This window comes from Cryptomeria japonica, chromosome 1 (genome assembly GCF_030272615.1).
Source record: "Cryptomeria japonica chromosome 1, Sugi_1.0, whole genome shotgun sequence".
Lineage (NCBI taxonomy): Eukaryota > Viridiplantae > Streptophyta > Pinopsida > Cupressales > Cupressaceae > Cryptomeria > Cryptomeria japonica.
Window position 1 is genome coordinate 207,395,656 of NC_081405.1, and position 144,179 is coordinate 207,539,834.

The window sequence follows — 144,179 nt, forward strand, 5'->3', positions numbered from 1 at the left end:
AGAGTTATAGGCATCCCACCAACCAAGAATAGCTATAATGTTAACTATTACAACTATGACAATAGCAATAATTACACAAATTTGGGAAACCAATATCTCATTGCTATTCATTATCCTCCACAAAATAATTATGAACAAAGATGAAACTAAATAATAGACCACATACACCAAAAATTTATATGACCCTTATTAAAAAACTTAGGAGTATATACACTAATAAATATTGTATATTCCATAAAATAAGAAGGCATGACACCAAGTTATTTTGGGAGTACTAATGCTTCATTACAAATCTCCTAGAATGTGAAAGATGTTTATTCATGGACATGTTACTTCTCCCATTAGAAAACCCAAACCGAAATTGTCAAGGACCTATAAACCCTCAAAACTTAATTCTAAACATCGATCGAGATTCTCTCCAATAAACTAACACAAGAATGGTTCTAAACAATCAAAGACAAATGATAGAAGTCCTTCCCAAGAACCAAATGGACCCAGGTGATTTGGCATTAAGGGTGAAATAAAATGCATACCCTAATTGAATTGGTCCAAAACGAAAACTTTCGAGAAGAGCTTATAGTCTCATAAAAATATACAAGACACATAATATTAGCAATCTAGCCTACACTAGTCTCAATTTGGTTTATATGAAGTATTCGATGAACTTAAGAATAAAATCACATATATATTTCCTTGACCTTTTGAGGACCTCTCCCTCCCATCACACAACTCTCGTATAGGCAATAAGCCTCAAGTACTCATACCACATAACCCCACCTACGAAAGATAAAATCAATTAGGCGGATCTTGGCACAAGTCTACCCAACATAGAATTATTTAATCCAAAGTTTTTCTTTAATTTAAAATAGATGCTCATGAATGTTGAATTATCAAGACAAGTTGATTATGATTTATACCTACTTGAGCATATCTATATATATATATATATATATATATATAATACATGTATAAAATAAATGATTATTAATGAAGGGGTCATAATGCACATGGTTCCATTGTCTCTCTTGAAAAGAATATGGGCACACCAAAATTGTAACATGTTTGGATACTTTGTAGGGTTATAATAACCTTAAAGTAGTTTCCCAATTTCTTTGGGGACCTTAGATCCACAAGATGAAAGTGGTTCCTTCCATATAGTTGCAATAATTTTTTTTCCTATATTTACAAAAGCAAATACCAACGGAGATCAAAAACCTTTCAACATGGTGATAGGTGGTACAACAAAGAATAAAACTAGAAAATAGATCATAAAATGGGCTCTGACAAGGTCACTATAATTGAATTAACCATTTATAGTATTCAAATATAAAAAATTAATCAAATTCTAAATCAAGTATTTGTGCTTCTGAAAAAAGCTAGAGATTATAACCAATTAAAAAGGACAAACCTCCAAGCTAGTTTTGATCATCTCAACTCAAATTCCTATCAATATAATAGAGCTTTTAGAAAATAATCAACCCTTTTAAAAAGTGATAAGCTCTTTTAGCCCATTTTCAAAGAAATCTACATGATTAACATAATTTGAGAAATTGACATCTTTAGAGGTTTCTTCAATGCTAGGAACATTAAGAAACCCCAATGGTTCTTGTTCCTACTTCAAATCCTGACAAAAAAGGAAAAGTGTTTGGGTTTCCATTGAAGCTTGAACCCCAACAAGAAGATAAATGTTTGATTCTTGATAGAAGGGTTGGTTTTGAGTTCTTGGTGGAAAGGAAACTCCCGACAAATGAGGACAAGGTAGGTGAAGTAAAGCACACAAATGTGTTGGGAAAACTAATATATGTAGAAATGTGGCAAATTACGATTGAACCAATTTGAAAGTGTTGAACTTCTCTTCAAGCAGTTGAATTTTCACATACCAAAGTATAAAAAGAGAAGAAAAGTGACAACTTGGGAGGCTAGCGAATTGGAGAGAGAAACTTAAAATTAAAAGAAAGCCAAAGTCCATATGCAAACAAATATTGTAATAAAGAATTTGATTTGTTCAAACTATGAAAAAAAACTATTGTTTCTAGAGTTTTGTGACTAGGCTAATTGGCCCCGATTACACCAAGTGTGTTAGAGCAAGGTTTCCCATTGTAGACTATGGATGTTTCAAGAGAGGGATTTTAAAGATTTTATTATGGATATAGAAGAGTGAGTGCAAACCTACAACTACAAAGATTTCAAAGAATACATGGTACAGAGAGGAAGTGTTCATATAGGAGGAGCACCACAAGGTCATGTAGCCACTGTGGAGATGTTGAGAGGGATAATAAGAAGGTTATATGCAATAAAAGTAACACAAAGAAGACACATTAAGGATATCAATGAGGATGAAGGCGTCGTAGGGGAAGTCATTGGGGCCAATGAGAATGAAGTAGACCAAGCCAAAGAAAGATTCTTGAAGGAAATAAACTAAAATCAATATTAAATCAAATATTAATCCTCCAAGTTATAACAAAAGTCTAAATCTTGAAGAAATAGTAGATTGGATACACGAATGGAGAAGTATTTTGATTTCAAAGGAATTAAAGATGATAGAAAGGTGAGGTATGCTTGTACTAAATTCAAAGGACATGCATTCCTTGTCGAACACACTACAGTACTGAGAGGGGAAGCAGGGGGAGGGGAGGGGACAAGGGGTGGTGAATCAATTTGGACCTTAAAACGACTTATTTATAATCCTTTAAACTTCAAATCACAATCAACTTACTTCTGCAATTATGAAACCTGAAACCATAAAGCGCAATACACACACAAGTACACTAGATTTACATGGAAAACCCAAGAAGGGAAAAACCATGATGAGAATCACACACACAATATGAATAACCAATTACAATGTTTTAGGCTCAAGGCCAAGGACATTGTAGTCTCATCCTTATTCTTTATCAAATAATTATATACACATTTGAAATGACCGTATATCTAACTAGGACAAAAAAAAGAGTGAGTTAATAATGTCTAACCTTGGACAATGACAACCCTAAAGTCCTTAACAACAATCCTAACCACTTAACGATCACAAAATCGAAATTGTTATACTTAGTGTTTATTTTCGCCATATCATCCTTGCTTGTAAAGCTTTATTATTGTTGCTTATTCTAAGAGGCTTTCATCCCATGATTACTACTAAAATATCTTATTTCTTTCTTATAGACACACATCTACAAACTACCAAAAGTACATTGTAATCACTAAATTAATGTCAACCAACCAAGGATCAAGTTAGTAGAACCTATTGGCAAACATATTGTCTAAACCTCACCCACATGGGCATTTCCTTCAAGTTACGTTGGCTACTATAATCCATGAGAGCTAACAACATAATCTTCAAAGCCTATTGTTTAAAGCTAAATGGTAGACCATATTTTTATTGAATCATACTTTGCCTCGTATCCAAAAGAGTTAATGAACATCTTATGACATTTTATTTTAACACTCTATTTGGGTAAATAGGACAAATGTAACCATAAAATATTTCATTCATCTTTTCCCTTACAACAAGGCACTATGGTCCAATTTTAGCATTTACGACCTCATTTCTAGGTAGGAATATGATAAAGATTCATGATCGATTTCCTCTATTATCCCACTTTTCAATTTGTTAAAGCAATCTTGTCTCTTTGGAAGGTATGTGGATAAAGAAATAATGTTCACTATTGGCTCCTTCAGTTTAATGTTTTTCTTTTACAAACCAATGATGTTAATAGTACTATCTTCTTAACCTTATATCACAATGACAATAAATGAAGTTGGATGATACGATTGCAACTATTGTGTGGGTGAATTACACAATACCATTCTTAATTATTTTGACTATCATTAATTGTTTTAGTTGTTAGAGATAAGAGTTCACGTAACATTTTCTCTTTCCTTTTTCTAAGCTCTAACATGGGTTACAAACTTCTTTTGTCATCATTTACTCAAACTTAATAAAAACTCTAGATGACTAATGTTGTGTAGGTACAAGTTAATCTAGGAGAGATTACTTTAGCAAACTTTCCAGGCAAGTAAGCAAGGAATATATAGCTAGTTTAACCAGTATCTTTTTATTTTTCTTATTTATGCACATCAACAAACATAAAAAGGCAAACATAGGAAAGAAACATTTGTAGTACCAATTTAAGGGCGAAACAAATTTGCAAATTTCTTGCACAATTGCACCCAACCTCCAAACACCCGACTTGACTAAGCAAATTCCATCTCTCACATTTTTGCTACATTCTTCTACCCAAATATCTAATAAACACCTTTTGATGGGGTCACGGATCTTCTTTCTATCCTACATGCCAAAATGGACCTCTAAATTGCAAAAAACAAATTCCAACAAAAGGGTCGCCATGCCCTCTTAATGGCACGAGCACCCTTCCCTTCGCTAGTATTATTCCTATTGATGTTGGGTTGTCTCCCTTGTTGTAAAAGAGAGGGATAGCTCCATGAATGTATTCCTTCTTCCTTACTAGGTCTTTGACAAAGTGCTATGATCTTAACTACATTTTTTTTGGTCTACTTTCATTTCTATTGGTTTTCATTTTCATTTATCAACATACATCGAAATAGTCAAATATGTTTATATTACTTCCATATTCCACTAATAAGTCAAGACAAGGTGTAAATATTTGAAACAAGGTTGCCAGTGCTCAATTAACGAGACTAGGGAAACCATAAAGTGTGACTCGATCTTATGGTTACAAAAGTAGGGCTAAATGGTTTGAGACAATTCTCAAGACAATTTACTAGGTCCATTTTATTGAACCCCTCGCACCTACAAAACCATTCCAAATCTCACATACACATCACCATGAAGTGTTAGTACTAGTCCATCCAAAATGCAACTTACATGTATGTTACAACCATGTTGTAATTAATTGAAATCCAATTGCTCACTATTTGTAACAATTAACAATTAGAATATTATATATATGGCATAGTTCATTAAATCCTTAAAATCATTAAAAAATGTCAAATATAATTCTAATTTCTACATTAAATTTCCTTCAGTAGTCCAAAATACATCAAGATATTAAATATTTATAACACACAAAAAAAGATTGTTTAGGATGTGATAGCATTATTCAATAAACCATGGTTATAATACATTTGCAAAGCAAGTCTTCACAAGAGTATCACCAACTAGGGAATTCTTATAGCTTAACAGTATCTATAAAACATCTCACGTACCTAATACATAGGAGATATAGGACCTATAATCATCAAATGGTAATTAAAACCCCATGAGCTAAAACCATCCAATAAGTTGCACCCAAATTATCCCCATTTAAAGATGCCTTATGATGTATCATAAGACACATCATAAGTTGGTCAACATGTGTAACTCCCCTTAACAACTCTTTTATTCGTCCAAATTTTTTTTTGTGTCAATTAGACCATTTTAAAAAATTGAAGTACTCAAAGAGATCTACGCAACAACAATACTGAACAATCAAGAATATTTATTTTGCCCAACAATCAACTCTATAGCCCTAAAATTGAGTTTTTATATTTCACATCCGAAAATTGCACTTTTTGTAATGTTACCATTAGAAGCAAGGTCAAGACACCTTTTCCAACAAAGATAATTATGATAATATCATTTAAATGAAACATAAATAAAATCGATGTTTGTGGATGTTACAAAATCTTTTATCACATGAATGCTTCTTGACAAAACAAAACAATAAGTTAATCACACATTAAAAGCAAGACACAAACATTTTATATAGCTTTGCTTTCACATCCCACATCTGTTTAAAACATCGGGAGATTGCTTGAGAATCAACCCAATGCATATGTAATTAGTTGAAACAATTGCAAAACAAGAGATATGGTGATTAACATTCCTAATGAATTCCATGCAATTTTATTGAAATCTATAAACAAAGAAATTTGAATAATATGAAAATCGTATTATAAGAAACACAAAATTTGTCATCTTAAGCTTGGACAGATCCACTTTATTTTTTATGTATTATCCACTATTAATATTTATCATTTATCATCATTTATTCATTATTAATATTATTATTATTATTTTCATTTATCCATCATTAATTCATTAATATTATATATATCATCAATATCTATATTATCATTTATCCATTTAATAATGTTAATAATATTCTATCATTCTTTAATATTATTATCATTTATCATCTATTATTTATATATTTAATTTATTCATCTTCATAAACATATGCATAAGCATGTACATGACTCATTTATTCTTTCTTCTCTACATATTTTCATTCACCACACCCATGCGGGATAATCACTTACAAATTTCAAAATCATCTTTTGTCCCACATTCATCCCATAATCTAGATTCACCTGAGGATGCCTATTTAAGCAGAGCCCCTCTCCCATTTTGGGATCCACGATTTTTGCATTCAAGCTCTTGCATTTTTTTAGTTTGATCTTGCTTTCTTACATATGCTCACTTTCACATTTCTTTGCAATCATCTTTAATCTTCATTTTCTCGTAGCTTTCATAGAAGTGCATCTAAGAGCAATAATTTTTTAACACAAAATCTTGAGAAATAGGAGGGCAATGGAGTAGGATTTCGTAGCATGCAAGTTTGTTTCAGTTTTGATTTTTGATTTGCATGCGTGTTCTTTGCAGGCACTTCATTGGTATCAGATCTCAGACAGATTTTCTCACCTACAACTATAAATAAAATTATTGAATTAATTTGCAGCAAAAAACATAATACTCAAACTTCAAGAGCAAATTTGATGGAAAGAAAAATAGGATGTCTAAAAATCTTAATAAACTAAAAATGAGAAGGAAATGTGTTCTCCATCTAAACATTTTCTAAAATTGAATTTTGATGGTGTCCCTAACAGAACCAAAAAACTTTTGACGTAGATTTGTTCTCAAAGATTCAAAACGAATCTTTCTAGTTTGAGGTTTCTTATTTTTAAGAATCAAAATGATTAACAAATCTGAGTTGGAAACATTAGTTGCAAGATTGGTGGCTGCAGCTTGTCATACTATGCCAAACCTGATTATGGAAGGAGACTCCTTACTAGTGATCAATGCCATTCTAAAGGTAATGAATCAAAATTGGAGGCTAAAACATTGTGTGTACGAGGCATTGAGGAAAGAGAAAAATATGAGAAGGCATGAGATATGCCATTGTGGGGGAACTTTGAACCCTGCTACTGATTTTTTTGCAAATTATGGAGTGGATCAAACTCATATAACGACTATTTCCAACCATCTCCCAATATCCTATATTGTGATATATGTTTTGCTGGCTCTTTCGATGGTGGAATGGTGTTGATGGCAGAGTATATTGGCATTTAGAATGAATGTGGGCAATTGGGTTGTTGGTCCTCTTATTTCTCCTTGGGATGGCACGACATGCTTCTGAGGGATACTAAAAGAAATGTTTGGTGTTTGATAAAAAAATGGAGGACATTTTCCTCTACTCTAAGCCTTAGGTTTTGTTAAATTAGTGTTGGGAACAGGTGGTGGTGCAGGAGCACCTGAGCACCTGAATGCTCAAATCCTAGCAGGTATAGCATTTTGTTGCAAATTAAGCATGTGTGTTTATTTTATGCTTCTAATAGGTTTAATAGGTTTGTTTTGTGGTGTAATAAGGTTTGGAACTCATTTTGTTTAAGAGTTTCCAAGATTTTTGGTTTTTGCTCAGTAGGCCAAAAATTGTCAATTTTAGGTCCAAATGAGCATTTTTGAATTTTTGATGTTGTAAAGCCTTGAAACGCATTGGAACATATTTATTTAGTGTTTCTAAATGATGTTGAGTCATTGGTTTGAGTGCCAAGTCACCGGAAGTCAAAATGCAATTTTTGAGCAACAAAAAGTTGTCAAAAGTTGTCAAAAAGCTGTCAAAAAGTGCAAAAAAATGACTTTTGGTGGTTTTGGTTAGTTCCAGCCTGTACCTGTCCGTACAAGGGCTTCAACAAGTTGGCACATGTATAAAAACCATGTTCCAATGATTGTATATATAGTTCATTTTGGAAAATCAAGAAAAATACTTGTTTTGCTCTTGTTTTCTGTGAGTTTTTAACTAGTTTTCTGCACTTTTTAGAGTACAGTCCGTACCATGGCTCCATGAGTCCGTACTGAACCTGTTTTTGATTGATGTGATCTCCTTTGATGTTTTAGTAGTGATCTCTGATCTTTTCTTGGGGTTTGGAACAAGTTTTGTTTGAAGAGTTCTTAAGAGAAGCATTGTTTTGTGGTTCCAATGGAAGATCATTCATGGTCCAATTGATTTCTTCAAAGTCTCTTCATCCATGGCTTTGAGGAAGTTTGTTGGACCCTCTGTACATACTGTACCATACATCTATTTTCCTTTTCTAGCAATACACAAGTGTTTGTAAGCCCATGGCAAGTGTGTGAAGTGAGCAACTTGGCTTGGGTATTCTCAAATTTGTTTGAATGGTACTTTGCTGTTCATAGCACTGTACCTTGAAATGTTGAAGAAGAATCAAGTTGGCAAGAGTCAACATTGTACTTTACCATCCTTGTCTCCCTCATGACTTGGTTGGTTGTAAGAGGCAAAGGTGTAAAACGGACTGCAAAACAGTGAGTCACTGTTTCATTGTTAGATCCTCATTGCCAACCTCTCTAAATGGATAGTATGGAATGATGTATTCCTCTTTCATGTATCATGAAAATGTATTTGCAAATGTTTTTCAATGTTGAGTTGACAAGTTACACAAATTGATTGTAAAGGACCTAAATAAGGATCCTAAAACAATGTACTCTTTGTCACAGTCATATAATGTTGTCATACTTTGTGGCATCCTTTTGAATGTTCAAACTTACAAGCCCTTTGGAGAAGTTATGTGCATTATTATATCATGCCATTAACACCTGTTTGCAGGCCAAAGACAGAGTGAAGGAGTAATAAAAACCAAGAAAGACAGTTGTATTAGATTAATGCAGTCAAAGTGCAGTGTAGGCGGGTTGAAGGAGTAACAGTCATAAGGAACTCTTTTCCTATTTGTTTTGCAGGGTATTAAAACACCTCTCAAGTCGTTGTTGCATCTGCATTTGATAAACTTTCATTGTATATGGTTCACCAATGTTCAAAATGCATGCAAATCTTAAAAACAGTGCTGTCCCAGTCATCTAGACTGATTTTTTTGTGTAAATGCAGCAGTATGGTACTTGTTTGACAAAATAACAGTGTGCTCAGATAAGTTGTGAATCTTTGGAGGTGTTTGGCATATGTTAAAGCAAGGATTGAAGCATTTAAGTTGGCCTAGTATCATGAAGAAAACTTGTAAATTGCAAACCCTCACTAAAACTTTCAAAAACCCTTGAAAAATGCATATTTTGTGGGACAGTCCTCAAACAGTCCGTACAGTACTTGCCATAGCAAAAATCCTTGAGGTTTCATCATCACATGACCACATCTCCGAGGGTTTGTCATGAAGTTTGGCAGGTTGAGCAGGGTGAACAAATTCCATTAAAAACTAGGGCTAATTCTAGTAGCCTTTTTGGAGCAAATTTGACCATTTCATGAAATCGGTAAGGAAGGAAAAGCAATTGATTGTTTCAAATCATCAAAATTGATGAGTAAAGGCCTGAGACACCCTACTACAATATCCACAACCTTGCTTTAAGTCATTTGATCAAAATGACCATTTGGACCTAGAAAGTTGCCTTGAGTAAACCAACGCCCTTGCATCCAAATTGGATATTTTTCACTCTTGAGAGGTGAAGGACAATCATTAGACTTTGCAGACCTGTCCTGATGCTCAACCAACAGATTAATATGATTGAATACCTTAAAGGTGCAATTAAGGTTAGGTAAACCATGGTTCTCCAACAGTTGCCCATTCCGGGAAGAGAGGAGATTCAGCCAGTTGGACAACCAAACTTGTTCATTTTTGGTGACACTCAAGAGGACCTCATTTCAGACTTGAATGCCTTAGCATGGAAGGTAAGGAGGAGTGATGTTCAATACAATTGGGTGCAAGTAGTGTTGAGTAGAGAGGAGGAGATAGGAGAAAGGTTTAGAAGAATCCCATTTGTGCCTAGGGATTGATTTGGGAAACACATTGAGAACAAAAGCCCACCAACCTCAAAGAAGACCATCTTCTATCATCCCTCCTCATCAAGTGGCCTGCGTATGGGAGGAACGCCTAGGTCGCGTGCAATGATCTACATGGATTTTATATCCAAATTGGCAAAGGCATTGCTGAATACAGAGCTACAACTATGGCTTTTGTACATGTTTCTTCCAAAGGACTTTACGCTAATGGTGTTGCTTACAATGGACGAGTTAGGAGGTAAGTTACCTGTTTGGGTTTTATGGCCAAAATATTTTTGGATGGTTCTTTGATACAAAAACATATAAAAATCAGAAATAAGTTCAAAATATACCACTATACTTATAGTCAAATAACATAGTAGAACACACCACCATATTATTAGTCAAATATTGTGATATTGCTATTAGGATTCAGCTGTGTAGTTTTCAAGTCAAACTCATTGACCCATGTTTCATTAGTAGTGATTCATAAAAATCCTCATGATAATGAAAGGAACACTTAGCACTCATTGCATCTAGGTGATGCTCATAGAGGTGAAGCATTTGGCTTTCTGGGGAGGTCACCCATTCCAACACTACTCCAACTCAAGCGTGCTTAACCATGGAGTTTCCCCCAAGGTTAAGTCCACACTTCATGGTTAATTACACTTGAGTTGCAGTAGTACTAGGATAGGTGACCTGGGAAGCCCAATGCTTAACCTCTATGAGCATCACCTAGATGCAATGAGTGCTAAGGGCTCCATTTATTATCATGAGAGATGGGTTCTTGTGAACCACTACTCATAAAACATGGGTCAATGAGTTTGATTTGAAAACTACGTTGTTGAATCCTAATAGTAATATCACAATTTGATTTGTTGTGAAAAACATCTCCTACTTATCACTCAAATATTAGTCAAACTCAAATGTCATGATATATGTTAAACTTTGAAGTTAAAAAATAATGTCAAGTGTCAACAATCAATGAGCATTGATCAAATTTCACATGGATCATCAACAATATCACCATCATCATTCATATTAGATGATCTATGTTGTGGTAAATTAGAAGAACCACAAATAGTGCTACTAACATTGGCGCTAGCATTCTCATGCTCACTACGTGGCTTGTAACCATCATCAACATCAAGTGCAACAAAGTGGGATGTGGAAGCGTCGTCAATACCCTTTGGCTCAAATCCCACTTCCTTGTCTCCCCTTCTTTGTAGCCACTTTTTTTTGTGAAAGTACCGACAAGTTTGAACGCACATGCACCAAGTCCTCTACCTTTTTTAAGTGTAGTTTATTGTGTTTTATTGAGTGGATGGAGTATGCGCTCCAATTCCTCTTAGATACAAATGAACTAGTAACCTATTAAGACAAAATTAAACAGTTTAGAGTTACACAAAATTAAAAATTATCAATTATAAAGTTAATATATAACTAAAACTTAAAAGATAAAAAGTGCTTTTTTACAAACTTACTTGTGATAAAATTTTGATTGCAAGAGATTGTAGGTGTGTATATGTTTCACCATGGAAATGCCACCAACTATGAGCATCAACCATATACTTGTCCCAATGAGCATCAAGGCCACAATCATTGGAGCATGTGAAACCCATGAACTCAACCCTTACTCATCTTGCATGTCAGGATCAACAATTTTTTTACTAAATGTTGCCTTGTGCCCTTCAACAACTTCAGGATCTATATATGGGGCAATTCTTGTTGGTACATAAAGGAGCTAAATACTATAATATTTGTTGGCTCAATGCAAAGGCAAGAAGATGCAATAGAGTAAATAATGCTCCTCAACCAATAACACAACACCCCTACAATTTTTGGAATTATCTATTATAACTTGCACAACATTTTGAGGGCCCACTTCCTCAATGGCTTGACAAAGAATGTTGGCAATAAATGCATCATCTTTCACCTCTTTGTCACAATCCATTGCTCTCAAAAACATTGCCTCTTTAAGGGACACTACCATAAAATTGATCACTAGGCAAATTTTTGCATCTTTCCATCCTTCAGAAATGATGGACACCCATGTTTTGATCCATGAATTCCTTATGGGCCCTTCAAGGAGTCCTCTACAAATTTCACCTCTTCATACAATAAGCTGCTACGTATCCTTCCAAAACCTTGGCCCTTGTACCCTTTTGGAGCCTCATTAATTGATTTCACCTTTTTTTTTTGCCATATGAGGAGTAGAAGACATTGAATGCTATCCATTCACATAGACATATCTTGCTATGTCTTGTTTGGAAATCTCTCTAAACCCGTTTTGAAATGCCATTTCCAACAATCCCTATTATATCTGTTAAAGTTTAGATCAGATTTAGAGGTTATAGTATTTTTAAATTTATAATCACTGCTCTCAGATTTATATACTGATTCTATATGATATGTTAGATCACAATATCTCAATAATTTCACTTGTATATATATTAATATAAATGCAGCATGAATATATATCGATCTTCTAAGGTCTTAATATCAATATCAATGAGATGATGCTTAGATGTAATGAGAATGCAATACCGATCTGAACTATATATATAATGCAACCGATATACTTGATGATATGATTACAAACTATGTATATATTGCTGTGTCTTTCTTAGCACTTATTGATTTTTGTACCTCACAAGATACTTGGATCGATCATTATATATATAATAGCGTGGAGACATGTCTCCCGTAGGGACATGTCTCTAAGCGAACATAGTTCAACATGTCTCATGACCGATCATTAACTAATCAATATACTAAATGTATGCTGTTTAATCGATACTCATTATCAATTCAGGTTACAATTAAAACCAAAGTTGATACACTCTATCGATTCATATAATAGTCAATGCAAAATCGATACCATATTATGCTCGATACTTATTATCGAAGCATAGTATGATATCGATATTTATTATCGATGCTCACCAATGTGAATGTCGATATCCAATATCGATGCATGGTATAATTAGTATCAACATTAAGATTAATGTTAACAGCATTATTAATATCAACAGTATGAACAGCATGATTAATATCAACAACATGATAAATAATTGTTATATCAAACTCAATCATGTATATATGTATATTTAATAATATACATATACAATATTATATATATATATGATTGTTAATTTACTAATTATTAATCATATATTGTGATAACCATGATCGTTAGCAGTATACAGAAGAAGGATAGTAATCAAATGCTCAAGGCCGATAGGCCACTTATGCATTTGATTTCATCGATAGGAATAATCCGACTGAAGCTACAATTCATTAACAATATCTTATGTGTAGATGTCACAAGTTATTCTTCGGATATGGACAAAAATGGATGGCTCTCTATATGTTCAAAATAAGGTGCTGGAGTAGGGAGCTTCATCCCTCTGGATTCTATCTTTACCAAAGGATAATTTGATTTACTGCTTGATGCTTGGTTTACTTTTTCTTGCTCTTCAATATATGCCAGGACTCGTGCATCTAAAAGGCCTTTATCATCTTCACCTAGACAAAATCTGATGCCTAGTCCATGGATATCGCACAAATGGCCTTTCACTCAACTGTATGAGCTCAAATATTTAACTTAACAATGACTATATATTTAAACATAACCTCCACCACTTGGAAGTTGTACCATATCAACATATTTCGAAAGGAGATAATTTGCTTCTATTTTGGGGTGAGGTTGGTTCATAGAGCTAGAAATGATTCCATTGTAATACCCAAGACAACAAGTTCAATAAACAACACAATTAAAAAATTGAAACAAATGTAATTTGAAAACAAAAATATATAAAAATAACTTAACACCTAATTCATTTTTTTTAAAGCATATTTATAGATACCTAAAAGAATGAAAACAAACTAAAAAAGTTCATAACCAAACAAGAGAGTTCATTTGTGAAAATAAAAATGTAGGAGAAAAAAAATACAAAAACATCAAAAAAACAAACTTACCTCTTTTTAATAAAACTTTCTCTATGATCTTGACGACAAATGAATACTTACAAATGTGTAAGAATAACACAACAAAGCGTTCAACAATCAATCGTCAACTCTATTTGTGCAAAGGTGAGCAAGAAAATAAGTTTAGCAATGAAGGAAAATATTTTTGTTTTTCATTCACAATGTGAAAAATGAGTTTGTTTTTTGCATTTTGGATGTTTTGTATGTCACATTTTAGGGATGGTGGTGGGGGGGGCTGGAAGGGGGGCAAATGGAGCTTTTCAGATGTAAAAGAAAGAAGTAAAAAAAATAAAAAAATTAAATGGGCAAATTTGCTAGTTGGGCACATCAAGGGGCGAAATACTCCACAGGTCTAGGCCAGACCCACAGTCTGTAGGTGGAACTTGTCTGAACACACAAGGGATGGACTCGGACCTCGAACTAGATTCAAATCGAACCGGGACTTGGGGCTTTCCCTGTGCAAACCGATAACTTAGGTGAGGAGTCAAAAAGAGAAAAGGAAGTTGAAAGAGGAAGAGCATTCAACGAATGTCGGGTTAGCAAAGAAAGGAAAGTAGTTATTGTAGGTGGACGATTGTGTACGCTAAGAGTTGTCTTCTTCAAGCATGTTGTATTGATACAAGCAAAATGCTAGAAGGGCTAATGTTAACTCACGAGGTTGATTAGAGGTTTCAAGTGAGAATATCATTACCCATTTTTTGTAAAAATTCCATTCATAGATTGCAAAGGTAAAAGAAAGTACTTCACATGGTTCATTTCGCAACACTAGATGTGTTCGCATCTAAACCACAAGAGCGTGGTAGTGAACATGGTAGTTGGATGTAGGTTGAAGAGGTTGTGAAGGTGGAAGAGATTGGCTCTTTTAGTATCTGCAAGTGGGGAGTTCGTTAAATCTGCTACAAGATGTACATTGCGGGTTTTTTGACATTGGAGTTATATGTGGTAAGAGGTTGCAGCTTGATGCAATATGCTTGGTGGCCTCCAATTTTTACAGTTTGTTTTTGCTACTCCCCTACTATACTATATAGGTGGCTCGTGGTGTGTAGCTAGTGTATGGTGGTAGTGTGAGTTGGTGTAAGCTCTACCTCTAGGGTGATGGGGCATTTTGTACTATGGATGACAATAGTTCTTCATATTTATGTTTCTATGTTTCGGCTTCTAAGTCATATGTTTATGTACTTGTGTTCCATTTCCTCGGTGAGCCCACATATAGATACACCCAACAAAACTATCTAAAAATAAAATAAAAAATAAGTATGATATATCAATGAAATATAATTTGAGAAAACCTCAATGGCATTGTTTTTCCAAATGTGTTAAGCTTTTATTTTTATGCTTTTGTCTAACCGATCTATTTCTTGGCTAACTTCAACTAATATGAGAATGAACTACAACAATCTATAAAACAACTACTTTGAAATTTTAGTTGGATATAGTAATAATTACATCTAACAACTCACCAACCATATCATCAATGTCATGCAATCAAATTTTAGTATGTTTTACAACTAAATGAACCAGAAGGATGGCAAGAATTTTTCTGCACATATCTGAACAGAAAAACCAGGTTAAAATGCTACAGAAAAGGAGGATACTGTTGGTCTTAAAAAATTAATAGTTTTATCATCAACAGTAGCTAATGATTTTTTTTCATTTTTTGGGGTTTTATTCTCCCATAATTGTGACACAGAGCCTGTACTCTCTCTACAACCAACAAAATTTATAATTCCACAACATTTGAAGCTGTTATTTTTTTATAAAGTATATGTGCTCCCGAGTTCAGCACCACATTTCTTGACTACCCGTGCAGATTCTAATAGAATATCTTGTTCAGCTGCAAAGAATTCACCTTTACTCTGCACTCATCAAACATGATCTAACTGTAAGAAACATGGTACAATAGAACTGATTTTATCATTCATTAAATAAAATTTACAATGTTATGCTTGATGGTTAATTTTGTACATAGATTACTTCAAAACCCATCATTAGTTAATTACGAACTGTCGTGCTAAGGAAATGACCATAAATTGGCATTCTCTAGATAAAACCTAGCTGACATTCAATCAACTGATTATTTCTAGGGAGTTCCACACATGTAAATAGAAACAAAATTGTGAATACTTATCACTGGAAGACCTCCTAACATGTTCAAAGAGGAACTTGCGAATCAACAGTATAATTTAGAAATCTTAGCACTGTTTACTAACCAACTCAATCTTCCTCTTCTGCTCTAATGCACAGCAGTTATTGCAAAGTTCATTTTGAGAAATTATACATCAAGCAGAAACGTTGCAAAAGTTTGTTTAATATAGCTTGATTTTGAACCAAGAGTAGAAAATGAGAAAATGGAAATCATACAAAAGACATCCAAAACATAGATATCCGGGACTTAGTTATGGGCAGATGCTTGGGGTTGAGATCTATGGTAAACTATAGAAAACAAGGGATGAACAAATAGGAAACTACACCAAACAAAAAGCAAGGAAAATATCCACTCCCAAAATTTAGGATGTTTTTGTTTTCTTGCTTGCTCCATTTCCCCGAGTTTGATCTGGGATCCAGTTTTTAACATTTTAGTAGGTTTATTTAGTTAAATTAGTTTTTAATATATCTTTATTAGATTACTTTGCAAAATACCATATTTTGTAATGATTGGAATTTCCAAGCAATATGAAGGAGGTTTCCCTTGGAGTTCCTAAAGTTCCTAGGTATTCTGAGACTGGAAACTTGTATTTTGGGGAAAGCAGAACATGGAAAATTTGACGTTAATATGAAGTTGACTTACATCTAATATCTTCAACTGTGAAGACAGAATTGGTAGTGGGGAGATTGGAGATCTATGGATTTGGATTACGAATAAATCTTTAATAGAGTAGCTTATGAATAGTAATTATGTCAAGCTATACAGTAGGCACACCTGTACTTGTTTTACTAGAATATAGATGAAAAGTTACTTTATAAACAAGACTAATTGACAAGGGGATAGACATATCATAAGCACTCGCATATATGATGTGCATTCTAAAAATCGCTTACAATAGGTAATAGTGAAATCTCAAACTACTCTTGACAAAGGGAATCGAAATATCAAAGTACTCGCAATTATATAGAACATTCTATTAGTTATTTAAAATAGGTAAAATGGTAATATCACAACAATTTCCTCTAAATATCTTGTAGGGAAGTACATCTGTGAATTTTATAATAAAGATGATATTATTTTCCTATAAACTATTAAACATCCTCTACCACATTTTTGGCGAATTCACAGTAGCAGGTTATGGACATGATAGAGTTTCTTGCCCCTACGAATGGACTTGTATTTATTCTCATGTGGAACCTACTTCCAACAAGAAAAAAATCCTGAAATCTAATCAGGATATAATTGGCTCTACGGAAGGACACTTGATGAGCATGAAGTCATTTTTCCAATGATATACTTAGTTTATTATTATTTTTATAACTTGTTTGATGAAGTTTCTACTACTTCAGGGAGAAATTTAGGCACTTCCTTGCCAGTTGCACCATATATTTTTGTTATTTAATTTTGATGACTGCCTCTGGTCATTTTGGTTATATTAAAAGTTGATTTTCAATTTGCAAGAATTTTGCATGGAGAAGTTATCTCAATTGTCTGTATATTGAAAATTCAAAATAAATTGGTATATTTCAAATTTCAAATTTCTAAGAGTAATTCTAGTTTCTTAATGTTTGCAGATCTGAATTGTTCTTCCTAAAAGCTTTATGTAGAGCTGCAATTGGTATAAGAGCTAGGGTTCAGACTTCTTATGATGAAAAATCCACTTCAGCAGGAATGTGTGGGATAGAATCTATTAAGGAGACCCAATAGCTCTACATCTTGTATTGGTATTCCATTAATCAAGCCTGATCTGTATAAGGAAAAAATGCGCCCTGATAAGAACCAGTGCCAATAAATGGAGCAGTTGATGACTTATGGGAAATAAGAAAGGTCGTGACCACAGTCTATTCACACTTCAACCATGTTACATGATTGAATTCTTTAAACAGGTTAGGGATAATACCAACAATAGATGTAGAGATAGGTTTACTCCAGCACCTGCACAGTTGGAAAATAAGCATCCCCAGTTACATCACAGCAATGCGATATAAAGAGTTCTAGAAATGCTTTCATATGTATATGAAAGAAAAGGAGAACAAGGAGGTTGCTAAAAATAAATCATTACTTTTCCACTCCACCAAGTTTTGAGCTTAAATGTTTTCGTATATTTTTTCATACGGACTTCCCATATGTGGTCCATCAAAGTTCATAAACATGTCAATCTTTTTTTGTATTATCCAGCATCTAGTGGACATGTATATCATAGGTAGCTTTCACATAGTTGCAAACAGGAATCATGAGGAAATTATTTATGCTGATGATATTTATGTATTAATGTATCAGGAGATTCCCCTGGATATCTATATCAGATCAGTACAGGCAAGCTTTCTAATGTTATGTATTATAGTAGAATTTTCCTCTTTTATAAGCGATAGATTAAAGCTTCGTGAGGAGCAGAGAAATATAAGTAAAATATTCAATCAACAAAGTACTAATAACATAAGTATAGAATTGAATAGCTGAGTGGGAGAAAATGAAAAGTACCATAGGTTTGATGTTGCAGCTTATAGTTATCTCCCAAAATGACGGTCCAAGTTGTGAAACAAAACAATAAGGAGTATCCCTTTCCAAGAAAATATTTGGGTTATTTTTTAGCATGACTTTGATATCTTCTGTAATCTGAGGTATCTTCTCAAAATCTCCTAGTTTAACTGGGACTTTAACAAGTAAACCACGCCAAGTAGCACGTGACTTGTTGATTATTACCTGCATATAAAAATATCTATTAGAAATCCCATTGAAAATGGGATTTTCTACTAAGTTATAAACAGCACGTACAGAGTACAAGCATTCACAAACGTAGATTTTTAATTATTGAAATACAAAAGTGGGTTCAATTCAAATTCCAGAGTAAGTTCAGCAAAATGTACATTAAGTGGAAGAATTCTGAAATCTAAACAAAAAAGCATGAGATAGCTGAAAGCAAAGAAAGCTTTAAATGCTACTTGTACTCTCCAGAATTCAGATTATGTTGAGCTTGGAAAAGTGATTGTTAAAGAACGGATATAATTATGTATGTAGCTTTCAAAAGAAGCATTATTTATAAGGAATTAAAAAAATAAAGGTCAAAACAGTGTTAATTTTGCACAACAAACTACATTATATAATGTTTCAATAATAGTAGTCTAAAGATTTGTGGCTGCGATCATTGTTTAGCAAAATTAAAAGAAATGAATTTGTCTTGCAGATCCTTATAATATCATAATATCGAATAGAAGAAATCATTAATGCTTGTACAGAAAAAACCTAGGTATGACAAGAACTTGTCTCATATCAGGAAAAGACTAATCACCACAATGTAATTTTTATTTTTAAATCTCTTAGATGTTTGATGATTTCAAGCTAAGTCACAAGGTTTACATTCATGGTAAACTTTGGCAAGGATTGCAACTAGGATCATGCTTGACATGATCCCACCAAATGTCATCTGGATTCTAGTTGTGATCCTCACAATGATTTCAAGTTTGGTGACACAACAACTAGAAGGTATCTGACATGATCCCAACAAATATTTGAAATTGTATCAGATGGTATGGGACATCAAAACATAGATTTTGACAGGAAAAACATTGGAAATCGAGTACTTGCTGATTGCGGTGAAATTGCTAATTGCAAAAGGGGGTAAAAATGCAAAAATGGTAGTGAATTCCTGTTGTGACCATTTCACACATCGCCCCATTAAATTGGGGACCCCCTCTTTTTGCTTTTGTTTTGCCTGTTCTTCTCTCTGCTTTTAGGGTTTTGTGTGAGTGAGTGAGTTGTCTGGGCTAGGGCTAAGCCTTAGGGGTTTCTTTTGGATATTTTCAAGCCGAGTCCAGTCAAATTTTGAAGGTTATTAAGCATCCTCCCGAAGATTGCGATTTTTTGAAATAAGATGAGCCTGTCAGGAAGGTCAGGTATGTCTCAGGTTAGGTCTAGTCAGGGTTCTTTTGGGGAAATTCAAATTTTGTCTAAGTGTTAGCATTTTGAGGATAAAATTGTACATTTTTGCCTAGGTAAATTTTGATCAAATTTTGGAGGCGAGATGATGCCTGAAACAGAGAAAGTGCTCCTATCCCTCCCTGAAGCACCATGCCACTTTTCAAGATAACTAGTTCCCGGCCTTAAAGATGACCTAATTATGCCTTGTGAAATGATTGAAGATCTAAATTGTGGATATTTTAGCTTAGAAAGGTGAAATCGCTCCTGTCCCTCTCCCAGGGACCAAGGCGAAAATGTTTTTTAGTGCATTTTGGTCTCTGATTTTTTAATTTGTTTTGTGCAGGGTCTCCAGGGGAGCTAATTGGACGTGACTTGACGATTTTAAGGATTTTGAAGGTTTAAAAATGATGAAATTTGAAGGTTTAGGAAGAATTCGCCCCTGTCCTTCCCTGAAGGACCAGAGCGATTTTCTTTATACATCCCTTTTTGGACCTTTTTCGGACTTGAACTCTTGTTCATAGCTTGTAACAGGATGATATCTTCCCTAGCAAAGAGATTTCGAGATGAAAAGCGAACAGATTTGGCCTAGAGGGCAAAATTCGCCCCTGTCCCTCACTGAAGGACCGGAGCTTGAATTTCAAAATTGCATTATCCTTGCAAGATTAAAGTGATTTTACGATTTGAGGAGGCCAAGGGAAGTGTGTTCTATCCGTTGAATATAACTTGAGTGGGCCACAAAGGAGGGAATCAACCCAAAAGACAACAATCGCTCCTGTACCTCACCAAAGAACCAGAGCGATTTTCTAACAAGCCAAATCTCTTGAAAAGGTAAGGCAAGTTTCGTATTTGAAATAAATGAAAGAGGGCGTAATTGGTCCATTGAAGATAATTTCGAAGGATAGCAAAGCACAGATAAGTTCATAATTGCAAAATCGCTCCTGTCCCTCTCCAGGGGACCAGGGCGAAAGATCTAAAGGACTACCTCTTCTCTCCAAATTGGGACGAACCTAGGCCAAGGCACAAGTTTGGAATGATACTTAAAATGTTTTAGGGTGGAATGGACTTGCAAGGACCACAAGCTTCGATGACAGTTGGCTAAAACGCTCTTGTCCCTCACTAAGGGACCAGGGCGAAATCCCCACATATGCCTATTTGCCTAACATTTTGAAATGCTATCTCTTGTTTTCAAGACTCAAGAGCGAGTGGGGAATGATGTTTTATGCTTTGAAGGCAATTGGAGGTTGATGTGATCGAGAGTTTGTACAATGAACTAAAAGGCGCTCCTGTCCCTCTCCAAAGAACCAGGGCGATTCTTATAAAATCAACAAATTTTCCTCCAGAATCACGCCAAGACAAGGTGGTGCAAGATGAGATATACCTTTTTAAAAATGGTGAACAAGGAGTTGCTTCCAAAAATTGACAATCCTAGGCTCAAATGCAAAAATCGCTCCTGTCCTTCACTGGAGGACCAGGGCGAAAATCTTGGGAGAGCCTATTTTGCCTTGAGGAAACGAGTTAAGCATGCATAGAATGAACAATGGAGATCATTGCTTACCCCCCAACTTGAATTGGCAATTTAAAAGATAAAGATCAAGGACAAAAGTGAAAAATCGCTCCTATCCTTCACCAAGGGACCAGGGCGAAACTATCCTAAGGCATGTTCCTTCTAAAAGCCAAGTGAATTAAACTCGAGACTCCTATAAAAAAATGCCATTTTGGACACCTAGGATGAAGTTTTGAACGTGGAAACAAAAGATGCAAGGCTTAAAATACAAGAGCGCTCCTGTCCCTCTCCAAGGGACCAGAGCGAAGTTATCAACATTCATTATTTTTTGCCTTATTTTAGCAAATCGCACTAGATGCCAAGTTCGCTAAAAACTTCAAAATATTTTAAAAAATTTCAATTAAATTGGCATTTAATAAAAGCACATAGCATTTAATAATTAATTTTAAGCCTTGGAAAATCATTTTTTTTATTAATTGAGGCATCCGAAATTAATTATTATTAAATTAAAATTTAAAGAAGAGTGCTTGAGGTATCATTTTCATTACTTAATTAAGTCGGCCTTCTTCTTTATTAATTTTTTTGTTTATTTTGGCCTATTTTCACCAAGTCGGCCTATGGGAAAATGAAGTGGTGAGCGCCTATATAATAGGGGTGTGTTGAGCGATTTTAATCAATCATTCATTCATTGTATCAAGTGCGATTTGGAGAAGCTAGGAAGAAGTGCGAAATCTGGTCTAGCTGGAGCGAACTTTGTTGGAGGCTAGAAGTGGTGGAATTGATGCTCGTGAGGACTAGAAGAAGGCGCATTTTGCTAAAGGAAGGACTTCAATCTACATTTTGCCTAGCGAATTCTCCTTATTTTTGCATCGTTTTTTTTAGAATTAATTCAAAGCGGAGGTATGGCGTGATCATCTTTGTCCCAATGTTGAAATTTTGAATTTTGAACTTCAAGTTTTTTTTTGAAATTGCATAGTTAATTAGGAAATGATAACTCAAAGATTTATCATGAAGTTTCCTAATTAAAAGCTTAAATCTTCCTTTCCAATCTATATTCCTACGTTGCAAAATATATTGCTCATTATGAAATGTTGTGTAGGTGTCAGGATGGCGACCCCAAAGGCAGGAGCATCCACTAGTCGTCCAGCTCTCATGAAGGAAGATCAGAGGAATGAAGAATTGGAGACCAAGATCGTGTCAAAGTGGAGCAACATTGGAGATACCAACTTGGAAAATTCAGTGTGAAGAAGTTTCGAGAGGTCCCTTATATTGGAAAACCATCACCTGTCGCAAAGAGAATAATTGAAAGTGGCATCATCAAGGCGGCCGGTTTCCCTCCAGCAGTCCAGTGCCATGAGCTGATGATCGAGTGTGCCCGCCATTATGACCCACAATCAAGATCAATCGTGTCCAAAGAAGGGAACACTTTGGCTTACCTTTCAGAAGAGGCTATAAGTGAGGCTCTCCATCTTCCAGAACATAAAGATATGATTTACAAAAGCTTAGAAGGAGCCAAGTCCATGTATGAAGATGATCCAGACACTTGCTTGAGCATCATCAATAAGAATTGGTTACTCAAAAGTCGTCCTCGCCTGAGCAAGATTCCCAACACACCACATAGGATCGACTTCCAGGAGGAGTACAGAGATTTGATAACTTTGCTCAATCGAGTTACAGGGGCTCCTCAGGCCTTCTATTTTGAGAAGTGGATGTTCTACTTCATCCAAGTGATAGTTCAAGGAAAAGGAACAGTTCATTGGGCTAGAATTATTAGCCATTGCTTGGACGTGCAGTTAAGGAGACTGAAGGCTACCAAGTCCTTCCACATGAGTTCATACATCATATATACCTTGATCAGGAGTTTCGAATATGCAGGACTACCTCACAGAGGAGTGATCGGAAGAGGACCCGGAGAAGTCAGAGTTTGTGAATCTTATGTTCATTTGCATCACCCACCAGGAAGTGACTACAAGTTAGTCAATGATACCTTTATGATGAATATCACCATGATATTGCAAGGCGGGATTCACAATCGGTTATCTCAAGATGCACAAGAGCTTGTAAAGAGGTATGGTGTTTGGTTCATCCAATTTCAAAAGTTTACATATATTAGAGTTCATGGGTGTCCTTCACCTCCCTATATGTTGCCAAGATATCCGACAGACAGGATAGTGCTACTTGAGGTGACTAGGCAGTTGGCGGCTTATGCGAAGGCATTCAGACACAGGCATGGAAATGGAATTCCTGTGCCTATCATACTAGGGAATTCAATTGAGGTATGTCCTAATGCTCTAGCTTTGGATGACGCAGAAAAGGAGTTAGCCTTGTATTCATTTTCATTCTTTGCTTTGAGGGAGAATTTTGATCCTTATGGGTATATAGAAGAAACAGTTGGTAGAAAGTACAAGCACGAATTTCAGGTAGAGGACTTTTGGATGAATCTCTCAAGTGATTTAGAAGTGAAAAGAAAAATGCATTCCAGATTGCCTTTAGATCTCATCAGGAAATGCAAAGTTTACAGAGTGGCTGATCAAGCTCAGGACAGTGGCAGACATCTCCAATCATCTTATGACCGAGAAGACAAAGCAGTGAAGATAGATTGGAACGAGCCTGAGGTTTTGGACTTAAAAGCTTTGATGGCTCCAGTTTTGTCATATACTCGCAAATGGGTAGATATACAACATCAAAAGTTGAGAGATCAGAACGTACCAATAACTTTTACTTTGGAGGAAAAGCCAGGAGAAGGAGGAGCAAGTGTAAGTGAAGGCAATCCTCATCCTAGAAGTGCAAGTGAAGGCAATCCTCATCCTAGAAGTGCAAGTGAAGGCAATCCTCATCCCAGAAGCGCAAGTGAAGGCAATCCTCATCCTAGAGGCGCGAAGAGGAAAGAAAGACCAGAGAAAAGGGAACCCTCCAAGAAGAAGCAAGAGGCTAATTGAGATCGCTCATTTGGTACATCTTCTCGACATGAAAAAAGGACGAGTCAGGATGTAGGACAAGAGAACAGGGTACCTGAAGTCGAGGAATCTATGGAATCAATGGTACAAAATGATAAACACGAAGAAGGACAGGCATCTCAACGTTCATCAAGTCAATCTCCTCAAATTAATGAGCTACATGAAGACAAGAATGATGATGAAGTGACATCTCCTCTCCGAGAAGAAGAACCATTGCCTAAAGAGATACAAGTTAGAGAGACAAGATCCGCCATTCCAGATTGGTTGAAGGAGAGGCTAACAAGGGTGATTGTGATCGAAGATGAAGATAATGTGATTGACTTAGAGAGCCTTGTAGGAAATTCTCAGGGAGTGACAGAGAAGAGGAAGGCCACCAAGATGTCCAAGATGATCAGAGATGAGGCAGGGTCCAGGAAGTTGCAGATAGCTACACCAGCAGTGGACAAATATGAAGGCGAAATCCTTGCAGAGGAGTATGATGTAGAAACATTTGAACTTGGTCCACTCACCGCTGAGCAGACACTGGATGAGGCAACCGATTCATTTGAGGCACTTAAAGACAAGCTTAAATAAGAAATGGAAAAGAATAGAAAGCTTGAGCGAGAGGTCGGTGCTTGGAGAGGCTACTTTAGCCATCTCAATCAGCCTTTGGGACGTCAGGATCCAGCAGTGTCTCTCGTGCAAGCACTTCCCCTTGAATCAGTTGGCGAGGTAGAAAGAGTTAAGAGCTTGGTTCAGCTTATGAGCTCTTGGATTGACAAGTCCCATACCGTAGCCATTGAATTCGCAACAAGAATGATGCAGACCACCCATCGAGCTATCCAGGTCCTTGAGATCATTCACAACCTAATGAAAACAGTGGCCGCCTTTGCCCACACTAGAGATGTTATCATTCCTGTTCTACAAGTAATCAGGCAAACACCAAGGAAGATCCTAGCACAAGAAAAGATAATGGATGGAGGAGCTCATAATTTACTCCAGTGGTCAACTCTACTCTAGATGAAGGAAGTTCTTTTCGAAGACATCAGCACCAAATGCAATCAAGTTGAAGAGGTCATCCATCCAATTCAAGACAAGGTGTTTGGGGTGTTATGTTCTATTCTTGGCAGGAGGATTGAAGATGAGACAGATGTGAATCTTCAAGAGTTGGAAGAAAAGGTCAAGGTCATCTTTTGCAAAGATGAGAATGTTATCACAGATGAGCAAAGGGATCAAATGTTCGCTACTATGCTCCTGATTGAGAAAATCAAGGAACTCAAACCTGGATGGGATGCAGCTCTTCTCAAGGCCTTCGATCAAGTTATCCACTTGGAGGAACAAATGAGGAATCTTCCCGAGATTCCTATTGCTGAGATTGAAGGAATTGTGTCCAGATTCATTGCATATGCTAAGAAAGAGCATTGGAAAGGGAACAAGGTTCTAGAAGAGAGGTTGTTGTAGATGATGTGGCACTTTAATTATCATTGGTCTATGTTTCCTAGATTTTTGTGCCAATTAAATATTTGGCTATGCATTTAATATTGTTCAATAAAAGGGGAACTTTTTGTAATAAACCCTAATTAGGGTTTAGGAGTCAGAATCTCAGCCGTTGATCTTCTTTTGATCTGGGCCGTTCATTGTAATTGAGGATGCTATATATACCCTCACTCATTTTTATTTTGTCATTAGAATTAGAGATTAAGAGGAGAAATAGATATTAGAGTCAGATAGTTAGAAGTCATTTTGTAGCAAGATTGAGTATTGAAGAGAGAATTTCAAGCAATTGTTGTCTATTTTGGCTTTGAGATCAATAAAATATTGAAGTTATGGTGTTTTATTGCATTTCTTGTGGCTACTTTCATGGTTGCTTACTTTCTTGAATCATTCTTGGTTGAAGTAGTATTTAAATTTGAAGGACTAAGTGTTGAGCTTGATCTTTGGTGAGATTCACGTTCCAAACCACTAGCTTCTTGCTGATTGTAAGGACGCCTTGTGTGGTGAACTGGAGATATTTGGATTGCTTAAACCTTCAATCATTATTGAACCATTGATATGTACCTTCATGGTAGTGTCTATGATTCTTGATGAATTGAAAAATCATTAGTCACCTTAGAAGATCGCATCAATTTCAGTAAAGTTGTTATTCCTTGGCAATACTGAAATTGGTAGAATCTTACCAAGTCTAGCTTACATTGAATCATTCCTAGGATTAGATTAGAATTCATCTCTTGCAAACCCTACCTTTCGATCTTTTGAGAACTTGTTAGTTTTAGGAAATTTTGTTCCTACAATTCGGAAACGTAAGGCCCCTTGATGAAACAGCATTCACAACGACCACTGGTGCTTATCCACACGTAGAGACCCTACATCAAAGAACCTTGGAGTCATCCTGATTGATCCTTTTTGCAACATCTTCAGCAATCAGAGGCTTTATTCAAGAGAGGATAAGGTACCCTTGGGTATTTTATTCTGTGTTTGATTGTGTACAAATACACGTCAACAATACCTCATCTACCATGGCAAATTCACAAAGACCACAGCAAATCCACAAACGCTCCATGGCAAAAGTCACAAAAACATCATGATTGTCCATGCACATTGAATGAAATTTCAGATCCCAAGTTTTTCCACTTCCTCTTCTTCTTGCATGGTCGTTTCAGCTCCCAGATGGTATGAGAATCTATATATACTGTGTTTGTGGTCAAGTTTTGAATGCTTCAGTCTTGAATCTCTTATTGGGAGCTGTTTGGTGAAATTGTTCTACTTGCAATTGTATATGTTCATTACTGCTGTGAAGCAAAGAAGAGCTCATTTGGGAGAGTCTTGATTGGTTCATAAGGAGTTATACAAATTGTTCTAGCTTGTAGAAGGCCCAGGGGGTTGGGAATCAGTCTTGTAGCCATGTTTTAGCACTGAGTAAGTATATATTCACATTTTGTTGGAGATTTTTCCCACTCCAAGGTATCTTATTAGTTTTTTCATGGCATTTTGAGTCTCTCATAGTACCCTTATCTATTTAATTTTCTTAAGTTTTCAGTTAATCTGCTCTCAATTTTGAAGACTAATAAATATGTTGTTACTAAGCTTATTGAGGAATACCCATGCCAGGATGAAGAAATTACCAGAATCTGTGTATTCGCATATTCTTCTAAACACTACCAAAATAAGAATATCACTGACATGTGTATTCTTGTAAATTCACGTTTAGCTCATCTAATATCTGGTATGATTTATGATTTTAATTAGTACACCATGGAGCTTATTACATCAACAAATATCTTGCAACTATGAATGTATTCCACTGTCCGATAGACCAAGGCTTTTAATGTACTTTCCTAAAAAAAGAGGCTAAAAACAGGCACTAAAGAAGTCCACAAGGCCTAGTCGCCTTTTAAAATCTTTAGGATTCCTCCAATGTTAACCAAATGTCCAATTTTCCTTCAAAAAAATGTGGAAGAAGATTTTGACTGGATAAATTACTCTAATGCTGAAGCCATTCCTAACCCTATGAAAGAAAGGATTCACACATGATACTGTTTGGGGTGCCTTCAACACTCTTAAGTGGACCATAATACTCTCCTAGGTGAATCTCTATGGGTTATTGATTAGAATTGACTTTTTATGGCTTTGCATACATACGCCCTTGAAAATATCAGACAAGTAGGATCAGATTGACATTACCCTTCTAGATGTTTTATGAAACAAAGATAAAATAGAAATAGTACTTGACTGCAATAGGTTTCGGCAAGCAGTTTTTTCTCTCAAATCCCTACATTCCATCAAGTGGTTAACAATCTTTGCTATTTAGTCATTCTCTCTATTTGGTATTCCTCTTCCAGCAAAAACATTTATTCGTAACTGGATGGAATGTAATTTTTATTCCTTTCTACATTTCAGTAATGTTAAATGTTTATTTATAACTCTATGGAAAAAAATATAGCAAAAAGGCAAATCATGAAAGAATGAATTAAACCCAGAAATTTAAGAAGAATTTAGAAATACCTGGCTAGAAAAGAATGAATTTGGCACAGTCACTGGAAATTTATCTGGGCTCAGCATTATTGTAGAAGTCAGCCCCATTTCAATCACTTGTCCTTCTATTGAGCCAGCCTTTCAAATAATTAACAGATAATTTCCAGTTATAGCTTGTCCAATCTCTTTGGACGCATTTAACTTACTAATATCCTCAAGATGTTTAAGAAATTAACCATGAGCTACCATACAAAAACCAATGACTACAAGACCAGACCAGACTTGTATTTTTTCGGCAGTCTTTTTCAACCAAGCTAAAACAATCATGTTAAATTTTTCTTTAAGCACATTGTCTGTATTATTGTAAATGTCAAAACACGAACAAATGATATACACCTTGATTGAGTCTCCAATTGAAAAGGGCTTAGAAAATTGCATGGCCAACCCAGTTAGCATATTTCCAAGGATATCCCTTGCTGCAAATGCAGTTGCAACACCTGCAAGGAAAATAACAGAACAATTACGTCACATAATCTTAACAGACTTGCATGGTAATAACATGAAGCTAATTCTTCCAATTGACAAGAAGCCTATTTCCTAGTATGTTACTTGCAAGGATTGCAATTAAGATATCTGCAACAAAAATAATTTAAATAAACAAATACGTCAGCAACATACCAAGAAAAAACCCATTTGGTGGTAACATCACCACCATAAAAATGTTTTCTATCTGTAGAAAGGGCAAAGTTTCTTTATAATCAGAAATGAATTCAAGGCACAACACTCTAGTCTGTGCTTTGTTTGCAAATCAGTCACAAGACTCTGACTGCTTGGACACAGGAATTATTCAGTAAAATTTGAAGAACAAGTTGACCCACCATTTGGCAAGAAGTCAGAATATTGAAAAAGACAATGTACATAAAATTCTGAATATGTTAACTGATTCTTTCTGATTTTTTGTGCAGCTTCCCCTAGTCTTGGCAACATTTTCTGCACACGAAGTTTTAAAAAGTATGGTTTTTTGCCAGTCAAGGCAATTATTGATTACTATAACTATAAACTACCCGCAGCAACGGCAAGAAAAACTACACCAATATAGATAAGGCAGCACCCACCCACCCAGCAGATGGATTTCACCTGCAAATCCAAAATATGGATGGAGATAAATTCTAAAAAAAACTCCAAAAGGAGTTTGTATTGATATTAAAGAATAGATTGAATACATAAGATGGGGGATACCCCTTATTTATAGCAATGGGTGTGGCTTTTCACAGAAACCACCTACATAACCACCTTGTGAGTAGTAGTCATCTATTCCTATTAATTATATACCTGCTACCACTTACATAAATATTTAGCATTGTGACAAAATACAAGCTTCAATCACATCACAAAATTGGTGTTAAAGCACACAACGTGCCTTTCCCCACAAGCCACATACTCAAACACCTTGTGAGTAGTAGTCACTTATTCTTATTAATTGTATACCTACTTCCACTTGCATAAATATTGAGCATTGTGACAAAATATAAGCTTCATTCACATAACAAATTGTTGTGTTAATGCACACAACATGTCTTTCTCAAGAAGATCTGTCCCAAAATCTTGAGGACCAAATGGGAGCTCTAGCATGCATCCTTTTCTTCTTCTTGGTGCGTTTCTTGAATATGATTAAATACCTCCCCATAAATACAAAGGTTTTAAGAGCAATGCTCTTTGATGAAAAGGATAACTCATGGGTTGTACTTTGCTAAAGACTATCCATGGTGTCATGTGGGTCCAAGTAGAGCTTCACAAACACACTACTAAGGTTCTCATCAAATGTCTGAATTGCCATCTATATACATATGTACATCTAGTTGTGATATTAGAGATGTATTGCATACAAATGATGCTGAAAAGTCTCATCCATAGAAGCAAATATCTTTTGGGCAAAAACTCGGCAAACAAAAACTATATGTTTTTTTTTTTAAATTGGGATTCAAACAGAAATAAAACCGAACTAAAAAATACATTAAAGGGACAAAAACTTCTCATTGTGAAATTTAAAACCATTTCAATAGCATAGAGACATACAGAGCAAATAAAATTGTGACCTTAGCCCATCATCTTATGTCGTATTCCTTTCGAACCAGGATTTCTGGTTGGCCAAACAGTTATACTGAAAAAACACTGGATTTCTAGACATATGATCCACTGTTAATGTTAGGTATGTTGATTACTCAAATAGCTCTAGGGTTTATGAATTGACCAAACTAGATTTAGATCAATATTCCAAAATAATCATCAGATCTCAGACAATGAACTCAACAACAGGTTGCATAGAGGTTGTATAAATATTATCCACAGAGAAGTTTTATTCACAAAAAATGAAATAACAGAGATTAAACCCAGTGTACTGCTTATTCAATTCATTGAAACAACCATGAGATATAGAACAAATATGAGGCTTACAACAACTACAAATGTAAGAGATTTATATGACTATGTATGAGGGCGATCAGCTTGGATGTGTTGAGGGCATTTTGTAAATTGATGAGTAGTCCTGAGGCGTGAAACCCTCAAGTGTTAGCACTCTATTCATCCACCTCTATGACTCCTCTATGCAGCAAGTCTCAAAAACAGTCACACCCATGAATGTTTCCAGATAACTAGCTCCTAGAGTTGGTTATAGTTTTGATGTTCTCTAAATAACCTGTCAAAGTCTTGTTGACGTGTCTAGAATCGCATTGCTGCAAACTCCATACGGCCAACGCAGAATAGAATAAACTCGCTGAGCATCCTATCCTCTCTTGAGATAAGGAAATCCCTAATGCTATTTTCTACGTTTGATCAAAGGGGACAACCTCAAGGTTTCGTTTGTCAGGTCTTGATTGCGGGATTGCTCAGTGGTTTGATGTGTTTATGCTGGAAACACAAGGGGGACTTACGGTGAGATAGGCGATTGATAGATGAGTTCCCTGGAATCTTTATGATCTTTCTTATCAAATGATTTCAGTTGAGTTGAAACTGTTTTCAATGGGACTGCAGATTCTCTTGATAAAAAAAGGGGAAAAGGAGGGAAGGATAGGGAGAGAGGGATACATGAAATATAAATTTTAACTAAGATAGCAGATTCAGTAAACAAACCGACACCTCCAAATAACTAGACTAAGCATCACCAGCTATTTAAGCACAATACTTGCATAAATCTAGTGCAATTTTCAAAGGAAAATAGGATTTTCATGTTATCAACTACAACATTAGAACTTTTACATTCATAGTGAGCATTCAATAACCGAACTAAGCATATGAAAGGTTCAGACTAACCATGCAGAGAGAAAGGCGATCAGCCATTCCCTAATGGTGTGAACTGCGAGGATTCTGTCGGATGTTTGTTTGAAAATGCTATATAAAGGAAATAAACATAACTGAAAAATTTCTAAATTAATGAAGAAGGAGACCATGCACTCACAAAGAAATTTGGAAACAGTCTTTACTTTGCATTAAATCCTGTAAATTTCGCCAGAGCTTTTGCAACAATTCAAGAACTTCTTACAAAATGAGGGAAAACCAGTCCCTTAAATAGGCTTCAAAAATGGATGAATGGCCCAGATCTAATCTAAACAAATGGCCCAGATTCATCCATAAAACATGGCTGCCCATACCCATAAATGGGAGGCAAATATCAACCACCACCCCAAAATGATCCAAAAAGGTGCATTCATAAAGTTTTACATTTTAGTTGACTTGAAAGTCAAATATGACCCTTTTGGCCAAAAGTGCACTTCTCAAAATTTAAAAAGGAAAAAAGTGCATTTTTAGGAAAGCACTTTTTCTTTTCCAGTTTCAAATCCTTTTATCAAAAATTGACTTTCTCTTCTTGGGGTTTTCAATTTCTTCCCTGGGTGCACTGGACGTTCCCTCATCTTCGGAGGACTGAGAATTGAGGCTACCCATTAGGTGGTAGGTGAACTGGACTCCTTCGTGAATTAGTCTCTCAATCTGCTGATGCAACCATTGGTCGGTATATCTTGCTGGGGCTGCCATGACTGCCTCAAAATTAGTGATAGGGTCTTGTGACCAATCAACGCCTGGCAAAAGATGCCTTACTGCCTCAAATTCTCGGACCTGGAGGCAATTTCCTAAATCTGTGAGTTGATCTAGGACTCGGCGATATTCATAGAGTAGCATCTACTGCACACTCAGCCTGGAATATTCACGCCTTCGGACTTCATAGTCATTAGAGCAATTCTTCCAATAGTCTTCAACCGATTCCTTTGCTCTGTACCACCGGCCATAGGCTCTCTCTGCCAGATTATCGTGATCAAAATATTTCCTCGGAAAATGCTCTCGTAGGCCATAAGAGGCCAGCTCTGCGAGGGATTCCTCTCCTAGGGTGGGGGTCTTCAGATGGACACCCTGGTTGCCTATAATCATGGGGAATGCGAATCCAGCCTGCTTGCTCTCTTTGAGTAAGATGCCGGCCGGACGTGACTGCCTTGCGACCTCCATAAGAACTATTTTGTCGGTTGGGTACCGTGGAAGTCGGAGAGGGGCACCATCAAAGCCCGCTATTCGGATATAGGAGAACCTTGGGAACTGGATGAACCAGGCTCCGTATCTTTGTATTAGAATAGTAGCTTGCTCTGAGAGCCTTATGTGTAATCCTCCCTGCATTAGTCTGGCAAGGCGCATTGTGAAGGCATCATTGACGCGCTCATATTGGCCAATTGCATAAGTTGGGCTACTCTTTTCTCTTCGAGCTATATCTTGGTAGTGCAGTTGCGGGTAACAATCATAGACCTTTACCTGGCCAGGCCCATTCCCGATTTCACCTTTTATTATCAAACCTGGTAGCGGCTGGTTCTTGGCGAACATGTAGACCAAGTAAGAGGTCATAGTGAAGTACTTTTTGCTCTCGAGTTCAATTAGCTGAGCGTGGATGTTGTCGCTTATAATTTGGGCCCAGTCAAACTTAGACTTCCCAGCGAAGACTTGCTCTGTGAAATAAAACATCCACTCTTCAAAGTAGTTGGATTTAGGAAGTCCCATAACCCGACTGAGTAATGTGACCATATCCCCATGCTCATTATGAAAGTCACTTCTTGGGGTCTTTTTCCCAATTCTAGCGCTTGGAAGCCTTCTCTCCTTGTACCACTCTTCGTTGATCAGAGTTCTGCATCTGGCCGGATTCATATCATATGCCCCCTGTGCTTCATCTATAGTCGTGGCCGTGGGATTGTTTGGGAAGGGAATGTTGAATGCGTCGCCAATGGCCTCAAGAGTGAAGTTGGCGAGAATCATATTCTCGAGGAGCACCAATCTGGAACCTGGCTGATAATGTCGAGCAACCTCTACCACTAACTCATAGTTTTGTACTGCTGGAGGAAATCCCGCCGCTTGGGCGATGCCACTTTCTACCATTTGTCTAGGCTTGCCATATGCGTTAGGGGAGAAGACCCGATTCTTGAAGTCCTGGATGTTAATATGGCCTAGGTTGGTATCATCAACATTGTCCTAGATGCTTTGAACTTTTGACTCCCTCAATCCCCCTCTTTGATACTGGTACTTCATCCTTTCAAATTTGCGTGGGATATCTGATTTGGATGCTCGCGATGTCTCGGCTGTAGCGGGCGTCTTTGATGATTCTACCGCCGATTTACGCATTTATCCTGCACAGTTGGCTGCGGATTACGAGGCGATACAAAAGAAGTAAGGCGGGTTAGATAGAGGATACCCTAGCATTCAAGAATTAATTCAAAATTTAGATTGGAAACAGAGTGATATTGCTAGCTGAGAGCTTGATTGAGCAAAACATTTATTAATGAAGCTTTCGATCGCGAAGTTATATTTAAGCACTTTCTGGATTAATTTTCAGAAGGGACAAAGCTCGAAAAATTCTCCTAAGTTTAAAAAAATGCAATTTCTGGTCAAATCTTAGGAGCAGATTCTAATTTTCGACTGCTTTGAATGACGCTTTAATAGTCGGAAAAAGATGCGAAGTTTGTAGACTTAAGCACTCTAATCACTTTTGCACAGGCATGCATCCAATTTTAAAAAAAAAACATTTCAGATGATCAAGAGAGACAAAGTGTACTTACCTGATGAAAATGGATGGCGAGAAATTGCCCGACTTGCTGCGCAAAGACGAATGGATAGTTCTGCAAATTTTGAATTCCAATGGCTATCTCTCTAATTCAAATTTTCGCGGTTTGGATTGGAAAAGAATTTGCAATGTCGAGTTTTAGACTAAGCGATTTCCACTTTAGGCGAAATGGCAATTTGAACTTGAATGTTTGGAATGGTTTATGTCAGCATTTTACTTTGGATGCCAATTATGCTAAATTGGCTCCGTATTTCTCTTTAACCCTCACGCGATCCCTTCTCACGCGATTTACCCTAATTTTGGCGGAACGAGGGAGCTTTTAAAAAAACTTCAACTTTTGCGCAGCCTCATCCTCCGGATCGCGAACTTCGAAGCTATGGCACTGTGATCTTCAGAGGAATGGAGGGGTTTTACCAATTTCGAATTCCTTCATTTGCCCTACGCGTTCGGACTTTGAGGATTTATGGCGAATTTCGGACCTTGGAGAGGTTTGAAAAGTTATGAACTCTTTGCACCATTTGGCTTGTCGCCTAAGTTCGGCATTTTTTGACGACTTTGCAGACTTTAAAACCCTCTAACTCTACTCTCCCACAATACTCCCTTCCTTCGTGATTTTCGGCACTCATGCGGCTTCTGCAAACTTCGGACCCTTTGGCGTTTTCGCGAACTTATCAAAATTTTTCCATTCTGCCCTGTCCGAAATTCGGCATTTATAGGAGTTTTCGCCAACCTTTTACTTTTCGGATCTTAAGGCACTTTTGCGAATTTTCGGAGCTTTTCAGACCTTAGGGAGTTTTTTTGCAATTTTCGGAGCTTTCAACGCCTTTGCGAACTTAACAAATTTCGGACCCTAAGACACCTTTTGCGATTTAACAAATTTTGAAATTTCGGCCCCAAGGTCCGAAATTTGACAACTTAAGTGAAATTCGGACCTTGGGGGGTTTTTGCAAATTTTAAGGCATTTTCAGACCTTTTGCCCATTTTTTCAACTTTTGAATTTTTAAAATTTTGGCCCCTGGGTCTGAAATTCGGCCCATTGGGCAATTTTGGCAATTTTTTAGCTTTTCTAAAATTTCAACCCCAGGGTCCAAAATTCAGCCCCCTGGGCGATTTTGCCAAGTTTTTAACTTTTCTAAAATTTCAACCCCAGGGTCCAAAATTCGACCCCTTGGGCGATTTTGCAAACCTTGTGGATTTACTCCCATTTTGTGCGAGCTTGGGCACTTGGGCGAGTTTGGAGATCTCTGGTATTTTGCAACGAAATTCGCTCCTCCTTCTCTGGCTGTCGAAAATCGTCATTCGTTCAAATCTTGTAAACTCCGCAAAGACAAAACCTTATGCAATCTATCTCATCACTCTTACATGGAAATGACAATTTTGGGTCGTCATGCAACCTTCAGACGCGCTGCTCTTTGCTTGGCGGGGTTCACCAACTTCTATCACCTTACGCCTATCCAAGGCGATTTCACAATTTTGAACAATCTCTTGGTATTTGTGCCCGAGGGCTAGACTAGCCTAATGGAATCATCGGCTTTTTTCTTTCAACATCATCACTTCAAGGACCGGTCGCGGACTCGCTCGAAAGGACGCGAGATGCTCTGCGTGAAACTCAATAGGGCGAAGACAAAAGGCTCAAAAAGGGAAGGGGGACCCTATCGGCGACAGGGAGCATGTGCAACGCACAACAAGTCTATTGTCCAAGATTGATTCAGGTCAAAGGGTGTGCGATGCAGAGTCCTTGAATAGTTGTATTTGCCCAAATCCAATAGGATATCTCCACACTCTTGACAACTAGCTGTAGATTCTTGCCTAGGAATCACCCCTATTGATGAGACCTGCGATTTACGGTATGTTTGTTGCTCTCAATATATTGGTGCTAACTTGACCTACATATTGATGCCTAAAGGCTATTAGGAGCACCCAACAGATGCCCTAAGGCTTTCAACTAGATTGCCTTGCAAAAAACCCTTCAACTCTGCAATGGTGCCCAACTTGGCAATAAATCTTTGGAGTAAATTGCAACTTTTAATCGAATAAAAAGAGAGGAAACTTGGTAAAGTTTAGATTAGGGTTTGTGTCTTGACCTAGGTGGGCAGCTAGGCTTTGCGTCCCAACCTCCATGATTTTGAAAATTCTCAAAAGCATACCAGATCTCCAAATAATTGAGCCCAACATTAGCAAGCAAGATAAACACTTGCTTGGACCAGAGTTACAAGACTCGCCTAGACTTGATGAGTCTTGAGGTAAGCCACCCTCGACGAGTTTGGAAGACTCTACAACTAAGTACTCACCAGACTCGCTAAGTCTAGACAATGTTGAGACATGGACCAGCTAGGACTCGAACCTAGGACATTCCATATGCTGCTGGAGTGCTCTACCACTGAGCTACTGGCCCCTCTTGGACTAGTCCATCGTCGGTCCAGGTGTGGCTTAAATCCAACACCAACACCCCCCTTAAGCCACACCTCTCGTGTGCTTGGGGCTCCTAGCTTGGACCTGGCTCTGATACCATGTTGAGACATGGACCAGCTAAGACTCGAACCTAGGACCTTCCATATGCTACTGGAGTGCTCTACCACTGAGCTACTGGCCCCTCTTGGACCAGTCCATCGTCGGTTCGGGTGTGGCTTATTTCCAACACCAACAGACAAGTCCCAACTAGAAGACTCGACTGTGGCAATGTCATTGAAAATGCCAAACAAAAAACATACATAAAGCAATTCACTTAAACTTTTTTGTTTTATATTCTCTCCTACACCCTAAAAGTAACTTAATTTCATTTTCAAACCAAAGGAGAGGGTTAAAACAAAGTTTTGGGCCAAAATTGGATTGCATTTAAGGGAGACCAGCAAGGAGATTGAGCAAAGAACAATAGTTGACTCACATTTGGGCAGGATTTTAGCTACTTAAAGTACATCTAGAGGAGTCTACAAAGGATTGGGAAGAGCTCACCATTGATTTCAAACAAGGTTTAGGAGGTAAATTTGTATTTTGAAAGTTTTTTTTAAACAAAAATTCCATTTTTCTTTTACATTTCTTTTTTCTCTTTTCTATTTTGTTTTAGTGCACCAAAAAACAAACCCTAGGTGCGTTTAATATTTTTTATTTAACAAACCTTGGGTGTTTTTGTAAAAAAAATCTAGTTTTATAGTTGCAAACTCTGGATTTTTTTATATTAGTTTAATTATAAGCTATAAATGTTATTTTTTTTCTATTTATATGTTATTGCAGCATTATTGAGATTTATAAATTGAAAACAAAAGCAATTCACTTGAAAAAACTTGTTTTATATTTGTCTCCTATACCTGTTGATGGTGTTTTAACACACTGAAACAAAAAATAAAATACTAAGTATTCTATCCTCTCCTGAACAAAGACTCCCCAAATGCTAAGCTGTGTGATCAAATGGGACGACTCCAAGGTTCTCGAATGTTAGGTCTTGACGTGCTCTTGGATAGACTCAGTTATTTGATGTGACATTGCTGGAATCACAAGGGGGACTTACGTTGAATGCTTGAATGCTTTGAATGTCACTGGAACATGAAAATTTCACTTGATTGAAAAAAGGGAAAAGAGGATGAGGGTTGAAAAAGCTAATCTAATCCTAGGAATGTAAGAGCAATGGGCAATCTTTGGTGAAATCCAACTAAGATTTGTTTTGACATGCAGCGAACATCTCTACAAGGCTAGTGCGATCTTCTAGGGATAGCTTGATGATTTTCAAATCACCACTACAAGCATAAACACCATCAAAGCAATGCATATCAATGAAGGAGTGATAATTGAAGTTAATCTTGGCTAAGATAGATCTAGTTGACTATGCAAGACACTTTACAATCAGCAAAATGCTAGTAGTATGGATGCACAAATTACACCATTGATACACAAAGTTCTTTCATTCATCTAAACAACATGAAAATTAAACGGGAAGTAGAGACCATGCAAATTGTTGAATCAACATATGAATTTCACCGTATCTTCAATGACGTTTACATGCTTCTTACAACAATGTCTTGGCAACAATCTTTGCCTTCTCTTTCTACTCTACTCTAACTATTAACTGTGAACTACTGACTACTCACTATTAACCTTTTACAAATGAAAGAGTGGAGTCTTATATAGTGCTCTCATTACAATTGAGTGGCTCAGATTGATTCATAATCAATGGCCAAGATTGAAAGATAGAAACCCTAATTAGGGTTTGTTGCACCCATTACAAAGCATTTAATGCTTGACCAATGACAAAATTACATTTGATGGGACACGTGTCCTTCCTTGAATAATTGACCAATAGATGATGATGGTAGGTGCATCGGACTTTGTGCCCTTTGTGGTAGTTATCTTCTTTGTAGATGAGTTAGGTACATTGAATCTGGACGCTATTGTGACATTTTCACACATCGCCCCATTGCAAATGGGGATCCCTACTTTTTTGCTTTTTGGAGTAGTTTAGTTGCCTAGCTTAGTAGTAGTTTTAGAGCTTTTAGCCTCTTACTTGAGAGAGGATGCAATGCAATTTCCAGGTCATGTCCAAGCATGAATTCCATGATGACAGTTCGGGGTAATTGATAATCCTCAAGCATATTTGTATCTCAATGAAAAATGATAACTGATAGGTAAGGGATGCACAAATGAGTGAAACTTGGAATATCAATGGCTTTCCTTGGATTTCCGAAAGGAAATTAAAGGATAAAATCTTCATGCAAGGGAGTCCGCCTCTCCATCCTTTCGTCCATCCATTTTCATCCTTCCTTCCATCCCATATCCTTTACACCTTCTCTAGTTGTGGCATCCTTCATGCCTCTCTTTCCTTCCTTCTTCCCTTCCTTGCACCTTCCATCCTTCCTTTCTATCATCTACCTTCCACTTCCATCTCCTACTATTTCCTTACATCCTTTCTACCCTTCCTTCCCCCTTCACCCTTCCTCCCATCTCACCCTACGTCCTACCTTTCTTCCATTCCTTATACCTCCCAACATCCTTCTTTACCTTCCTTTCATCTTCACCTCCCAACTTCCCTTCCACTTCATCATCATCCATCCCTTTACCACCCTACCTCCTGTCTTTCCCTATCCTATCCTAACCCTTCATCTTCCACTACCCCTTATATCTCTTGCTCCACTTCACTCCCCAACATATCCTAAACTTCCTTCACTATCCCCTTATACCCCCATAACATCCTTCACTACCTTTTACCTCCCACACCTTCCATTCCTTATACCTCCCAACTTCCATTTTCTACCCACTGCCAACTCCTTATTCCCTTCCCTGCATCCCCCAGCATCCTCTACTTCACATCCTTCACACCTGTCTCCACGCGGCATATCCCTCATATCTCCATGCCTTACCACCCCCTTTGCTGCCCTTTGCTGTGACATATCCTTACCTCACCTCCCACAACCCCTTGGCACCTCGGCACGTTTCCTCACCCCACATCCTTCTCTCCCTTCCCACTGCAGCACATCCTACTTTCATATCCCTTGCCTCTCTCCCATCGTGGAACATGCTAGCCTAATATCCCGCACACCCCTTCTCACAGCAGCATATTTCCTCCAACATCCCTCACACTCCCTTTTACCTCGGCATGTGTTCTCCCCTTTCAAGCACCCAATAAGTATGGAAAATGAAGTGGGGTGCCCGCAAGGATAAAGAGGGCCCACTCATAAGACAAAGTATTTCATTTAGAGAATAGACCGTCAACACTTTGACCCCTTAAAATCCACGATAAAGGTGAAAAAGGCATAATGTAATGCAAGGATGAAAATATCGCCTAAAAATCGCACAGATCGCGATTTATCGGGAGGCAAATGGTCAGCTGATTTAATCGGCGTTAAAATCGCCCCCGATTTTACCCTAAATATCGCAGATTTTTTTCCAAAAAAATCGGGATTTTTCTGTTTAAATCAGGAGTTAAAAATTAAAAACCGTAACTTCCAAAATCGACGGTAACCCTAGAAGTAAAAACTAAAATGCAATAAACTTTAACGCAGAAAAAAATAAAGCGATTTCACTCCATTTCCCGATGCCCTATGCCCGATGCTACATCTTTGGCGACCTACAACTGTGCTCCCTCACCCGACGCCTGACGCTATTTTTAACAGTTAAGAATAATGCGATATATAATTTTTTTGCTTTTTTTTTACAGTAATGTATGAAACCACACATTTAAGTTTTAACAGTTATAAATTTAAAACTCTTATATATCTTACAACTTACAGTTTTAAGTATTCAGTTTTCACAGTATTTACTATTTTTAACAGTTATATATTGAATCTTGATTACTAATTACTGTTATAAATTTCATAGATTACTGTTATTTAAAATTTCTTAAACAGTAATTTCTTCTAATAAATTTAATAACAGTTTTTAATTTAAGAAATTACTACTATACATTACTGTTATATATTCATATTGATTACTAATTACTGTTATAAATTTAATAACAGTAAGATATATAACAGTTTTTACTATGTATTAATTTAATACACAGTAAAAACTGTTTTATATCTATTAAATTTATTGATTATAATGTATATGGTATGTATTTGACTCAAACTATTGAATCAATTTATATATGATGGAAACCAGTAATATGTTATTATTGTGCTCTATAAATTTAGTGTATATGTTTGTTTTTTTAGAATATTTTAAGAAATTATATATTTTCAAATGTTCGATAATTTGGTCGATTTATTGCCGATTTTTTCCCGATTTTTTCCCGATTTTTTACCGATTCCCTATTTTATTAAAAATTTCAGCCAAAAGATTTATTGCCGATTAAGATTTTTACATCTTTGATGTAATGTAACAAAGGAATGTCGACTTCTTAAAGGAGGCATTTCATTCAAAACATAATTGGTGGAAATAAAAAAATAAAATAAAAACCACCAAGTGTGCAAGTCGGCTATCATCTTGAAGTATGTAAAGTGCCCGGCAAGGAGAAGAAAATTAAAACATTTTATATGTTAAAAGGCAAGTTGGCCTATAATGCAAAGTGATACATCCCTTATCATCTACGCTTATATAAAGGAGATACTTTATCACATCATGAACATCATTCAATTGATTAAAATTCTGATCAAGGGCAGAGCGAAATCCCTTCAAGGCAGCGAATTTTATCAAGGACTGCGATTTTTAATAACAGAGACCAGCGAATCTCTTGATCATTTCATTGATCAAGGAAGGCAATTTTGACTAAGGTGGCTTGAGATCAAATTGGAGACATTTTAATCTACTTTGAAGGCAGCCTGGGCAGAGCTAAGTGAATTTTCCATACATTATCAGACCTGTAGGAAACATAAAACCAGACCTAAAATATAGCTTAATCAAACAAATCAGAGCACATAGAGATGGAAGGTAGGTAAAATTAGTATGAGTTATATGTGTTTGATGTCTTCTTGTTTGTTTTGTAGGTGACAAAGGAGGAAATCAAAAGGGCAGGCCAGATTGTAGGAAGATCAGAACAGCACTCCAGGGAGGGTATTTCAACATCAAGGCCAAGTTCGAGTCATGCAAAGCAGAGATCAAAGTCAACATCCAAGATCCAAGGAAGATTAGAATTCTACCACATGAAGGTCTATACTCTAAAGTGTATCAACAATCCTCACAACTTCAAAGTGAAACATGGGAATGGATATCTTCAAGAGGAAGGATTTCATCAGCAAGCACAAGGATACCATGGAAGGTGACTACACATTGCATCATTATGACATGAAGAAGTCAATACCCCAAAGTGTAAAGGAGAGATCACACAATCACATCAAGGAAAGACACTATAAAGCAAGTGTAAAAAATCAATACAAAGTATGACAAGTTCAAGGTGTAACAGTGAGATAAGGATTCACTAAGGAGGATATGTGTCAAACATAAGGTTTGATGTGAAGAGGATCAACATTAAGATGTTCAAGAAATCAATATTGTAAAAGGATCAAAGAGGCTTCAAGCAATGCAAAGTGGAAAGAAATGAAGTTAGAGCCCAAGGTCAAGTATGTCATGAACAAGGGAAGATCAACCAAGGGCATCACATAGTCTACATCCAATGTGATCAAGCAAGCACAGATAGAGGATTGGCTTGACCATAACGATGCTTCCCATCACCACATTGAGCAAACTTAAGATGTTGAGTATCGAGAGATATTGCTCGAGGCATCAACACTTGCTTGTGATGTTGAGTATCAAGTCTACCAAGCAAATCGAGGTGTCATCCTTGTCACCACTCAACCAATCAAAGGATTCCATGTCAGCATGTCCAAATGCAATGTACCCGATTCACCTATGGAGACACAAAATTCAAGATACCTACCCTCAATTCTCATTGATTAGAAATCAAGATGGACATGTGTTCAAATCAAATTTAATTTTCTCATTGGCCAAAAGGAGTTTGTTGTAACAAACCCTAATTAGGGTTTTCATCTTGTAATCTTGGCCATTGATGTGGATTTGATCCTGGCCCTTCATTGTAACAGAGTGCATTATATAAGACTCACTCTTCTCATTTGTAAGGTTAATAGTTAGTAGTTCAAGAATAGTTCAATAGCAAATAGTAGCTAGAGTACAGTAGAGTAGGAGAAGGCAGAAATTGTTGCCAAGCTTGTAGAATAACATCCTTTTCATTGAAGATTTGGTGGAATGTGTTGTTTCTTCTACATAATTGCACGGTTTCTTGTTGGATCCTCATGTTAAATAGTGATAATAAGATGAATGGAAGAACTTTGTGCATGATCAATGGTGAAATTCATATATCCATACCACTAGCAATTTGTTGATTGTAATTTTGCCTGGTGTGGTCAACTGGAATCCTTAAATGAGCTTAACTTTAATCGCTATTCACATTTTGATATGCATTGCCTTGATGGTATCCTTGTTGTTAATAGTGATTTGAACACCATATGCTTACCTTAGGAGATCACACTAAACTTTGTGGAGTTGTTACTTTGTATGGCAAAGCAAAGTCTAGTAGAGTTTCACCAAAGATTGTCCATTGCTCTTGCATTCATTGGATTAGATTAGCTTTCTCAACTCTTTATCCTTTTGTTCTTTTTTTCAATCAAGGTCGGTCCTATATTACAGCAGCATTCCAACCAAGTTCATGCATCAACATAAGCCCCCTTATGATTCCAGCAAAATCACATCACAACCATTGAGCTATATACATGTCAAGACCTAACTAAAGAAACCTTAGAGTCATCTTGGTTGATCATATAACTTGGCATCCAAGAAGATTTTGATCAAGAGAGGATAGAGTGCCTTTGGTATTTTATTTTGTGTTGCATTGCGCATAAAAACACATCAACAAATGCCTTATATTAGAATGATGTAATCAGATAAGTGATGATTGGGCGCCACCTTAGCTTGCTTGATCTTTGTAACTCATCACAAGTTGTAAATGAATGAGGCATATCTCTTGATACTGAACATTATCAAGCTCAATCAATGAATGAGCTGAAGGTAGGAGATATTCCCAAATTGCATCATCTTCTAACTTTGATTAACTCTTCTAAAACTCTTCTGTCTTGATCATCTCCTTAGATCTTCATGTTGAGGTCTCTAGTACTTTGAAGTGTGAATGCTGTCCATCTTCGCATCATTGTTCTCTTGTATCCACTTCCTTGAATCACCCCAAGCTGATCCCTTGTATGTCTTAAATCACTTTCAAGTGGTGAAGCTCCCCCTTTATGTCTTATGATTGCTTGCATCAAACCTGGAAAAGATAAAGAAACACTTTAAACCTTGGAAGAAAGATTAAATCTGAAGCTAGTTATGATAGAAATTGAATATTGAAAATCCTTGCATTCAAATTCTCTTGATATCATTAACAATTGCTCCATAAAAGTCTCTCTATTAGTATTCACTTCATCTTTGCTTCCACTATTACTGTTGTTTGTATTACAAAACATGTTTTCTTTCACGACTTACTTCCTCCTTTGGTGTGGAATTCACACCTTTGCTTCCATCCACTATAAGCTGTTATATTCTTCTGGAATTCGCTGATCTTCTACTCTTTTGAATTTGATCTGAATTGTTTTGAACTGATATTGAAATGATTTTATTTGTCTCCCTTCTATAAGCACTTAAAGGTAATTATCTCTTCTTTGACAAAGGTCGGCTCAACTTTTAGATATTTTAATTCTTCTTTTCTAATGTGAAGGGCCGACTAGTATTATTTCTTTAAATCTAACATGTAGCATGTCTTCTTTCTACGTGGGCCCCCCTCTTACAAGTTGGCGTTGATGTTAATTGTCCTTCCCTTGCCTTAGATGAGATCGCACTTCCTTCTTAAGTCACTCCTTTGGGGTGGCAATGGAAGTCACCTATTCTTCCTATGCGTAAGTCGCACATTTGGGGGATCAAAGGAAGTCCTCCAAAGTGGCAATTTTCATTGTCTAAATCGATTCTCTTCCAACTTCAGCTCCTTTTCCTAAGAGTATTGACCTCTAAAACCAACTTGCCTTAACCAAATTTGCACTTCAACTCCAATTTTGCAAGCAAAAGATGTAAATCATTCATTTCATAAGATTTGAAAAACTGACTGACATCACCTCATCCAAAAGAGAGAAACATGACTTGATTACTTCTTGGCCACCTAGATAGTACACCTCTTCCAACTTAAAGGCTAATAGCAAAAGACCCTACAATTAACCTAGAAAGCAGAAAAAAGTGGGGGTCCCCATTTGTAATGGGGCGATGTGTGAAAACGTCACAACATCTAGCACCACCTCAAATAAATGTTCCTAAATATTTCAAAGAAAAAGACCCAATCCACAATTACAACCTTCGGAAAATTCAACCCAACCTATCAAAAGACTAGAAAACATACTCAAGGTGGAAGATGAATCCCAAACCGGATCAAGGCACTTAGTCTTTGATTACCCATGTGTGTGCAAATGTATTCATTTTGGCTCACAAGAACAATGTGATTGCAAGGATCCGCCATGAATAGCTACGTAGTTATCCATGCTTCATAAGCATCCTAGATAGAGCCTCGTTGCCAACGAACGTCTATAGCCCTGACGAGGTTATCGCCGTAATCTCACGAATATTGCTCCATTGTCAGCCAGGCATCCATAGCCTCGATGGAGTTACTTGCATATTCCCAAAGCCAAATACTTTGATATTTCATTTTGTTCATTTTTTCTTTTCCCTTGATTTTTCTTTTCTTTGCTTATTTTCTCTTTTCTCATATTTTCCACACTTTGCAATTTGTCTTGTAAGCAATGAAGCTCACTTGGGTTTGAGAATTACAGTGGCGTTGAAGCTGGATTTTTTATTTTTCACTAGCCACGACTTCACCTAAGAAACCACAACAACTTAGAGCAATTTAATTAAGCATGTAAAATATAGTAATCGAAAGATGTCGGTATCAAGACACAATAAGAGATTCTCTTCCAGGTCAAGTACAAGGAGTAAAAATTGAAATTAAGCTCGGCTAAGATGGATCCAGTTGACTACGCAAGGCACTTTACCATCAGCAAGGTGTTAGTAGTATGGATGTACGAATTTCCATTGATCATTCACAAAATTCTTCCATTCGATTAATCAACATTAAAACAAATGAGAAGTAGAGACCATGCAAATTGTTGAATCAACATATGAAGTTCACCATGTCTTCAATGAAGTTTACATGCTTCTTGCAACAATGTCTTGGCAACAATCTTTGCCTTCTCTTCTTACTCTACTTTAACTGCTATCGAACTCTTAACTATCTGCTTGCTACTTTCTACCACTATTAACCTTTACAAATGAAACAAGGGAGCCTTTGAGTGGCTCAAATTGATTTACAATCAATGGCCAAGATCAAAAGATAGAAACCCTAATTAGGGTTTGTTATATCCATTACAAAACATTTATTGCTTGACCAATGATAAAATTACATCTGATGGGACACATGTCCTTCGAAAATTCGACCAATAGATGACGACGGTAGGTGCATCGAACTTTGTACCCACATGTGGTAATTATCTTCTTTGTAGATGAGTTAGGTACATTGAATTTGGATGCCTTATCTTAAAATAATATGATTGGATAAATGATGATTGGGCGCCACCTCAGCTTGATAAATTTTGTAACTCATCACAAATGTGTGGATGAATGAGGCATATCTCTTGATACTCAACATTTCCAAACTCGATCAATGAATGAGATGATAGTAGGAGATATTCCCAAATGCATCATCTTCTAACTTTGATTAACTCTTTTGAAACTATCTCCTGTCTTGATCATTTTTGCCCTAGAGCTTCCGTCTAGTTATACTGACAATGATTCTTGGATTTCCAAAAGAAATTCAAGATTGTGAAAATTCCTTCCTTGAGTGCTTGATGTTGATCACCACTCTTTGCTTTATAGTGTTTTTATTTTGATGCCTCCATAGTGTGACATCCTTCTCTCACATTCATCAATGTGGATACCTTGATGTGCTTGAATGATGAATATACAACTTGAACCTTGATTTGTCTCCTTGGACCTGACTTGAAGCCTTCACCTTGATAAGGTTGGTGTGATAGAAGCATTCTTTATTCAAAACCTTGAGCCTTTCATCCTAGATGTTGTCGAGCTCCTTTTGATATCTCCTTCAAATGTAGATCTTCATGTTGAGATGTTTAGTACGTTGAAGTGTGAATGCTATCCATCTTCACATCGTTGTTCTCTTGTATCCACTTCCTTGAATCACCTTGAGCAGATCCCTTGTATGTCTTAAATCACTTTCAAGTGGTGAAGCTCCTCCTTTATGTCTTATGATTGCTTGTATCAAACCTGGAAAAGATTAAAAAACACTTTAAACCTTGGAAGAAAGATAAAACCTGAAGTTAGTTATGATAGAAATTGAAAATTTAATATCCTTGCCTTCAAATCCACTTGATATCATTGACAATTGCTCCATAAAAACTCTTTCTACAACCTGGAAATGAATTTTCTGATCATGAAAACATCTGTTTTTGAGTCTGATTTTGTGTGTCAGGCCTGATTTATGTTCGATTTCTCACTTAATGTCTTATTTTCCATTGCTTAAGACCCGATGAATTCTCTTTGTGCCTGAATAAGATCGCTGCCCTTAGAAGAAAAATTTACTGATAATTACTGTTGATCAAATGAAATGATCAACCTATCTCTTATAGGCATCAAAAGGATACATCGTTTTATCCCATTAGGCCGACTTGAATCATAAGTTCTAATTCAAATAAAATGTTTCTCCTTAAATCGTGGTGGGGCCTTTGCAAATCGTATTAATTCAAATCACATGTCAAAGCCATGTCTTGTCTTTGCTAAGGGAGGTCTCAAATTTCTATGTTGCACTCAGTGTTCCACGGAAACGCGTTTCCCCCTCCCCAGGCCCAAGTCCCCCCATCTCCGAAACCCGTCCCCGCAACTTTTTCCCTTTGTCCCCTCGTCCCCGAAGCCCATCGCAGCGTCCCCTCGTCTCCCCGTCCCCAACGGCCGTGGAACACTGGTTGCACTTTGTCATTGCCCGAGGAGGATGCAAAACCTTATGTCACTAATATCCTTAGCCCAAGGATGTCTTGAAAATCCTTAAGTCGCTAATATCCTTAGCCTAAAAATATAATATCCTTAGCTCAAGGATGCTTTGTCAAGGAAGGTCAGCCAAGGCTAGGTTATCGATATCCTTAGTCAAGGGATGTAATATCCTTAGACAAGGAAGGCATGGAATTGCGTAAGTTGCAGATGTCCTTAGCCTAAGGATATAATATCCTTAGCTCAAGGATGCTTTGTCAAAAATCGGTCATTGTCAAGTAAGGTCAGCCAAGGCTAGGTTACCGATATCCTTAGTTAAGGGATGTAATATCCTTAGACAAGGAAGGCATGGAATTGCTTAAGTCACGGATGTCCTTAGCCTAAGGATATAATATCCTTAGACAAGGAAGGCATGGGGGGGTGGAAGGAAGGGGAAGGTGGCGAAGGGAAGGTGAATGGAATGGTTAAGAGGGTGATGGCAATGGGAGTGATAGGGCTTGAGCACCCACTGGCAGTGATGGGAGAGGCAGGTCAGAGGCTTAGGAGGGCAAAGGAAGTGTTGTGAATGCCTTAAGTCGCTGATTTGGGGAGGCAAAGGAAGTGATTTCAAAATGTGAACTTTGATAACTTAATCATTTCCTTGAGCCCTCTCATGATAATTTGAACTCTAGCCCCATTTCCTTAGAATTTTGACTCTCAAAAACAAATCTGCCTTGATCAAATTTCAGCATTTCATTTCCATCCAAGCAAGCAAAAGATGTAAATCATTCATTTCTAAGCCTTGACAACAAACAGGCCTTGCCTCACCCTAATGAGAGAGACTTGACTTGATCGCCTCCTAGCCACCTAAGATACTACACCTCTTCCAAGTGAAAGGTTAATAGCTAAAAGACTCCACAACTAACCTAGAAAGCAGAAAAAAGTGGGGGTCCCCATTTGCAATGGGGCGATGTGTGAAAACGTCACAACAAGGTTCATTAGAATTTAGACCATCGTTTATTGGAGAATACAAAGCCCCACAATCTACACCTAAGGCCTTGAACAAGTCTTGCTTCATTTGTGCAAGCTACTTCTAAATCTATTTCAACTTCTTCTAATGGCTTGATTATGATTGGGGCTCTTTAGATTTCACCTTGCATGGACCACTTGACTCAAAGATTGAACCTTCTCATCCTAACATCTCAACACCCAATAAAGATCCACATTCTTGCAAAAGCATCAATTCTTCTTCTACTATTGATTCTACATTCGATTTGGAGACATTATGGGGTTGGTTTTAGATTTCTTTCCAAACTTGGATACAATGGAAATGGTTTAGGCTGCATGAAACAAGGTGTTAAGGCTCCTCTAGAACCTACACTGCACTTTTCTAAAGAGGGTTTAAGGTTCAAACCTCCTCCTTTATCCCCTCCTCCATTGTCTAAAATCTCTACGTCTTCTTATGAGCAGTCAAACATTTCTCCACAAGAGAAAGGATTACTTCTTGCTACTCACCTTCTGTCTAACAAGAGTATACTTTGTTATGGCTTCTCAAAACTTGCTTATTCTTCCTCCTTCGAAATGTAAGAAATTTCATAAACACAATCAACCAAATCTTTCCTTTTGTGTGTATCATCAAGTGCTTGGCCATTCCACCAATGAATGGCAGGCCTTGAAAGGTAAAATACAACAACTTATTAAATCTAGCATCATTCATATGACAAGTGAAATTGAGTTTCACCCTTGTCCTCTCACTTCTAAATAACACTTCTTTCTATTATGTTGCTCCTCACTATGTGGCATTTGTATCCATATATGGAGGGTCACCGTCATTCACGATGTTACAATCTAATGTGCAACCATTACTTTTCTATGGTAGCAACACAATAGTCTCTAGTGGTTGTTCTCACCTACACACTAGGGGGCATGGACAACTTGTTTCCAAGCATGCATCCTTGCTTGAGGATCCCCTCTCTCTCTCTTCTTTTCCTTAAATCATTAGCATAGAATATATATACTAATATCTTAAGGGGGGCCATATGGCCTCCCAAGCTTTGATATCACTAAGGTACCCCCTTTGTGGTGATGTTTTTTTTATAACGCCCCATGAGGCGTGGTTATCTATTTTTGCATAGGTTATTTGCTTTGCCTTTGTTCTTGTGAGAACATTCACTCTCTCCTGCCTTTGTTCCTATGGGAACCCATACTCTCTTGATCTATGAATCACCTAGTATAGTGTGGCTTGCTAGTTGTGATCATTCTTGTTTACGCTCCCTAAGCCATTGATCTCCAAGTATAGCATGGCTTGCTAGTTGTGATCGTTGTTGTTTGTGCTCCTTGAGCCATTGATCTTCTAGTATAGTGTGGCTTGCTAGTTGTGATCATTGTTGTTTATGCTTCCCGAGTCGTTGATCTCTAGTATATCGCAGTTTGCTAGTGTGACCGTTTTGTCGTAATACATGGATCACCTAGCATAACATAAGACAACTTGTTGGCCAATGGAATTTGTGTCGTATACATGAACCACCCAACATAACACACCTTGTTGGCCAGTTGAAATCATGGAATCTTTGTGGATCCTTAGCATAACACAACTTGCTAGTTGTTGGACCATAAAGTCCTCTTCTTAATGTTGTACGCTCTTGTCTCTTTCTAGAAGTTTGTTTGTGATTTTGTAAGAGCATTTTATGAATGATACTTAGTGGCTAAGACAACGTTTACATTGAGGTCACTTCGCCTAGTTGACTTGGAACCTATTGTTTTCTTTAGTACTAACATTATATACTTTGTATGTTTTATACTTTGTTTTTGTGTGGATTAATAGGATCCTAAGCTTGGGGGCCCGCGCATCCCTCAGCTTAGTGTCCTTGTCAACTAGGCCACGTTCTGACCATGGAGTTAAGGAGTTGCTACTTTTGACTTTCTTTTATTTCCTGCTATTTCTGTTTTGTAACAACAATTTCAGCTCGTCCTTTTTTGTCTTCATGGGTAGGTGCCAACGTTGGTTGGCTAACTATTTTGAGGGAAAAATTTCTTTTGTTTTAAAAGAGGGTATTGAATTGCAAACAAAAAACAATGGCTGATGCTGGAGATGTTTTGAACTCTTTTTTGTGTTGTAATTTTTGTCTGTGGTCAAGGAAATATCAATAATATATCTATTTTGTTTGGAGATTCCAATTTCTGAGTTTGTTCTAGTCTATTTTGTTCCTAGTTAATTGTTATGTTTGTTGCAGTTTAACCTATCTCAACTTGATTTGAGCTGGATCATTTTGGGTATCAAAGCACCTTCCATGGCCCAGAAGGGAGCTCATACGATTTGGGGTAGAAGAGGTTGGAGAAATGACAAAGGATGAGAAAATGCAGTGGATGAATTGCTCAGGAGGTTGCAAGCCCTTGATGCCAAATTATTACGTGCAGATTCTGAGGAAGAACTAGAAGACTTGTTGAGGTCTTTACCAAACAAGGAACTAAAGTTTAGGTTGAAGTTCTTGGTGTTAAAGGTGAGTTAAATTGAGAAGTGTTCTTAGATTGGATCCAAGAATTAGAAAAAAAATTGACATGGAAGGGATTGAAGAAACTGATCCAGACAGGGTCAAAGTTGTAGCATCCAAACTAAAGTCTCATGCCGCTATATTGTGGCAAAATCTCCAGAATACTAAGAAAAGGCAGGGAAAAGAGAAAATCAGACTAGGGTCAATGATGTTGAAGCATTTGAGAACTAAGTTCATGCCCTAGGATTATCAGCAAAAAGTCCTTTAAGGAGTTTCAAAATTTGAAGCAAAGAGAGCTGACCATATCAGTTTATACTGAAGAATTCTTGAGGTTACAAATCAATACTAAATTTGGAGAAGATGATGAGCATGCGGCAACTGGAAACATTAATGGTCTTCGATTCCAACTCCAAAATGAATTAGCCTTACTCAATGAATGTTGTGGATGAGGCATATCAATTAGCCTTGAAAGCAGAAGAAAAATTGAATAGGATGAGCAAAGTGGTCAACAAAAGAGGTGGCAGTAGTTCCAGTAGAGGTAGAGGAAGTTCCTTCAAAACAGCTAATGGAGAAAAGCCAGAAGATGATGTGAAGCCAAACTTCCAAGCAAGGGGTGCTCTTAGAGGTAGAGGATGAGAACAGCGATTACCTTAAGGATGGAAACCTTTGAAATGCTTCACTTGTAGTGAGGCTCATAAAGTTGTAGACTGCTCTCAAAACCCCAAGATAGCAATGGTGATCCAAGAAGAAGGAGAAGAGCTCTTAAGAGAAGAAGTTGAAGCAGAAATAGGTGAGAACCTGATGTTGAACAAAACTTTGATTGTTGGTCACAAAGAAACCCCCACAGCTGAATGGAATACGAATAGTGTGTTTTGGATGCAATGCAAGTGTAAATATAAGGTATGCAAGTGTAATTGTGGGTGGAGGATCCACTGATAGCCTGGTAAGTAAAGAAATGGTGCAAAAGTTACAGTTGGTATGTATTCTGAAACTGTTACAAAATTTCATCCACTGATAGCCTGGTAGGTAAAGAAATGGTGCAAAAGTTACAGTTGGTATGTATTCTGAAACTGTTACAAAATTTCTTGGTTAAAAGAGGATCATACTGTGCTTGTGAAACAATCTTGCCTAATCGACTTCAAAATTGGTCCTTATGAAGATATAGTATTGTGTGATGTAGTATTGATGGATGCTTGTCACCTATTATTGGGTAGGCCTTGCTTATATGAAAGAAATGTAACTCACCATGGCAGAGAAAACACCTATGAGATTCAGCAAGAGAGTAAACTCCATGTATTGAAACCATTTAAAGGAGAGAAAACTGAAATAAAAAATTGTCTTTGACCACAGTGTGGTGTAAAGAGTTCTTCAGAGAATCTAAGGGAGGGACTTGATCCATCGTACACCCTAGAAAGTAAGAAATCATGTCAACAAACCATCCCATTGAACGTGGAAGAGTTACTACAACAATATTCTGATTTGACCCTGTCTAACCCACTTGCTGGTTTGCCTCTGTCCAGAGGCATTACCAATCAAATTTATCTTATTCCAGGTGTCAATTCCACACCAGGCTGCTTCTAGGTTGCCTCCTCTAGAAAATAAGGAAATGAGGTGACAAATCACTGAATTATTGAAAAAAATATTTGTAAGAGAAAACACAAGACGGTGTGCCCCACTTGCTCTACTCTTTCCTAAGAAGGGGGGTAAATGGGGGTTATGTGTTGGTTCTAGCGCTATTAACAAAATCACTATGAAGTACCGATATCCTATACCCAGGATGCATGACTTACTAGATTGTTTGTCAGGTGCTAAATTCTTCTCCAAAATAAACCTCGAAAGTGGTTACCATCAAATTCGGATCCATGAAGATGATGAGTGGAAGACTGCCTTCAAAATGCAAGATGGTTTTTATGAGTGAGTGGTGATGCCATTTGGATCAAAGCTCCCTGACTCGGACTCGGCAAGGCCAACTCAACTCATGACTCGACTATGACTTAGCAATGACTCAGCAATGACTCGGCAAAATAAAAAAAACCCTTGAAATTTAGAGATTTTTAACGATTTAAAACTTGTTTCATGCACCCATTATTGAATAAAGCTTAAAGACACTATAACATCATCAAATAGAAGCTCTAGCTCATCCTCAGCCTCAACCTCAAAGTAGTTTGTCTGCCTCCTACAAAGGCGTCTAAGGTAGGTCCTCGATGACTGAGTAGCCATAGTCTCCGCCTGTGAGGTGCCACAATGATCAACATCAGTTGTGCTTGTGCCGGATCGTGCTCTATCCTCCTCCTTTGCCATAGCCACAGCCTCAGCCTCTCTGTCTGCCATGTTTGACATGCCACGGCGCGAGTCCTGGAGCTCAGACTCGGAGAGTTTTACCATAACTCGCCTGAGTCAAGCGAGTTATGAGCAAGACTCATTGAGTCTAAGTCACGAGTTGTCAAAACTCGCCGAGCTTGGCTTGACTCGCCAACTCGGCAAACTCGCCTAACTCGCGACGAGTTTGGGAACTTTGATTTGGATTATCCAATGCTCCAACTACCTTCATGCAAACAATGAACTAGGAATTCAGATTGCATATTGGGAAATTTATCATAATTTATTTTGATGATATCTTGATTTTTAATAAAATTATGAAGGAGCATTTAGAACATTTGAAAACAGTGCTTGACATACTTAGAGCAGAAGGGTTGTTTATCAACCTTGAAAAAAGTGAATTTTGCAAGGATAAGTTAGTATTTTTTGGAATTGTTATTTCAGCAAATGATTATGAGCATGGGCCCAAAAAAATCAAGGCTATTCTTAAGTGGCATGCTCCTAAAAGTAACACTGAGGTTAAGAGCTTCCATGGATTGGTGAATTTCCACAAGAGATTCATTAAGAATTTTAGTGACATTAGTGCACCAATAACTAACTGCACTAAAGGAAAGGATTCACTTGGGCAAGAGGAACTGATGTGAGCTTCAGACGACTCAAAAACAAGGTTACAAAAGCGCCAATTCTTGCTTCACCGGATTTTGAGAAACTCTTTAGTGGAGTGTGATATTTCAGGAGTAGCTATTGGGGGAGTGCTAAGCCAAGATGGAAAGCATGTGGCCTTTTTTAGTGAGAAGTTGAATGGAGCTAAAAGGAGTACTCTACTGATGACAAATAATTCTATGATGTGGGCATTAAAATATTGGAGACGTTACCTTCTACATAAAGAGTTCATTTTAATGACTAACAACCAAGCCTTGAAGTATATAAATTTATAGGGTAAGTTGTTCCACAAACACGCAAATGGACTTCATTCTTGCAAGATAATACTTTTGTTGTGCATCACAAGAGTGGTAAAACTAATGTAGTGGTTGATGCCTCGGCAAAAGACGTCATTTATTGGTTTTAATGAGTCATGGGTTGGTTGGCTTTGAAGAAATGAAGAGTTAATATACAATTGATCCAAATTTTGGTCATATCTATGCAATTCTCAGTAGTCAAACCCATCCATTTGAAGACTACTTATTGCTTGATGGATTTTTGTTTAAAGAGAATCAACTTTGCATTTCCTTTGGATCTAGGAGGGAACAACTCATGAGAAAGATGCACTCAAAAGGGTTTGGAGGTCACTTTGGAAGAGATAAGACTCTTGGAATAGTAAGTGAGAAATTCTTTTGGCCTAATATGAACAGAGATGTGGACAGATTTGTTGCTGCTTGTAAAGTGTGTCAAATAGCAAAAGGAGGACATCAAAATACCTGTCTATACATACCTTTACCAGTGCCAAGGGAACCATGGACTGTTATTTCTATGGATTTTGTCTTGGGTCTTCCACAAACCCAAAGAGGTAATGATTCAGCGTTTGTAGCAGTGGACCTTTTTTAAAATGACCCATTGCATTCCTTACATAAATTGTGCAAGACTAATGATGCAAATCAGGTGGCCCATTTGTTCTTTACATAAATTGTGTAGTTGCATCGTGTTCCAAAAACCATAACTAGTGATAGGGACACCAAATTCTTAAGCCACTTTTGGAGAGATTTGTGGAAAAGGTTAAATAGCAGATTGCAATTCAATTCAGCATATCATCCTGTTGTGACGTATTCACACATTGCCCCATTGCAAATGGGGACCCCTACTTTTTGCTTTCTAGGGTTTGTTTTCTAGGTCTTTTAGGGTTTTCTCTGTTAGCCTTTACAGGATGAGTGCTGTCGAGGGGATTGTTGGATTACAGGTTTTGCTTGAGCCAGGGTGAGTCCACAGGGCCCCAGAATTAGGGTTGCTTTGAGAGTCTTCCTTAGGGCCTGGTTTTGCTCTCGTTGCTAATTGTGTCTTGCTTTGTGAGTGGGTATCATTCTTGAAGGTCCGAGTTAGGTCGAGTTGGTGAGTGATGAAGTCTGGAATGTCATCCTGATCTTCAAATGCCCTGAAATTTGGCTAAGTCTGGGATGTCCTGATCCTGAAATTTGACTAAGTCTGGAAAACTGAAGAATCCTCCAAAAACTAGATTTTGCAATATAACTCCGAGAGGTCCGAAACCACTCTCAAACATCCTGAAAGTATATATGGAATATACCTTAAAGTATACTTATACTTAAATGTTATATTCCATAAAATGATCCTGACGGAGAGTCCAAAATGTCAAATTTCGCTCCTTACCCTTCCAAAGGGTCCAAAGTGAATTTCGCTCCTGACCCTTCCAAAGGGTCCAGAGCAAAATTCTCCATAAGACATTCTAATTTGACCAAAACCTAGAACTAATGCATTCCTAGGCTTGAATGAAGGCAAAAGCACTTGTTTGAATGAGGAAATGCGAAAAAATGAAGTCAGGATCATGGCCTAAGGTGAATTTCGCTCCTGACCCTTCCAAAGGGTCCAGAGCAAAATTCTTATTTCCTCTATTTTTCTCCTTAGCTTGACCAAGTTTGTAGACTTTTGAGGCATAATTGAGAAGGTTTGATGCAACTTTGCCTTGGAGAGGAGATTTTAGACCTTGGGATGATGGGTTCTAGCCTGGGAGAGGAATTTCGCTCCTGACCCTTCCAAAGGGTCCAGAGCGAAAATCCTTATAACTCTTATTTTCTTCTTTATTTTGGCTAGGCGTTGGCTTGAGAGGGAGTTTGATTGATTTTGAAGAACAAAATTTTGGCCTAAATGAAGAATTTCGCTCCTGACCCTTCCAAAGGGTCCAGAGCGAAATTCATCATAAACTTCATTTGCTACCTTGTTTGACCTTGAAACCTTCTTCCTCAGGTGGAAAATGATCTAAGTTTGCTTCTTGAAGTGGTTTGAAGTTTGAAAAGTGAGTAATCTAGCCTAGAATGAGATTTTCGCTCCTGACCCTTCCAAAGGGTCCAGAGCGAAAATCCTCCTAAGGCTCATTTCCTCCCTAGTTTGACCAAATTTTGAGTTGCAAGGCATCTTGAAGGGAAGTGTGGACATGTTTGGACTTTGGAAATGTTTGAAAGCCTTGAAAAAATGAAGGATTCTAGTCAAGAAGGTGAATTTCGCTCCTGACCCTTCCAAAGGGTCCAGAGCGAAATTCCTTGCAAGCCTATTCTTTTGACCTTGTTTTGGCTTAAGACCTTATCACTTGGGTGAAGGATGATGTTTGGTTACCTCTTGAGGTGATTTTGAGTTGGAAAAAAGAAGAATCAAGCCCAAATCATGATTTTCACTCCTGACCCTTCCAAAGGGTCCAGAGCGAAAATCCTCCTAGACCTCATTTCCTTCCCTATTTGACCAAATTATGATGTCCAAAGCATGTTGAAAGGGGAAATGGACATGATCTTGCCATTGAGAGTGTTTGATAGCATTGAGGAATGAAGATTTTAGCCAGGAAAGGAAATTTCGCTCCTGACCCTTCCAAAGGGTCTAGGGCGAAATTCCTTACAAGCCTACTTTTTGACCTTTCTTAGGCTCAAAACCTTATTCCTAGGGTAATGAAGGACGAAATCCTACCTTGCAAAGAAGTTTCAAGTTTAGAAAATGATGATTTTGGGTCAAAAATGAAAATTTCGCTCCTGGCCCTTCCAAAGGGTCCAGAGCGAATTTTCTCAAAACCTCTCTTTGCTATTAACTTTGTGCTAGATCAAGTGTGGGCTAAGGTAAAATCAAGAAGGAGATGTCCTTAGGAATGACTCTAAATTGCCAATGATTATCAAGATTGAAGGAATTGAGCCAAATGAAGAAATTCGCTCCTGACCCTTCCAAAGGGTCCAGGGCGAAAATTCTTCAATCACCTATTTTCCCTTGCAAATTCAAGTCAAACTTGGGTTGGTTGAGAGGAGAGAAGTGTTTTCTTGCCTTGTGAGGTGGATTCAAGTTGAAATAACGGAGGAATAAGCTCAAAACAAGATTTTCGCTCCTGACCCTTCCAAAGGGTCCAGAGCGAAATTCTTGGAAACTCATTTTTTCTTCTTGGAGATGGTCAAATTCTTGAGTTTTATGGCATGGTTAGATGGACTTTGATGTGTTTTTGCCTTTGAATATTGGATTGAGGTAATGGAGTAGCCAAAACAAGCTCAAAATAGGAAATTCGCTCCTGACCCTTCCAAAGGTCCAGAGCGAAATTCCTAAGATCCCTTATTTTCCTAGCAAAATCAAAGTCAAACTTGGGTTTTTACAGCTTGCATGAGTGTGAGAATTGATGTTCTTGCCCTTTTGAAGTTGGTTGAGGTTGAAAGATGGAAGAATAAGCCTAAAACAAGAATTTCGCTCCTGACCCTTCCAAAGGGTCCAGAGCGAAATTCTAAAATCCATCTATTCCTCTCATATTTATGCCAAGCCAGGCCTAGACAAAGAAGGTAGAGGTCCTTGAGATTGCCCTTGAATGGATTTTTGTCTCCAAAAATGATGATTTTAGGCTAGGGGAAGAAATTCGCTCCTGACCCTTCCAAAGGGTCCAGAGCGAAAATCTTAAAATCACCTTTTTTCCTTGCAAGTCTAGTCAAACGTTAGGTTTTCAAGGCTTGGATGGGTGCGAGGAGACATGTTAATTGGTGTTGGAAAATGATGGAAATTAGCCCAAACCAAGGATTTCGCTCCTAACCCTTCCAAAGGGTCCAGAGCGAAAATCCTAAGATCACCTACTTTCTTTGCAAGACAAGTTAAAATTTTGATTTCTATAGCCTAGACAGGAGTGAGGCAATGTGTCCTTAGTCTTGGAGGTGAATTGAAGTTGAAAGGATGGAGGAACATGCTCAAAACTTGAAAATCACTCCTAACCCTTCCAAAGGGTCTAGAGCAAAAAACACTAAAACCATCCTTTTCTCCAAATTTTTTGCTAAGTCAGGCCTGGACTAGGGTGAGAAAAGCTATTTGGATTGCCTTGGAAAGATGTTTGACCTTCAAAAATGTGAATTTTGAGCTAAAGTTGGAATTTCGCTCCTGACCCTTCCAAAGGGTCCAGGGCGAAATTCTTATAGGGTCTGTTCCTAGAGAAAATCTTGGGCAAGTTTCATGTTAATATCTTTTTGTTGATGATTTAAGTTGAAAATGCTATGTTGAAATGAATTTATCATGTGTCCTTAATCATCTTTTGGTTTGTTTTGGCAGATGAAAGAAGACCAGGCCAGGACAAGGACGACCTTCTCCAACCCAGCCTCATCAAGGACGACCTCTTCCAGTCCAACATTTGAAGGAAAGACAAGGTGGCATCCCAGTCATCACTCCTCCAGTCGGGTTGGTCCACTTCAGCATGTCCACATTCAATGTACCTGACTCATCAAAGATGGCACTAACTTCGATGTACCTACCCCAGCTATCCATTGGTCGAATATTCTAGAGAAGACATGTGTCCAAATAATGCAATTATTTCATTGGTCAGAATTAAGTTTGTTGTAACAAACCCTAATTAGGGTTTCATTGTAAAATCTCAGCCATTGATCTCAAAGTGATATGAGCCATTGAATTGTATTGTGGGCGCTATATAAGCCCTGGCTCCTCATTTGTAAAGGCTAATAGTTAGTCAATAATAGCTAATAGTTAATAGTTAGTAATAGAGGCCAGAATAGTAGAATAGCAATTAGAGTAGATTAAGAAGAGAAGGCAAGACATTGTTGCCTTAATTGTAAAGACTTCTTTTCATTGAAGATATGGTGGAATATGTTGTTTCTTTGCAATGTGCATGGTCTCTTGTTGAATCTTCATTTTTGATGATAGATGATTAGATTGAGTGAAGAAAATTGTTGAATGCACCTGTGTGGAATCTTTCTAGTCCATATCACTAGCCTCTTACTGATGGTAAGTGCGCCCTGCGTGGTCAACTGGCATAAAATGAGCTTAATCTTAAGTCGTTACACGTCTATTGTTCATACATTATCTTGAATGGTGATCATTGTCAGATGGTGTACGATTTGAACATATTGGAAGCATCCCTTAGAAGATCGCACTGAGTTGGTGTTGAATTGTTCAACCTGATGGTGAGACCCAACCCAGTAGGACTCCACCTAGTCATTCATCCATTTTCTCGCATTCTAGGTAGTGGAGTAGACGTCCTAAACCCTGCATCTTTTGTCATTTGTTTGTCTTCCAGTTAGTTAATAGGACTTGTGATTCCAGCAAATCAGACGTTTAGGTCATTGAGTGTAAGTCCCCTTGTGATTCCAGCAAAATCACATCATACCGCGAAGAGCTTATCCACGAGTAGAGATCCTACAAAGCAGAACCTTGGAGTTGCCTCGACTGATCCTTCAGCGAGATCTTCAGCAATCGGGAACTTTGTTCAAGAGAGGATAAGGTACCTTTTAGGTATTTTATTCTATGTTTGGTCGTGTACAAAATACACATCAACACATCCCCAAACCAATGGCCAAACGGAGGTGGTAAATGGAAGCTTGGCAACCTATTAAGGTGTTTAGTTGGGAACAATCCTCAACAATGAGATTTGGTGATTCCTCAAGCTGAATTTGCCTATAATTCCAACACTAATAGATTTGCAGGTAAGCCTGCATTTCGAGTTGTATATGGAGCAAATCCTAAGGGAGTTATGGACTTGGTTGATTTGCAAATGAGCCCACATAACAATCAAGTAGCTACAAATTTTTAGAGCATATCCAAGATTTACATCAACAAGTTAGGCTCAGATGGACGTCCATGAATGAACAATGTAAGAAGAGAGCTGATTTGCATTGGAGAGAAAAGGTCTTTCAAGAGGGAGAAATGGTCATGGTTCATCTCTACAAGGAAAAGTTTCCCCAAGGTACCTACAACAAATTGAAGCCCAAAGATTAGACCTTGCAAAATTACAAAGAGGATGAATGACAATGCCTACCAAATTGAGTTGCCTGACATCAGTCCCATTGTTAAGATTAGATGGAAGATGAGCACAATGAGAAGGATGACAACCATTGGATTAAGTAGATGCCAAAGAAGAAAATGGAGCAGGTTGAACGAGTACTAGATACCAAATTGGTGGTAGCATGATCCACGTCATATAAGCTCTATTTCGTTGGGTGAGAAATTTGCCTGATTCTTACAATTTGTGAATCACTGAAGCAAATTCGATGAAGCACACTCGACTAGAACAAGGAGGTTCATATTTTCTCAGAGGAGGGGACGATTGTGCAGAGCATCTACCTTAAGTTCCCTTGCCCGCATTCTAACATGGAGTTAAGGAGTTGTTGTTTTTGACTTTCTTTCATTTTCTATTGTTTCCGTTTTGTAACGGTAGTTTTGGCTTTGTCCTTTTTTTGGCTTGGTGTAGTGGCTTGGCGGGTAGGTGTTGGTGCTAGTTGGCTAACTATTTTTAGGGGAAGATATTTTTGTTTTAAAAGAGGGGATAGAATTCCAAACAAAAAATAGAGGCAGGCTCTGATGCTGGAGATGTTTTGAACTCTTTTCTACATTATAATTTTTGTCCATGGATTAAGGAAATATTAATAATATATCCATTTTGTTTGGGCATTCCAATTTTTGAGTTTATTCTAGTCTTTTTGTTCCTGGTCAATTGTTATGTTTGCCACAATTTAATCTATCTCATCTTGATTTGAGTTGCATCAAGCGTCTAGCACCCGTGTCCAACACGGTCTGCTCTAGATTTCAGAGCCAAGTTCCTCTTTGTATCTCTCTTCCAGACATAGCTTACTGTGTCAATCCTTCTTTTTGTAATTTAATGTTATTGCTAAAATCTATCATTTTGCAATCATTAAACCTGGATCTGAAACACACACTTCACAATCTCAATTCCATTGCAACAAAGGAAAAAAATCCAAATGTTCAACTCTCCTATCAGGATTGTAGTTCAGCCTATTTCTACTCCAATGCTATGTTATGGAGATTTAAGATCTTAGTTTGCATCCATAGATGTGGGATCTCATTTCCATACATTTCACATACCAAACCATTAACTGTCTTTCCTATAAACCTCTGCAATGCTCTAACAATTTGTCTTCTTTCAAGACTTCAAAAAATGTTCAAATGTGCAATCCCAGTGTGAAATCTAAATGATTCCACCTACAACCAACTAGGGAGGATATCTCACTATTAAAATTGATTTACCTTAGGGTTTTTGTCCTAGGATTTTGCTCCAACAAGAAACTCAAAATCCACAAGAGAAATATAATCATGCATGCCAAATCAGCTCCTAATTCACCTTTTTATATTTTCTTTAGAACATTCTTGAAGGGCTTTTCAACTTCCTGCTTTAAATAATTCATTAACGCACATTAATAAATAGACTTTTCATATTTCCTTTTATTTTCACTTAAGTCACTCTATGAAATTAAATTACAATCCTCCTCAGTATTGCTTGTCCTCAAGCAAATGAAGATTTGGATGCAGAAAAATCTACTCACCTTCCCATGTAGCATCTTCCAAAGGCAAATCCTCCATCTAATGAGATACTCAAGCACCCTACTCTTCAGCCTCCTCTCTTTGACACCCAAAATAACTTTAGGAACCAAAATCGATCTACCCTCCTCATTCAATGGTGGAAGCTCTGATGATGAAGTGAAATGCTGCCCAAGTGCCTTTTTGAGGCAGGAAATGTGGAACACATCACGAATTTTGCTATTTTCAGACAACTCCAACTCATAAGCTACTTCACCAACCCTCCATGCAATCCTAAAGGGCCATAGAAGCGAGGCTACAACTTCTCAACACCACTCTTGTTCAAGGAAGATTGTCTGCACGGTTGTAGGTACAAAAGACTAAATCTCCCACCTCAAAACTTCTCTCAATCTTGTGCCTACCTACATAAATCTTTTGCTGATACTATGCACTATGAAAGATTATCCTTAAGTGACTTAAAGATGTCCTGACTCTCCTAAATTCAATCATTTTCCTTAAGAGCTTTGCTATCCCCAAATGCCACATCTATAAAAGACAACATCATATCTAGCACTCGAAAAGGAGTCTTCTCAATCAGCATATGGTAGGTAGTATTCTAACAATGCTCACCACCCAAATGTAACCACCTTAACCAATCCTTTTGCTGCCCCGCTACATAATATTGATCCAGTGCCTACTATATTAATTCAGTATAATCACCAATCTAAAGCACCTAATGAGAATGGTCAAACATTCAGAGCAGAAATATAATTTCACAAATCCTTTGTTCCCAACAAAGAAAACCGAAGCTAATACAACCAATTATTGCACCCCCGACTCCAGGCTGTAGATGGCTCATATCAAACAAACTTCAAAGCATGCAGCTCACAAATTCTATATTTCCTTTGCCACATGAGCAGGTAGAGGTACAAAACGCCAAGATTCAAGTCAACTCTTTCAACAAACCTCCCACATTCTCCTTGCACCAAAATGTGCTTTCAGAACAAAGACGAAATGACACAAAAATGAACCACGACTTAGCCGAGAATCCAAACAAGAACTACGCAAGCCAAGCAAGCTCATGCGAAAGTAGAAAATATGAAAGTTGTGCTTGCACGGGAAGGAGACATAAATATGCAGTTTGCAAACTTAGTATTTCCCTTTAATGAATCAAATCCTTAATAAGAACAATTTTCTTTATTGCTCACGCTTGGGCAACATAAGTGCAGCTCAATACTTTTATCATTCACGGCAAGTAAAAATAATTTTGTCAACAAATTTAGTGTTTCTTCTCCCGCCATAGATATATAGAGGCTCTAGCGCAAATGCGATAATCAATTTCCTTCCTTAAGCTGACACCAAGAATATAATATTTTGTTTTCCAATTTCCATATCTTGAGAATATCAATTGCAAATTTACTCAATTAAATGGCTCATCCTTCCCTTTTCATAGCCACACTCATCTCACAGATTTTTGTCACAAATTCCATTTAATTTGATTTCTTTTTAAAAACCTCAGAAATATTCAACGGGCGGTATATCTTTATCAATCACTCGTATCAATATCAAAATCAACTTGCTGGTTATAAACAAATATTCTCCAGAAATGATTTAACTTCAACATATTCAAATTATACCTCAGATGTCCCAAATAATATTCGTCACAAAACACCATGAAATCAATAATTTTCAAACTTGTCTTAGGATGAGACTTTACAAATTTAAAAGAATTTCTTGCAGGCACAATGTGAAATATCAGAAATGATATCTCCAAAACAGCTAGCTTCAAAAAGCACTGTAAAACTAGAAATGAGAAATCAACCAAGCATATCTGGAATGAAGCCCAAACTACTCTTTTATAACGATTGGCGATGACTCTTGGCTTTCCTCCTTATTTTTAACTTCCCTCTCTTTTACTTTAATTTGAACTTAAGGAAATAATAATAAAATGACTATTAAATTTTCACTGAACTCACCATTAAAGTCATTTTAATACTTTATTAAATTAATTAAATGACATTATTAAATACTTATATTCCAAGGTCACATTTAAAAGGGGACATTACATTGCCCCTGAATTTTTGGGCCCATACCCTATAGGGGTCATTTTGAGGATGTAAGGATGGGTCAGACATGTCCCCACACCATATACCCAATTTCCAGAAAATTTAGGAAACAGCACCAAGACACCAATTTCTCTCGAGAAATGGCAGGGGACCCCTACAGCCTATTTTTTTTTTTTTTATAACACACATGTTTTTTTATTAAAAAGGAAGGGGAACACAAGGATTATCATGCCCCTATACACCAACCCTAAACCTAAAACAGTGACACTAACAACAACAAAAAAATCATTTTGACATTTTCAATATGCGAAGAAGAAAAAAACAAGAGAATAGCTGTGAGAAGAACGCAAAAGAATATCTAAACTACATTATTTTAGGTAAGTTTACTATCCATTGTTCATTTATATGAATTCTTCTACATTTTTTTTATTTTTATTTTTTCAAAGTTTCCAATGCTTAGGAAGGACTTTTTGTTTGTTTTTTATTTTATGTTTGCACTTGCAGCAGTATTTTTATTTTTTAATAAAAAAGCCAATGAGGAGCAGTGAAGGCAGTGAGGGTGTAAAGGTACTATAGGGGTTCTTTTTGGAGTAAAAGTGTGTTGCCCCTATTTTCAACAACCCAAAATTTGAACTTTTATATCAAACCCATTATATGGCTAGTCAAGTAAATGTGCAATTCTCAAGACCTTTTAGGATTGGCAACTATGTGTTTTCAGTCAGTTCATGTCACCCTTTGTACTCCTCCGACTTTACTCCAAATTGACCATATGTGTTGACGCAAAATGCAGAAACAATCTGACATGCATTATTAGTCATTTTAGAAAGGTTTTCTTGGAAATAGATACCAAATGGTTTGGAGTTAGTTAATCTACGAGTCTGAATGGGTTGGTAGGAATTGTTGCACAATGACGGACATCACATACCAGAAACCTGGGCCTCTTCAAACAATTTTTGATTTACCACCAGTTGAGGTTGCTGAAAACAGTTACTTGTGCATTTGAAAGGTCTTCTTATATCATGGATATTTCCATATTGCTGCAAGACAGATTTTCTTTAATGCAAGACACTTTTCAAAGCGTAATGGATTGGGATTTTTGTTAGAAATTACAATTGCAAATGTGCTACTAGACACACATGTAAGATCTGGAATCATAGACAAAGAGCCAGAATTATTTGACAACACGCCTTTATGAGGTATCATTTCATGCAAAGCATTGATAATGGGAAATTCACAAAATAAATTTGTTGAGAAGACTTTAGAGACTTTTAAGTAAATGCATCTAGTTGGTGCAAAGCCAAATTGTATTATTTTTCTCTCTGCGTACCAGAATAAAGAAGCAAGGACAAGACATGTGAGCTGTTTTATAGAATGCCTTAAAGAGATACCAACTCATGGAATGGAAATTGTGGGTCGCACTCAAAATAGATTTGGTCAAAAGGCTTTATAAATTTTCAAGCAAATGAAATTACTTAATAGCAGTGAAGTTGTCAACCTATTAGGTCTATCGCTACGTTGGATGGGGCAACAAAAAGGACAAAATAATCTAAGAGGAAACAAAGCACCAACGGGGAAGTTTATTAAAGCCTTCAGTGATAAGAGACATTATCGGTAAGTTGGTGTATTTTGCCAAAGCACCAAAATCGAGGCAAATGGAATGCACATCAGTCTTTTATGTAACTTAACAAAGTTACCGAATTACGTTGTGAATTACCTCCAAAGAGCCGATAAGAAACAAGGCTCGATGTATTCAAGTTTTATTGGAGTTAATCGGCAACTTTGGATAATTTAGTACACAGTGCAAAAGGTCAATGGGTAGTTATTATAACTACCCAAGAAATCAAGATAATATATCCTCTTTACTCACACAAAGTGCATGCATGGACATGTCATGTGACATATTCGAAAGAAATGGGGTTGTATGGAATGCCATGATAACAAAATACATACAAAACACACCTATTGAAAAGGCAATAGAAGCTTTCAAGCATCTGCTGAAAAGAAACTTTCAAGCAAATGCAATTGGTTGTTTCATAGACAAATGTTTAAACGGGATTTTCTAGTTGCATTGTGAATTTGCAGAAAGGCGTAATGAAAGGAAGTTTTTCTTCGAGGGGACGTTCCGATACATGATTGGTGAAGCATTGAATTACAGACATGATACCCAAACTATTTAAGATAATACCTCAAAAAGCTGCATCTCATATTTGTCATCATCGAACGTTTTGCACAAAATGGACATGTTGAAATGGTTTTAGAAACTTCCAAACAAATGTGATTAGCAATACAAAGCAAACTCGACAGTTCGTATTTTGTTGGATATGTATGGGAAATGTGGAAGCACGGGCAAAGACAATGCACATGAACGATTTGATCAAATGCTTCACAGAAACATAGTTTCATGGAATGTTATGAATGCAGAATGTGTACAAAATGTATTTCTCAGAAGCCTTTAGAAACTATCAAGCTAATGCAATTAGCAGACATAAAGTCAACTTGTGTTTCTCTTCCCCTGTTGCGCAGCCAATGAGGTAGACCAATTTTATCAAATGTTGCTGTTACAATCACCTTGCTGGACATGCATGTAAAATGCAAAATCATAAACAGCGCACCTAACTTGTTTGGCATATGCCTCAAAGAGTCAAATGGTTGTGTGGATATGCACAAAATAGACTTGTTGAAACGGCCGTGGAGATATTCAAGAAAATGCAAGTGTGCAGGTTGACATGCGAGTATGCAAATATGGAAGCTTTAGACAAGGCGTGGACTGTTTGACAAATTGCCTTGATGAGATATTGTCTCATGGAATGCAAATATCACAGGTTTATTAAAAAGATCTTGGAACTTTCACTCAAATGCAATTGGCAGGTGTAAAGCTGATGTACACAACCGTGCCCCAACATTCTCCTTGGCAGCGCCGAGATGGGAGCTTTGACAACTCTACGTGGGATTTGGTAGACACGCACACAAAATGTGAAAGAACAAACAAAGTATGTAAACCGCCTGGCAAAATGCTGCAGAGAAATGAGATCTCAAGGAATGCTATGATCACAGGAAAAGTACAAATTGGATTTGTTGAATTGGTTTTAGAGATTTTCAAGCAATTGCGATGGGTTGGCAGAAAGCCGAATCCGTGCTGCTTCCCCCCTCTCGTACATGGACATGCATGCAACATACGAAAGCATAGACAAGACATAGGACTATTTGACAAAATGCAACAGGGAGGTGTCATCATATGGAATGCAATAAGTGCAAAGTAAATGCTAAATAGATTTGTTAAAAGGGCTTTAGAAACTTTGTAACCAGTGACTATGCATGCAAAATATGAAAGCATATGCAAGACCTGTGAACTGTTTTGCAGAAAGCCTCAAAAAGGCGTCATCTCAAGGAATGAAATGAAAATATTGTAGAATGTGCACAAAATGGATTTCGCAAGGAAGCTCTCGAAGTTTTTGAATTAATGAAGCACAAGAACTATGCAATGATTGCAAGAAATGCATAAAATGGGTTTGTTGAAGAGTTTTTAGAAACTTTCAAGAAAATGCAATTGGCAGGCATAGATCTAAGTTCCTCAATCCCCTTTTCAAGCATTCTCCCTTCTATGCCAAAATGTGATTAAAAGAATAATCACTATGGACATCGGTAGTTACACATGAGTTAACTACTCTCAAAATGTCGATAAAACCTATGATTTTATTTTGTGATGGCATCACATTTACCTTCAAATTTGTAAGTTATGGCTTGGACCTAAAACACCGATGAAGAATGAAGTTAAATGTAAACAACACTTAACTACGGGTTCACAAGTTTAATTGACGTCCAATTTACAAGCTGCCAAATATACATAGAGAAAGAAGATGTGAAATGGTTGACTGTTTATGAAATAACGAAGAAATAAAGAAACATCACATGCATATTCAGAAGTTACAAGCGGCACATGTGAGAAGCATAAGAGTTGTTACAATCATTGATCATCACTGGAATAATATTTAGTCTTTTATTGGGATTTTTAGTAGCACAATATCATGATCCTTCTTTCAATCATTTTTCAGAGATGTAACCATCATCAAAGAAATACAAATGAAATTTGTCTTCCATTGGAACTTGGAATACTATTCGAACTCAAGATTATGTTCAAGCATTTTATGGATTACTTCCTTATCTATATCTATCCAATGCAAATGCATCTAGTGGGAGTGAAATTTAAAGTTACTGAGATTTTCATCTTCTAGGATGTCAAATGGCCAAGGCTCTTCAAGATGGTTGACCTTAGACTTGCATCTTTCAATGAGTTTTTCTAAAGTTATCCTTAGAAAAGAGCTTGATTCATATGATATTAAATGCTTCGATGTTAAACTTGAAACGACATTACTATAAATGCAAACACTTGCTCATCAAAAAGAATTCTTGAAGTTCATTTCAGAAGATAAGAATAAGGAAATATCTTTTCATTACCATGGTATCGAGGGAGAGTTCTTTAGATGACAACAATAGGGTTCTTGCCATTCTATTTCTATACACGGGTCTCTACTACATTTCAAAATCTTATGGGGTCACAAGATTCACACAATTTATAACATCTTCCTCATTGTTTCCATTATTCTTATCATTGTAATGGCATTTATCACAATTGTCCTTGCATACTTGCGGCTTACTGTTTGAAGACTATTAATAGTGGTGGATATTTGTCTTATATCAAGGATCAACTTGTGTATACATTTTTTAGAGGAATGTGCAATGGTTAAAGCAAGTTTGAGATAGATTTCACACATTCAAGCAGATTCATAGAAGGATTCATTTAATTCAAGTGATAACAACAACGATGATGGAACTATAGGCAAGCTGATCAATCATCCTAAGGCTACATTGCTCATGAAGGCTAGTAGTTCATAGGTGGAAATGGTGACTAGTAGATGCAATCAAACCACTTGTGTTTGAAGACCAAATTGTTGATGAGCAAGTTGCTCGCAGATTAGAAGAAGACATGGAGGCTACCTTGACAAACTGACATTGAGTTCTTTCTTCAATGGAATGGGTTTGAAATTCCCTTTTGAAAAAGTGACTTATGTCATTTATTGTAATTAAAGGTAGCTTTTTGGCTTTAACTTTGTAAAAGTAAGGTAGATCCTAACTTATTTTCAAAAAGGTAGTTAACCTAAGTAGTTAGGCTAAGTAGTTACAAGGTAGTTATTCTCTCAAGCCTATAAATTGAAGACTTTCACATTGTACAAGGGGGACTCTTACAGAGGGGAAATTCAGAACTTTTGGTTTTCACATTTTGTACTCAAAGCTTTTGGACTTGTATATTTTCAAAAGAATAACAAAAAACACAATTGATCTGTACGTCATGAATGTGTTTATGAGTTATTATTATTGATTTCTCATATGTCAATTTGATAATCCTTTTGTGTATTGGTGGAATCCATTGGTTTTTAATTCCAAAGATATCTGTAATTGATGAAACAAAATATACCCTGGTATCTTGGTTTGAATGTGCTTAGGTAACTTGTTCCTTCATATGTCGAAATATGTTTTCCTTCTTTCATTAGCATTGCATATCAAATATTATCTTGTGCTTAAACCCCCTGTAGTATGATATCAGTTGTGAAATCCTATTTGGTGTTCGTATGTCTATCATTAGGGTTTTTGTTATTCATCTTCTTTTGGTTTTATATTTTCTCCTGTATGTACTTTCAAGTTAAAAGTACACAGAAATCACAAATACCCCCATCATACAAGGGAGCTGCCCCTCTCAAATGTAGAGGAAGATTGTGGTTTTGCTGCAATCTCTCCAATTGTTGGCGCAGTTGTCACTGCTCTTCGGGCAAACAGGGTTAGTTTCAAAGAAACAATTGTAGTGACAAATCTGTTCACCAACAAAGTGCTACAGCCACAGACAAAGACAAGAACAAAATTAGAAGGGAGTAGAGTATGGCTAAGTCATTTTTGCAAAAAGAGTTTACTCTCATCTTTTATGCATAAGTGGATAGAGATAAAAGGTTATGAAAATATAATCTTATTTGAGAAGGCCAAGGTGACTTGATTGTGCAATGAGGGTGAAGCAAGAAATAAAGGAAGCAAATAAAGACTATGCAACATAGTATGTCATTGCCTACCCAAACTATGGATGTTGAGAGTTTAAAGGGTGAGAGTTATACAAAGGGAAAGAGAATGGCTACTAGTGTTGCAGAGATGTTCAATATGCAATCACGAAAAGTGTTTGAGTCTTCTATTGCCAAATTTTCTTTACCCATACCATTCATTTCATTTGTCATGTTCTCCCTATTTAAACAAAATGTTCAAAGATACAATTGTTGTCGGTCCTTCATTTGGCCACCTTGAGAACATAAACAAAGCTAAGTGTGGTGACGAAAGAAATCCTGCAAAATTGGAAAAGGGAAGGCTGCTCTATCATCATGGATGGGTGACTCAATATTAGACATCGGCCACTCATAGATATTACTGTCGCATGTTCAGTGAGCTCTTATTTTCTTAGAGCTACTGATTTTTAAGACAATTTTAATTTAATTTTATATTATTTTCTCTATTTGGATTGGACTCAACTAGACTCTGCAAGTGCTTGCCAAGAATGACTCGAATCAACTGGGTGAGTGCTCGACAATTTGCATAACCATGATTAGCACACATCAATAAAATGGACAATATTTGTATGCATGAGACATGTAAGAGATGAATCCACAAACATGTCTTCTGAAAATGCCTAGCTGCTAAGACCTTTTGGACCTGGCTGCAAGGAGAATTTGCATCTCATTTCTCCTAGTGGAATGCCCTTTTAATGGGCACCTGAAAGATCAGACATACATACAAAAGAGGTATGGCATGCAATAATTTTACCTTCCATCACTTTTCCTATGGAAAAAAAGATGTAAGGCAAGTCATCAGGATCTTACTTATCCAGTCTGCTTAGGTGAGTTTAATGATACTTATAAGATGCTATCGATATATTATAACTAGAACAATTATTTCCAAAAGGCTGTTGACTCTCCGCCTTTGACAAAAAGCTTCAAATATTAGATTTTCCAGTTTCCTTACCAAAAGATTCTGACACTCATGATGTCATGCTTATGCTCTTTTCTGCAATATAAGATGGCATTATTTTCACAAAAAAGGAAGAAAAATATACCAATAGATGTGTATACATAAACTTCACTTACCTCCTATTCCCCCAACAGTTATGATAGACTGAACAGCTACACCACAAGCCTCAGCCAATGCCATTCCTCCCAGAACAAACAAGCCCACAGAGGAGAGTTTGTCCAAAGCCGAGAATTTTTCTTTATCAAGGCCAGCAATCTGCTCAGCAGCAGAAAAACGAGAAAACACATTGCTTTTCCACCTCTGAAGAAACCAAACCAATGAAAGAACAGCAGCTCCTCTCCATATTTGAGGCATGTATTGTGCTGCAACTGTGCTTGGTGCAATAATTAAGCCCCTGTATCAGTCTGTATGGAATTAGATTTTTTAACTCTGATAAGTTAAATCACAAAAAATAATTTTAGAAAACATTTCAACGTCAAAATTGCTGATCTGCTAACAAATCTCTAAGACCTTCAATCCACCTACTCACAACCACCTAAGCAACAATTTAAAAACTCTCAGTTCTGTAAATTAACTACCAATTGAAACCTATTTCTAAATCTTCAACTTCAAGCATAAGAATAATCTACAGTTTTTCATATTCTGAAAATTAAAAAAATTGAGGTAGAAAAGCAAATCTATGTATCTTCTACATTTTTGGGCAGTTCCTTGGTACTTTCCCATCTTCATGAATTAATTTCCTTTACTGAAAAATTAATACTAAACAGGCCTAAAAAGAGAATAACATCAAAGTTCTATGCATTATAGATTGCAACGAAACAGAGAAAAATACTTACAACTGTGAAAATGCCATAAAGGTGATGAGATACCGCACAGGATCCTCCAAAGCACCCCAGATACTTTTCTCATAAGTCACCCGTTCCTGAGATGGGCGCCCCATAGATAATATAATGGAACTTTGTTCAGTATACCGATGCATCCTACGGAGCACTCTTGGCATTACCAGCCAAGCTAATATTGATGCCAACATCGTCCAGCTGACTGGAATAAGTGTCTCTTTTAAATATGGTGAAGAGTCCATCCATTGCTGCAAAACAGGCATGTGTTCATCCAATGTTTCCTTGGCCTTTGTTCCTGTGTACATAACTGCATCCTTAACAGATTTTGAAGCACTTTTTGCAACATCCATCCAGTCATCCCCAACCACATCACCAGTAGTTGATCCATTGGCATTGGAAGCAGTTGAAACTTCTGCTGAAAGCCCATCTAATTTGTCTGTAGCCCGGGAAGAGAATGTTCGACAAACATGGATAGTTTTATTTGACCCAAATGATGATAAGCATATAGATTTGTAATATGGAATTGTTCCTTTGACCTGATAATGCTGCACACCAGTCCTAATAGTGGCCCAGGCAGGGGAAGATTGAAAAAACTGTTTTGAACAGGAAAATGGAACATTGCATAAGACATTATTCTTTTCCTCTGGTTCTGACCCAGTACTATAGCGAATGTTAGAAAATAAATCATTGCAACTGTAAAAACTTGGTGGTAAATCAGTACAAGAATGGCTGCTTCGGAAGACAGAAATTCCATTGGAACGTAACAAATTAGACACACGATTAGCTTTAGGAAATATGGAGTGATATAAGGACATGCAGACTCGAGCCATCATTCATGAGAACTCTCTTCTATGCTGATAACTGCTAAACAATGGTGATCCCCACCATGGTACAAAGCATTGGATACTATCACTTTGTCAGGCTAAAAAATACAGCAGCCAAATCTACTTGCAAATCACCTGCAAGTAAACCATGAGGCAGTAAAAAAATAATTATTCCAAAAAAAAAATTGTTAAAAGAAAAAGAATAAAACAGTACCCATTTTGAATAACTTCTCTAATAAATAAAATTCTAACATATAAAGGTATTGCCCTGTTATCCTAATATAAAGGATTGAAGCAAAAAGAAAATAATCAGTCAAATCAGATCACTCAGGTTTAGAAGAAATGTGGGTCCACAGGAGAAATGTGATTAAGTGTTGAACTTAATTGATCTATTGCATCCAACTCACTGGATGTGGCATACCCCAATAGAAAATTCAGGTGTAAGCCCTTGGTGAATTTGACGAAATAGATATCCTTAATTCATGGCATCTAATGATCTATAAACTGATGAGGATAGTCATCTAACAGATCTTCACCTACAAACTTCACAAACTAGCACACCAAAATTCTCCAAAACAAGATGTAATCTCTATGTTAGATCATCAAACACCCCCTTATTTCATTGGGTCATCCATAGCAATATACAAATTGCTGGAAATGACTAAAAACAGTATGTAAACAAGCAAGAGAAGACCGAGAACACAAAATTACCCTGGAGAAACCCTAAATGGGTGAAAACTCCAGCAAGAGTGAACTGCACCAGCTCCTCAATCACTATATTTCAGTTAATTACACATGAAAAAAATGTCTCTACGACAAGAAGTGAGCTCATGGCACTATAGAACCAAGTTCTACATAGTTATCCTGCCCACAACTCCATGAAAAACGTACTCTTCAGCCTACTATTCCAAAAAAATATAAACACAACATGAAGAATCACACAAGTGCCAGCCCTTGCACAATGGTTTGAACCTGTTTTTGTAATCAACATGCTTCAAAATGAGCAATTTCCATAGACCAATTGCAGATGATTGTAAGATGTCTCCAGCTATTACTCTGGCCCCACAAAACAAATGACAAAACTGTTGGTTACCACAAACCAGCAATTACGTAACCAAAGGTAAAATCAAAACTGAAGGGTGGTCATGCAATCATCAAAGCAATTGTGTAATTACCTCTTGCATGGCAATTAAGAAACTGCCCCTTGCCACAATTAGCAGTTTTGTTGCCAAAAAACAAAGCCAAAAGACTGAAGGGGCCTAAAAAGAAGGGGGTCCCCATTTGCAATGGGGCGATGTGTGAAAAGGTCACAACATCTAGCCCCCACCCAAATAAATGTTCCTGAACATTTCGAGTTTTCAAAGATAAAATCCAATCCACGGGGAAAGTGTTGAAAAACACTTTAGGGCGAGAACCCAAATTAAAGCACATTCATCTTGGGATTGAATAAGTGTTTGCATATGCATTAATTCCATCTCACAAGACCATCCAGACTCCTAGAATTAGTCATGGCAAGCTAAAGGTATCTATACTTCAAAAGCACCCGGGACATTGCCTTGCTGCCAATCAAGCATCCATAGCTCCAACGAGGTTGTGTCTGAAATTCCCGCGAATATTGCTCCACTGCCAGCCAGGCGTCCATAGCCCCGGTGGAGTTATCTGCATGCTCCCAAAGCCAATAATTTGATAATTCTTTTCATTTTTCATCTTTCTTTTCTTTTTTTCTTTTGATGTTTCATTTCATTTCCGTCAATTCCTTTGGCTCGTAAGCAATGAAGCCTGCTATGGGTTTGGAGATTCCAGTGGCGCTGAAGCAAGATGTAAAGTTTTCACCAACCATAACCTCTTCTAAGAGATCTAAATGACTTAGAGCAATTGATAACATAAGTGGAATACAACATCATCACCCCACCCACAAACGGGAACTCCAAACAATTTAGGCCACTCCAAAACCCCTAAACCTAAGCAAAACCACTTGAGCGGACAAGCTCAAGGGAAACCAGCACCAAAGGCTGAAAACCAAAACCAAAACCAAAAAGGAAAGCAAACAAAAGGAAAACAAACCAAAGGAAAGCCAAAACCCACAAGGGGAACGAACAAACAAACAAACAAAAAGGAAACCTAATCTAATAAAAACAAAAAAATTCGAACGGACAATACTCACAAGACCTAAATATATACAACTCCTAACATGATTTCTCAGGATGCGCAGGAGCAACATGGCATTAGTCATGGTTCGAAGCCTTGCAAATTCATCTTTAAACTCGGAAAAGTGATCTTTCACAATACAAATCGCAAACTCAAGAAAAACTTCAGGAAAGATTAGCAACTGTGGCAACTCATTGGGACCATGATCAATCCATAAACAAGTTCTTATTCCCAAATTTCCATAATCAAATTCATAACTTTCAAATTCAGGAGTAAGGAAAGAGACAACCTGGTGGTTTTCATGCGTGGGCGATAATTCTAGCGTGTCATCCACTACTTCATCGAGAGGTCGAAGCTAGTGGTGTATCATCCCACTTGCATCCACCACATGCAGCTCAGAATTCCAGTCCTCAGTAGGCATGCAGTGGCAAAATCTGGACTCATATGGAAACTTGGAAACATGGAATATTTCAACCGCTAGCTCCTTTTGAATCTTTGATAACGAGTTGAGCCCCAACCCGAATTGCTCTTCATTCTTCACTTCTATCACGACAACTTGTTCATCGATCGACCTCTCACGTATCTCAATTTCTTTTAACAATTCTTCTTGGATCTTGAGTAGAGGTTCAAGCACCGACCTGAACTGCATTCCATACTCTACTTTCATCTCAGCGGCCCACTGACTGTCACATGTCCCTTCCTACCTCAAGCTGCTTATCATTTCTTCCATCTAGAGCATGCACGAACGGACCTCTTCATCAAGGAGCATCTCTTCTTGCTTGATTGTGGAATCATTGCCTGCATTTGGTTGAACGTCTTCTACCACTTTCTCAACCTCCACTTCAGTGGGTGTTTCTTTCCTCGGCATAAGGTATGCAAATTTTCTCTTGACTAAATTGTGTTGATCGTCCCGCCCAATTGTGTTTTCTTTACTACAAGATGCTGCAGTGATACCTTCTTTTGATGCTAAGTCAATTGGTTGAAGGTGAGCATTCTGCCACTTTTCTATAGTGTACATCTTTGACAATTCTTCCAGCTCTGCCTGCACCTTAGCTTGGTGAATAGCCTCCCTGCATGATGGACATGTGACTTCGGAATGAGTGGTATTGTCGATCCTACACCAACATGGGAGCAAGATGCCCTCTATGCACAAGTCTTTCTCAATACTTAAGCCTTCCTTAACCATCTTCTTGAACCTCGTGAAAATTTCATTTTCAGCAATTGAAGCTTTGGGTTCCACTTTCACCGGTACAACGGGCTCATGTACTTTTGAAAAGGAAACTTTCCCTTGCAAGGCTAATTCCATCCTTGACAGAAATGTTGAACAAGGCATCTCATTATGTCCGCCAGTGTTATGAATTCTACAACTATTCCTTGATGTGAATTCAGACAAACTTCGTGGATGTAACTGTGCATTCAATCTCCACCAAAGTTGAAGGATATCAACTTCTTGCTCCATTGAGAAATTTTTTTATTTTTATTTTTTTCAATTTTCTGATTTTTGGGGATTTTTCTGACATATAAGAGATCTAATATATCTCTAATTCTGCACTTGAAAGCTCATGCTAGTTCCAGCCAAATTGAATTTCGCGATCAGGCCCTCCTAGCGCCAATTATGTTGACGTGTTTTTTATGACAACGTCGAACACAGAATAAAGTTGCCTAATGCTCACTTCACTCTCTCTTGATCAAAGTGCCATTGCATGCTAAGATTGCAAGAAGTTCAAACAATCGACTCCAAGGTTCCTTTATGCTACAAACGTGATTCAGTTGGTTGATGTGATTGTTGGTAATCCAAGGGGCCTTACCTTTGGAGCATTCTTTCACTTCGTTTCTGTGGTTGGAACTCCATCATCAGATATGGCAATTTTGCGATGCTTTTGCTTTGAATGGACTAAAATGAACTGAAAATAAAGGGGAAAGGGTTTAGAAGGATCTAAATCTATTCCTAAGGGCAATGATAACAATGAATAGTGCTCTGGTGGACAAATTCCAAATAAACCAAGCTCTACTTCGCCAAGTTTAACTACAACTCCGCAAGAACCGGTGCAATCTTCTGAGGATGTTAAAGGATTTTCAAATCGAGAAAGTGCATTTGAATACCCAAAACGGCGCAATCCAAACGACTGTCCACAACCGAACTTGGTAAAAGTTTAGTGGCTCAGGCCAACTTTACACTACAACTTACAATCAGCAAGATGCAAAAAGTATGAACCATGGAAATTCATCAGACACCATTACATTCTCCATTGAAATCAAAGCACTTCATTTAACAACTGAGAAAATAAAACTCTACTCTAAGTGAGGAAGGTGAAACCATGCAAGTTTTGAAAAATAACTTAAGTGGACAACATCAGGGAACAATGTTTCACTGTTATTATTTCAAAAACTTATCGCAACAATTTCATACAAATCTCCCTCCTTTACAAATGAGGGGGGGTCACCCCTTTATATAGGCCTCAGGCCATGATTACATGCAAAACCCTAATTAGGGTTTCACCCTAGAAGATTCCCCACTCAAGATGCAACAAGGTGGGAATCAGTAATTAATACCTACTAAGCCCATGTACAATTAATTCAGAAGTACCCAAAATAGCATCCATTGTGCATTAAATGCACCACCTCTTTCAAATTTACCCAACATGCGTTGAATATTCATCCATGCAAAAATCACCCCATGATGCCATAAATGCACCATCATCTCCTAAACGTGACGGTTGCATGCAGAAGGAATCTGCCATAATGCCATAAATGTGACGGCTGCATGCAAAGAGATGCCTCATTAATTCAGCATCCGTTGACTCGGTTGCCACTTGGCGAGAAAAAACCCTAGAGAGAGAAAACTTCAAGAGGGAGAATCTCTAACTCTGGAAGTATTTTCTTGAAGTTTTTGAACTTGCCTTGCTCTGGAAGAGAATTTCAATGATTTTTCAACATCTCCTATTTTTTAGGAATTTTCCACAAATTAGGGTTTCAAATCTAGGAGGGAGAGAATTCTCCCATGATTCCAAATCTGTAAAAAAATTCGGATTCTGATAAGATGTGTCTAAAAATGGAAATTTCAATTTTTTTCCTGAGGGGATTTCCGCTTTTCCATTCCTCCTTGACCCCTTGGATTTCCATGCCTTAGACAATTTTTTGAGTTTTCAAGCTTAAGCATGGAATTCAAGACGAAATTCATCATTTCTTCGATTATCCTTGACTTAGCAATTCTGGCATCTATCATCTTCCTCAGGCGGATTTTTGAACTAGTCTTGGAATTCATGATTTGGAGGATTTTCCTTCATTACCCCTTTTCAGCGCCCTCCCTAAATGTTGGGCGGATTTTCACCTAGGAGAAGGAATTCACAACTTTTTCCTTCCTCCATGACACTTCAATTTTGGTGCCCTTCCAACTCCTAGGGCGGAATTTTGCATGGAGGGAATTCTTTGATTTTGCATTCCTCCATGACCTGCTGGCTTTGGCACCTTCCTGAGTGCTTGGGCGGATTTCCACTATGGAGGAGGAATTCAACATTTTTATCTTCCTTCCATAACACTTCAAATTTGGCACCCTCCTGAGTGCTTGGGCGGAACTTTCACCTGAGGAAGGAATTCATTGTGTTGTGCATCCTTCCTTGACCCCTCAAATTTGGCGCCCTCCTGAGTGGTGGGGCGGATTTTCACCCTGGCCAAGGAATTCACAATTCTTCCCTCCTTCCATGACAATTGAGTTTTGGCGCCATTTGACCTCCAAGGACGGAATTTTGTACTGAAGGAAGAATTCATTTGTTTTGCAATCTTTTCCTTGTCTCCCTTGTTTTGGCGCCCTATCCTGTGCATGGACGAATTTTTTACTAAGGCATGGAATTCATACTTTTTCTACCTCTCCTTGGAGAGTCCATTTTGGCGCCCTTCTCTAGCTTGGGGCGAATTTTTTATGGTGAGGAGGAATTTAGCAAATTTGGATTTTTTCCTTGCTTCCCTTGGTTTTGTGCCCTCCATCATCCTTAGGCACCATTTTGACTTGGCCATGGAATTTCAACATTTCCATGGATTCCTTGCACCCCCCAATTTCGCGCCCTCCACAGTGCTTGGTCGCAATTTTGACTAAGGAAGGAATTCATTGATTTCTCATCTTTCCATCTCCCCCTAAGTTTGGCGCCTTGGATTGCAATTTGGCATGGGTGAAGGAATTTCACTTGTCTTGGATTCTTCATGAACTTAGATGAATTTCTGAGCTTCTTATTGATCAGGCTACCATATGTGGACTTGATGTGATTTCCAGACTAAGATGATTTTGCATGCTTTCCACTTCTGGAATAGGAGTTCCATACCATTTTTTTTATCCAACTTGTCTGCCTTCTGACTCTTCCGGATTTAGAAATGATCTTCAGGGACGTTCAGTCTTCAGCGTCTTCAGGGATGAACCTGCCAGAATAGATTTTCCCAAATAGTAAGTGTTTCAAAATGTTAGGGTTTGGACAAAACAGGTCAGGAAAGCACTTACTAAAAATAGTAAGTTATATTTTTGGCCAAATGAAGACATTCCAGGGCTCAGTAAAATCCCTAAAAAATAGAAAGTTGCTCCGTTTTCGCTCAAATTTTACTAGGAGGTTCCTTGAGGGGTTCTAATTCCAGCGATATATTCAATTTTTCCAAGACCTTAACAGAAACCCCAAAATCTAGGACTAAAGGCAAAAACCCTAAAATTGACAAAACAGGCCCTAGACTTCATCAAATTCACTCAAACGAAAAGCAGACTTAATCAATTCAATCCCCCAAACACCTGCAAGTCAAAGAGACTAGAGAGACTGTTGCAAGAAGACCCAAAAAACAAAGCCAAAAGACCGAAGGGGCCTAAAAAGAAGGGGGTCCCCATTTGCAACGGGGCGATGTGTGAAAAGGTCACAACAGGTCCCCAAAAGCTCAAGGACTCAGCAAGTGAGGAAATTTCTTCTTGACATCCTCTATGAGATAGCATTTGCCTTACTTGGTAGTTACCCTTTCAGACCTACCAACCAAAGTTCATACACTCTTCCTCAAGTTCCACTCAAGCTCTTCTTTACTACTTGGAGTATGGTCCTATGCTGGAGGCAACACTCCTTCCTCATGACACATGAAAGGCTTAAATAACCAAAGATTCTGCAAACTCACAAATGAGTAGATTTTTAGATATGGAGGCAAATCTACACAAAATGCATTCACACCTCCACTTGTTCTAGAATCTGAAATGGGCCATATGTTAAGAGTTAAACTTTTATCACTTATCCTTTAAGCCTCTATGCACTGAGTGCAACCAAACCCACTCTCCAATTTTGACTTCAAGTGCTCTACCCAATGTTGATCATGTTGTTACTTATACTTGGCTTATGACTTCCTTAACGTCTCTTGAAAACAGAGACGGACTTGCTAAGTATTGTCAATGATCTTGCGGACTGCTAAATCCTCATTTTCTCTCTTTATGTGACTGTCTCACAACAACAAGCAAGAGACTGGGTGGTAGAAACCTGAAACATGTCTGAAAAGGTCTAAAACTAGAGGAGGTATGAACTGTCATGTAGCAAGAGTGTTGAATGTAGACATAAACTCTCATCCCACATCCTTGGATGCCTGTGATTATAGCTTCTTAACATCTGTACAAATAACAGACATGATTTTACCACAGTCCATAGTAGTGAGTTTTTACCATCAATGTTTTGTATCACACTCCATGATCCATTATCAAGATGACATAGAGGAAAAATACGAGAAAGATTGCAAACCAAGATCTTTTTAAAGAAGAGATGAGAGGAGAGGAACAAGGAAGAGGAAGAAGTCAATAGGTGAGGTTGAGATTCCCATGGACATCAAATGGTGAAAGGTTAAAATGGCACAAAGATACAAAACAAAAGAGACCAAGAGCAGTAGGAAAAGTAAATAACATAAAATAAAATAACAATGCTGGTTTCCAAGAAACTATGAAAAGCGCCTAAAAACTAAATGGTTTGGAGGAAGATAGCAAGGAATTAATCAACCATAAGACTATAAAGGAAGCTTAATAATAGCTAAAAGTAAATAAAAAAATAAACAACAAGGGCAATGATAAAAATAGAAAATGCAAATAAAGGAGAAAAGATAGAGTGCAAGAAAACATAATAATATAGATGCAAAATTATAAGAAGTGAATAAATATTAACACAAATAACAAGAAAAAGAAGCAAATTAAAAACCTAATTAAAGAAGATCAGCCAGGTGCAAAATTGATGAGCTTAAAAAAGGAAGACAAACCAAAGCCAAAATAACAAAATAGTAGAAGGGAGCAAACTCTCAAGGAGAAAACCAGATAATTAAGACGAAGGAAGAGACAACTAAAGGACCAAAGGAGAAGCCCTTTGGAACAACCTACAAATGAATAAAAAAGAAGGAACAAAAGAAACACCAAGGGGAGTGTACTTCATAAATATATAAATAAGTTGTTTTGTAATTAAGAAGTTGGTTTGTGACAATATGTTGTCAATTAGGAATTGCCGATGGTTGGCATTCTCAACCACCATCAACTTTGCTATATATTTCTTATCGTATACATAGTCAGGGACCACATGTATGAACCATATCCATTCCATATCTGATGAATTAACGAACGGAACAACATATCTTTCTGGAAACAAATTCTTGTGAATGATTATTATTTCTATTATTCTGTTATTTCGTTTACTTCATGCTACTCATTCAAGTAGAGTTACCATAAACATTTGGCATTTTGCCTCTTCAAACCCTAGCAAAATATAACTTATGGACGGGAATCATGGCAATGTAATGGAGCAGCCCATAGACGAACTTGTACAAGCCAACAAGGAAAGGGAAGACCACCTCACATAGGACCTAGTGAAGGTGTGGGAGATCTCATTAAATGAACACGTTTGGAGGGAAGCTCTCAGGAAAGAGGTCTCTCTAGACACTGTTGGCGTGTCTAAAGTCGCATCGCTGCAAACTCCATCCGGCCAACGCAGAATAGAATGTACTTGCTGAGTATCCTATCCTCTCTTGAGATAAGGAAATCCCTAATGCCGTTTTTTTTGCATTTGATCAAAGGGGACGACCTCAAGGTTTTGATTGTCAGGTCTTGACTGCGGGATTACTCAGTGGTTTGATGTGTTTTGCTGGAAACACAAAGGGGACTTACGGTGAGATAGGCAATTGCTGGATGAGTTCCCAAAAATTCTAACAGTTTCGATATCAATTGGTTTCAGTTGGATCGATACTAATTCAGCAGGACTGCAGGGTTTCTTGGTAAAAAAAAGGGGAAAAAAGAGGGATAGGGAAAAGAGATACAGGAAATCTAATTATTTAACTAAGATAGCATATTCAAGAAAAACAGACAGACACCTCCAAATAACCAGATTAAACACTATCAACTATTTAAGCACAACATTTGTAAGAAACTAGTGCGATCTTCAAGGGAAAATTAAGTTTTCATGCTATTAAACATAACTTCAGAACTTTAACATTCATTCACAAGTGTTTAATAACCGAACTAAGCATGTGAGAGGGTTCAGATTAACCATGCAAAAGGAATGACAGTGAGTCAATACCTAATGGTATGAACAGCAAGGATTCTATCAAATGTTTATCTAGAAAATGCTATAGAAAAATGAAAGACATAACAGAATAATTCAAATGGTGAAGAAGGAGACCATGCACTCACAATGAAATAGAAACAGCCTTAACTTTGCATTAAATCCTATGTAAATTTCGCCAAAGCTTCAACAACAATCCATGAACTTCTTACAAAATAAGGGAAAACCACTCCCTTTAAATAGGTTTCCAAAAATAGATGAATGGCCAAGATCTAAACTAAACAAGTGGCCCAGATTCATCTTTACAAAAGGTACCCATATCCATAAATGGAGGGTAAAAATCAGCAACCACCCAAAAGGGAGCAATAACTACCTAAAAAAGGTAATTAAAATTATCCATAACAATTCAAAAAGTGCACATGCACAAAGTTTTAAAGTTTACAGTTGACTTGGCAGTCAAATATGGACTTTGGCCAAAAAGGTGCTTTTTCAGATTTGCAAGAAAAAAGCACTTTAGGAAAGCACTTTTTCTTTTCCAGTTGTAGATTCTCTTTCTAAAAATTCATCTTCGCCATGCAAATACTCTTTCCAAAGGTCCCGACCTGCTGCACATTCTTCGCGAACATACTCCTGGAACCTGATGCACAATTGGAACAGCAAACTGAACGGAGGCATAGGGGGATGACAAATTTTATACTGCATGCCCTCTAGATAACGGTCTACGTGCTTCAAACCATCCTGCCAGCTGGACTGATTACGCTCAAAACACAACATGTCTGAATGTAGCTGACCTGCAAAACCAAGGGCCTCGATGGAGTAAGCGATCTTGTCTGTTCTCAATCTTTTCTCCCAGTCCGGTTGCATTACGTCATCTGACAGATCATTTTTCCACCCCAAAACCATTGATCGGAGGATTGTCTTGCCAAGTTCCTGCATGTTCTTCAGAATTCCCTCGCATGCATCTTGCTCTTTGTCAATGATCTCCCTTGTCTCATTCTTCATAGTGATAATCCAGTACCATTCTTTAAAAACGTTGATATCGTGGGGGTCCAGGATGGCGGAGAGTGTAGGGATTTGTGCCTGGGTCCAAAAAAGAGCTCTTACAAGAGGCAGAGTTGTAGCAGCTACCTCATGGACTCTGAGGCATTCCCGTTTTACCTCGAGCAGCCTGACCAAAATGGTCTCTCGATGGTGGGCCATTTCTTTTACCTCTTCAATGATTTGCTCTCCTCTTTCTTTAAGGCCTTGCATCCATTCCTTGACGGCCTTGGCAGTATCTCGTACTCCCTCAAATTCTGTTGTGGTCCTCTGTGCCAATGCTGTCGGGGGAATGTGGGATTCGGAAGCATTATGCAATGGTCTCAGGAGTTGATCAACGTACCCCTCGGCCTGCTCAGCACGAACTCGATACATGTTCTTTTCAATTGTTATCTCTTCGAGTTGTCTAAGCACGTTTTGCACGGAGTCTTTGAATTTCTCCCTTTCCTGCTCCTTAGTGGCTCGTCTGATGGGGACAGTTGTGATGCTATAATCGGCCAGTGTAATTTGATCTGCTGGCTTGTCGACAGGCGGGGTGGCGATATAAAGGGTATTGTTCCTTTGTTCATCATGGGTTATCTTGGAATACGCCTTGGGCTTTTTCTTCCCCTTGGCCTTGGCTTGGTCTATGCATGAGAAGATGTCTTCCAAGTCGATGGGTGGCTTGGTGGCTGCCTTGCGCTGAGCTCGAGCAACTAACTAGTCTTGAGGTATGGTCTGGGCTAATGCTATAGTTAAATTTGCACTCTGCTCTTTAATGTTTTCAGTCGGCTCATTGCATATTTGCAGCTACTCCGTGACAGGAGGAGTGGAGGAAGTGTCAAGTTCTTTGCTCACAGCCGAATTCTCTCCCACTTCACTGAACAACTGTCTAGTATCTTCATGTGATGGTTGCTCTTCAGCCTTTTCAGGCTCACGAGTCTCATCTGTCCTTTGCTCTCCTTCAACAGTGGAGTCATCCTTGGCAGTACTATGCAGCTGCAATTCATGGCGGCTTTGTTGGGTGGGTTCATGCATCTCCAACCCTTGAATGGACGAAATCTCTCCTTCCTCCACTTGATTCTCAGGTTCGGCAGATTCAATGGCTCTTATATCTAGCCTGTCGGGTGCAGGAGGATCATCAACTCCGAATGCGTCAATATCACTTTGGAAAGGTGGAGCAGGTATATAATCTAGTTCAACTACATCATCAGATGAACTGGGGTCTTTTGATGATGAAGTGACCTCTGGTCTCCTAATAGGGATCTTTTCCCTTCTTGTTCTTTTAGATGTCCGAGTCCCTCTGGAGGCTTTAGCCTTCTTCCTTTTTTCAAGCTTTTCAACCTCTTCCTTTGGTGCATTGGAGGTTCCCTCATCTTCGGAGGACTGAGAATCAAGGCTACCCATCATTTGGTAGGTGAACTGGACTCCCTCATGGATCAGTCGCTCAATTTGCTGGTGCAACCACTGGTCAGTGTATCTTCCTGGGGCTGCCATAACCGCCTCAAAATCAGTGATTGGATCTTGCGACCAATGGATGCCTGGCAAAAGATGTCTTCCCGCCTCAAATTCCCGGTCTTGTAGGCAATTTCCTGAATCTATTAACTGATCTGGGACCCGACAGTATTCATAGAGTCGCATTTGCTGCACACTCAGGCTTGAATATTCGCATCGTCGGACTTCATAGTCATCAGAGCAGTTCTTCCAATAATCTTCAACTGACTCCTTTGCTCGGTATCGCCTGCCATAGGCTCTCTTTGACAAATTGTCGTAATCAAAGCATTTCCTTGGGAAATGTTCTTGTAGGCCGTAGGAGGCTAGTTCTGCAAGGGATTCCTCTGCATGAGCTGGGTTCTTTAGATGGATGTTAGTAGCCTAAGTGAGTTAGGTTGTAGTATACAGAACATCAATATCCAACTTATAACACCAGAGCATAGTAACACATTAGCACGGAATCAAGAACACACAATACAGTATACCACAATATATTCATGCAACACAGATTTCTATATTATATTCCTTTCCAATCCAATCCAATCCCATGTGTCCCAAATGTGCTATGAGTTTACAATATAAAGAGTTCGCGGTTGGTTAGGCCATCAACCATCAGGCAACTAACTACCCGTAGATATAACTTAATACTATTGTTTTCTTTTAAAGTATTACAAAAGCCTTATTTACTAATTAACTGGCTTACATCATCCCCCCCCCAAACTTGTTTGTCTTCTAGACGAACACCACAGCAAAATAACAAAAATTATCTACTTAGAGGGACAAGAGGACGTCCCTATTCCCGTAGTGGTCCGCTCTCGGAGTATCATTAGATCTCTTTCAGCAATGAGTTGCTTCTCCCGAGTTGCTTTCAGAAGTCTGAGTGCATCCATTCGGTCTTTCTCAGAGGCAGCCAACTCCCGTTCCTTTTCCAGTCACATGGTTCTCTCTTGAACCATTTCTTGCTCTAGAGCATTGATCCTTTCTTTCGGCTCACTCTCTCACTGTAGGGCTAAGGTGTGGTCTCCTTCCATTTTGCTCGTTTTCCAGGTCATCCCCTGGAGCTGTAAGAATGTAGTACGGAAAGTCCGTTCCATGGAAGTGAGGGCTCTCATTACTTCCTAATTACCTCCTGTATGCCCACTAAGGATCTGTGGTACTCCCCATTCTCCTACTATCTCCGGAGTTTCCGTGTCGGGCCAACCTTGGTTCCTAATTTTCTCCGAGAACTCCCTCTCGCAACCTTTTGTCATAAACGCCAGTAGTGCTTCCGTTGCTCTTACTATAGCAGGCATATCAGATCCTCGAGAATGATCTATCATCCTCTCTGTGGCTGTCCTCATTACTTCCAACTCGGAAAGAAAATGCTGCACAACTGGTTCCCACTCTCAGATCCCCTCTGCTGGTGAAGACGTACTGTGCCCTTTCCCAATTTCTTCAATCCTAAGGCTCTCCTCCTGTTGGTCAGGCCCCAGCAATGGTGAAGGAGGTGGAACCTCTATGTCCATCTGGAATCTAGCGAGTAGGCTGTCTGTTTCTGTCTCCATGTTTGTTTCCTCGGTCCCCTTTCCTCTGTCTCCCTCTGGCTCTTCCCAGTGTATTTCCTCTTCTGTATTTCCTACCTCCCCGTTTGCGAGCAGATCAGTTATTGGTGCCACTACCAATGCGACAGCTCTAGCCGCTTCCACGCCCCTGGGTGTGTTTATATGGAGAGTGTGGGCCCCCGCACTGTGTCTCCTCAAGTCTATTAACTGAGATGGGGTCCCTGTGACCCCAGGTACCAAATGTGTCGTGGTGGGAATCTGTGCTGGTTTGAAAAGTACCTTTTTCCTTACTCCCCATCCTGGTACGGCTGGTATGCCCCCCATATGGCTTTTTGTCTCTACCTGCTGTAGACCTCCTACGTGTCCTCCTTCCTGTTCCATGCCCATTGGCTCCAATGTTGGAACTGTCCTATCCTCCTTATCACCTTCTGGTCCATGGCTTTGCTCCATACGGAATTCTCCTTCGTCTTCCTCTGAAGATGATATGTATGTTTCTTCTTCCCCTGTCTCTACCTCTTCCTCATAGTTGTTATCTTCTTCTCCTCCATCTTCTATGCTCCCTGCCAGTTCTTGCCTTGCTTTCTTCCTCGATGTTGTCTCTGTGGCTACTACTGTAAAAGTGTCCAGGTGTAGACAATAATACATGGCTGGCTTGTAGGGCTCCACCCGACTTGAGGCCACAAAACCTCCTCTATTTTCTAACGCCACTTGAGTTCTCAATGCTTCCAAGAAGAGGGCAATGAGGTGATGGGGTACATATAGAGTTTTGTGTTTGAGGAGCATGGCTTCCTTTACCCAGCTAGAAAGGACTCGGCCCCAGTTGTAAATTTTGCCATTACTCAGTCCGTACATGAGGCGTAGCATCCATATTGCAACATCGGATGCTCGGCTTGCTGCTATTAGCTTACTCTTCAAGATACCAAGACGCATCTCCACTTTGGCGAGGTGAGGTAAGATTTTTTTAGGCCCCTTCTATTGCTATTCTGCCATAAACTGCCCCATTGCTCTTCTGTGAGTGTATCGCCGCAGATGTGTTCCAGCAACCACTTCTTTTCTTCTGTAGGCATTCTTGCTAATGGTTTCATAGCTGAATCACCGCTACTGGGAATTCTGAAAACCTTGCTGAATTCCTTGGGTGCATAAGAAATGACCACCATCTGTCCCAAATAGTCAATTACTAATCTATGCTTGTCCTGCTCATACCCATGGACCATGGCATGCAATATAGGCTCAAATTCTTTTAAGTTGAAGATGGGCATAAAAATGATTTTATCAACCTCTGCCTTCTTCAGTGAACTCTTTAGGGGGTGGTCCTCATTGTCTTCCCACCACCTCCTGCACTCGCTTCCAAGCACTCCTTCAAATGTGACATTCTCCACATTCACCTATTCTGATGCCCTCTCCTGGCTTTTCTTGTTGGTTCCTAGCATGGCCATTGCTTGCTTGTTAGAGGTACTGGCCTTGTAATTTATGTCGTAACTTCCCATTCTAGGGTTGCCATGACTCCCTTTCACCATCTCATGCTTGTATGTTGCTGTACCCGAGGGCTGTGACCGTATACTCTGTGGCTAAGGTGTTGCGTACTTTAGGTGCCGCGTACGCTGTGTACGTTGCGATTTGTCGTGGTCTCGGAAGTCGCCCAGTTGAAACCCCACACGGCGCCTAAGGTATACACTGTGCCTGGGGGCTACGCACGCGGGGAGCTGCGTACATCGTAGCCTCTTTACGCCACCCCTTCGGCTGGTGGTTGCACACGCTGGTGGTTGCGTACGCTTCCTCAGGCTGGGTGCTGCGTACGTGGGTGGCTACATGCGTATCCCTACGTGACTCTATGCCACCTTCTCCCCCTTCGCGCTGCTGCTCTATATGCCGCCGCGTACGCTGCGTCCTTGTTCCACGCCACGGCTCTCCCACACTCCGCGTACGCTCACTCCGCATGCGCTCACTCTGCGCGCGCTGCGTCCCTGCACACCACAGCTCTCCCTTACCCCGCGTACGCCGCGTGTGGCCTTCGCTGCTCTGCTTCCTGCCTGCGTCCTCCCGTTCCTTCCCCCGATTGTGCGTACGGTGGCATGCCTGATATGCCGCCTTTTCTCCTTGCCGCTCTCCTTCACTTTTTTGGTTTTAGCGTACACTGGTAGTAAGCGCTTCACGATTTTCTTATGTTTTTTCCTTGCTTTAATTTTTAATGTTTTGTCTTTATTTTTTGATATTTTGCCTTGGCCTTTTATTTTTAAATATTTTTGCCTTGTATTTTTTGTTATTCTTTTTCTCTCTCCGTCCTCTTCTCTCTTCGTTTTTTCTTTGTTCTACTTTAATCTACCTTCCCATACTTCTGTTTGGACTTTGTGGAAATCGGCTACTTTATTTTTTTCCATCACCATCACCTTGTCCTTGTGACCACCTATGGGTTCCACCATTTTAATGGCCACCATATTAATGGCTATCGACTCCCTTTCCTTGTAGATTTTTAGTTTTGATCCATTTACTGTATCCTTGATGGGACTGTCATCCAAGTTAGACAATTTAATAGCTCCATTTTTTCCCACCTCCCTTACTTTGTATGGTCCTAGCCATCGAAGGCGAAATTTACCTGGTCGGAGTTCATTACGGCCATTGTACTTGAGTACTAGCTGCCCTAGCGAGAACTTCATCCGCCTTAGAAGTTTATCATGCCAAGCTTTTCTTCTGTTCTGAGCCACTTCTGTGGCCCATTATGCCATTAGGCGGCGCTCATCTAATTTTTGCAAGGTCATGAGTTGTTCCTTTAGGCTTTCCTCATCCCCCCATCTGTTTTGTACCACTATCCGCAAGGTTGGCACAGTGTATTCTACTGGCATCACTGCCTCTTGTCCATACATAAGCTGAAAGGGAGTGTGTGTCGTTGCCGCCTTGTACGTTGTCCGGTAGGCCCACAATACTGCAGGCAATTGTTCTTCCCAATCCCCTTGCTCTACTCCACACGTCTTGTAGAGAATAGATACGAGTACTTTGTTGGTCGACTCCGCTTGGCCATTCGCCCTGGGATAGTACAGACTAGACAATGCGTGGAAGATCTTGAATTCTGTTGTCATATTGCGTATCACTTGATTGACAAAGTGTACCCCCCTATCACTAGTGATTTGCAGGGGTATCCCGAACCGGGTCACAATGTGTTCATAGAGAAACTTGGCGGTGCTCATTGTTGTGTTGTCCGGTAAAGCTTTGGCCTCGGCCCACTTAGTGAGGTATTTTGTAGCCACCACTATGTAGTGGCATCTATGCACCTTGCTCGTCCTAAGTGGTCCTCCGAAATCCAGTCCCCATCTTTCGAACAATTCCTGTGGTTGGGACAGGAAAAGAGGCATGAAGTCTCGTTTGAGTGGCTTACCTGCCTTTTGGCATGTGTCGCAGCTTGCCACCCATTCCCTCGCATCTGCATAGAGTGTAGGCCACCAGAGCCCTGCTAGCAAGATTTTCTGTGTCGTGGGATCTGGCCCCATATCTCCTCCCGCTATTCCTTCGTGAGATTCTCTTAGGACTCCAAGAATTTCTTCCTCCAGGACATCTTCGCAAGATACCGTCTGGCCCCAGTTTATATAGTAGCCCTTGGATCAATTGAAACGTGGTGCTTTTTAGTGCTAGCTTCCTTCTCTCGCTTGGAGGCATGTCGCCTGGAAATGTTGTTGTAGAAAGATACTGCCCGAGTTTCTCGTACCAGGAAGGTAACACGGCTATCTTGAATAAGTGACCATCAAGGAAATATTCGCTCACCCCTCCTTCCGCTGGCTCCCCGGATTTTATTCTAGATAGGTGATCAGCCATTACGTGACTTTTCCCTGGTCGCACCACGACATTGAAGGTGAATTCCTGAAGCAAGATCAACCATCGGCTTACTCGTCCTTGAATAACAGGTTTGTTCACCAAGTACATGAGTGCTTGGTGATCCACAAAGAATGTGAATGGTGTGGCTAAAAGATAATGGCGGAACTTTTGTACTGCATATACCATTCCCAAGGCTTCCCTTTCCATGGTGCTATAATTTCTTTCTGCCTTTGACAATAACCTACTAGCAAAATATATGGGTTGGTCCAAGCCTGAGGATCCAGGTTGCGTCAAGGTGGCTCCAATCGCAAAGTTAGAAGCGTCCACATGTACATGAAATTTATTCTCCCAATTCGGGTATGCCAAAATAGGTGCACTTACCAATCTGGTTTTGAGTTCTTCGAAGGCTTCGTTCTGCTCCTTGTCCCATACAAATGATTCCCCTTTCCTTGTTAGGCGTTCAAGTGGAAGGGACACTTCTGCAAATCCTTTAATGAACTGTCGGTAGTACCCGAGGAAGGATTTTATCCCTGTAACATCCATTGGGCTATCCATGTCGAGGATAACTCTAATCTTATCTGGGTCTGTTTTTAACCCCGCCTTACAGACTATGTGGCCGAGTAATCTTCCCTACGGCACCAGGAACCGACATTTCTTGGGATTGAGTGCAAGTCTTGCTCGTCGGCACCGGTCCATGCATTCCCCCAGTATCCTCAAATGGTTCTCCTTATCACTATATACTGACCAGTCGTCCAGAAAGGCCTTGAAGTTCCCCGTGGCCATTTTGTCAAAAATGTGGAGTATGATCCTCTAGAAAGTGGCTGGGGCGTTGCATAGCCCAAATGGCATACGGTTGTACGCAAAAACTCCATCTTCTACAATAAATGTGGTTTTGAGTTTGTCCTCCTCCGCGATGCTGATCTGGTTATAGCCAGAAAAGCCGTCCATGAAGGAGTAAATCTCATGCCCCGCTACCTCTTCCAGGATACTATCAGTAAATGGTATCGGGAACGGGTCCTTAATGGTTACAGCATTCAAGCTTCTAAAGACCACGCAAATGCGGATCTGATTTCCTTCCTTTTTCAGGGAAATAACAATGGGAGAAACCCATTCACTAGTTTGCACCCGGAAAATGATCCCAGCCTCTAGCATTTTTTCTATCTCTTCTTGCACCTTGGCCGCATAGTTCTTATTCATGCAATAGGGGCGTTTCCGCACAGGCCTCGCCCCCTCCATCAAAGGTATTCGATGTACACATAGTTTTGGGGGTACTCCCTTCGGATCCTTATAAGTCCAAGCGAACACATCTTTATACTCCAAGAATATCTTGAATGCCGTCGTCTTTAGCACAGGGTCCCAGTCATCTCCAACCATTATTACTCTTGGGTCCTTTTCATCCCCCAGGTTGGTGCTCTGGACCTTTGGTTCCTCGTATTGTACCACCTCTTTATCAAATTGATGTGTCGAGGTTTTGTCTACCTGTGCCCCTCCTTCCTCGTATTCAGCAAATTGCGACGGGTAGGTGTCATCGATTTCCAGCTCGAGGATTTCTAACACATTGCACTCTGGCTGGAAGATCTCATAGTCCTCCATCTGCCAGTGGAATAGTCCACTGAGAGAACTCATCTCATCTTCTGAACAATTGCCGAGGCGGAGTACCCCTTCTTCATTCGGCTCTATCTCGCCTTTTTCCCTTGCGGTATCCTCCTCTGATCCGGAATCTGAGGCCACTTCTTGACTCACCTGCTGGTTCTGAAGGTCAATGACATATTTGTTCCCCTCACTTTCAATGGAAAGGGTACTTTTCTTCCAGTTATGGTCTGCTTTGGCCGTGATAAGCCATCCTCTTCCCAAGAGTGCATCATATCCCTTCCGCTCCAACGATATGACCATGAAATCTAAGAAGTAGTGTTGTGTCCCGATGGTTACCTTTTGGCCCATAAGCGTGCCCAATGGTTTGATGCCATGTTGATCGGCTCCTACGAGGTGGAAGGTATGTGGCCACAGCATCGGCTTTCCCAAGGTTTTCCATGTTTCTTCAGGTGGCACGTTTACAACAGACCCACCATCTACAATGATGTTAGTAAGTCTGAACCCGAGAATCTCCATTTCTACTACAGCTGGTGTCCTGCCTACCCCTACTGTCATCAACATAGGGTCATTGGTCTCCTTTGAGTGGTTCCTTTCTTCCATTCCCTCCCTGTGGCTCGGCGTCTTCCCCTCCTTCTTGGTCTCCTCCACTTGGTTTATAGCTATCCGCAGTTGTGGTAGTGTCTGCAACAGATCCACTACGCAGACCGGCACGGTGGTTTGTAGCAGTTGTTTCATTATGGTTGCTTCGGAGTCGGTTCGTATGGTGTTGGTGGTTTTGTAGGATGTTGTCTTTCTCCATTCCTCACTCATTTCCCTTTCTACTTCCTCTTGTGCCTCCTTTAGTCTTTCCTTTTCTGTACCTGGGTCAGGGTATATTAGTTTTCTTGTATGGGATCGGGTAATGGCCAGTACTTTTGGTGCCGACCCTACTACCTCCAGCATGTTCACGCCTTTCTGTCTTGGACATTCCGCATCTTCGTGATTGCCCGACCCACACCATTTGCAAAGTAGTCGAGGCCCTTGTCCGACACCACTCTGGCAGTCGCATGCAAAATGGCCCCATTCGTTACATCGTCGACATTGTATCATTGGTCTGCCTTTTGCATCGTATTGGATGCAACCCCGTGGGGTATTATTATTACTATTGTTGTTACTCCCCCTCCGACTGCTCCTATAGCCACCTGGTGATGCATCTGAGTTTGTGTTCTTGGCGGGTGTAGTTGGTGGTGTTGCCTGTTCTTGGGTATATAGTACTTGGGCACTCCTTGCCTTCAAGTTATAGGGGCATTCCTTAATAGCATGCCCCAACACTTGGCAGATGTCACAGAAAGCTTTCTTTGGGCAGTTGGTTTTTGTGTGTCCCTCTAGCTGCACTCCGTGCACCAAAGGTCCCTGCCCTCCCTACTTTCTTCCTTTTGCGTCCGTATTTCCCACATAATCTGTCTCATATCCTTCCGGAGTGCTTGTATCGTTTGTGATTCTTCCTTGCTTTCCTGATCACTACTATCCTCATCACTTGCACGCTTCTTGCCCTTCGATGTCTTGTTCTCGCTTTCAATATCCATGGCTCTATTGTAAGCATCCATGAAAGTAGATGGAGGTACTACCTTCATCTTTTTCCGCAGGGATGGTTGTAGACCCTCGATGAACCATCACTTCTTCAACCCATCGGCTGGCGTATTGTCCATTTTTCCAATTAATTCTTTTAGTCTGCGGTAATAGGACTGTACGGTCTCAGTCTTGCCATGTTTAGTGTTGTATATTTCTGCGACGATCTCGTCATCGTCCCTAAGTAGCCGAAACTCCTCAAATGCTTTGGCCAATTTTTTCCAGGTATCCTTTGAAGTGGTGGGCAGGTCCGTGTACCAGTCAATGACAATTCCACGAAGGGTGGCCGGAAATGCTTTCAACCGGTTATCCTCATCATCCTCGCCATTGGCCTGCCATATGGTGACACAAGTTTTACAGTGGCGAGCGGGATCCTTTGATCCAAGTCCGTTGAACCTGGGAAGTTTCTGTTTTTCGAGGTTGTGTGCCATCTTTCTCGTACTCCCCGCTTTACTTTGGGAATTGTTGATTGACTCAGTCGACGCGGTTGTTTGCTCCCACTTCTCACCACTTTCTATTCCCTGTGGGCTGTCGTGGCTCTTGTCTCGGTAGAGTTTCAGGCGCCTCTCCAGTTGCTCCTGGATGCGCAGGGACCTTCTCACTATGTCTTCGTGGCTCCCTTCTTCTTCCTCTGGGGGTTGTCGGCTTCGATCTTTGTTGAGTGTATTTGGCATTAATTGTTGGAACTGCGGTGATTTTGTCGCTGAGTGGAGTCCCTCTGTTCTTCTTCCCTTCGGTTCCTTTCTCTATACCGTTGAAGCACTTGCTGCCTCCGTTGCTCCCTCCGTGTGTTCTCTCGTTCCTCTTCACATTCCATGAGTACACGTGCCAACAACCGTGGAAGGCTACCCAGGAGATCGTGCACGGCCTGGTTCACACTGAGTTCCGCCCGTACCGTACCAACCGAGACAGTGCTCAGTTTTGCTTCTCGCTGTACGTATCGGTCCACGGAAACGTTCCACGCGTGAATCAGGTCTTGTGTCAACTGATCCTCCCTGGTTACTTCGGTATTATCCTCTACATCACTATCTGTCACCAAGATGCTTTGGTCAAATGGACGACCCATTATACTTCCATCCTGCCAGCTTTCCCTCCTGAGACCTTCAGATTCGACTTAGGCAACGGCGCCAAAATGTTAGTAGCCTAAGTGAGTTAGGTTGTAGTATACAGAACATCAATATCCAACTTATAACACCAGAGCATAGTAACACATTAGCACGGAATCAAGAACACACAATACAATATACCACGATATATTCATGTAACACAGATTTCTATATTATATTCCTTTCCAATCCAATCCAATCCCATGTGTCCCAAATGTGCTACGAGTTTACAATATAAAGAGTTCGCGGTTGGTTAGGCCATCAACCGTTAGGCAACTAACTACCCGTAGATATAACTTAATACTATTGTTTTCTTTTAAAGTATTACAAAAGCCTTATTTACTAATTAACTGGCTAGTCCTGTTTTCTTTGCCAGATTGTCGTGATCAAAGCATTTCCTTGGGAAATGTTCTTGTAGGCCATAGGAGGCTAGTTCTGCAAGGGATTCCTCTGCATGAGCTGGGTTCTTCAGATGGACATCAAGGTTACCTATGATCATAGAGAAGACGAATCCAGATTGCTTTTTGTCTCTGAGTAAACTACTCGCCAGACATGATTGCCTTGCGACTTCAAAGAGAACTATTTTGTCGGTTGGGTATCACGGAAGTCGAAAAGGAGCGCCATCAAAGCCAGCTATTAGGATGTAGGAGAACCATGGGAACTGGATGAACCAGGCGCCATACCTTTATAACATAATGGTAGCTTGCTCTGAGAGCCTTATGTGTAGTCATCCTTGCATCAGCCTGACTAGGCGCATTGTGAAGGCGTCATTGACACGCTCATACTGACCAACCGCATAGGCAGGGCTATTCTTTTCCCTTTGAGCTATGTCCTGATAGTGCAGCTGTGGATAACAATCATATACCTTTACCTGATTGGGCCCATTCCCAATCTCACCCTTCATGATTAAACCTAGAAGAGGCTGGTTTCTGGTGAACATGTAGACCAAATAGGATGTCATAGTAAAGTACTTTTTCGCCTCAAGTTCGATCAATTGGGTATGGATGTTGTCACTTATGATCTGGGCCCAGTCGAACTTGGATTTCCCAGCGAAGACTTGTTCTGTGAAGTAAAACATCCACTCTTCAAAGTAGTTGGATTGGGGAAGTCCCATAATCATGCTGAGCAATGTGACCATGTCTCCATGCTCGTTGTACAAGTCACTCCTGGGGGTCTTTTTCCCAATCCTGATGCTTGGAGGTCTTCTCTCTTTGTACCACTCCTCATTTATCAGTGTTCTGCATTTGGCAAAGTTTGTATCATACGCCACCTGCGCTTCATCTATAGTTGTTGCTATGGGGTTGTTCGGGAAGGGAATATCAAATGCGTCGCCAATGGCTTCAGGAGTGAAGTCAGCGAGGACCATATTCTCGAGGAGCACCAGTCTGGTGTTTGGTTGGTAATGTTGGGCAGCCTCTACTACTAGTTCATAGTTTTGCACTGACGGGGGAAATCCTAGTGCTTGGGCGATGCCACTTTCCATCATCCGCCTAGGCCTACCATAGGCATTAGGGGAGAAAATTCGGTCTCTGAAATCTTGAATATCAATATGCCCCAGGTCAATATCACCTACATTTTCCCACATACTCTGAACTTTTGATTCCCTCAGTCCTCCTCTCTGATATTGATATTTCATCTTTTCGACTCTGTGAGGGATATCTGACTTGGATGCTTGTGATGTCTCGGCTGCACCAGGTGTTTTTGATGATTCTACCGCCGATTTAGGCATTTATCCTGCACAGCCGAACGCGGATTACAAGACGATATAAAGGAAACGAAGCGGGTTAGATAAAGGGATACGCTAGCATACAAGGATCAACTTGAAAACCGAATTTAAAGAAGAGCATAATACTTTAGCTAAAAAGCTTGATTGATTTAGACATGAATATTTATGAAGCTTTTCGATTGCAAATTTATTTATTCGGCTGCGGCTCAAGGATTTAGGCGATTTCGACTGCTAAATTCACACTTAGGCATTTTAAGATCAATTTTCAAAAATGGATGAGTTTAAATATTCCCTAAGCCTGAAAATGCGTTTCCTGGTTAACTCATGGGAATAGACTTCTAATTTCAATTGCTTCGCTTGACGCCTTATAAATGGGAAAAGATGCGGTTTTTTAAAAATTTAATCATTTTAATCAATTTCACACAAACACATCCATCCGATTTTGCATAGATTTAAAGCAATTTCAAGAGGGACAAGGCAAACTTACCTGGCGAAATGAATGGCGTGAATCCGCACAACTTGGCCTGCACAAATGATTTCCCTTGGATTTTGAAAAATGTCTGTCTAATGCCCAACGCTTTGAAAAGATAAATTAACAATTTGCAAATTTGGGAATGAGAGAGTTCTTGATTGGAATTCGGCGATTTCACTTCTGCTGCAAGCTCTTACTTTGCGATTTTAATGGCAAACTTCGGGGTTTGGAATGTCTTCAAACTTTAACCTCTACGTTCTTCCTCTATGGCGTCAAACTTGGGCGCTTTTTCCTCTTTCAACAAACTCCAAACTCCTCCAATTTTACCTTTGGCGTTAAAACTTGGGTTTATGATCTCTTGAAAACCCTCCCATACCGCGATATTGCCAAACTTCGGGACTTTAGACAGATTTGCAAGCTTTAAAATTTTAACACTTACCCCCTTTATGGCGAATTTCGGAGAATGAGGGAGTTTGCAAACTTTAACCTCGCGATTTCCTCCTTCTTGAGATTTTAAACATCGTGATTCTCCTTTGAGGCACAATTTCAGCGAATGAAGGGGGTTGTAATGTTAAGAAATCACGATGTTGAGCTTCAAACGGCATTCAAGCTTCACGCTACAACATTCATGCGGTTTTGGGCGAATTTTGGAGAATGGGGGAAGGGTTTGTGAACTTCCAACTCCGCGGCTCTTCCTCTTGCTGCGTCAAAGATGGGCATTTTGACTTCAATGTATCTAATACTTGCCAACAAAAAATCGCGGAATTACCTTGGATGACGAACTTCGGCAATTTGGAGAGTTTTGTAAGTTTGTATAAACTTAAAACTTTCGCCATTTCTCTTACAACGTGATTTTCAGCAGAATGGGGCACTTCTCAAACTTTAAACTTTTCGCATTTTCCCCTTATTGTGCGAACTTCAGCGTTTTCGGGGGTTTTGAAAACTTCGGCATTTTGGGAGTCTTTGGAAACTTTTCAACTTTTAAAACTCTCTCTTATAATGCGCTTTTCGGCATTTTGGGAGGTTTTGCAAACTCTAAAAAAACTTTTCACTTACCCTTATAACGCGATTTCGGCGTTTGGAGGCATTTTGGAAATTTTACGAACTTTCCAACTTAGCCTATACATGCGATTTTCGAGCTTTCGGGGGTTTTGCCAACTTTCATCTTTTTCGCACTATTCCCCCCTTATGCAATTTTCGGGCTTTTCGGGGGTTTTGCCAAGTTCGGCACTTTAGTGCACCTTTCAAACTTCGGCATCTTGAGAGCTTTTGCAAGTTTCTAAAAATCGCAATTTTAACTTGCATGGCGAATTTCGGCAATTATGTGCCCTTTGCAAACCTTTCATTTTTCACGCACTTTTTCCTTAGAATGCGATTTTTGGGGTTTTCGTGGGTTTTGCAAGTTCTTTCAACTTCGCATTTTTACCTTATAATGCGATTTGAGGGGTTTTGACCCATTTTGCCAATTTTTAGAAACTCATGTAATCTCTCCCCCTTAGTGCGAATTTCAAGCGCTCTATCTTTTACTAGGGATTTTGCTAGTTTCTATCATTCCAAGCCTATCTCAGGCGATTTCACAAGTTTAAACGATCTCTTGGAATTTCAATGCCCGAAGGTTCAACTGACCCTGCGAATTCACAGGCCTCCGCACATGACATCATCATCTCATGGACTGATTACGGGCATGCTAAAAGGACGCGAGACACCCTGCGTAGGACACAACAAGGCGAAGGCGAAAAGACCAAAAAGCGGAAAGGGGACCCTGTCGGCGACAAGGAGCGTGTGCAACGCACAACAAACACCATCTAGGACAATCAAACCATCAATGAAGAGGTTGATCATCTACTGCAGAAACTGCCAAGGCTCATTAAACGCCATTTCATCATCTTGCAAGACCTTTGGGTCAAGAGGGACCAACAATAGCACGAGCAACAAATACTGCAATGTTACGAAGATAGGAACCGAAGGGAGGAAGAGGAACGTTACACCAACAAAATGTTGATCTTCTTGTCATTGATGTCAACATATGGGCAGTTTGCTTGCTGCCATGTGGTTTGCAAAGCAGTCTCTGTTGTTTGCGTGTTATGCAGATGTGTCAGTGGATGTCAAGGTTGCTACTTGTCTTTATGATCGGTTGGCTCTGTTTTGTCTTTGGCGGTTTACTGACGTTGATAGAAAAATTTTGGTGGTTTGTCAGAAGTCTGCACAAGTTGATAGAATTTTCTTGACTGTTTCGACTTCTTCTTCAGATCTGACAGCTACGCCTATTTGTTGATCATTTTCTGTGTGTGCAGAAGCAGTTTCATATTCCTTGTGTGTGCAGAAGCAGTTTCACTTTGTGCCGAGTTTAAATGATTAATTTCTGGACTGTGCGTAGGAGGTTACTAGTATGAGAAATACGTTTGTTTTCTAAAGTATTCTCCAGATAAAGTCAGAGCTTGTTTGTTGGAAGGTTGGAGTTTTTGATAAGTAAAAAGTCTGATTCATTTGTGTGTGTGAGGTGTCAGGATATGAACTTGACAGAAGATTTTTAAAGTGTGAATTTTGACGTGAGGACTATTTTTTGACAGTTCTTCCTGAGTTGCAGAGTAGAATAGCACGCAGAGTTTTTGTTACAGATTTTTCATGAAGATGATATACTGAAATACACGTGCAAGAATATCAGATGGCAAGGCGATTGTTCCAAAACTCATTCTGAAATCTTGTTTAATCTGTATTGAAGATATCATAGGTGACTTCAATTTAATTTTTCAAAAGTTTTGGAGAGAAAAGGGTGTTTGTGATACATTCCTCTCAGTTTTACAAGAAATTAACAATCTGATATATATGTTAAAGTCTAAAGTCCGAGAGGTTATAAGTTCAGTTTTATTTCTTCTATTAAGAAGTTGAAGCCTCTGTGTTATTGATAGAGTTGGAGCTCTTTATGAGGTCAGTTCCTCTTTTGTTCAAAGTTGGTGCTCTTTATTTGAGTTGCAGCTCACTGTTGTACTTGGGTTGGTGCCCATTTGATTTTATGAAAGCTTTTGATGCCGTGGTTTTTTACCCGAAAGGGTTTTCCATGAGATAAATCTTGTGTTCTCTTAGTGTTTATTGGTTTAGCTCTGTTTATTTGTTTTTATCTATATTAAATGTTTTGAAATACTGATTCACCCCCCACCCCTCTCAGTATTTCTGATTTGGTTTACACAAATGACATACTCTCAAGAATTAATGCTCGTGCAACCTAACAAAGATGGAACATGTATTCCAAGTGGTCATGAAGCAACAAAAGGATTCGTGAGAAGATAACTTCGGCTAAGAGAGGAAGGAGAACAACAAAGAAAATTATGGAGAATTGTCAAAGAAACCAAAGGTTCTTTGATAGAAAGTCCAAGCCCACCAAGGAGCAAAAGTCAAAGCATCAATCGAAGTCATAGTTGAGAGGAGAGGAAAACTTTCACCAAGGAACATATGAAGGGAGAATGGAAGGAGACACACCTACCACTCCTTGACGAAGCATATGAAGACCTCATTGACCAAGCAAGAAATCCATTTGTGCAATAAACGTCAAATGAAGAGGAGGAAGGAAACCCAAGAAATGAATTAACAGAAACATTTGAATATAACATGCACCCTATGAAAGAGCTATCCATTTTGGAAGAAACTGGAGGAATTGAATCAAAGACCCCCCAAACAAAGGGAGTGCAAAAACAATTCTGAAGATGACCAGAGTGCAAGGAACATTGAAGGAGGAAGTGTAAAGGACTTGTACGTGGCTGAGAGTGCAAGGTAGGCACCAAAACATAGACATCAAAATAATCCAATTAAGTATAAGACACAAGGAACACATTAGGCAAGGAAAATGGCAGTTCCCCTAGTGAATCCAAGAATTGAAAGAAAAAAACTCCTAAAGTCAACAAGAAATGAGTTTGAGGATCCTGTACGGCACAGTAAAACACATGAAACCATATGGACAACAAGCAGTTAGGAGGACAAAGATTATTGGTTGAGGGCGTTCCCAACAACACTACAGGGCATAGCCATAGATTGGTTCATGGAACTTGATGTACATTACACAACCTCATGGAATGCACTAATAAAAGCGTTCGAGGTAAAATTCAAACTATTGTGAGATGACAACGAGGTCATAGTGAAGATTTATAACATTAGCAAAGAAAGCATCAGAATGTAAGAGATTATAATGGTAGGCTCAAAGAACTATTCGTGGAGTTGGAGAACCAACCAATGGATGGATTGAAGAAAAGATGGTTCATTGAAGGATTGATTGCTTAGCTACGTAAGAAAATGAAAGTTGTGCCTCCATCCTTGTATGTTGACCCCTATAATTGGGTGATGGACATTGAGAGTGAAGACAAGACATCCTCCCAAGAGAAGCATAAGACGAACAACGACGAGAGCACAAAAGACAACAATGATGGCGAATCAAATGTGTTTCAAGCCCTACGACAATATATGATGAGGATGATGAAGGAACTCAAAGATGAGAAAGAAATTTAAAAGGAGAGTAAAGAATTATGGTGTACCGAGCGCAAGGTTAAAGGTCACTTGCAAATGATTGAATGGTTTTGAAGTGTGCTAGATATTTGTCTCTATACTTAAATTTTTGAAGAGGATGGGCTCACATAACAACCATATTCATCACCAGCAAATGCTACAACAAGAAATTGTTTTCGAACTAACTATTTTTTTTATGCACAATTCTACCATGTGCCATTTAAAATATTTGTTATTTGTTTCCTTCATTATTCCTTCAAAAATTGAAAAATGAAAGGGGTGGTCAACTAGTATGATAGGTTAGCAATAATATCCAATGATGCAACGCCCTTTTTTCATACTAACAACTCTAAATTTTTGTGCATAGTGTGTCCAAAAAAGCTATTTTGCAACATTTGCCATGTGATGGGACATTCCACCAAGGAATGCCCATACAGCCTGAAGACAAGAAGCACACAAGTGCTCTTCACTCAAGAGGAACAATCAACCCCACCGACCACACCTCCAAAACCACAAAAATTATAATCCCAATACATCTCCTAGTGGTAAACAACAATCGGTTGGACCAAGAAGAAAAATTCAATATGATGCCAAAGGAAGACCAATGATCCAATGTCGTAAATGTAACAAATGGGGTCACTTTGTAATGCCCCCATTTTCAGGTTCTCTTGAAGTGAAATTGGTGTTGGCATTCTAGGTTGGCGTTAGCATGATTAGAGGAGTATTTCGATGTCGCTAGTGCGTTCAGATGGATTGATGGAGATGAATGACATTTTCTAGAGTGATTTTGCACAACTTGTCCATACTATTTTTAGCAAGTTACTATTTTATATACCTCGAAGTGAGCTTTGTATATCTTAAAGTGATGAAGAAAGCTCAAATGAGTTGAGTGACTTCACAGATGATGTAGACACTCTGCTTCTCTTCTACTCTTCTTGCAATCATATCAGACAGACAAATTCTACAGCTTTCTTATTACTTGTAAGTGATAGAAGGTCTTACTTACAAATAGCTCTTTCCTAGACCTTTCTGGATACAAGGCACTTAAATTATTGACTGTTTTTTTCATTTTTTGTGTACTTTAATTGATGTATATAATTGTTTGCTACTGACATGATGATATATATTCATTTTAACTTTCGAGAGTTTCTCACACTTGAAGCATATGTGTGCCTTTCTTCTTGATAATTCTGCAGATAAATGATCGTTATGAGTTCCCTTTACAACTTGATCTTGATAACATTGATCCAAACAAAACCCATCCAGTATACAATATAAGAATACAATCAAATCAACCAATCCAATAATAAATTTATGGCCATTGAGGTACCAAAACCCAATAAAATAGATTCAAACAAAACCCATCCAATATAAGATGCAATGAAATCATGAAAGCAATATCCAACAAATTAGAAAGAAAGAGCTGATACGAGATCGTTTAGAAGAATCTGCAGTGTCATGACCAGCTGAATATATGCAATATAAAAAACATATGTTGATTTCTATTGTTGAGTCCAAGACATACGTTCTTCTCGAAAGAACTCAGTTCCAATTTTTGCCTTTTTCTATGCCCAATCTTTTCCCCTAACTGTTCTCTAACATTAAATTCCAAACTTGGCATACAACCTGCCATGGAAAACTTGCAGCAACAACAAACTATCCCAGGAAGATAATGATGGATTCTAAGCATAAAAATCCAATCAATTGACTTACAATGACAGTTGAGAATTAACAAGAAGATTAAAAGAATGACACAGCCATTTGGCAGGCCACTCTGCTGAGAGTCTGGGAACCACTCTGCTGGAAATGTGGGTCACTTAACTGGCCAATATTGAAATTTTAGTGGGCAATTAGTTTTGTTTTATTGAGGAAACTGGGGGCATGCTGGTGTAGGGAGTCTGTGTGTGAAGAGCAGTAGCTTCTCAGTGCAGCAATTAGTTGTATGTTTTGATTCTTCAATGAAAAAATTATTCTTGTTTGGATCTATATCTTTTATGCAATAAGAAAATTTTCACGTGCATACCCAATCTCATTTTTTCCTAATTTCAATCTCTGAATTCTGCAATCTATTTCTGTATTACTATTTTTGTGTACGTGTTTCTGATCAAAGTTGCAGGTGTCTTGTCTATGAATGAGAAGATGAGCTTATAAATAGGTGTTTTGGCAAAATTTAGCTTAAGAATTTGATGCAGACAAGGATCAGGAACCCAGTGAAGGGCAGCTAACCCTAACAGCATCACATACACAGTTAACACACAAATACATTATGGAAACAGTAACAACACTTAACTTGTTAATCAGAATTCAGATACATCCCTGCGTCTTGGACACACAGTTCAGCAACAGGGACTTTGCAATCCTCACTTTCAAGTATTACACACACAACAACAGACCTGTATGTTAGCCAACCAGGAAAACCCTCTTGTATCCTTTTTCAATGATATAACAGCATTCAGAAATATATTTATAATGAAGAAAGGATAGCTGATTACAATTTTTACCATCATTCAGAACATTCAATATTCACAGTTCACTGTTCAGGCATACAACCCAGACAAATAGGGTTACAACTACTCATAAATTATCCTGAATTACTGCAGATCAGCAGGGGTGAGACTTAGCTCCACCTATCTTCCACCCTTTTTTTCACCTCAGCATGTCTCTCTTAAAGGAAAAATAAATAAATAAAATACCAGGCGCCTAGGAAGTACTGGCTGTCAATTAGCAGTCGCCAGTCAGATCATGAGTACCAACAATAACACCACGGCCAGAAACAGGAGAACTGCCCAACAGTATGAAACTATCAGCATTTAAGGGCTGTAGAAATGATACGCCTGAGGAAGCATCCACCAAAAAGGATCACCCATACTAGAAAAATAGTGCCTGGCAGACATAGCTGCCAGCCAGAAGGACAGTGAAATAAGTACCAGCTGGAAGCCAGTGTGCTGTGCCCGGATTGCAACTGCCAGCAGCCAGCTATAATGTAGCTGCCAGCAACCGCAAATACTAGGAATAGTTCCCAGAAACAGCAGGAAGTTCAAAACCCACACCCAGCAAGTACCTGTCTGTCAAAAGAATTACTGCTGCATGACTTCTCCAGAATTTAAGTACTTTTTACGCAGTACAGGAGATATATGTTGAATGCCAACACAGCCAATTCCTAAGTGGAACTGAAACACAAGACAAATTCGTAGAAGAGTCCAGCTTGGCATAATATCACACAGCACCCCAAAGTCATCGAGTCTCAAGAGATATGACTTGAGGCAGTAACCTGAAAAGACAAGTAACAACCTGACAAAACACAAAATTAGAATGAAAACCAAAATCAACTGTCATTGTTTTTGGGCGAGCAGGATCATGTGTGTACCCAGATGCTTGTGCATCAGCATTTGAAGGCACAAATATTTTAAATCATAGTTCCACAGAGTTTCCTGACAGAGAGACGGGTTTTGGGGACAGGGGGACCAAGGGCCTAAGTTTGCGGACAGTGGCGCAAATACATATAGTGCATGAAAAATTAGTTATAAATAGATATATAAGGAATAAGTCTAAGAATTGTAAATGAAACTTTAGCGTACTATGTAAAGTTTAAAGTTTAAACTAATAAATATTAAAAACATGACAATGATTCCATTAAAATTTGATCATTAACAATTGTAGACAGAATTTTTTAACTTTGGGAGCATCAGCAAACCAAGAATAAGAATAAGAATGAAACTTTGGTATACTAAGTGAAGTCTAAACTAGAAATTAATAAACATAAAAAACATAGCAATGATTGCATTAGCAATAACGAGATTTGGGATCAAGGGACAGTGCCCCTTGTGGGGATTTGGGGCAGAGCCCCCAACTGGATCAAGGGGCAGCGCCCCTGGCAGGGTCCGGGGGAAGTGTTGCGATACAAGGTGGGGTCAAGGGGCATAGCCCTTGCCAACAAGCGCAAATAAGGCCTCCAAAACCTTCATTACAAATGTCATTTTCACAAATTTATCACCTTTTTTTGTTTTCAGTTGGAGTTTCTAAATGAAGGCCACGAGGGACTCCCAGACGTCCCCGGCATCTCAGCAGTGTCCTGATGGCGGTGACAGTGAGGTGGGGGGACATTTTCCCCACGTCCTGGAAACACGTGAATTTTTTATTTTATTTTTTTTGGGGGGGGGACATGTTTCCCTGTGGAACAATAGTATTTTTCCAAACTAAGTGGCAGCTGGAATGGCCTGCACTACATCAAAGTGGCATCAGAGCAAAAAAGGTTCTGGAGTAATTGCAGTTAGCTGCAAGATGATCGAAGAAATTCAGAAAAGAGTGAGGACATACCTTCAGGAAAAGAAAATTGCATCATGGGAACTTCAGCAGGTGACAAAAGAAGAAATAGAGATGGAAAAGCAAAAGGAAAAGAACAAAAAAGCCGAGGTGGAGGTTATCGGTAACTTGAAAAACATTTTATTGAGAGATCACCTTGCTCAAGATCATAAAGAAGTGAAGGAAAAAAATGACGACAGTCACTACTCAAGTGAAGAGAGAAGGTTTCTTGGATCACAATGACCTTGGAAGATATAAAAGAATCTCTCATGGAAAGAGAATATTCCAGCTTTAAGAAACCAGAAAATGTTTTGAGAGGAGTCGCAACTTTAATGAAAGATCTTATTACCTTAAGAGAATTAACGGACGGAAACCTTCCTGATAATGACAAAAGAAATTGCAAACTTGGGGAATGAAGATGAGATGATTTTTGGATTGTTATCCAAAAGAGCAACAGGATGGAGATTGCAGGATCTTTTGAAAAAGAGGAGAACGGGACTTTACAGGAAATGGTTCCTATTGTTGAAAAAGCGATGGTTTGTGGAGAGAATGACTTTAAATGGAATTATACTAGAAACTGTCAAAGAAAATATAGAAGAAATTACACGAGAAATAAGGAATTTCATTCGGGGATTTGGGGAAGCCATTGTGAAAACCAGGGAAAGAAATCTACATAATAGTTAAATGTCATGTACAACATATAAGGTATTGGAGATGTTAATGCTAGAAATAGATACAGAAGACTAAAAGATGTGCATGGGGTTTTTCAAACAAATTTAGTTATGCTTGATGAGGTTGCAAATGCCATTGAGGCAGAAAAATTCACAAACCAAAATAATATATTTGAAGAGAAAAGAATTGCATTTGGTGTCAATGGAAAAGAAGAAAGATTGTAATTGTAAGCTTATTTATCTTAAGAATAAATAATCATGTGTCAAATACCTTTCTAACGGGAGTAAGAGTGAAGATATTCATGAGAGAAAAAATAAAACAGGATAAGGAAGTAGCTGCTTTTGTGAGAACGTACAAAATTTCACTGAAGATGAAACCAAAGAGCAGACTTTCATGGAGGTGAACCAAAAGGAAAGAAAAGAAAACCTTTGATCCAGGAGGCTCAAATTTTCTCCTAAAACAGAGGGATAATGATGCATGAGCTGAAGCAAATAATATTTGGCAGGTCATTTAAAGTGATTGAGTGGTAAATTTGTACTTTGCGACTTTTATAAATACTGTTTTCTCTTAGCTTTACTGATTCATGTCTACCCTCTCTCATTCGGTTCGACTGCTCCCAATCTATTTTTAAGTAGATGGAAACGTAATGATGTTTCTATATTTTGGAAGTGAAATTATTAGGATCCAATCAAACAGCAGTAGCCAAGTGCAAAATAACAACAGCAGGACACATCGAAATTATGGATGACACCTGAAAATGGCAATATTTTGAAACAAGAATGCTAAGCAAATTAGAGGGGCAAACTCCAAAAGCAATAATCGAGATTTGACATAATGATTCAAAATGAAATCTTTACTCCCAATTTACATAGGCATGCCACACAATTAGGTTAGGGAAATCCATGAGCTGCTACTTACAGCAACAAACAAGAAAGACTAGAGAACCACTTAAGGATTATGTGTGCTGCATTATGCAATCACGTATAATGGTATTCATATGACGAGCAATACATTCCTGAACATTATTATAGTTTCTGTCTTTCTTTGTTAATTATCAATACGGCTTTTGTGTCTTACTGTAAAATATTAGTTCCTGCTATCTGTTCCTGGATGGTCACTGACAACCAAAAACATTACTAGGGCTTTTCCAGTAATGGACATATCCGACACATTACTTGGGTTTATTCAGTCATGCAACAGTCAATTACATTACTGCAATAAGACCAATCATGGATCGCAAAACCCATAGCCGGTCTCATCAACGATGAAGAAATGGGCAAGCTCGAAAACAAACAGCTAATATTCATTTATACAATTTCGAAATTGAATAAATATTGCTAACAAAAAAATTGTTTCTGATAAGTTGCCAAACTGTTTGAAAACAGTATCTGGTTAGTAGGTCAGTCGATATATAGAAATAATAAATTGTATTAAAAGAGAGATGGGTAGATTAAAATGAATTTAATATACCATTCAGATGATCTGAGAACTAATGCCCAATTCAGAAAATTATATAAGTCCGTAAAGACATTGATGGAATATACCTGTAATGCATAAAGACATATTTACAGTAACCCGAGCTTGTGTCTTCTTTCGCCCCAAGATTGGCAGCCAAGCTTCGGTTTTTCTTTGGTTTCAACTGCTAATTCCAAATATGCACAGACTGAATTTTCATAATCCAAAGATTTGTGAGTTTCAAATTTGGGTTCCTCCATCCTCACGACAAGAACTCATGTTTGCACTTCTTTTTAAAAATAGAAAAGAGTGCTTTCTTTAGCCTTTCGCTTTGATAATTAGTATACCGATTAACACATCATTTGTCATGTAAATCGTCTTTAATCTTGCAATCCATTTTACATTCAGCTTATTCAAACTCAAATATGTATGATTTTTTAAGTGGGTCTCGGACATTTGATTGTTTTGGACGTGTCTGCACCAGTAGTGTTTACAGGACATTATTGCATGCGTTACAATAGGTTTAAAAAAATTGATTGATTTTGTTACCTATTTTTCCAGTTCAATCCTTATGTTTATCCATTCTTGTATTCATATGGTCAAAACTAATTATTTTATTGTGATTAAGGAATAAATATTCGAAAGGAATGAGATAGAAATGAACTACACATGTTAGTTGACCTAGCAAATTTAAAAACTCTATTATTATATTGTCTTGTTAGACATACTTAATTTTATGATACTAAAAATTTTGTACATTCCTAGCTAGCTAGATCAAATAGTGAAATGAATATCCACCAATTTTGGTACCCTCGCCAGCTTGCAACCTTGTGGAAGTCTAATGTGAGCTACTTGACAACAAATATGATCAATAGCATCCATTTATTGACTCTTCCAACAATCACACAATAATAGTTACTTATTCGATAGGAATGAGATAGAAATGAACTACACATGTTAGTTGACCTAGCAAATTGAAAAACTCTATTATTATATTGTCTTGTTAGACATACTTAATTTTATGATACTAAAAATGTTGTACATTCCTAGCTAGCTAGATCAAATAGTGAAATGAATATCCACCAATTTTGGTACCCTCGCCACCTTGCAACCTTGTGGAAGTCTAATGTGAGCTACTTGACAACAAATATGATCAATAGCATCCATTTATTGATCAATAATACTTTTAAACTTTAAGTAATTTCAACTCACTTAATGTTGGAACTCTATGGTAACTATTTTTTCTATTGCATATGGGCCACAAATAGAACCTGGCATGTAGATAAAGAGTGCATTGTGTTAGATTCAATGACAGTCCCAAAGACACTAAGAGGGGGGGTGAATTAGTGTCTAACCGGTTTGTGGAATATTTAAACTTATTTATAACTTTGCAACCCAAATCAATGTACTGGTAAACAAGAAATAATGCAGTAAAGAAAAATAACAGAGATAGCATAAATGCACACCATAACACAAAATATTTTGGCGAGGAAACCCGGTGTGAGAAAAACCTCGGTGGGATTTGTGACCCACAATATTTACTCACTGGCCAATATGAATAAATATTACTTACAACATGGGCCTGCACATGCAGGAAGGCCAACAGCCTAGAGCTCACTACTCAATAGAAGAGTCGTACTGACTACAAAATGGATAATTAAATCCAATACAATGTACTGCTCAAAATAGCATCTCTAATGCCTGGTTCAGTACTGGTTTAAGCTCAGTCAGATACCTTAACCAATAATAACAACCTATCCTATCCTTCATCATTATACAAAATGATATATAAGATCTCATACATATATGAGTCTTTACAATACATCATGTCAGCTTACAAATAATTAATTACATTTGCAATACAAATCATATAAACAAAACTTTGTCTTATGTCGGCTTGAGAGCTGGTATACTTCATTGTCGGTGTAGTCTGGATGCTGGTGAATGTGTCTATCGATGTCGGTGCCTGCCGGTGTATGATGTTTGCAATGTCGATGCTTGTGTAGAAACCTGTTACCGGTTGATTGCCATCAATGACAACATCAACCATATTCTCATAGAGTGTAGAATGCCAACAATCTCCCCCTTTGGCATTGATGGCAACACTCATGAGAAAAATCCAAAATTGTTATCCAAAAATGAAGTCCAAAATCTTATCCCAAAAAGAGTGTGCTCCCCCTGAGCAAGTGATCTCATTTGTGCATTATTTTTCTCATCCATACTACTCCCCCTTTGACATCAATGGCAAAGGATGTCAAAAAGAATCAAAGAATGCAAAAATGCTACCTCATAGCCTGTAACCGGTTCTGTACAAGTTGAAAAATGTCTGCTAAAATTAGATTCAGGCTCTGCATGAATTTGTTATTGTCAGAAAGAATGGTATCTATTTGTTGGATCAAACCGGTCAGATAGTGCATTTGTTGCTTCGGTGATCGTTCTCCTTGAATTGATGCCTTGGATAGCTCAACCTGTTGAGTGATAAGACTATCCAATCTTGGACCAAGTTTGCTTTTTAGTTCTCGGGCCTTTAACCTTATTCTTGCTTTCTCTTTCTCAAGTTTCTCCAACTTCTGCTCAAAAACTGAGATAAGGCCCGAAGAACCTATCATATTATCCGCAATATCATCTATCTCTTTCTGTGTCTTCTTAATTTCCTCATCAATATCTTCAGTTAGGTGGTGAGGCTTGCAAGCTTCTCTATACAGTTCCTTATATTCCAAAATTGTTGAGTTAAGTGTCGGTAATAGTGAATCTATGTGCTCAGTACAGTCTTTGATGGTTTTCTCAAAGAATTCACCTTTCTCTTTATCTACTCTTTCCTTTACAGTATCCTCATTCACCTTATCTATAGTTAGAACATTTTTAGCAATAAATTTGGACAATGTGTCCAATTTACGTAATGAATCCTCAATGTGATCTATCTTACAGGTTGGTGCAATCATCTTCAAGATAGGTAATGTGTCATCAATAGCCTTAAATGCTAAGGCATTACAATCTGTTATCCTCTCAATAGATTCCAATAGAACACCTATTACATTGGTGGGTCTGAATTCTCCAGTAGATGTGCTTGGTTTTGCAATAGATTTCCTTTCAACAGATACTTGCCCAATTACCTTCACTATTTCTTCCTTATTTCCATCGATTGCCTCTTCTTTATTTACATTTTCAACTGGTTTCTTTGTTTGTGTAATTACCTCTGCTTCTCTTGGTTTTTCAGTCTGTATAAGAACGTCTTCAACTGGCGGTTTCTCTGACTCCAGTTTCTCTGTGTTAGTTACCTTATCCTCTGTCAGTTTCTCAATCTCCGGTTGCTTAGCTTGTGTCGATATCTCAGTGTTCTGAGAGTCAACAGTGTGTGCTGGTGGCTCAGAGATTTCACGGATCTTAGCATCATCTGCCTTAACCTCTGTAGTCTCTTTATCCACAACAATGTTAATATCTTGTGTATCTACATTCATGGTGAAAAGAATTTCAGAATCAGGGTTAGTGTCATCATGAGTAACTACTTCATTTGTCTTATCCAGTTGATTGTCTGTATGTACCGGTGTCTCAGAAGTTATTGGTGGAGTATCCCATGTTGGTGGATGAATGTTATTTGTTACCTTTATAACAGGTATACTACCAATTTTTCTTTTCCCTTTGTCCTTCTAGTATACCTTAGCAAAAGATTTGTCCATTTTATGTCTCTCCCTTTCCTCTTTCTTTTCTTTTTCCACAAAAAATATGTCCCATTTGTTTGCAGTTTCATTAGCAATCTCTTTCACTCTCCCAGCCATCAGGCTAACCTGTCGGTGTCCACTCACAAAAACTGATCAATTTGCTTCAGAAATTAGTTCATCAATTTCCTCTTTAGAATTTACAGGATGTACTGCCAATAATGCTTCAACCTTTAACTTTTTGTCTAGTACCATCATTGACATTCTTTTAGCTTCTAACCTTAAATACAAGTCATTCAACAGATCATCTACGACTTCAATCAAAACCTTCTTATAGATGTCTAAATGCAAAATAATACTAGCCTCTATTGTGTCCTTGTCATAATCTTTGAATGAATGATATAGTTTATTTACATTGCAAAGATTTCCATCTTGTGTTATCTCATTTACCCGTTCCTCCGGTGTAAGGGTATTTGGTGTCTTAGTTTGTTGTTTCTTCTTTGGGGTAAGCTTCTTCTTAGGCTCCCTTATAGCCTGCTACTTTTTCCTTAAATTTCTAGCCTTTTTAGGTGAAGGAGAAGGTACCGGTGAGGGTTTTCTCTTCTTCCTCTCTACTCTTTTGAACTCAGTTGCTTTTCCACTGACTGTATTCGAAGATGTGACAACCGGTGAAACATGAGCTTCTGGTTTCAGTCCTTCCAGTTCACTAGCAGATATACCACTCAAGTTCATTACATTTTCTTTAACTTCCTTTGCCATCTTGTATGCATCTCTGATAAAAATTTCTCTCATTTTTCTCTGCTTCTGCATCTAAACAACACTCTCAATGGTCTTAGCATTACCAAAAATTTCTTCAGATGGTTCTTTAGGTGCATCAAGGAGTGTCTTAGCATATGCTTCAAGAATATTCAGGTCAACTGCATAACCCATTTCTGTTATCCAAATAGTTCTAGGAGTAACAACTTTCATCCATGTTTCATCTCGTTAGATTACAAAACATATTTGCTTATCATACTTATCATACTTATCTACTATGCTCTATGGTAACCTTTCTCTAGCTCTCATCTTAGTTTGGAAGTTTTTAAATTAGCCTTCTATAATGTTGTCACTGTTAGAGCCCATACCGGTGATAGCTTCCATGATTTGCTTGCCTACCGGGATGTCATAACCAAGGTCCTTATGACCAATGTTAGGTATCTCTTTGGTGAAGTAAAGCATCAAACACACAATTAAGTTGCCAAAACGAAATGTCCCATTCTTGTCACCCTTAATCTTCTTCAAGTTATCAATCAGTTCATCCTTAAGCCATTCACGGATATCAATCCTAGCGTTGTTCTTGACCATCTCATATGCACTATAAATACATAAGTTGGAAACAGAGTTTAATCTATTTGTATGAGTTACTCTATAGCCAAGTACCATGCTCACATATCTCATATTCGCATCAGTAATGTCATTAACCCTAAGAGATCTGTTGTCAGATGTAGCTCCGATTAAATCCATAACACCCTTGTTAAGTATCTTTTTAGTTTTGTCAGGCCTACTACCGGTTGAGGGTAAACCAGTAACTGCCTTGATTACTTCCTTAGAGATTTTAAAAACTGAATCAAGCCACATAAATTCTCCATGAACTCTGCTCAGTACAAGACGAACTACCTCTTTCAGAAATTCAGGTATGTTCAGTATTTCAACAAATCCTAAGTCTCCTACAATCTTGTGCTCTGGTTTAACCAAAACTCACTCATCAGTAATAATATCATTGTACATGTTTTTCAAATCATTAGTCCCTAAGTTTTCTATGTTGCAATGAATGTAGATTCTAGGGTCTTCGACAAAAGCGACTCCCTTCGAAATTTTTGAAAAAGCTTCGATAGAATCATCTTGCTTGGCAATTTCAAGGATGATCTTAAACACAAGCCTAGGGCACTTAATTTTTTCTACCACAGTAGGGTTTGCAATAAACTCAGGTGCAAAAGATGAAGATGCCATTTCGAAAGATAAATACCTCTTGCTTGAAATCTTGAATGCCTAAAAATGCTCTTGCTACTTCGCCTTTGGATGCCTTTGCTCAATTTTGTGCTCTTTGAATGCTTGGATACTTGGTGGATTGAAATGAGGGTTTTACGATGCTTTATAACCAAAAATTTCTTCAAAAACCGCATTTAATGCTTGTCAGTTAAGTTAAATCTTAACACATCTGCTGGTAAAGAAGAAATGTGTCTTCTTACCATCAACCGAGGGTAGAATGCATGATTTTCAACTTGCTGCCATACCCCTAAGGATTATTCCTTAGTCAGATGAAGAATCTCCTACCGGTGGAGAGTTACTCTGTTCTACCGGTGCAGAGATAGATTCATCAACTCTCTGATCTCTTATCTTAATCCATTGTTTTGAAAATTCTTGCTTTATTTCATTTACCTTTTCTTTTCCCTTCTCATTAGATCTTTTATTGTTCGTCGGTATAGTCTTGCTTCTACAAAATTTTGCAATATGCCCAATCTTGTTACATGCATAACAAGTTACATTATTCCTCTGAATAGCTTTTCCATAACCTTGATTGGTTTGTGTTTTGCATTGATTAGATAAATGTCCAAATCTACCACAAACATAGCATTTCACATTCATTCTGCAATTTCCTGAATTATGACCAACTTTGTTGCATTTGGAACATTGACCGGTGGGTAAGTTTGTATTCTGATTATTTCTAAATCTGCACTGATTTGCTCTATGACCAAATTTGTTGCAATTGAAACATTTCCCATTAAATTTATAAGCATTAGGTTGTCTTACCGATTTACTGTGATCTTGATTATTTGCAGTCTCAGAACTTTCTCCATGTTCAAAACCAAGTCCAATTGTATCTCCATCAGGTTTTTGTCTTTTCAGCATGTCATCAAGTCTTTCTGAACTTTTCTTGAATTTGTCTTTGTGTTCATTTGCAGTGATCAACTCATTTTCCAGAATGCCAATTTTTCTCCTAAGCTCCTCTTTATCATGTTGCATGTGAAGTAGATCTGTCTTTAGCATATCATTCTCATGACAAAGTCTCAAATTTTCATTTGCTCCATCATTGAGTCTTCTAGTCAAGTCTTCTTCATTCTTCTTTCTGTCTTCAATATCCTTACATAGCCTCATGGTTAAATCTTGCATTTCATTCCTCGTGTTAGTGTTCTCTTTCCTCAACTTATCTACAATATCACTAAGAGTTTCCTTTTCATCATCATGTTTTTGCATTTGCTCATGAATATCCTTTCTCTTGTTTTGTGCTATAACCAAGTTCTCCTGAAGTCCTTTAATGAATTACTTAGCAGTCCTCAGATCATCTACAAGTTTGATATTCTTCAATTTTTCTGCATCAAAATCTTCAAGAGCTCCTTCCAATTGTTTTCTCAAACTTTCCATCATTACCGGTTTAAGAATCTTCCTCGAGTTGTTAGGATTTTGCAAATAGAGGACTAGGCTCTGATACCAATTATTAGATTCAATGACAGTCCCAAAGACATTGAGAGGTGGGGGGGGTGGGTGAATCAGTGTCTAACCGGTTTGTGGAATATTTAAACTTATTTATAACTTTGCAACCCAAATCAATGTACCGGTAAACAAGAAATAATGAAGTAAAGAAAAATAATAGAGACAACATAAATGCACACCATAGCACAAAAAAATTTGGCGAGGAAACCCGGTGTGGGAAAAACCTTGATGGGATTTGTGACCCACAATATTTACTCACTGGTCAATATGAATAAATATTACTTACAACATGGACCTGCACATGCAAGAAGGCCAACAACCTAGAGCTCACTGCTCAATAGAAGAGTCTCACTGACTACAAAATGGATAATTAAATCCAATACAATGTACTACTCAAAATAGCATCTCTAATGCCTGGTTCAGTACCGGTTTAAGCTTAGTTAGATACCTTAACCAAAAACCTTTCATTGTCTTTATATATACCAATAATAACAACCTATCCTATCCTTCATCATTATACAAAATGATCTATAAGATCTCATACATATATGAGTCTTTACAATACATCATGTCGTCTTACAAATAATTAATTACATTTGCAATACAAATCATATAAATAAAACTTTGTCTTATGTCAGCCTGAGAGTCGGTATACTTCATTGCCGATGTAGTCTGGATGCCGATGAATGTGTCTGTCGGTGCCAATTCCTGCCAGTGTATGATGTCTGCGATGTCGGTGCCTATGTAGAAACCTATTACCGGTTGGTTGCCATCAATGACAACATCAATCATATTCTCATAGAGTGTAGAATGCCAACACATTGCTTATCAAGCATACATGCACATGTTTATGGATGATCATGTATAAATTATATTTAGGGAAATGATATATTTTAGTATACATGTGATTTTCAATTCACTAAGAGTAATTATTTTTTTGAGGGGACTTGGTAGGGGTAGCCCAGCGACCTGGAGCTTTGTAGGAGTTGAGTGGTGACTCCTCAGCACTGCAGCAACCCTACAAGACCAAAATAACTTTCACAAGAGAGAGATTGGAAATAATATCTTGCTTGATTATTGATGCAAGAATGGATATGAAATTGTACATGAGAGGTCTTGCTTATAAAGGCAATATGAGAGAGGATTAGACAGGATGTTAACATGTGTCTTAATCCTATACTATGTGATAACTAAAGTGATAGATATTAAATAACCTAGGTAACTAATATAGAACTAATAAATCTTCTAGGACATCTACGACCTAATTAAAATTAAGTCATGTGAATAAGTCCCTTACTAAGAACTAATGCAAACACCAGGTACAAGACCTTATTCATAACAACACACCCCCTTAAGTGTAACTTAGGGAGTAGATTATTGTTTAAAAGAGAAATATTGTTATGGTTCTTATTGATCTCTAATGTTTGTAACACCTTAAAAATAACCTTATGGGAAGTTTTGCATATGGAGGACAAATTTGTACCATGCAAAACAACCTCTGAGATTTTATAAGCTGACTCTTCGTCTTGTTTTTTGAGGGAGAAAAGGGGAGAAAGGAAATGCATAAGCAAACTAATCTAAGGCAATGTGCCAAAGCTTTTACAACACTATAAAATTCCTTGCTAAAATAATAGGACACTAACAACTCCAAATAATTGAGCACAAAGCACCACTAACTCTTCATTATTAGAAAGAGAACGAAATGCATAGGGTTAAAGAGACACAAAGTATAGCAAGCTTTGCAACTCATTGTTTATATGAATTTCATTTTCCAAGTGGCATAGCCTGATTCCTAGAACTATAAATCATTATAGGAAATAGAAGAGTATTTGACATGACCTAAATCTTGCAAATCTTACACAAATTATAAAATTCAAGATTTATAATTACTAATGGCCCATCTTAAGATGACACAAACTATTGAAGTAAAGCATTAAATGAAGATGAAACTCTCGGAGAGGTAAACTTGGCACACTTTGTTGTATTTGATTTCTATTAAGAACATGACTGGTACAATACTAAGTATTGTGTTGCTCGCACACACCCCGTCTTCGACAAGGACCCCCCTTTTTTGATTTGCTTGCTTTGTTGATTGCCAAGATGAGAGAGGATAGATCGAGGCAAACCATTCAATCTTAGGAGTGTGATAGGGAACAAGGGTGAGGCATTTAGAGAAATGGCTACCCTACACAAGCTTCATTGAGAAAGCCTACAAATAAGTAGAATGTGGAGATAAGGTATAAGCCTAGGGGCTTGAGGACCTAGAAGTGTTCAAGAACTTGGGAAAGTTAGGGATTTAGATTAGCATAGGAATAAAATGAAGGGGAAGAGAATTCAAGCACCAATTTGGTCCAAAGATGGACAATGAACAAAGATATGATAGCTCAAGACATTGGCCAAATCTAGACTTAAAACTAAATTCTAAAATTTTCCCTCAAAGCTTAGTGTTTTCACTCAAAATTGGAATAAGACCTTATTCCAAAAAATATTCCTTACACCAAATTTTTCCCCTAAACTTAAGTTTCATCCTAAAATTTGGTGGTAGCACTGAATATGGGAATTAGCCTTGTTCCCAAAAAAGTTCTTGGCCTAGAGGTTAGGTTCGAGTTTCACCCTTTACCCTACAAAGTTTGATACTTGCACAAAAATTTGGAATAGGTTTAATCCTAAAATGTTTCATAGGACTGAAATTTTGACCAAGTTTGTGGAATCAACCGAAGATAGGGTCAAAATCCAAGTTTCTAGGCCTACATTATCCATAACATTTCAGAATCACTCCAAGGCAACCCAAGTCGCAATCGGGAGGAGTGTCAAGGTCATTTCATGGGCACAAACGAAGGTTGTAGCTCAAAATTTAGTGTTTTAAGCCCAATAAGCCTTATTCCTAAAAGGCTTCCTAGGTTTGGGTTTTACCCTAGCACCCTTCAAACTTAATGACAACACAAAAGGTAGGAACAAGCTTTATTCCCAAGCATGTTCCCAGTGTCAAGGTTTTGACCAAAGTTCTGACCCAAAGTGCAAAATTCAGTGATAGCACAATAAGAAGGAATTAGGCTTATTCCCAAAAGCCTTCCCAAGACCGAACTTTGCACCAAGTTTTCTTTTACATCCAAATTTTGTAGTCACATTGCATTAAGAAGCAAGCCACAAACCTTGACAATGGATTTACATACCAGGAAAATGATGAACAACATAAAATCCATATGCTTATAAGGCTAGAAGCCAAGGAGAACAGATTGAGAACAAGGTATAAGTTCCTTGCATACCAAAATTCGGTATCTACATGTCAAATCAAAACAACCTTGTTCATAAATATCTTCCTTTCACCAAAATTTTCCCCTAAAATCTGAGTTGCTATCTGAAATTCGGTCCTAGAACCAAAAATGGGAATTAGCCTTATTCCTAAAAGGCTTCCTAGTGTCAAGGTTCAGCCCGAACTTTTACCCATCCAATCAAAAATTCGGTGGTAGCTTATGAAATCAGAACCCAAAATGGTGATCATAGAATTTCCTTAAGTCCAAGATTGCATGACAACCAATCTCTCAATAGCACACTAAGATAGTGGATTCAAGACTGAAAATAAGAAAGGTATTCAAAGCACCAACTCTAGAAACCCTTGAAATAATGAAGCTACTTGTACTTGCAATTCCATACCACCAATGAAGCAACACGATGGAGATCTGGAGCACAAAATTGAAGGAATGATCACCAACAGAAAGGGACCACCTAGAGGAGCCAAGGGTCCAACCGATCCAAGACACAAAATCAAGGTCAAAGCCTTGAAGATGTCAAGGCACATACGACAAATTTGTAAAGAACCACTACCACAATGCAAAAATCCAAAGAATGTCATTTCCAGAACTGTGGAAGACAGTGACATGCTATAGGAGACATCTGAAAATAGAAAAGGAATAGTTGGACATGACAAGAAAATGAATTTATTGTAATAGAAAATAATATATTATAAAATGAAAACTTTTGGGCTCAATTTAATGCAAAACAAGAAAAAGCCAAAAGTTGGTTGTTCACCTAGCTACCAAGTTTATCTTTTTGTGTCTTGAGCCCCATGAACTTTTGTCTTCTAGTAGGATTAATTAGAAGTAGTTGGAAAGTAGTTGATGGTGGTTGGAAGTTGTCGAGACCATTAAGTGAAAGTTGGTAGGGTTTATAAAGGTCAAATTTAGGCCATTGAATGGATTAAATCCTAGCCATTGATTCAGAATGTAAAATCTATAAAAGGCCAGTGCCTCTCTCATTATAAAAGGGGCTAGAAGTTGGAAGGTTATAAATAGAGGTAGATAGCAGGATTAGGAGCAAAAGTTAGAAATAGGAGTAGAATAGGAATTGTTGAGTAGAAATTATTGTAATGGCAATTGAAGCGAACGAGTAAAACATTGAAGCATGGTGTTTTTACATTTGCCATTACATGTTTGCATGGTTTCTTTTCATCAAAGTTAGTTAGAGTTCAGTTATTTAATGGTGAAGTGTGAGGATATTTGATCAAATTCTGGTTCATACCATTGGAGATTTGATGATTGTAAGTCTCTAGGCATGGTTAGTTCAAGCCTTTCATTGTGGTTAGTTCAATTATGAACATCCATTTAAGTTGCATCAGAATTGGGTACTTAATGTATGTTCACAATCTAAAAATCCTTTTATTTTCCTTTGGAGATTGCATTGTTTCTATGGCAATGAGAGTTTATCTCTAGTTAAGCAGGAATCAATTTTGTGTGAATTCTGTCTATCTGTAGCACCAACCAATACTATCATTGTCCCTAGGTTCTCTTAACCCTAGCCATTTTCTCTTTATTTTCCCAAGTTTGAGAAGTGAAGCATCAACTAGATTGTCATATCGGATGCATAAGTCCCCTCAGGATTACCAGCGAATCACATCAACACTGAGTTATCTTGAGCGTAGTCATGACTTAACAATAGAAACCTTGGGGTTATCTTGTTTGGACAATCAAAGGGCATACAAGGTTTCCTTATTCAAGTGAGAATAGGATAGAATTTTTTCATTTTATTTTGTGTTGACGGAAGTGCTAAATTTCCCCATCGACACTAAGGTCTGAGATAATGGCTACTAATCTCTAAGTATTTTTAATTATAAAATTAGTGAACCCCTTTTATAATATGCCCTTAGGCTTAAATAAGAAGATCTCATTGAACTAAAAATGATGACTATAACTAAAAAACTCCTACATATTTGTCCTGTGTCAATTGCTGTCATAGTGATTATTATAACTACATGTGAATAATCATTCCTACTCCTCTAGGTGTAGAGTCGTCACCAGCTAGTTGCCCCACTATTTTGGTTGTAACTATTAGAGTGAGTAGCTTTTCATTTCGTTAGTTTTCATTTCCTCTAGTTTTGCCAGGCAATGCTCTCAGACATGCTTCTACTACCAAAAGAACTAATGACGTAGTTTTAATCCTTCTCTAGGCTCAAAATATTTTTGGGCATATGCCCTGCTAACAAGTGGCACATTCTAGCACTAGCCTAGGCTCTTTTCACTTTTCCCTTTTGATACTCCAAGCCTTGGACATGTCGTGTTGTAGCACAACTTAGTTATAACCTTTAACTTTCAACCTTAGAGAAAATGTGCCCAACCAACACGCGTCGCCCTCCGTAGCCAACTTTCCAAAAATATAAGCCTTTTCATATAATAGTGTGTGGGGCCAACATGTGGCACCCTCACATGGCTTCACAAGAAAAAAGAGTTGTGGAATTGCTAGAAACTATTCTATTGTGACATGTGGTGCTCCCCAATGCGAGCTTGGCACTTGAAGAATTAAAGTCTGCAAAATGCTAGAATGAGGCTAGAACAAAAAGAATAAGTTATGGAGGCCTCCAAAAAAATTGATTGAATTTACAATTAATGTTAGCTTGGCCTTGAGCTACAAGAGATTAATGCATATTTCTGGTAACTCCTTAGGGGCCTCAATTCTTTTAATTTCTACGGTGCTTGGTGATGAACTCTATGACTTAAAAACTATCTAGTCTTGTGCTTTTTCTCTAATAATTGCTTGGTCTCATCCTTGGTCATAATCATTCCATCTAGCAGAAAAGGGGATGGGAATCCAAATCAGACTACTCTCTTAAAATGTTCCCTCATCGGCTTCATAATGAGTTCTAAAGCAAAGTGGTACTCTCTTCCCTTTAGGGCTGCCTTATTGCAATTAACAAACTTGTTGAACCTTTTTGTGTCTGATCTCCTATTCCTAATTCTTGCAATTAAAAAAGAATTGTCTACCACTGTATACAATGTATTGATCAACAATTTTAACTTTTCTACCTTTGATGCAATGGAATACAAAATTTGCTCAATGGCGCAACCCACATCAACACTAAGGTTTTGTGCATCACAATAAGTTTTAAATCTAGTTGCAGGGATGTCTAGACATCCTTTATTCTCTCCCAATAGGATACATACAAGTGTTGTAGCATTGGAAGAAAACTTGCTTGTTGCACAAAAGCAGCCATTGTACTCTGCAATTGCTAGATCTACAAATCCTTATTTTTGCTTTCTTCTTGGAATTTATTAATTTTATCTAAATAATTTGAACTCTATTGGCACAATTTCACCATCTCTTGATCACTTACTTTCACTACGGACTCCATAGTCTCTTTGGCCCACTTCTCTACATGCACCAAAACTTGAGCTTGTTGGAGCTCCTTTTGAAATTGGACTTCTTTTTATTGCAACTCTAGTTGGTCTTGTACTTGCATTTTTTCAATGCATCAGAGAGCTCTTGTTAGATCTTAGCCAGCTCTTGCATTTTCTCATGTAACTACTCCTTTTCCAACTCCTTTGCGGAGTTTTTTGTTTGACCCAAATCTTGGGCATCAACCAACTCCTTTAGAAACTTACCTTTCTCTACTTGTAAGTCTTGTTGCAGTTGTTGTTGTACGTTGGTGCCATCAGAGAGGTTTTTTTGGATTTGTGCTAATTTCTACTCCTTTGACAGTATTTTTCAATTTAAATATTTTTTTTCTTTCCTCTATGAATCGGCTTTGGTGAAGGCATCCTTTAGCTCAATTTGGAGCTTAACCTTCTCTACTTGTTCCATTTGGATTCGTTGAAGTCTTGTCTTGTAATTCCTTGTATAAATGAGTGATCTCCATACCTTTTCCCTTTACCTCAACTTTTAGCCTGTCCACCTTAGATTTAACACTTTTCAACTCTTGCTCCCTTTTCTTGGCTCGTTAGGTTTGTTTCAAGAAGTTGGTGGTGATTACTTTCTGTGTTTCTTCCATGAATTCTATCTTATCTTGAGGGCGGGCCTAACTCAGTTTGATCCTAAAGGCATACATAATATAATCTTATAGTTGTGTCTCTCCTTCAAGTTTATGGACATTAAGGGTCATCGATGCATACATTATTGTTTGATGAGATTCATCAAAAAGAGTTTCCATTTTTAGAGTGGCTTGTTTGGAATCACCTTTTCCGTTTGTCTTTTGTGCTCTTACCACTCGAGCTTGTGTTGGTTGCATCTGCCTACCTCTAGAACTTAATTAGATCTACTAAATATATTCTCCTACGAATGGAGCATCAATAAGGAGGCCAAAAGGAATGGGAATCGTGGAACACCCCACTTGTGATCACATGGGGACGATCCTTGGAAAAATTAAAGTGAACAGAGAAAACAGTGGGATGCTTTGCAGAGCTCGCATTGTATGTAGGATGCTTGGTGAGACTGCTGAGACAAATGCAGATGAATAAATTTCCAAATGTGAGGATTTCAAAGTATACAATGAGGCAAAGGTGGTCATAGCAGAGGATGAAGGTGGAAGGATTTGTGTGATGGGTGTGGAAATTGTTCTAGCTGGGACATATGTGAATGTAGATGATGGTTTAGGAATAAGAGTCAACACAATTGATGGAGCAATTTTTGTAGTAGTCACAAAGGTGGAAGCAATCATAGGGTTAGAATTTAGAGGTTGCATCATAGTGGAAATTGTGGTAGTAGCTGCATAAGAGGTTATGGAAGGGGTTACTTTCACAACAAAGGCCATGAAAGTGACAAAAAAATGAGATGGAGGAGGAAGTGAAAAAAGAGTAGGATGAATAAGAGATTGAGAAGAGAGGAGGGAAGGAGAAAAATTACTTGTGTTTTTGGGACCATCAAGGCCTGAGTGACAATGGTTACTTCTTCTTCCACCTCCTCTTGAACATTTCTTAGGTCCAATTTCCACCCTCTCCGCTTCTTTTCAGGAGGCACTATAGATGGAATGGATCCTTCCCTATCGGAACCTGGCAAGCCCTAAGGTTGTTGTGATGCTTAGGGTTTCCTTTTTAAAGTTCAAGTTTACAGGTGACTTACTAATGCATAAGTTAATGTTGTATGTTATGGTGTTGAACCAGTGTGTGGGAAATGAGGGTGACAGAAATGTAAAAGTCCGATTCAAAAGGCCCACACATCAATGAGACTCTTGGTGCAAGTTATAGGAACTATATTGAAATAGCTCAACTTCCCAAGGGGTGTCCCATTGTTCTCTATCTCACAGGATCCCTGAAGTCAATACCTTTGCTCTCAGATCACTGAGCAAAGTGACTTAGGAATGACAACTCCAAGAATGAGTGATGTTTGATTATAATGCATGAATGCATTCTTAGATATGTATTTTATTGAATCTATGATTATTAAGCTATCATAAAGATGATGATAATAGCTAATTATCTTAGCAATGATATACTAGTCTAACATGGATATTCTATGATATTAGAATGCTTCTAAATGCTTATTAAGATGATTTATCAAAGAGAGGCTAAAATGCTTAGTTAATTAGACTATAAGTTTGATGCATGAAGACTTGGATATTCATTAGCAAAATGACTATAAGTTTGATACACAAACACCTCTATATCCAAATGAGAGAATGAGAGCTCTATTTATAGGGAAAATAGGGCAATGGATGGTCAAGATTGGATAATCTTAACAAGGGCCAGGATTGAAAGTTAATCAATCCATGTTCACAATTATCACCAATGAAATGGTGACAATTGTCAACAAGAGGTTGCTTGAGAGGAGATGAAAGAAGCATTAAATGCTTGAGAAGACATGAAGGTTACCCTAGGAGGTAAGGGTTAAGGTTAGGTTAGGGTTATCCATTGGATAAAGCTTTTACCCAAGGGGTAAACTCTTGTGCAAGGGTTAAAGAGATAACCAAGGTTAAAGCCATGAATGCTTGATGAGACCCTTGGGCTAGATGAGGGTTGAGTTAGAGAGAAAGTCTCTAATCATGAAAGAAGGTTGAGTTAACCATTAATGGTTATGTAAGAGCCTTAAATGGTTTGGAAGACTTTGAGGGTTAACTTGTTGAGGATATAAAGCCTTTAATGGTTTTCAAAGACTTTGGAGGCTTTGAGAAGTGACTTCTCTTTGCTTAGGAATGTGACAATAATTAGGAGATATATTAGGCTAATTGGAATGGATTAGAAGAATCTAGAAGGGGGTTTAGAAGGCAAGTGGAAGATGTAGGAAAATGCAAGTGGAGGGAAAAGGATTTTAATTAAAATAAAATTGCTTTATTTCAATCAAATAGATGCAACTTGCATAAATACAAGCGGGGGATTTAAATAAATAAATTAGATTTATTTATTTGCAAGGATCAATTTAATTAAAAGTAAATTTAATTAAAAAGGGGAGAAAGGGGAATTAATTAAATAAGGTGATTTATTTAATCAAAGGCTATAAAAGGTTTAGGTGAACTTAATTAAATAAATTGAGTAATTTATTTAATCAAATAGATGAATATGAAGAAATTAATTAAATAGAATTTAATTAATAGGAGGAAAAGGGTTAAAAATGAATATTAACTATTCACTTAGGAAAGTGGTCACATTTATACGTCTACATTTTGCCCCTCTTTGAAGTGACATGTGTGCACATGTTGATTCAAAGAAAATTTGTCGGATATGCTGTCAAAATTTGATCGAGATGATGCTAGGTGTTGAAATATAAATATGATGCCCCAATTTGATGAATGATATTCATGATGCCCCCTCAGGAGATGAATCTGTTGGCATTATGTGAACCAGTATAAGGACATAATGATATTGTGTGTTGTCATTGATGTCAATATGTGATATGAAGTGAAACGACATATGTGATATGTGAGAAGAGAGAACCGGCATATGTGTGAACCGGTATATATGCCAAAGTGAAGCGGTGTGTTTGTTCAAGGTGAACCTGCATGTAGTTATGGGAACCGGCACATGGAAGCATTGTATGGCTATCGGTTGGTAGGTAGTTTCCACTTCAGGATTTTCGGTTGGAGTACCTCAAGCCTGTGTGACTCAATCGATGATCTTAGTGTGATGAGTTAGCAGTATAATGGAGAATAGGTCGTGTTGCTACATAAGCTCTGTGTGCGTGAAGGATCTTGCATGAAGAAGACTATTCCTATCTACCTCGGGAATGTGTGAAGTTTGTCAAACGGTGATAACGCGTGATGGGTTATCAGCCGCCATGAAATTGGTGGAAAATGGATGATGGAGAATGTCTTGAGATCGATTCAAGATTGTTGCATTTAATGTAGTTTGATTCAACGGTCAGGATTGAACCGCTTGAATTGCTTAACCTAACAGGTTTAGGGTTTTTGCTACCAACCTGTCTGTTTCCTATAAGGTTGATGTTGTGTTACTTTCTAAGGTTGTTGGCAAAAGTTGTGTGTGTGTGTATCCAAGGGAAGGGATACATAATTCTTGCCAGACCAAAGGAGAGAAGAGATACCTGCAAAGTGAATGTGCAGAAGGTGAAGAGGAGCCAAAATGGATCTGCATTAGCATTGAGTGTTGTTATTAGATCATTGTAATTCCTGTTGATCTTTAACCACTTCAACAGTTGTGAAATCCCTTAACAGGGTAGCCTTAACCGGCTTGATACAAATCCCCTAACAGGGTAGCTTTAACCAGCTTGATTCAAATCCCTTAACAGGGTAACTCGAAGTTATTGAGTTCTAGGAAGCTATAGAGCTCTAGAGTTCCTTTAGCTATTGAGTTCTTGAAATCCTCTAACAAGGTAACCCTAACCGGGTTTAACCCTTAACCGGGTATTGTAGCCATCCCTTAACCGGGTGATCCCTAACAGGATCGGTTCCTAGCAGAACCTATTGTAAGGTATTTAACCGGACAAGGCTCCTAACAGAGCGGACTTCTAAAGAGTTCAAAAAGCAACTTGTGGGTATTCATCCCCACCGTGGTTTTTCCCAGTTGGGTTTCCATGTGAAAAATATGTCTGTCATGTGTGATGCTTTTGTCTTGTGCTGCTTTGTTATTACCTATTGAGCATATGATGGTTCTGTGTTTTATGCATGTCTATAAAACATACTGAACTAACTATTGTAAAGATTTGATGATAGTTTACCTGTTCATGCATGAAGGTGTACTCGTACTATAGTATTGAGTTAAGAGGAAAGCTTAGTGAGTGACCGGTTTATGATTGTTTTAGTTGTTCTGGGTCTTACCGGTTGCACTCTGTTTCAACCAGTATTTGCCAGTCATTTGGAGTATTTGCTATCAAACTGGTTTTGGACTGCATTTTTGTTTGTACTGATTCACCCCCCCCTCTCAGTACCGATTTGGTACTATTCGTTCATCATTGAGTTATCAATTGGTATCAGAGCATTCTAGGTCCTCTGTGTTGTAAGCTTAACCGCTTGAGGTAAATATCCCAGTCATATGATGAAGAGGGAAGGTCCAAAGTTTAATAGGGAAAATTTCGGTATATGGAAAGATAGGATGAAGATATTCATCAGAAGCATGGGTGCTCAACACTGAAGTTATGTTGAGAATGTCTATGTTGTCCCTACCGGTACTCTCACCGATGACCAAAAGAGAGAAATACAAGAAAATGGGCAAGTCATGGAAGCCCTCATTAGTAGTCTATTTGACATTGAGTTTATTGATGTTCAGGACAAGGTAAATTCCAAAGAGGTATGGGATGCTCTTGAAAATATCTATGGTGGTGATGAACATATAAAACGGGCTAAGGAAGAAAGCCTAAGAGGAAAGTTTGAAGATATGTGGATGGTTGAAGGTGAGACCATTCAGTAGTATGGGGAATAAGAATCAAAACAGTTGTTGGAGAAATCAAGAGTGCAGGTGGTAAAATAGAAGATTCCACTGTGGTAAGCAAAGTCCTGAGATCCCTGTTGCCGGTCTATGCAATAAGGGTTGCTGCTATTCAGGAGCTGAGATCAATAGACAAGTCTAAAGTATCCTTGGACTCCATCATAGCCAAGCTGACAGCCTATGAGCTAAATAGTTTTGATGGCAGTGTTCAAAAGACTGAATCAGCATTCAAAGCCTCTGCTTTGCCATCCAGAAAAGGAAAAGAAGCTAGCACTAGTGGTGAACCTAGTCAGAGCAGAGAAATGAATGATGAGGAGATTCTGATGGCATTTGAAGCTCTTCTTGCCAGGAAGCTTCCTAAAGGAACCAGTAAATACAAAGGTAAGCTACCTTTGAAATGCTTTTCTTGTAACTGGATAGGACATATTGCTATAAACTGTCTTGATGGCGATAACAAGGATAAATCATAAAGGTTCAGGAAATTCAAAGGAGGAAACCAGAGAAATTGTTTTGTGGCAGTTGATGAAGGTGTCACAGATGAGGAATCAGAAGATGAAGAGAATGAAGACATTGTGTTTGTTGCTGTAGACAAGAAGGCTCTTGTCTCCCAGTTTGATAATTCCAATGAGTGGATCATTGACAGTGGCTATTCTCACCATATGATAGGTGATCAGAGCAAGTTTCTATCCTTGGAGGAGTATGATGGTGGTGTGGTTCACTTTGGCAATGATGCACCATGCATGGTCAAAGGCAGAGGATCTATCTCTCTAAATGAAAAGAGCAGTGCTGATAATGTGTACTGGGTTGATGGTCTCAAACACAACCTTTTGAGTGTTGCCCAGCTAAATGACAATGGCCTCACTCTGGAATTCAAGAATGGAGTTTGCAGAATCAAAGGAAAAGATGGTGAATTGGTGGCCACCGACATGTAGACCAAAGGTAACCTATTTCATCTGAATGCAAATATAAGTACATGTCTTATGGCTAAGCTTGATGATAGCTGGATATGGCATAGGAGACTCTGCCATATAAACTTTGATAACATTGTGAAGGCTAGTAATATCAAAGTAGTTAGAGGGTTGCCGGTGCTAAGCAAACTGGATAATACCTTGTGCAGAGAGTGTCAATTGGGGAAAATGTCTTCCTCAACCTTTAAAGGTAAATCTTTCACTGCTAACAACTTGCTTGATCTTGTGCATACTGACTTGTATGGTCCTATGAAAACCAGAAGTGTGCAGGGTGATAGGTACTTCATGATTCTCACTGATGATTGCTCAAGAATGATGTGGGTCACATTCTTGAAAGACAAGTCTGAAGCCTTTGTGAAATTCAAGGCTTTCAGAGCATTAGTGGAGAAGGAAAGTGGTAAAAGAATCAAGTGTCTCAGAACTGATCAAGGAGGGGAATTCACTTCCGGTGAATTCAACAAGTACTGTGAAGAGTTTGGCATCAAAAGGCAACTGTTTGCCCCCCGGACTCCACAACAGAATGGCCTAGTAGAGAGAAATAATCAGACTGTGGTTGAAGCAGCTAGAACCATGTTGATTCAAGGAAAGGTAGCTCACACCTTTTGGAGAGAAGCGGTGAGCACTGCAGTCTACACTATGAATCGGGTACTCGTCAAGAAAGGTAAGGACAAAACTCCTTATGAGTATTGGACCAGTAAGACACATGTGATCAGCTACTTTAGGGTATTTGGTAGCAAATGTTACTGTACATAGGAAAATAGAATGCATCAAAGCAATGTTAAACTAGCTCAACCACAAAAACTAGATTGCAATGATAAGAAATCCTAAAAACATTCAATAAAGGCATGAAGATGAAATACTAAAATAAAAATGCAAACCAAAGCATGTATCTCCTTCATTGTTCCTCCATTGTCCTTCTTTCTCCTTCAAATTATTGTGTTTGTGGATCTCACCTACAAGTGCAAAAGCGTAGTATGAAAGCAAGATGGCTAGAAAAATGGTAGCATAAGGATACTAGAAGCGTGGTTTTCTCTCCCTTGATTGAAGAAACTCATCCAATTTATAGACAAATTGGAGAGAGGACAAGATTAGCATGAAATTGATTTGAATGGAAATTCAAATCATGAATGGCAAAAATTATGACAAATTATGACAAGATTGACATGCAAGATTGATTGATTGACAAAATTATGACAAATTATGACAAGATTGCTATGCAAAATGCATGACAAATTATGACAAGATTGAAATACCATTCCCATGACAAAAGGGAAGAGAGAAAATAGCCTCCATGATTGCAAAAAATGGAAGCATAAATATAGGAGAAAATTAGGGGAAAAATTAGAAAAATTGAAGAAAATAGGAGAAATAGAAATTAGGAATTAGGAGAAATTAGTAAATTGGAAAATTGAGGAAAAAGATGAAATAGAAATTAGGTGAATTAATTAATAGGTTTTCATCCATTAATTAATTCATGAAAAAGACCTAGGACTAAGTAAATAGATTTATTTAACCCACCAAGAAGAAGAAAAGGATTTAATGATCAAATCATAAAACCCTAGAAATAAGAGGACAAGAAATTAATGTCGATTCGATCATGATTTTGATTGACAAAGGACCAATGTTGATAAACGATTGAGATTGGTTGACAAATTGACCAAGATTTACAAAGAGATCAAATTGAAAAGCACCAATTAACGAGGAACAATGACTAATTGATCCAAATTGACATGATTGAAAAGGACAACAATCGATGACAAATCAATCGCAAAATGACAAGATTGACCAGGACAAGGATCGATGATGGATCGATCGCAAAATGACAAGATTGACAAGGATGAGGATCAATGACGAATCAATCGCAAGATGACAAGATTGACAAGGATGAGGATCGATGACAAATCGATCGCAAGATGACAAGATTGAAAAGAGGACAAAACCCTAATTCCATCATCGATTAGGATTGACGATGTCCAAAATGATAATAAATGAGCATGCACCATGATGTGACAAGATAAGATTGACCAAAATCATGACTGAAGATTGCTATTGACAAGACCAAATTCGACAGTTATAAACATGAGGAATGCAAAAGAAAGACCCGATGCTCGCAAATGATAAAGACCAAGTGCGCAACATCTAAGAAATGTTAATGCGACACAAATACCCTAAAATAAGGCAATGTGCAGATGTTAAAGTATGACTCCACAAACATTGACCATTTTTAGATGTCTACATTTTGTCCCTCTTTGAGACAATGCGATTTTAAGCGTTGTTTCAAAGAACAATAATGAAAATGCCCCAAACAATAACAATGACATATGCATGCCCCCTCGAGGAATTGGTTGGAAAAATCCAGAAAAGAGGCCAAGTGATCGATAAGAATGACAGAAGACGATAGGTTCGAACGGACTGCCAAGACTAACAAAAGAAATGTTAGTAAGAAGAAATTAGACAGAGGACAGTTATAGATGAAGGAAAACTTGCTTTCACAAATGCACATAAGTAGGTGAGAACCTTTATTTATTGTAGCAAAGTGGATGCAGATCATCATGGCATTGAAGGCCAGAGCTGGAACGCAACCCTTTTTGCAAAACACAGACACATCGCACACAAGGAATGAGTGAAGTATCCTAGGGTGCACACATCAAGGGTCGAGGTATGTGCGGCGTTCACAAAGCGAACGTACTTATCATAGACACCCAATGATATAGTTGCCTCAGTTTGTGACAAACATTCCACAAACATCAAACACAACAAAAAAAAGGAAAGGGACCATGAACCATCCCGGTCACTCTAAATCACTCAGTGACATCATCGAGCAACATAGGAACATGATCGAAGCCAAAGATAAATTAGTAAAAAGATAAGATGCACAAATTCAACCAAGTCAAACAAACAGTCTGATCGTCATTGTCAAAAGTGGAAAACAAGAATGATCATGCTGTTTGGTTTCAGGGAATGCGGTACCCCTTCTAAGATAGGACACAGTTTGGTTTCGAGTATACCACACCCTGTGTAAGACCCATGATAATAGTGACAAGGACAAATGATATTGATGTTGATTGATTGATATGACAATTTTGATCAGTTTGAATGTCTGGTTTGATTGAAAAGTTCATCTGTTAATGCGTGATTTCAGTAAAGCGCAGTGTTGTAACATGTTATCTGTTTGTTGTCTACACAAATGTTTGATTGATTGTTGTTGGATGTATGCTCAGCGATCTATCTATGCATAGAGGGTACCATTTATTGACAAAATGCAAAATGCCAAAGAAATTGTTTTTGGATTTTGATGTTTTGAAATTTTTTTGTTCGTTTTTCAGGACTTTATTTGACTTTTTAGGGATTTTTTCAGGACATTATTTGATTTTTAGGGATTTTTTTCAGGACATTATATGATTTTTTGGATTTTTTAAGGATATTTTATGATTTTTAGAGATTTTTTCAGGACATTATATGATTTTTAGGGTTTTTTTCAGGACATTTATTTGAATGTTTAGGGATTTTTTCAGGACATTATGTGATTTTTTTGGATTATTTCAAGACATTATGTGATTTTTCGGATTATTTCAGGACATTATGTGATTTTTTTGGATTATTTCAGGACATTATGTGAATTTTTTGGATTATTTCAGGACATTATGTGATTTTTTTGGATTATTTCTTTTCTTTATAGATCATATTGTTCTTTGTTTTGACATGTCGATTATATTGGACATGTTGATCCTTGAATACATGTGGATTTTTGGACTTATGACTTTTATGCTTGACATCCAAATTGCTTGGAGGGGGAAAGGAATGCATGGATGGATAGGAATGAAGTGGAGTTCTTTTGGATGGATGAAATTTACTCAAGGATGTGTGCCTTTGCTGACCTTGCATAGAGGACAAAGGGATATAAGGACCTAAGATGGATGGAAAGTATGATGGGGAAGGTGTATGTTTTGATTTTGATGGAGGGATACCAACGTCTTGAGAGTGAGTTGTGTAGACATGACCCTTAAGATCTTCTTTGATATGGAGGAGTTCTTTCTCATGAATGTCTACCCCTTTGCCTTTATGAATATTTTGACATGTAGGATACTTTGTGCTGTTAGAGGAAGATGCAAGTCCATTATGAGGTGGATATGATATGAGAGAAATAATGAGATCATGAAGTGGATCAGATTGGACCAAAGAGGAAGAACCCATTGTGCATGTCGAGGGTTCATGAACATCTTGCACTGACATGTTAGAATCATGAGGGGGATTAGGATCATGAGGGGGACTAGGATTGTGTAGTGGACATGGTTCAATGACAGGCTCTTCAAGAGATGGAATGGGAAAAATAACTAGATCATCAAAAGAAATGCAATCTTGGAGTGTATATGGAGCATTAAGACAAGGAGATGGAGGAACAAAAGGATCTTGTGGAGAATTTAAAGGAATAATTTGATCTTGACAAGGAGGAAGATCATTGGAATCCTCTTTAAAGTTGCTTTTCTCTTGACTTTCAGTGGGATCATTGGAAAGGATGGAAGGGATATCTTGATCTTTCTTAGGAAGTGGAATGTCAATGGGATTTGAAAGGACATTGTGTTCTTGGATAGAATTGACAGGAATAAGGGAATCATCGTGAGTGTCTGGGAACATGGGGTCCTAGTCAACAATTGGATGGGCTGATAAGGTTTCAGGATCTTGATCTTGATCTTTTTTAAGACATGTTTCTTCATGCTCTAAATTATCCTCTTGACATGGGGTTGGACTTTGGATATGCATGGGGGATTCTGACAATGGATCAATGTTTTGGCATGAAGGAAATGCACTTTGAACATTTGTGATGGATTCTGGCAAGGAATCAATGCTTGAACATGAGGAAGAGGGACTTCGAATGGGGTCCTCTAAAACAGGTAATGACAATAAAGTGCATGGTGGCATTGGGTCTCGTATTTCTGAAACATGACAAGGATGTGCATCATGAATTGGATTATCTTGGCAATAAATTATGGATAGCCCTTGGATAATTTCATCCTTGGGTGTATTGTTTGATGAGGACAATAGGGAAGATTCCTGTGAAACTTCTAAAGGTGTAGGGATAGATGCCACTGGGGAGTCAATTTGTTTGTGGGGAGATGAGGCTTTGTTAGACACAAGTGTATTATCTTGATCTTCCTCAAAGAACTCACTTGGTAATTTTCTTAAGAGCCTTGCAATAAAGCCACCTTTCTTTCGATGTTTTGACATGGTTGTATCTGGAATTTGAACTTGTTTGGAAAGGAGTTGGTCTTGGTCTGATGTCATGTTTTGATTTTGAACTAGATGTTGATCAAATTGGTTTGACATGTTCAAAATTTGGCTTGGTGCATGTTGCAAGTTTTGTTTTTGAATTTGTGATTGTAGTTGTTGATACTGAGTTGTCCATTGAGTTTGTTGTTGATACTTGACAGTCGGTTGGACATATTGTTGAAATTGGACCGTTGGTTGTGTTGGTTGTATATGCTGGACCATTGGTTGTGTTTGTTGGATATGTTGTTGATTTGAGATTTGATTGAATGAATTTTGATTTGGGACTTGATTGAAATTTGTGCTTGTTTTTTGAAATTGTTTCATTATCTCTATTTGAGAGATGAGAGCTGGTATGTCTGATCGTTCGATAAGATCTTTTACATCAATTGGCTCAAATTTTCGGTTTGGACCTTGAAATTTTTTAAATGTTTTGGACTTTTGTGATCTATTCTTCTCAATGTTTTTCACTTTTTGTTCCAAAATCTCCTTTTCTTGAGCTAGTTTCTCCTCTAGTTTTTGTATTTGGACATTTACATCATCATGATAAATTTGATCCAAGTTATGAGACATGTAGAGATTGGATTGACATGATTGATTTCTCAATTGTGATGACATGGCTTCATAAGAAGGTTGAGACCTCATTTCAACAAACATGTCACTATGCAATGCAACTAATGGGATTGACAAATGCAACCTAAAAGGATGGCAATGCAACTTAATGTTTTTGTTGTTTTGAAATTTTTTGGAGACAAACTTTTGAAATGCAAAGCTAAAGACACAACCTTGGGAAATTGAAATGAAATCAAGACCTTAAAGGACAAAGGACCAAATGACAATAGGACAAATTGACAATGTCTCACCTATATGGTTGGATACTAAGCTAGGTTTGACAAAAATGATATTAATAAAAGGACAAGTTTTAGACAAGGTCAAGACTTCTTAACAACAACTTAGGGTATCATCCAAAGTTTTGATTTTTCAAAACTTGACAAAATGCAGGAAGGCAATGATTATGACAATGACTTAGGACATGAAAATTATCTAAGGATATGATATGACAAGATGAAGCCAAGACAAGATGACAATACAATGACAAGGATATGCAAAGACCAATGACTTGGAATATGCGAAATGCAACCTAGACAAGACCTAATGGAAATCTATCTTGGGTGTGACAGTGAAATGCAAACTTAGAGAAATGATTTTGAACCTAAGTGCAAAATGAGGACGCTTGCAATGAAAAGGACTAAAATGAAGGGAGATGACAATATGCCCTAGGACCTAAGTTGGACTATGCAAAACCTAGCCTAAAATGACATGAATTTTGAAACAAGGATATTCAATGTTTTGACAAGCCATGTTCAAATGTTGGATGAATACTTGGACAAATTTGGACTTTTGTTTGGATTTTGTTTTGAATTGGAGGTTGTTGATTTTGAAAACCCAAGTTGATTACGAGCACTTTTTGAAAGTTTTTTTTTGTTTTTGTTTGATTTAACCTTTGACAATCACGGAAGACAAAATGTTTGTTTGACTTTGACTCAAGACAATCAAGCACATTCACAACAAATCCTATGGTTGGTAAGGACAATATCTGTTGAATCCTCTAACCATAAAATATAACACTTAGCTGGATAGCTAGACACTTGGTAGCATTGGCTCCCCCATACAGTGCACTCACTTCTCGGGCATACCAAGCTTCGAGTTCAAGGGGCATCACTTCCCAAGAACTTGCTATCTCTAACTAAGGAGTACATGAGAGGTGTCTTCAGCATGCGCGTATCACAATGCCTGAGCCAATAGATAGAAGGATTTTGGCCTCTAAAAACAAGAGATTCTAGTAAGGGCATCCGTTTGGGTGGGTATTGATCCGGCGAATAAATCGTCGCAATACCATTCCAGCACCCGTTGTCTACAACTTTCGTTGCATCCACAGTTATTTAGAGTGGTTCAGAAGAGCTTGGCTTTATCCCGTCACCACTTTGGGTCGTTCCCTCTCACCAATGCCTGTGTGAAGTGCCAGGCAAATTGGGAGGTAGGCCCAATTCTAAGGGTTAAAACATGCAATCAAGCTAAAAACAAACACAGCATGCATGGTGTTCATTAACCTTTAAGAAATTAAATATGCAACTACTTTAAAAAATGAAAGCACGATGTTTTAGTGAAAGTCTTTGACTGCGTCCTGCATAAGATTTGTTAGTAGTTGTATTTTTAGTCTTCGTCACACGTAACTCCAAGATGCTCTATTTCTGGCCTTACACAGGTGTAGAATGTCTCAACACAGGCACATGATGTCTTGACACAGGCACAGATCCCTTCAACACAGGCGCAGGATGTCTTGACATGGGCGTAGGATGTCTTAACACAGGCGTAGGATGTCTTGACACAGGCGCAGGAGTTTCCAGAAAGCTCTGAGTCACCCTGTTTCTTGAGTTTCTCACCTGCAAATCAGCTCAAGAGCACTCAAAACATGGTTAAGGGGTTAAGATTCATGTCGGGTTCACCAAAAAATGTAGATAGGAAAATAGAATGCATCAAAGCAATGTTAAACTAGCTCAACCACAAAAACTAGATTGCAATGATAAGAAATCCTAAAAACATTCAATAAAGGCATGAAGATGAAATACTAAAATAAAAATGCAAACCAAAGCATGTATCTCCTTCATTGTTCCTCCATTGTCCTTCTTTCTCCTTCAAATTATTGTGTTTGTGGATCTCACCTACAAGTGCAAAAGCGTAGTATGAAAGCAAGATGACTAGAAAAATGGAAGCATAAGGATACTAGAAGCGTGGTTTTCTCTCTCTTGATTGAAGAAAATCATCCAATTTATAGACAAATTGGAGAGAGGACAAGATTAGCATGAAATTGATTTGAATGGCAAAAATTATGACAAATTATGACAAGATTGACATGCAAGATTGATTGATTGACAAAATTATGACAAATTATGACAAGATTGCTATGCAAAATGCATGACAAATTATGACAAGATTGAAAGACCATTCCCATGACAAAAGGGAAGAGAGAAAATAGCCTCCATGATTGCAACAAATGGAAGCATAAACATAGGAATAAATTAGGGGAAAAATTAGAAAAATTGAAGAAAATAGGAGAAATAGAAATTAGGAATTAGGAGAAATTAGTAAATTGGAAAATTGAGGAAAAAGATGAAATAGAAATTAGGTGAATTAATTAATAGGTTTTCATCCATTAATTAATTCATGAAAAAGACCTAGGACTAAATAAATAGATTTATTTAACCCACCAAGAAGAAGAAAAGGATTTAATGATCAAATCATAAAACCCTAGAAATAAGAGGACAAGGAATTAGGTCAAGACAACAAGAAATTAATGTCGATTCGATCATGATTTTGATTGACAAAGGACCAATGTTGATAAACGATTGAGATTGGTTGACAAATTAACCAAGATTGACAAAGAGATCAAATTGAAAAGCGCCAATTGACGAGGAACAATGACTAATTGATCCAAACTGACATGATTGAAAAGGACAACGATCAATGACAAATCAATCGCAAAATGACAAGACTGACTAGGACAAGGATCGATGACGAATCGATCGCAAAATGACAAGATTGACAAGGACGAGGATCAATGACGAATCAATCGCAAGATGACAAGATTGACAAGGACAAGGATCGATGACAAATCAATCGCAAGATGACAAGATTGACAAGAGGACAAAACCCTAATTCCATCATCGATTAGGATTGACAATGTCCAAAATGATAATAAATGAGCACGCACCATGATGTTACAAGATAAGATCGACCAAAATCATGACTGAAGATTGCTATCGACAAGACCAAATTCGACAGTTATAAACATGAGGAATGCAGAAGAAAGACCCGATGCTTGCAAATGATAAAGACCAAGTGCGCAACATAGAAGAAATGTTAATGCAACGCAAAAACCCTAAAATAAGGCAATGCGCAGATGTTAAAGTATGACTCTACAAGCGTTGACCATTTTTAGACGTCTACAGTTACATCGAGAGGAGTGAACATCAGGGCAAATTTGAAGCTAAATGTGATGAGGGAATATTCTTAGGATATTCCACCAAGAGTAAAGCTTTCAAGTGTTACAACAATAGGATTCAGAGAATTATGGAAAGTATCAATGTAAGAGTTGATGAATCCTATGAGAAAACTGAGGAAACCGATAGTGAGCAAGTTGTAAATGAACCAGTTGCAACCTTTTGGGAACCGGTTGTCAGTCAACCAAGTACCAGTAATAGTGTTCCTGAACCGATGAATGCTGATATTGATGAAGATGAGGATGAAGAGGAAAAGCAAGAAGAACCAGTCAAGACCATTCCTTGGTATGTCAAGCTGAATCATGATCCTAAGCAGATCATAGGAGATAAGGATGCAGGAATCCTTACAAGAAGAAAGGTCAGAGAAAACTCATGTATGATCTATGAACTTGAGCCTAAATCATTCAAAGAGGCTCATAAAGATGGAGACTGGATCAAGGCAATGGAGGAGGAACTTGACCAGATAGAGAAAAATGGTACATGGTCCTTGGTACCCAGACCAGAGCATAAAAATGTCATTGGCACCAAATGGGTGCTCAGAAACAAGCTAAATGAGGATGGCACAGTGATTAGGAATAAAGCTAGATTGGTGTGCAAAGGATATGCTGAAGAAGAAGGAGAAGACTATGGAGAAACCTTTGCTCCTGTAGCTAGATTGGAAGGAGTTCGTATGCTTCTTGCATATGCAGCTTTTAAAAGGTTCAAAGTATATCAAATGGATGTAAAATCTGCATTCCTAAATGGTGTACTTGAAGAGGAGGTGTATATAGAGCAACCGGATGGGTTTTACCTATTTGAAGATAGTGATATGGTGTGCAGGCTACATAAAGCCTTATATGGTCTAAAGCAAGCACCTAGGGCATGGTATGAGCGCCTACATTCCCATCTTGTGAAGATTGGATTTGAGAGAACAAGTGAAGATAGCAATATCTACTTGAATTTTGAAGGAGATCAGATCCTGATCTGTGAGGTTTTTGTTGATGACATTATCTTTGGTGGAGATGACAAGATGAGTCATGAGTTTGCTGATGAGATGAAGAAAGAGTTTGAGATGTCACTCATAGGGGAGATTAAGTTCTTCATTGGACTGCAAATCCAACAGATGAAAGATGGAATCTTTATCACTTAGTCCAAATATGTCAAAGAGGTGTTGAAGACCTTTGGCATGGAAGATAGCAAACCGGTTGGTACACCGATGGTGACCGGTTGCAAATTGACAAAAGAGGATGATTCCACACTAGTTGATGAGAAGGAATATCGATCAATGATTGGTAAGTTGCATTATGTAGTGCATAGCAGACCGGATATTGCACATGCAGTTGGCATTACTGCAAGGTTCCAGAAAAGTCCAAGAGAATCCCACTTGGTTGCAGTCAAGCGGATTCTTAGGTATCTGAAGGGAACAGTTGACTATGGATTGTGGTACCCATACAACAATGATTTCAATCTGAAAGTGTTCACAGATGCTGATTGGGTAGGTAATGTGGATGACCAGAAAAGCACAACCAGTGGTGCATTCTTTCTCAGTGGTAGATTGGTCTCATGGATGAGTAAAAAGTAGAGTTGTATCTCTTAGTCTACAACGAAAGCAGAGTATGTTGCAACTTTCATGAACTGCACTCAGACAATTTGGATGAAGCATGTACTGGAAGGATTCAAAATCCATGTATCTGAACCGATAAGTATATTTTGTGATAACACAAGTGCTATCAATATTTCAAAGAATCCGGTTTTACATTCTAGAACCAAGCATTTTGAGCTTAAGTATCATTTCTTGAGGGAAAAGGTTCAGAATAAAGAGATTGCACTGGAACATGTTTCGAGTAAGGAGAAGTTAGCAGACATATTCACCAAGACTCTCCCAAAGACTACATTTGTGCATTTAAGAGGTGAATTGGGGGTACTGCCCCTTCAAGAGGTGAACTAAAAGTATTTGTTCCACATCAGTTAGGTATTGCATAGTCGATTTTTTTTGTTGTTGATTGATGTGTTGAAGGATGCTACTTCTCAGGGGGAGCAGCATAATGGAATAGGGGTGCTTGTGCCTCCACTTTGGCATTGTTGTCAAAGGGGGAGAAGGAGTGAAGCAGAAAAGATATCTATAGAAAATGGGGGAGAAGATGTGAAGCAGAAGGATATCTTTGTATATTGCCATCAATGCCAAAGGGGGAGATTGTTGGCATTATGTGAACCGGTATAAGGACATAATGATATTGTATGTTGTCATTGATGTCAATATGTGATATGAAGTGAATCGGCATATGTGATATGTGAGAAGAGAGAACCGACATATGTGTGAACCGGTATATATGCCAAAGTGAAGCAATGTATTTGCTCAAGGTGAACTGACATGTAGCTATGAGAACCAACACATGGAAGCATTGTATGGCTACTGGTTGGTAGGTATTTTCCACTTCAGGATTTCCAATTGGAGTACCTCAAGCCTGTGTGACTCAATCGGTGATCTTAGTGTGATGAGTTAGCAGTATAACGGAGAACAGGTCATGTTGCCATGTAAGCTCTGTGCACGTGAAGGATCTTGCATGAAGAAGACTATTCCTATCTACCTCGAGAATGTGCAAAGTTTGTCAAACGGTTATAACGCGTGATGGGTTATCAGCCGCCATGAAATCGGTGGATAATGGATGATGGAGAATGTCTTGAGATCGATTCAAGATTGTTGCATTTAATGCAGTTTGATTCAACGGTCAAGATTGAACCGCTTGAATTGCTTAACCTAACAGGTTTAGGGTTTAGGGTTTTTGCTACCGACCTGTCTGTTTCCTATAAGGTTGATGTTGTGTTACTTTCTAAGGTTGTTGGAAAAATTTGTGTGTGTGTATCCAAGGGAAGGGATACATAATTCTTGCCAAACCAAAGGAGAGAAGAGATACCTGCAAAGTGAATGTGCAGAAGGTGAAGAGGAGCCAAAATGGATCTGCATTAGCATTGAGTGCTGTTATCAGATCATTGTAATTCCTATTGATCTTTAACCACTTCAATAGTTATGAGATCCCTTAACAGGGTAGCCTTAACCAACTTGGTACAAATCCCCTAATAGGGTAGCTTTAACCGACTTGATTCAAATCCCTTAACAGGGTAACTCGAAGTTATTGAGTTTTGGGAAGCTATAGAGCTCTAGAGATCCTTTAGCTATTGAGTTCTTGAAATCCTCTAACAAGGTAACCCTAACTGGGTTTAACCCTTAACTGGGTATTGTAGCCATCCCTTAACCGGGTGATCCCTAATAGGATCGGTTCCTAGCAGAACCTATTGTAATATCTTTAACCGGACAAGGATCCTAACAGAGCGAACTTCTAAAGAGTTCAAAAAGCAACTTGTGGGTATTCATCCCCACCATGGTTTTTCCTAGTTGGGTTTCCACATGAAAAATATGTGTGTCATGTGTGATGCTTTTGACTTATGCTGCTTTGTTATTACCTATTGAGCATATGATGGTTCTGTGTTTTATGCCTGTCTATAAAACATACTGAACTAACTATTGTAAAGATCTGATGATAGTTTACCTATTCATGCATGAAGGTGTACTGGTACTATAGTATTGAGTTAAGAGGAAAGCTTAGTGAGTGACCAATTTATGATTGTTTTAGTTGTTCTGGGTCTTACCGATTGCACTCTGTTTCAACCAGTATTACTGGTTGCCAGTCATTTGGAGTATTTGCTGTCAAACCAGTTTTGGACTGCATTTTTGTTTGTACTGATTCACTCCCCCCCTCTCAGTACTGGTTTGGTACTATTCATTCATCATTGAGTTATCAGAATCAAGATTTTAGTGAACAATTGTCAAGTTGATGAGTGTTTTTGGATTAATTGCAATTTGAGAATATTGACTGTGTTGAATGCATATTATTGATTCATCTCCTGAAAATGATGTTGATAAGGTTAAAAATGAAAAAGTGAGGATAATACATGCCCCACTTATTAACTTTGTTGATTTTACCCTATAAAAAGGTAAAAAGTGATTTGGATAAATCATTTGCACACTTGTCTCTTTGTGATTGTGACATTTGGAGATCTGACGACGATGCCGATTCCATACTCCTCGCACTGATTTGAGTGCATCAGGCGACATCGAAGACCTACTGCCTATGGCCCACCTGTAAGTGGTCAAAATCTCTCCACGTTTGTGAATGATTTTGTTTATTTTGATCACGTTTTTCAATTTTTTGGTCGAAATTTACCAGGTTAGCGCGTCGGTTAGGTCGCGCAGCGCATACGATAGACATGTTAGTGCATAGGGTTAACCTAGGTAGTTTAGTGTCTAATTAGCATTTGGTAGCGCGTAAGGAGGATAGGTTAGCACGTAGAGAGTTATAGTGCATAGGGTCTACATAAAGGTGCATAGGATAGATTGGGTGGTGCATTGGGTAGCTTAGCGCATGTGGTTAGCAGGGTAGCGCAGTGGTAGTACTAGTTAGCGCATGGAGGGATTTAGTGCATAGAGTGTGATTTTTAGCACATTGATGAAAGAATAGTGCATGTGTGGTAGTGTAGCACTTAGGAGCCATGGTTTAGCATGTAGGGTCCAAAGTTGATGAAAAAGGATGGAAGAATGCCTCATGATTCGCATAGATTAGATAGATGTCGTAGATGTCGATATGTGTTTGCTGATTGTTCTGTTATGGTTCCCGAGCCAATGTGAGTCTTGATTTGTGATGATGTTCAATTTTTGATATGCTGGTGTAGGATGATTTGAGTCTTGTTGTCAATATTAATTGCTTTTGATATGGAGTGCCAAGTTGATTGATTTTTAATGTGGATCCTGATTTTGAGTTTGATATGGATCTTTGATATTTGCCTTTTGAGTTAATGTCTGATATGAGTCTCGATTCTTGATTTTTGATATGATTCTTGAATTGATGCTTTCGATATGGGCCCTAATGTTGCTTATGTTATGAGTCCTGATTTGATTGCTTGCATTATGGATTTTTGATGTTGCTTGCGTTATGAGTCCTGATTTGATGCTTGCGATATGGATCTTTGATTGCTTTCTCGATATGGGTCTTGATTTTCAATATGGGTCAGATTTTTGGTATGGGTTTTGATTTTTGATATGGTTCAAATTTGTGATTTCTCGATATGGGTCTTGGATGTTGCTTTCGATATGGGTCTTTGATTGATGTTGTGCTCTTGAGATGCTTCATTGTTTCAATTTGATTTTTCTTTGATTGGATATATCAGATAGATTTGGGAACTGAAGATGGACACTTGTTGTTTTGCAGGTAGAGCTTGGCGTGCTCCAGTCTCAAGAGCGGTTTTTGAGACCATGGTCATTGATTCCATGCTTATCACAGGCTGACAAAGATGTGATTGAGAGATGTGGTTTGTCCTCATTACTATACATGCCTCGGTATATCATTAACCGGGGTTTGTTGACAGCTTTGGCAGAGGAGTGGCACAGTGATACAAACACCTTCCACTTGGCTACAGGTGAGATAATAGTCACACCAAAGGACTGCTATCGGATTATGCAAATTCCTATAGTTGGGGCCTTGTTGTCATATGAGAAGACAAAGGAGGGTGGGACAGAGGCTCTTTGTCGCATCTTCCAGGATGATCAGATTAGCGGGTATGAGATCCCATGGTAGGAGTTTCTGGATTTTGGCTACGCTTCGCTGCCATCTATACTAGCAGGGTTCATTGGTGGATTTTTGTGTCCCGACCATAGGTTGAAGGGACTAGCCATGGGATGGGGACTGGTGCTAGAGGATATGGTGATGCAGGGACGTAGGTTTTCATGGGGGTCCTGTATGTTGGCCCATCTTTACAAAGAGCTTCACCAGGTGGTATATCTGGGATATACTAGTTTATCAGCTAAGGTGAAATTATTACAAGTGTGGGCCTAGGAGCACATTCCTGTGTCAAGATTGCTTGCAGATAGGGATAGGCCAGCTGGTTGAGCTTATGCTTATGGGTATACAGGTGTAGTTGTCCATCGTAAGCTGGGCAAAGTAGAGCATTGGCAGAGAGCACTGGATGATATCGATACGGTCATTTGGAGACCGTATATGGACTGCGAGGTGTGGGTAGATGACAGGCTAGAGATACCCTATGTTTATATGTCGAGGTACCTAATTGGGTGGACACCCTTTATTATTGAGCGATTCTTGCACAACCGTGTTCAGCGGCAGTATGGTAGACAACAGGTGATGCCATAGGGAGCATGTTTATATGCTTGTTGGCGACAGGATGTGCCAGAGTGGGGACCCACTTTAGATAGCGTAGCAGTGGTGGAGGAGTATATGACATTGGCAGGATAGATCTGGGATTATGGGGCTAGGGTTGTGGATGCTGGGATGACAGAGAAGTTTGTAGTTTACTTTGTGGCACATGCAGTGGCACGTATATCTGATCTGACTGAGATGATACCTACCTTTGATGATGAGGATGAGTAGCCATAGAGGTGAGGGGGAGCTAGACAAAGAGATGAGGAGGGAGAGGAGGTAGGAGAGGGAGGCGGAGATGATGGAGGAGGTGGTGGAGGAGGTGGTGGATTAGATAGAGGGAGAGGGGGAGATAGAGGTGGTGGTGGATTAGATAGAGGATGAGGGTTGGTTCTTGGTGTTGGTGGGGTTGGTAGGGTAGGTGTAGTGCTAGCGGCGGTGGGTGGTATAGAGGATGTTAGGCGACCTACCTAGAGGAGGAG

General features: G+C 38.4%; 1 protein-coding gene across 4 annotated transcripts; it reads right to left on the reverse strand.

Annotated features, from left to right (window-relative positions):
* Positions 1–15,407: 15,407 nt before the first annotated feature.
* LOC131044437 (mechanosensitive ion channel protein 1, mitochondrial) lies at positions 15,408–108,447 on the reverse strand. Of its 4 annotated transcripts, none has more exons than XM_057977758.2 (7): positions 108,104–108,442; positions 72,218–73,179; positions 71,498–71,775; positions 28,879–28,979; positions 28,513–28,620; positions 18,634–18,855; positions 15,408–15,862 (listed from the first exon to the last, which is right to left on the reverse strand). In XM_057977758.2, the coding sequence occupies exons 2-7, from the start codon at positions 73,051–73,053 to the stop codon at positions 15,761–15,763; spliced, it is 1,647 nt and encodes a 548-aa protein (XP_057833741.2). In that variant the 5' UTR covers positions 73,054–73,179; positions 108,104–108,442; the 3' UTR covers positions 15,408–15,760. The 4 variants fall into 4 exon arrangements, with proteins under 4 accessions (XP_057833741.2, XP_057833744.2, XP_059072780.1 ...); XM_057977761.2 differs by having other exon boundaries at positions 72,218–72,813; positions 108,104–108,436; XM_059216797.1 differs by lacking the exon at positions 108,104–108,442 and having other exon boundaries at positions 72,218–72,813; positions 72,942–73,115.
* Between the last annotated feature and the right edge of the window lie 35,732 nt (positions 108,448–144,179).

Coding starts and splice junctions, on each gene's coding strand:
- LOC131044437 (XM_057977758.2), bottom strand. CDS start 73,053: ATGATGGCTCGAGTCTGCATGTCCTTATATCACTCCATATTTCCTAAA. Junction 18,856..28,512: donor ATTCATTCTTTTCTAGCCAG/GTATTTCTAAAT, acceptor TTTTATATGCAG/GTAATAATCAACAAGTCACG. Junction 15,863..18,633: donor GCTGCAACATCAAACCTATG/GTACTTTTCATT, acceptor TGATGAGTGCAG/AGTAAAGGTGAATTCTTTGC.